The 143,405-nt window shown below is 39.8% G+C and overlaps 2 protein-coding genes and 1 non-coding gene across 8 annotated transcripts in view; all 3 read left to right on the top strand.

The window, feature by feature from the left end:
- The window catches only part of LOC139759784 (uncharacterized), a 206,895-nt gene extending 182,981 nt beyond the window's left edge, over nt 1-23,914 (top strand). For 2 of the 3 annotated variants that reach the window (XM_071682238.1, XM_071682239.1), the window contains exons 3-5: nt 13,205-13,396; nt 14,357-14,527; nt 20,762-23,914. In XM_071682238.1, the coding sequence (XP_071538339.1) occupies nt 13,205-13,396; nt 14,357-14,527; nt 20,762-21,306 (908 nt within the window). In that variant the 3' untranslated portion in view covers nt 21,307-23,914. The remainder of the gene's footprint in view (nt 1-13,204; nt 13,397-14,356; nt 14,528-20,761) is intronic. The other variant, XM_071682240.1, reaches the window with a different exon arrangement.
- A 19,686-nt stretch (nt 23,915-43,600) lies between these two features.
- LOC139759781 (uncharacterized) lies at nt 43,601-137,102 on the top strand. 4 transcript variants are annotated; one of them, XM_071682231.1, is made up of 14 exons: nt 43,680-43,823; nt 48,735-48,848; nt 52,529-52,693; nt 57,464-57,781; nt 63,892-63,968; nt 80,664-80,732; nt 101,287-101,314; nt 102,553-102,679; nt 104,093-104,160; nt 110,289-110,358; nt 121,930-122,068; nt 128,678-128,794; nt 131,988-132,176; nt 136,619-136,820. In XM_071682231.1, the coding sequence occupies exons 1-14, from the start codon at nt 43,814-43,816 to the stop codon at nt 136,667-136,669; spliced, it is 1,542 nt and encodes a 513-aa protein (XP_071538332.1). In that variant the 5' UTR covers nt 43,680-43,813; the 3' UTR covers nt 136,670-136,820. The 4 variants fall into 4 exon arrangements, with proteins under 4 accessions (XP_071538335.1, XP_071538332.1, XP_071538334.1 ...); XM_071682233.1 differs by lacking the exon at nt 48,735-48,848; XM_071682232.1 differs by lacking the exon at nt 80,664-80,732.
- LOC139760037 (U6 spliceosomal RNA) lies at nt 66,181-66,282 on the top strand. Its single transcript, XR_011715213.1, has one exon. It is a non-coding gene; the product is annotated as a U6 spliceosomal RNA (small nuclear RNA).
- Nucleotides 137,103-143,405: the final 6,303 nt, after the last annotated feature.

Here is a 143,405-nt window from a genome sequence, read left to right as displayed (position 1 = left end):
ACTAATTTGATACACTCAATCATGAGCGACTCTCGACATGGTTTTGCCTCATTTTACCCAGAAAATAAATTAGATATAAACTGTTTCAAAAGCGAAACATTACCTAATCTTACTTTATGTACTTAAACCCATTAAAGTAAGAAATCTAAGTGTAAATCATTGCTTATAATTTTTTGTTTCGACGATCACAAGGAAATAATTTAGATTTCATCGACCCTTCGAGGCCATTTTCATCTCTGCTAATGGTTGCCTGTACAACTAAGTGCCAATAATTCCCCCTAATTACCCAGTGTAGCTAATTGCCCATAACAATCTAGTGCTACCAATTACCTTTAACTACCCAGGGGTACACATAACTAGTAACTACCTCTTGCTCCTAATTGCTGGAAACTACCTTTTTGATGCTAACTACCTCCAACTACCAATTCTTGCTGATTGCCGGTAATTACCATGTGTTACTAATTGCTGGTAACAGTGTAGTACTAGTAATTGCTAGTTATTACCGAGAGCTATCATGTTACCACAAAAGAAGTAATGAATACGTAACAATGATATTTATATTTATAAAGGGTCTCAAAATACACGTAATGGAGGGTTTGTGGCGCGAGATGTTTGGTCGTCCAGGAGATTGGTAGCCCAGATGTTTGGTCGTCCAGCTGATCGGTAGTCAAGATGTTTGGTCGTCCAGCTGATCGATAGTCAAGATGTTTGGTCGTCCAGCTGATCGGTAGCCCAGATGTTTGGTCGTCCAGCTGATCGGTAGTCAAGATGTTTGGTCGTCCAGCTGATCGGTAGTCCAGATGTTTGGTCGTCCAGCTGATCGGTAGCCCAGATGTTTGGTCGTCCAACTGATCGGTAGTCAAGATGTTTGGTTGTCCAGCTGATCGGTAGTCCAGATGTTTGGTCGTCCAGCTGATCGGTAGTCAAGATGTTTGGTCTTCCAGCTGATTGGTAGTCAAGATGTTTGGTCGTCCAGCTGATCGGTAGCCCAGATGTTTGGTCTTCCAGCTGATCGGTAGTCAAGATGTTTGGTCTTCCAGCTGATTGGTAGTCAAGATGTTTGGTCGTCCAGCTGATCGGTAGTCCAGATGTTTGGTCGTCCAGCTGATCGGTAGTCAAGATGTTTGGTCGTCCAGCTGATCGGTAGTCAAGATGTTTGGTCGTAAAGCTGATCGGTAATCAAGATGTTTGGTCGTCCAGCTGATCGGTAGTCAAGATGTTTGGTCGTCCAGCTGATCGGTAGTCAAGATGTTTGGTCGTAAAGCTGATCGGTAGTCAAGATGTTTGGTCGTCCAGCTGATCGGTAGTCAAGATGTTTGGTCGTCCAGCTGATCGGTAGTCAAGATGTTTGGTCTTCCAGCTGATTGGTAGTCAAGATGTTTGGTCGTCCAGCTGATCGGTAGCCCAGATGTTTGGTCTTCCAGCTGATCGGTAGTCAAGATGTTTGGTCTTCCAGCTGATCGGTAGCCCAGATGTTTGGTCTTCCAGCTGATCGGTAGTCAAGATGTTTGGTCTTCCAGCTGATTGGTAGTCAAGATGTTTGGTCGTCCAGCTGATCGGTAGCCCAGATGTTTGGTCTTCCAGCTGATCGGTAGTCAAGATGTTTGGTCGTCCAGCTGATCGGTAGTCAAGATGTTTGGTCGTAAAGCTGATCAATAGTCAAGATGTTTGGTCGTAAAGCTGATCGGTAGTCAAGATGTTTGGTCGTCCAGCTGATCGGTAGCCCAGATGTTTGGTCGTCCAGCTGATCGGTGGCCAAGATATTCGGTCGTCCAGCTGATCGGCATCCGAGATGTTTGGTCGTCTAGCTGATCAGTAACCAAGATGTTTGGTCGTCCAGTTGATTGGTGGCAAAGACGAATGTTCGTCCAGCTGATCAATACCCAAGATGTCGTCCTGATGATCGATAGCCAAGATGATTGGTCGTCCAGCTGATCAGTAGCAAAGATGAGTGGTCGTCCAAATGATCGGCAGCCATGATGATTGCCTTTCCAACTGATCGGTGGCCAAGATGTTTGGTCGTCCAGCTGATCGGTAACCAGATGACTGGTCGTCCATTTAATCGGTAGCCAAGATACTTGGTCGTCCGGCAGATCGGTAGCCAGGATAATTCGTCTCTGTCTACGGATCATTGGCTATATCTGGCGTTGATTACTGGTCTCTGGGAAATATGATTAGCATTGAGCACTCATCAGCAGTGTGGCGTAATATAGTAGCTTAGAATGATAATTCAAAGGATCAAGCAATTATTAGCAACAGAGGACAGCAATTATAGGTAATCAATAATAAGAAGCAATAGTTTTATCATTAGTTGGGGCAGTAATTAGAAATGTTTTTCTTTATTTTGCATCAGCCAGCAATGGATTATTATATCAATCTTTAAATAGCTCTATTAAGTGGTTATTAATCATACTAAGTGGTCATTAGTAACATTAGGTAATTAGGAGTGTCCGAGTGTAATTGATAGGTTGAGAAACCACTTACTTATCTGGAAATAATTCGTTGTATAAGACAGTAAATACCGGTATCAGAAAGTTGCTATTCGTATCAGAAACTAATTATTAGCGTCAGAAGGAAATTATCGAATGTATCAGGAAATAATCAGCATGATTAGGGAGCAAATAATACAGTAATGTATAATCAATGAAGGTATCGAGAATCATCAAATACTCACCGGTACTGATCACAGTGATCAATAGAGATTAGTATTAATCTGAGTCATTAGGAAGTAATTAGCTGTATGAATACATTCCTTGCTATTTCTTTTTTGTTTGTTTAGATATCTTTCTCACTGCTTATACATCAACAGTAGGTATCTTGCTCACTTGCTCAAAGATTACACAGATCCATTAATCTTCTCTATCTATCTTGCTCACCCCTCATACAAATATAGTAATTATCTTACCCATCTATTCTTCTCTCCCTTCACATGAATTTATCTTATTCTTTTATCTTATTCGCATCTCGCATAACTACAGTACTTATTCATCGTTCTAAACCCTCTTATCTTGCTCAAGTAACTATCTATCTTCCTCATTTCTTACAACTCGAACTCCCTCAAACTTTAGACATGTTGATACGGTTATAATCCTCATATATTCACCACTTAATGAAAAGTCTTTCTCCGATAATCTTCCTCGTCAGTCATAATCTCAGATACTCCCTCACCACTCCTTACATCTAAATGTCTTCCTCATTCTCCTCATTTCGGGACAACTCCTTTATAACTCTGGGTATCTTTCTTGATATGCATATTTCTCACTTTTCATATCGCCAGAGATCTTCCTCACACACCTCTTTTCGATCCTCACAGTTCCTCCTATCTTCTTGAATGTTCCTCGTATCTCTAGCCATCTCCCTCACAAACATCAACCTCATAGTTATGGGCGTCTCTCTCTCACAACCCTAGACATCTTTCTCGCGGCTCTAGACATTTTCCTAGATATCTAGTTACTTCTTATAGCTTCCGAGATCGTCTCCACAGCTCTAGATGGCTTTCTTACAACTGCTTTATCACAACTCCCTCACAGCTCTAAATCTTTCTCATTGCTCTAGACATCTCCCTCACGGCTGTAGATTTTCCTCACAACTCTAAACAACTTCCTTCAACAGCTTTGGTCGTCACAATCAAAACTCTCCATCTGCACACATCTTCCTCACAACTCACACAAGAGAACCCTCGAGGATCAACCTCACAATCTCTCCCTCTCTCCCTCTCTCCCTCACAGCTCTCTAGCTACCTTACTCGCTCCCTTACCCTGACCGGGGCTAGCCAGGGCGACAATGGTTCACCCTGATAAACGCACCACTCATTACATTGGTAATTTGAATAGATGGGTCCGATTGGCCTCCTACACTGCCCAGCTCACTCTCTGGACCTGCTTCACTCTGTGTGTGTGTGTGTGTGTGTGTGTGTGTGTGTGTATGTGTCTGTGTGTATGTGTGTGTCTGTGTGTGTACGTATGATTCATCACGAATATTTATGAATCCTTGCGTTTTCGTGTGTGTGTGTGTGTGTGTGTGTGTGTGTGTGTGTGTGTGTGTGTGTGTGTGTGTGTGTGTGTGTACGTATGATTCATCAAGAATATTCATGAATCCTTGCGTGTTCGTGTGTGTGTGTGTGTGTGTGTGTGTGTGTGTGTGTGTGTGTGTGTGTGTATCTACGACTCGTTTAAGAACAGGTTCCGCCAATAGAGGTGAGTGCTTTAGGCGCGCTGCAATCTGTGACTCGTTTTTATAGCGGTTCCTAGACACTGGTGGCTTGGCGATATCTTGGCTAGCCACCGCTCAAGTTTACCCATAGTATACATAGATAGTTTACCCATAGTATACCTGTAATAGATAGTTTACTGACCGTGATCCACATCTCAAAGTCCTCGGATACTTCTGCTGGCTTATGTCTTACCCAAAGAGACAAATAGTGTGTTATTGAGTAAGACTAGAAATCCACTCTGGACATTGCAGCTACCACACTCAGCCCCACACACACACCTCTACAAACACAACCAACTCTCACCTCAACGAACACCAAACACTCACTTCAGCAAACACCAAACACTCACTTCAACAAACACCAAACACTCACTTCAACAAACACCAAACACTCACTTCAACAAACACCAAACACTCACTTCAACAAACACCAAACACTCACTTCAACAAACACCAAACACTCACTTCAACAAACACCAAACACTCACTTCAGCAAACACCAAACACTCACTTCAACAAACACCAAGCACTCACTTCAACAAACACCAAGCACTCACTTCAACAAACACCAAACACTCACTTCAGCAAAGACAAAACACTCACTTCAACAAACACCAAACACTCACTTCAACAAACACATCTATGTAACCTAATCTGTGTGTATTGCTTTCGAATTCGGGGCTCTCTGTTTCCATCCTTCCTTCACTGTTATCTTCACCAGTCTCCGGGTGAAGGGACACGACCAGTTATCTTTGGGTTTACCCAAATAAAAGATAACTGACTTCCTCTAACCATGGCTACCAACAACATCCTTGTTACCACCACTTCCTACCCCGTGCACAGTGCTGCCAACACAACCCAGTGCCAGCACTGTCCACCTGCGATCGAGGCTGCCAACACTAAATGCCTCTGACTAGGTTTACCAGCAACACCCTCTGTCAACACTGACCACCTCTGACCATGGCTGTCAACAACAACCCCCGTGCCACCACCACTGACCACACCTGGACATGACTACCAACATCCTGTGCCAACACTCTAGACATACCTTAGCCAGACCAGATGGTTTAATGTTGTACCCTGACAGAATAAATCGACAATTCCTGGTCTTCACAACCAAATTCGTTAACGATATTCTCATGTCCACATCCAGAGAGGAATCCACCAGCGGTCTGTTAGATTGGTCGCCCTGTTTATATTATAGAAACCTTCCAAAAAGTGGTATAGGATTTTTGCATATATCGTTGAACTATATACATCGTAACTCTTATAATCTGGTATGAATTAAGTAGGCATGTTTTGGTATCCGATGACACCATACACAACTGATGGTTTTGATCATTTGACGCTGAAATCATTCTTTTTTGGTACTTCAGAGTGGGTATCTATATCATACTTTTAAGATTATTGAAAAAAAATTTTGGCGTCTTAAATCGTGCATTTAGGATTTCTTTGAGGAGTCAGAAACTGATATACATCAAGAAGATATTTCACAGTGAATTCATATCGAATAACAAAACGTCCATGGCATATTTAGGGGTTTTCTTGTCCACTTGACATTACTTCTCAACTGAATGTCCCCCAAGAAGAGTAAGTCAGCTTTGAAAACGTGAAAAGATTTATAATACCAGTAATTATCATATTCGCAGGTATTCTACTTCAACCACATTCATTACCAGGAGTTACTGGAGCTTACTAATAATCATAACCAGTGATAATCACTCTAGGTCACCACTACTGATTATGACTATGACTGGTCGATAATAATCATCTCATTATTTCTGTAGCTCACCAGTAATTATCGAGCATTTGGTCTCATCCCGATGATAAATATACCTTTCGTTATCAGCATGGGAATCTTGGTTCTACATTCATTATGCTTTTTAACACTAATTAAAAACAAGTCATTAGGACATGGCTAGGTCTCGCATAATGAGGAAATAATCAAAAGCTTACATAGGAATTATAATGCAAATATTTACGATTGAACGACGAGTTAGAAAGAAGTCTTCCAGGTATCTATAAATGGATTTCTAAATGTTTCATGATTTTAGAAGAGGTTGCTAGACGGAGGATGCCAGTCCTTCGCTCAGCTCAAGATGATTTTGGAGCCCTGATAGTCAATGTATGGCTGTCCAGGTTCACAAGATGGGTTTTCTTAAGAAACTTCATCCGTCAGAGGTTTTTGAAAAGTAAAATGGAGAGAGAGAGAGAGAGAGAGAGAGAGAGAGAGAGAGAGAGAGAGAGAGAGAGAGAGAGAGAGAGAGAGAGATAGAATGTTGTCTGGAATTGCCTGAAGAAGACTAGGAAGCGAAGAGGTTTTTACGGTCATTTCTCTTTCTTTGGTGAGCGTCGTTTCGACCCCTAATATTGTGCATCAGTCTATTTCTCGCTGCTGAATGTCATTCTCTCTCTGTAGATCTACCAGTCTCTCCCATATACTGTATCTAATCTCTGGAATCTCTAGAGTCTCTCTGCTTGCTGGTTTGTCATTCTAAGATCTCCCGACTTCCCAAATCGATCCCCTTACCCCCCCCAGCCTTGGCACAGTGGACGAGATAGAGTCTTCCTTCCCGAGCATCGAGGACGAGATAGGCTCCGCCAGCTAACGAGAACAACGTAAACTCCCTCAGATATCAGGGATGAGATGGTCTTCCTCAACCACCAGAGACACAAGGCAGACGTCATCTACAAGGAAGACCCCTCCATCGAGCCTCATTTTGAAATACAGATCCCAAGAGACGTCAGAGATGAGGTAAACTCCTCTTAAAGGCACTGAACATGAGGCAGACTCCTCCTTCAGGTGCTGAAGATGAGATAGACTCCCTCTTCAGGCACTGAGCATGAAGTGTAGACTCCTCCTTCAGGGATCGGAGATGAGGGAGACCCCTGCTTCAGGGCCTCAGGACCAGTAAGGCTCATGGTGGTGTTGGTAGGCGAGACCTGGGGAGGCTAGCGTGGGGAGAGGGGGAGAGGGGAGAGGGACGAGTCCTGGCCAAGCTGCCAACACCCTGAATTATATATGTACATCCTTAATTGAACTTAGGTCCAGCCCTCTGCCTTCCTAGGGGCGGCCCCTTCACTTTTTCTTTATTGGGCTGCCGTCCTAATGTGCCGTTGTGGGATGACACCTTGTTGCAAAGCGGGGCGCTCATTTGCTACGGGCATTACTTCCGAAAATAATGTCGAGTTTTATCGTTTTGGAGGAAATTGGGAGAAATTTTGGAGGAAAGCAGAGGCTTTGGAGGGAATTGGAGGTGTGTTTAGTGTTAGGTGATACTTCTGCTGCTGCCTGTGGCCCGAAGGCCAACTGGACCGTCCCATCTATAGCCAAGATCCCGTCTGGAGCGACATAGTTGTCTCTACATTGTACACTGTACACCATACACTGAGCTGGTCAAAGGGGGATGTGTTCATAACTTGACACTGTACAATGCAGAACACACACGGGTCCAGTTAACCGGTGAGGAGGAGAGGCGCTCAAGAGCATACAGTGTGTACACCGTACGTGGCAGAACACAAAGGAACAATAACTTAGTCAGGAAGAGGTTGGGAGGGAGAGAGGACCTGTTCAGAGCTTCAGGAATCCTACGAAGGAGAGCAGACGGGGAGGCTGAGCTTCGCCTCCTGCCTCAGGGTTATGAGAGCAGATACCGAAAGCTGTAAGACGACTCGTATTGATCAGCTATCAACTTTACCTTCTGCTCTATGAAAACAAGAAAACAAGTGGTGATCCTTCTCTTGGAATCTCACAAAATCCATTGCAAGTGATCTTAGTACAGCCTGAGCATCTGCAAATCTACAGAAGAATATTCAGTCCTGTTTAAGAGACTATAAGCCATTGCGTCCCTATGAAATCCCCTGTAACGGCATCATGTAATGGACCTCAGATCCCTCTGCATCATTTAGTTAAGAATCGGATACTCTTAAACAGATTCTGTTCCCTTAACGAAACCTCTGCAAAACCTCCCTCGTACACAGGTCACGCAGGATCCCGTCGGTGTAGTATTTCATACCTCATTGTCCCCTCAGTAGGAGCAGTGGTCCCACTGTGGAACAGGACCAGAGCTGAGGTGCATTGTTAGTGCTGACATGGTATGCGCCACTGACAAGAGACTGTGTATGGTATGTGGGTTAAGAGCCACCATAAGACCACCTGCGGGGGAGCTCCCTCTATAAGACTCCCAGACAGACGCCAACGGTGACTGGATCCAAGGTAGCCACTCATGTCAGAGGAACTCCAGAGATCGACTCGTATTTTTCCATGTCTTTTGTACGGCAATGGAAACCCAGATGAATTCCCTTAAGAAAGACTGCCATGGCAATGGAACTCCAGAGAGACTGCCATGGCATGGAACTCCAGATAGACTCCGACATCTTGGGATATCTTCATCAATAAGAACAACAGTTTCTAACGTCGCTAGGAGACTCAAGATTTGTGCCTGGATCTTGTAAACATTAGAAGGGCTTCTGCAAGGAACACGCCTTGCCTGTGTTGAAGGAAAGGTGTAGAAATACAGCATTGAATTCATACGAAATCTGAGAAAGAAATTTATGCACTGAAAATAAGTAAATGTGGTGAAAAAAGAATTGAACTTTAGATATATATATATATATATATATATATATATATATATATATATATATATATAGAGAGAGAGAGAGAGAGAGAGAGAGAGAGAGAGAGAGAGATGGCAAGGGCAAACTATGCCCCAATCTTGGGAAAAAAAAGTTGATATAGAGAAAAAAGTAGAAATTCATCTTTTTCTCAAAACAACAGAAAAGTCTTCTCTTATAGGCAACTTGCAGGTCGAAGACCATCCTCATAAATGACCACAGTAGGAAACATATACGCTTTAAATGATAACCATATACGAAGAAAGATGGAAAATAACTCATCCATAAAACTGAGATATTCACTCGACCATAGAAACCTACAAGAGATCTCATCCCGAAAAATTGAGTAAAAAAAAAAAGCAAAATCTATGGAGTTTAACAGCACGAATTCAGAATACTAAATGCATTTTAATGTTCAGCGATGCTCAAGACTGCATTCCCATACATGATAATGCTTACTACAGCACTCTACCAAATGATGATATTCTCTCTCTCTCTCTCTCTCTCTCTCTCTCTCTCTCTCTCTCTCTCTCTCTCTCTCTCTCTCTCTCTCTCTCTCTCTCTCTCAAGTTGTCGAGGTTTCATGGTTACAAAAGTCTTTATGATTGACCTTATTTTGTCATCATTGGAAGGTCATCTTTGCCCTCTACTCTGTGTGTGTGTGTGTGTGTGTGTGTGTGTGTGTGTATGTGTGTGTGTGTGTGTGTGTGAGCGAGCTTGGTTTTGTGTATCATTGTCTGTACGTTTGTTTGCTTGCTGTGTATGTCTATATTTGTTCATTTGCTGTGTATGTCTATGTTTGCTTTCCATGTTTGTGTGTGGTGTGTCTGTTTATTGGTATATTAATGTGTCCTAAATGTGTTTCTTTGTTTGTGTCTTTGTGTTGTGTATACATTACTGTCTTAAAATTTGTCCTTGTGTGTGTGTGTGTGTGTGTGTGTGTGTGTGTGTGTGTGTGTGTGTGTGTGTGTGTGCGCGCTTCTCCCTCCTCATTTTTCCATGTGTACGTTTGTACGTGTGTATCATCGGGAGGCTGACTTCAGTTTATGCAAATACTGAGTGAGTGTGGCACTGCCCAGCTGAGTGTGTGTGGCACTGTCCAGTTGAGTTGTGTGGCACTGCCCAGCTGAGTGTGTGTGGCACTGTCCAGTTGAGTGTGTGTGTGTGGCACTGCCCAGCTGAATGTGTGTGGCACTGCCTAGCACGACGGGTCGTTGAAGGCTGTTTTATTTCCAGTATATGGGCGATAGGGTCACTGCAACGCGTTGTTCGTCCTAGTCTGAACAACTATCGTGAGGCCGTGACTTTAAATCGTTGTACGACAACTTTAACCATTCAGGTACAACGTCTTAACCCCTTGTTTGCCACAGCTTAATCCCTTGGCAACGGTGAGCTAATCCCTTATTAAGCACGACTTAAAACCTTCAGTAACAGGATTTTAGCCGTCGTACTCAGTGGGTTAAGTTGTTCGTACTCAGCGGGTTAAGTTGTCGTGCTCAGCGGGTTAAGTTGTACTCAGCGGGTTAAGTCGTCGTACTCAGTGGGGTAAGTCATCGTACTCAGTGGGTTAAGTTATCGTACTTAGTGGGTTAAGCCGTCGTACTCAGTTGTTTAAGTTATCTTACTCATTGGTTTAAGTCGTCGTACTCAGTGGGGTAAGTTACTGTACTCAGTGGGTTAAGTCGTCGTACTTAGTGGGCTAAGTTATCGTACTCAAGGAGGTGCAGATTCTCTCGGGGTCTGATCTGGTGTCTTGACGTCAGATTAACCCACCATTTGCAGACGCTACGACCAGCCTCCAGATGTAGCCCATATCTCTATGTCACTCTCTCCGAACAGTTACAAACATAATTTCCAGAAATATAATTTCAGAGACGAAGAAATAGGGATGGCGCTGACGCCTCACACTAAGAACTAAAGATGTTTCCGCGCATCCAGACCCCGCCTGAGACCCCCTTGTGATACAATCAGGACCACAGACTGACAGCTAAGGAAGCTGTTCTGACCTGAAAATGGTAACAGGACACAACACCAGCGCTCGTAACGAAGACGTAGGTACAATGTTCGGGGCCCAAAAATCAAAGGGATCAAGATGCCGTGTTTCGTCGGTGAACATTCGCTCTAAAATGAAAATCAGGGGTCTCTATCATGCCCCAGATTGACAACAAACCTCAAAGTAATGGATGTGGACTATCTCAAAGCCACGAAGATGATGACAGCACCGTCCACGAATCTAATAGCTGTAAACAGCTGTCAGGGTCGCAGGCATGACCATTCGAAGGTAGTCATAGGGCCTCAGATGACAATCAGGGGCTCGAGAACCGAGCTTGGTACCCGAGCGCCGTGTGAAGACCCTGAAGGAGAGGGAGGGGAGAGAGGGAGTAGTGGAAGATAAGCAGCGAAGAGCGCTGGTGGGGGAGAGGAGGGGGAGAGCGCTGCAGCTGAAAGTGGTGCTGGCGAGAAGTGGGGGGGAAGAGAGTGATGGTGGGGGAGGAGGACAAATTCTTTCGGCCAGAGGGGGTGTTTGTGGGGAGGGAGGAGGAGGAAGAGGATAAGCTCCTACAGCCAGAAGGGGTGCTAGTGAGTTGGGAGGAGGACAAGTACTAGTAGCTAGACGGGGTGCTAGTTGGGGAGAAGTACCTGTAGCCAGAGGGAATGTTAGTGGGGGAGGAGGACAAGTTCCTGCAGCCAGAGGAGGATGCTGGTGGGTTAGGGGGAGGAGGTGGGGAGGAGGAGGCGGAGGAGGTCCTGGAGGCGGAGGGAGTGATGCTGGGGCAAGAGGACGGGGGAGGATCCTGCAGGCAGGATCGTGTCGATCACGACTTCCTGCTGGCCACACCCACACCGCCTGCCATGTTCAGAGGCAGTTATGCTGAACATCTCCGGCTCCTCCCCTGTTCGCCTGTCACGATGAACATCTCCAGCAACTCGCACGTCATGCTGAACATCCCCGAATCCTCCCCCATCTACGTTTCACGCTGAACACGGCCTCCGCTTCCCCCTGTTTCTTGCGCCTTATACTCGACGCCTCTTCCATTTCCTCTGTTCCTCTCCTCTTCCCTACCACTTCCACTGTCCTTATCCTCTTCCCTTCCATTTCCATTGTTCCTATCCTCTTTTCTTCCATTTCCATTGTTCCTCTCCTCTTCCCTTCCATTTCCATTGTTCCTCTCCTCTTCCCTTCCATTTCCATTGTTCCTCTCCTCTTCCCTACCATTTCCACTGATCCTCTCTTCTTCCTTTCCATTTCCTCTGTTCCTCTCCTCTTCCCTTCCATTTCCTCTGTTCTTCTCCTCTTCCCTGGTTTGTTGTGGCCTTGAGGGACTGACCGAGATCCAGATCCCTGCAATTGTGACTGTGTCAGACGCCTTGAAGTGTCTCCTCAGACGGAGTTTAGTCTCTTGATGGACGTGAACGAGAGTAAATCGTGAGATACTTATTTACATGAGAGACACCGAGCAATGTGGCGAATCTTGAGATTGTCTTGAAGTGTCGAGTGTTTCTCTCGTGTTGTGCTCCCCAGTAATCCATGTAGAGCAGGTACACTTGACGAGTAATGGATGGAGCAGACTTAGTATTTCTCTGTGTGGATATAGAGCAGCCAAGACGGGGTAGAGAAGGAGAATGATAAGTACCTTTTTATGGTATTTTTTTACGGCTTTTTGAGTTGGGTCCTGTGTGCTCTTGTCAAGGACTCCAAGACTTTACACAAACACATCTCGTGTCGTGGGTGTATATTGCTGTTTCTTGTACGGAGCCTTGAAGGGCATTCTATCCCTTGGCCATCACAGTCACTTTTAATGGGTACTATAGAGGAGTCCACTTTCAGGAGGTCTTTTCACTGTGGCTAGATTTATTGGATAGATATGACAACGCAGTCATTCAGTCACGCTGAGGACATTACAAATTTTCATGATATTATGTACACTTTCATCTTGAGGAGCTACAAGCAAAGTGAGAGATCAGGAGACATTCTGAGAGGCTTGTCATACGGTACATATTAATCTTGTAAGGAGACATTCCCAGTAGACTACTCCTACATCCTTACCTACACACCAGGAAACTACTCCTACATCCTTACCTACACACCAGGAGACTACTACTACATCCTTACCTACACACCAGGAGACTACTACTACATCCTTACCTACACACCAGGAGACTACTCCTACATCCTTACCTACACACCAGGAGACTACTACTACATCCTTACCTACACACCAGTAGACTACTCCTACATCCTTACCTACACACCAGTAGACTACTCCTACATCCTTACCTACACACTCTGACATACGGGTAAATTAAAATTCCTATCACTGGTCAACAACAAGGACTTATCTCCCTGCTTCTCTCTCCCTCCCTCTCTTCCCAGCAGACGTGCTTGACACAGACTGCCCCTACGGGTGTGAGCAATGTTCTCCCGTCAACGGGTGTGTGGCGTGCAAGCCTCCCTTCTTCCTCCTGTTGCAGCGGGAAGGGGTCAGACAGACGGCCATTTGCACCCGCGCCTGTCCCCAGGGATTCTACAACCTCACCAGGAAAAAGAAGAGAGGATTTTGTGCGAGTAAGTTGTCTACATCATCGTCCCATGCTCTTACTGTAAAGATACATTATATACATATATATATATATATATATATATATATATATATATATATATATATATATATATATATATATATATATATAATCATACTTGGTCTTAACTATACCCTGTTGTCAGGAACCTGTTTTAAAGGCTTTCAGGTGAAGCCGGTGCCCAGTCTTCCTCATTATGGGCCCGTGTTGCAGCATTTAAGAGATGCCCCATGCATATCTAAACACTGGCTGGCTCAGGGTTTATCGCGACGTAAAGTGTTGACTTACCCTCTCCACCAGCCAGCATTTAATCTAAGTCTGGCCTCTTGCTATGGACACACACACACACACACACGAGACCAGTATGACACTATATCATAATTATTCAGAATTACCATCATGCTAATGACTGTCTTTACAATATGGCCATCAATATGTAAGACATGCTAAAAATGATCCTAATAATTATCTATACATAAATATTTTATTGTATGAAGACAGGTTTATGATCAATACATACACACACACATATATATATATATATATATATATATATATATATATATATATATATATATATATATATATATATATATATATATATTACGAGAGGTCACAGTGGTGCGCGTGATCTAGTATTTGCAGATAACCACGAGGAAAATGAAGCAGGATAAGTTCACAAGTGCACTTTCGTGTAGTGATCACATCGTCAGAGAAGATACAAGAATGGGATAAAAGACGTAGAATAGTCAGTTGATATACAAGGACGAGACGTAGCTAAGACGCCATTGGTAAACAAGCTATGTCTCTTCCATGTGCATCAACTGACTGTTCTACGTCTTCTATCTCATCCTTGTATCTCCCCTGACGATGTGATCATTACACGAAAGTGCACTTGTGAACTTATCATATGGAGAATGTTAGTAACAACGTTCCTTTTCCATAGAATGCATGTTGCGAGGCTGCAGAGAATGCTCCACCAGGCATTACTGTTCGGTCTGCAAGAATGGTCTAGTGGGTCACGCTGGCCGGTGCCGGAAAAGGTGCCCACCAGGCACACACCTCAGTCCCCGCTCCCCCAGGCTCTGCATCTCAGTCTCCACCACGCCCACACCAGGTAAGGTCAACACCCTGTCCAGAGTCTTGACTAAAGTCAACACGAGTGAGGCATTTCTAACAGTCGGGGCTACCCAAGTGGGCAGTTTATGGTCTTCAGGTAACGTCATGGTCTAACAAGGTCAATAGATGTGCCTTGCTAAGCGTCCATACCTAATAAGGTCTATGAGAGTGCCTAAGGTAAAGACCAGGTCTGAGTAAGACCACTAAAGGTACCTTGAGTTTAGTCTTTTGTCAAGGAAGGACACTGGGAATGCCTCATGTACGTGTCAGGTAAGGTCACTTGGAAATCCTCATTTGATATGTGTCAGGAAGGTCACTCATGATAGCTTAAACAAGGTCACTGGTAATTTCTCAAGTCATGTTCATGCCAGGGAAAGTCTTATGATACATTTTTAAGGTCAAGTCAGCAACAAAAGTTACCCTTGTATCATGCGAGGTCACCAGAGGTCACGCATGCACCATGAAGGCAAGATAAAAGTGACCCTCATCAAGCTCACTAAACCATTGCAGCAGATTATTTAAATGCATTATGCTGTGTTCTATGAATGCATTATGCTGTATTTGCTGTATGCTATCGCCGAGTAATAGAGTGCCTAGCCAAAATGATGTTGGTTATATGCTGTATGTTATCACTGGGATAAAGACTGGCCAACCCAAAGGATGTTGCCCGGAAAGGCTCTAAAGGCTTATCTCTTATCTCACAAATTGCTCTTTCTCGCAAACTCCAATCATAAAGAGTTTCTCATTTTGTACTCTCACGCTATTGGTTCTCTCACGCATACACACCCGCCTGATACTGTATCCTTATACGTACACTCCATCATTCGCTTGTGTCCCTTTTACTTTCATGTTCTGGTTCGACACAATCATATTTTTTTGGTCAGTTCTCGGACACTTCTACCTCAAGCACGACGAACCAATCACCAACACTCATCCCTAATCTTGACACCTCTACCTCGAGCACGACGAACCAATCACCAACACTCATTCCTAATCTTGACACCTCTACCTCCAGCACGACGAACCAATCACCAACACTCATCCCTAATCTTGACACCTCTACCTCGAGCACGACGAACCAATCACCAACACTCATTCCTAATCTTGAGAAACTCAACAGTAATCATATCTATACCCGCTGCTTTACCTCACTTCCTCCAACAGCGAGGCCATCACTCCAAAATACGCACCCCAACTCACCTCGTCTGTCTCTGTTACCACTTCTCCGTCTAACCCTCCCATTCCTTCTTACATGACTCACCTTCTACCAGACACATTTTCTTGCTCTCGCCGAAGTTCGACGAATCTTTCTCGCTCCCCCATCCTCATACCCACGAAGGATGAGGAACGTTTCAAATCGGGTGAGGAATTTTTGCAATCTAAGGTGGACGCCAGTCTCCTGCCTCAGTGACAACGACCAAAAGATCAGGTGACTCACTGGAGGAAACATAGAAACCATCTTTGAAACAACACTCAGAAACCAGTATTCTGATACACCAGATCGAGCAAATATCAAAACATTCTATCTAAAGAAATGAAGAAATCCTCGGACCATTCCATCCTCTATAGTTCTTGAGAGATGCCTGGGGGACATTAGGAACCTGATGGCTGAAACTAAGTCGTGATGCTGGTAGTCACAAGAGAGTTGATCCCCACGCGAGGTGAGAGCTGTGTGTGTGTGTGTGTGTGTGTGTGTGTGTGTGTGTGTGTGTGTGTGTCTATACCGAAGGCGGAGGCCGTCATATCTACGGATAATGACACAGTCATGGTGTTTGGGATGGTGATTGTTGTTGATCAGAACAAGAAGAAAAAATATATATCATATTAACCTATGAGGGCAGGGCTACAGATCACTGATCAAGCAGGTGATAACATTCATGGAGTAACCCTATGGGACCGCCGGGTGTGTGTGTGTGTGTGTGTGTGTGTGTGTCTTACACTGGTCATCGAGGGGCGCGCCCAGACCCTCTCAGGTCCCTCAGACCCGACATCAGTCGACGATCCTCAGCTCCTAGTTGGGCAAGATGGGTCTGGGGTGATCACAGGGCTCCAGCCTCGGCCTCTGGTGCCAGCTTTTATGTCTATCTAAATCACACATGTCGATCTATCGTGTGGGGGTCTATCCACCATCGGTCTAGTCATGCAGTGTGGTGTCAAGAGACGTATGCCAGCGCTCGAGACGTCATGCCGTATGGCTCAGGGGAACACTGTAAACCTTCACGCAATACTCACCTCATCTCCACAACAAACGTCTCAAGCAAGACGATAGCCACCTTCTCCCGTTACCTCCTTAACTCTAACGTAACCACACCCGCAGACCTCACACCTATACAAATTTTGCCAAGTATGCGCGATCGACACCTTTATTACACCTCTGCTGAAGCTCGACAACCACTGAAATATGCACGGCACACACTGCCATGCGTCTACAACGCACGGCCAGAGAGACTCGTTAGCTTGGGGTTATCAGGGCCAGCAAAAGACTCGTTAGCTTGGGGTTACCAGGGCCAGCAGAAGACTCGTTAGCTTGGGGTTACCAGGGCCAGAGAGACTCGTTAGCTTAGGGTTATCAGGTCCAGCAGAAGACTCGTTAACTTAGGGTCATCGGGGGCCAGACTGGGTTACCGGGGCCACACGCCATTTAGCAAGAAGTTATCGATATCAATCGCTATCACTGGCTTATCTGCATGAGACATCCTATGGTGAGCGGTATCAGTGCCAGACGCCCTTCACTGCGGATGAATCGGGGGTTAGACCCTTCAGCACATTGTTATCGGTGCGAGGAGAGGAGGGGGGGGGGGGGAAGGGGGTCCTGAATATTCATGCTGGGCAGGGCCAAGGTCCGTCAGTGGGTAATGACAGACCAGACTTCCCTATTGCCACTGTGATCAGCGAAAATGATACGTGCTGCAGCACCCCCCCACCCCCCACCCAGGGAGTCAAAGAGGGGGGATGGGGGAGCCATACCCCTCTCCACACACACACACACACACAACGGAGACGTACCCTTTAACGCAGATGTTCTGTGCCCATAACACAAATGTTATGTCTCTTCACGTTGACGAGGGCAGAACAATGGCATCCTGTATAATACAACAGACAAGATGAACAGTTCTATGGAAGTGGTTTCCGAAAGGATGAGGGCAGAGGTATCGGCTACAGTGAGGCCAACACGAAGGACGATCCGATGCTGAAATTATAGGCTGGAGGGGAACACGAATGTAGAATGATAGGCTGGCGAGGAGGATGACTGTAGGAATTATGGAAGAATTATAGGCTGGCGGGTCGTGGTGGCCTGGTAATGCTGGCTCGGTGCATCTTGGGCGAGATTTATGCTTATCAAATGACACAGGTTCCCTGTGACAGATGATGGGGCTAGGGAGGGCCTGCTCTGCCCCAGCGGGGGCTGCCCTCACCTACCCTGCCCTCACATGCCCCGTCCTCACCTACCCTGCCCTCACCTGCCCCGCTCTTACCTTCCCTGCCCTCAATTGCCCCACTCTCACCTACCCTACCCTCACCTGCCCGCTCTCATCCGCCCTACCCTCACCTGTTCTGCCCCCACCTGCCCCGCCCACACCTGGTGTGCCACCTGCCCCGCCCCGACAGGTGTGCACATGACGGGTGTGGCTGATATCCGTCTTCCATGTAATACCGTCACAACTTTCCGTCCACACACCTAAGGCGGGTACTGTCAGATGCCTCTGAACCACAACAAGGATCGTCTGAGGTTTGCTTACTTGTCACAGCTATCGTCCGTAATCTGGTCACCTGTCACAGATATCGTCAATAATCTGCTCACCTGTCGTAAATATCGTGTATGATCAAGTCAGCTGTCTGACCTGTCATTTCCCAATCCATTTGCCTGGCGGCGCTATCTTCGTTGATCTAACAAGCTGTCTCAAATGTCCTTTGCCCTCAATTATCCTTTCAAACAATGGAATTGGAAATATAGTGTGTGTGTGTGTGTGTGTGTGTGTGTGTGTGTGTGTGTGTATAGGTAGGTAGAGTTTAGACTGAAGAGGTTCTATCATTTCTAGGGACACTAACAGATTCTCTTTTGTCTGGAACTGGTGCCAGTGAGTGCTCTAAAGGCACTTGGATTGTCCTTGACTTTTGTTTATTGATGTTTGTGATATGGTGAGTGACTGTCATGTTTGTCGTATGTGGTGTCCAGGTGGTTGGTGCTTTGTTAAGTGGGAGTGGCTGATCATTCAGGGAGATTGGAGGGTGCAAGTTGGATGCACATCTGTCAGGGTTATGAGGGTGTCGGTGGACTTTTGTGAAGGTAGAGACGTTCCAGTTTGTGCAAGACAGTGTTCTTACTGCTTGATGTAGTGTTGTATGTTTGGTACTGCTTGTGGAGTGCTTGGGGTGCTGAAAATTAAAAGGTCGTTTGCATATGAAAGGATGCACACAGGAGGTGGAGGAACGTTCATTAGAAAGAGTTTGGAGAGTGTTTGGAGGGAGGACAGTTCCCTGGGAGGTTTCATTGCAGAAACTGAGTGGTCGAGATGTGCAGCCCTTGTGGGATAACTCTGGCTCTGAAATCGTGAGGAAGGATTACAGGTGTGAAAATAATGATTTCTGAGAACATAATTAAAACAGTTGGGTCTCATAAAAGAAGACATTGGCGGAGGCACTAATCAGATACATAGTGTCCAACAGAAGAGAAGTTCCTAGAGAGAGCATATATATATATATATATATATATATATATATATATATATATATATATATATATATATATATATATATATATGTGTGTGTGTGTGTGTGTATATATATATGTATATATATATATATATATATATATATATATATATATATATATATATATATATATATATATATATATATATATAATATTAAAAGTGGGGCCACCTGAGCCCACCAATCCCCACTTGTCTCCAGTATATATAATGTGTAGAAGTATCACCAGCTGCTGTTTACATTATCATCAGGTTCTGTGTTGTGACATCTGTTGGCGTCTGCCTCAACTGCCTCATTGATCTGCAGATTAATGAACACATTACTCCTCCTGATAAACTTTTGCTGCTTCTGATCAGCTGTTCTTGTCCACTGTATCATTTTATCAGAGTCATTTTCACAATCATCTTGAGAATTACCTTGAGCTATCTCTTCCACCGAGTTTGTTTTATGAAGACAATTACTTTAGATTATCTGCTCCGGAATATCACATTTTATTCACACATGTAACTCGAGTTTTCTGTTCCAGGTAGGAAGGACATGTGCCTTGCCAGAGATTCTCCGTTAATTTAGCTTCATATATGAGTGTGGGAGGAAACCAATAAATCAATTTAAACCATTTTCTTCAGCCTTGATGGACATTAAACAGATAAGATTGTTCATAATCTTCATCCAACAATATACACTTACACTTGATGACTTATTTATACCTGTAAAATGTGTTGTTAACCTACAATGTAAACTATACGCAGGAATGTCTATGACGTTTTAAAAGCTTATGGTCCTTATATGTCTGAGATTATGGATGTTTTACTCAGAAGTAACATATAGTTATATATCTCTGGTCCATTATGTAGGAGAGCGACATATAATATGTCCCCTTAATGGTGTTACATGTGATAAATCATATGTACTCGTCTCCCGAATGGCAATGTATAGATGCACCATATGTACAATGCTTACTTAAACGAGTCCCATTTTTCATATATTGTGTAAAGTGTACTTAAACAGTTTTGATCATTAGAAAGATTTACTCCAAGTTGCACAGTTTTCTAAGTGTGTCACTTACGAAGTCTTCGTGAGTCTGTGAACCGTTTCTGCAATCCTGTGACCTGATAGACAAGTCTGTGTACCAAACTCACGGCTCTGTAGCCTGGTAGATAAGTCTGTGCACATCACTGACAGCTCTGCAGCGGTAGATGAGTCTATACATCAAAGTGACAGCCACTTTACCTTGGTAGATAAGTCTGTGTCTTAAGCTAATAACATTATACCCTAATGTACGACTCTTTGTCTTGAGCTAACAACATTACACCCTAATTTACAACTCTTTGTCTTGAGCTAATAACATTTTACCCTAATGTACGACCCTTTATTTTGAGTTAACAGTATTACACCCTAATGTGCGACATTTTGTCTTGAGCTAATAACATTATACCCTAATGTACGACTCTGTGTCTTGGGCTACCATCACTGTGCATTGATATGCGAGTCTTGAACTAACAGTGCCTAACCTTTACAGACTTGGAGGGGAACGAGATAGCGACAGCCAACACAACATCTTCGACTCAGGTGGAGACGTCCAGATCTGCACCCGACGTCAACGCCACCTCTCTCCTCCCTCCAACACTCAGCGAGGAGAAGAGGAAGAAATTCAAGGAGAAGAGGAGAGAGAGACACAAGAGGAGGAAGAATAAAAAGATGCGTCAAAGGAACAGAAGAAGGAAGGAGAGGAGAAGAAGAAGACGACGCAAGTACAGGAAAATGAGAAAAAGAGGAAGGAAAAAGATGACTACAACAGAGAGAACCATGAATACAACAGCATCAACAGAAACTACATCACTGCCACCAACAACACCACCACCACCACCAACAACAACAACAACAACAACAACACCAACAACAACAACACCAACAACAACACCACCAACAACACCACCACCAACAACAACAACAACACCAACAACAACAACACCAACAACAACACCAACAACAACAACACCACCAACAACACACCACCACCACCAACAACAACTTCAACAACAACAACTTCAACAACAACAATAAAAACAACTACAACAACTGCAACGACAAAAATACCTGACTACACTTGACAACAAAATCATCAACACCTGAACCACTCTCGTGTGTGTTTACTTTGGCATCAGCTGATCCATCAGCTGACCCATCAGCTGACGCAACAGCTGATTGGATCAAAACAACTATCTTCGCCCAGGTGTTCCACTGATCCTATGGCGTCAAAGAGATGACCGATCCATCTGAATCTAAGGGAAAAACAATCTTGTGTCCCAACCGCAAGACACTGCATTACAGCTCATTTTCGCCCACTAATTTATTTGTTTTCTGACGTTCCTAATGTTGAGTGTAAGGTTCACGTGGGTCTGAGGCACTTCCATTTTACTAACGTAATACTCATCCCCTTTCCATGTGCTCACCATTCCCTTGACATAACAAATCAAATACATACATACACACGAAATATATACCCTCAACACAACGCTATAAGCACAGCATACACTCGTCATATAAGACACTGTATGCCTACTACGAACTTTCTCTGCTTCCACTCACCCCATCCTCAACAAATGCACTCAGGCAATCACAAGACATTCGCCAGACGCTTTTTTTATACCCATGTTACGCACCATCACGCACTCAACATACAGCAAGTCGCAGCGCACTTGCTAAACACCACACATTCATCTTGTACTCATTACAAATACTCTAGGTGCTATATATTCATCAAACACTCCTCAGAGATAATCATGCACACTCATCAACCCTTAAACATTCATCACACATGCACAACACACCACTCATCACTCTAAAACTGTATGTGACTGCTCTCAGCACTGACACGCAATGAAGTCGATGAGTATGTTAACACAGGAGGATAGCAGACCAAGCAGGACGCAACTGTATAAGCAATGAGTGTGTGGTGAGTCACAGCCTCCACTAACGGAGCGTGTGGTGAATTTGAGCTACAGCCTCCACTCCTGAGTGTTTTGTGAGTGCCTCTGCCCCACACACACACACTTTAAGATTAACCTAGATGAATTTAGCATTTATTTCTGTACATTAGCATGGCAAGGCCTTCCTCACAGCCCACACTATCGATAAGTTTAAACCTCCCACGCGAGTCTGCAGTAAACAATGTACGTCTAATTCGAGTGTTGTGTGTTAGTCTTTACGTAGCTCATGATTCTTACGTGGGTCTCATGTGAATCTCGCCCAAATCTAAGGTCAGTCTCATGCGAATCTCACTTGGGTTTCATGTGAAGCTCATGTGAGGATCGTAGGTGTTTCATGTGAGTTTCGTGTAAGAGCGTTTTGAGAGTCTTGTTTCTAGTTACCCACATGTCGACGTTTACGGACCATCCATGCTTATGAATTTTGCATATATGGTCATTCAGGCTTTGAATATATTAGATTGTCCATATTTCCAACATCCTAGATGATTTATGTCTTCAGTGCAGTCGATTATCCATTTTTCCAACGTGTTGGATTAACCATTACTTCCCAGAAAATCCTTGAGATTCCATTAGAATGCTGAAAGTCAACTTGGTTGTACATTCAGTTAACTAACCTCTTTTGGCCTCTCGATTGCCAAGGGGTCATTAAGGCTGTCACCGTCAACTCATAACCACCAAACGAGCCATCTTGAACACCTGAAGAAGGTGTTCAAGATGGTCCAAAGACCATAACATATTCTCGCTTCCTATGAAGGCCCTACGATATATCCAGGGCCTCTGCAAGTTATTCAAAATAATCAAGAATTTCCACGAAGTCTGGAGTACTCATAATCTGTTGCAATGGCATTTCAAATGATTACAGATTTCTGATGAATTGTATATTGAATCACTGTATCCGGGAATGTGTGTGTGTGTGTGTGTGTGTGTGTGTGTGTGTGTAAGTAATATCTGTCAAATTACTATGCTGTATCAAGGAACCGAATATGCTCTATGTTCCTTTTAAGATAACAATAGTGAAAAACAGCAGTGCTTTCTATAATCTAATTATGCATCAACTTTTCAGCAATTCTTCCTCAGTCATTTCTCCTGTAGTCTGAATCCACTGTGCCAAACCATTTATGATGCACTATTGTATTTTCTGTCGTATCTTTACACCATTTTCTTTGTCAAATAAAGTATACAGCTTGGTATCAATTTATCATCCTAAACTTCTGACTACCGCTATTGTACAGTTCATTGTATTTGATTATTAAGATAACTAATTGTAATACAGTTATTGAGTCAAACATTTAAGCTAAGGCTTCGGCGTCGGCTTTGATAAGATAATAGATTTATTTGATTTATTGTATCATGTGTAGACGTTCTGCTGTATCAAGCTCTCCAATTTAGTGTTTGAATCCACCAGTCACTGATTAACCAATGATTGCCTAATTCTCATGACTATTTTCTTTTTTGTTGCTACATCAGATTCTTTTTGTTGCCACATCAGATTCTTTTTTTCATTCTAGTTGTATCATGTTAATTCATTGTATCAGATTAGATGATCTAATTCATCTGATTTTTCAATTTATATTGATATATATTGTATCAGGTTACTATACTAGATTTGTTGTATAATCATGGAATGAACTTGCCGAATTAAAAAAAAAATATAGACACATTTGTCATAGTAATATACTACATTCACAAAAAAGTATTATACTGACTTTTTACCATATAACTTGCTGTATTATTCTAACAAATCACTATACCAGTCTACTGTATGCCACCATATAATAAATCACAGTACAAATCATTGACAAAATACGATAATTTCGGTGGGCAAGGATGATATTGAAGGAAGTTGATTTAACTAATCATAGGATGAAATATGTTCAGGAAGAATTCTGTCTATACATTGGTTACTTATTTTTATGATTCGACTTAATACGGCTTTAGAAACTCGTGTGGATGATCTTTTAACATAGAAATATCTTTTTATGTCAGTTTCCCATTAATGAGTTTTAGAAAAGGAAGAATTTCATGGGAAACTATTACTTTTGTGACTAATTCGTATTCTGTCATGATCTGGATAAATCATGACTTTCATACTCTCTCTTGGTTAATTCGTTTATGATTATTGATATCCGTCATTTCCATTCCTTTTGCAGAGACTGTGGAACAGAGAAAAACCAGGGAAGGGTGGGTTCAAACTCTATATATGTGTACATTTCTCGTCTGTTTACCAGAGGGACGGGTTTGGGGAACTGAACATATTCTAAGAGGGTTCTCTTCAGTGGGGTGGAGGAAAAGCTAGGAAAATAGATGAGAAGTAGGAAGATGACTTATTCTAGCCCTTAGTTTTGGTGCTACGCTGAAAATATGATCGTTGAAATGGCACCTATATAGACAAGCATTTGTGACAAGATATGATTAACTACAACCAATTTGACTTATCAGTCTATCAGCCCTTTCCCCGCCCCAAAATACCCCATTTTCTGATTATGTTCCTGTGTTCTGTTTGGCTTCTGCTGGATGATTCAGGGTCCTGTTACCCACTTTCAAGGTCGATGTGTTTGTATATACCTTATGAAAAATTTCCCCTTGAATGTAAATGCAAAACCCTCACCCTAAGAGATACCACTGATTACCCGTAAGAGTTAATGTCTAATAATCCTGAATGAATTATGTATCCATTTTCTCCTTTGTAAGTAAATACATAGTATATTAGCTCAAATGGAAAGCTTTAAAAATCAGCTCAAGTAACAAGAACTGACTCGTGTGTGTGTGTGTGTGTGTGTGTGTGTGTATATATATATATATATATATATATATATATATATATATATATATATATATATATATATATATATATATATTGGTGTCGGGTGAAAGGAGACGAAGCATATCTGACTGCTCCATACCTGTATATATAATGGAATGCATATTCTTTGTCAGTTGTCGGTAAACAAAAATTCTGTCCTATGCAGTATAGCAGAGGTATAATGCCATATAAACCTTTTATTCAGCACATAATAAAATTTATCTTTCACCTTAACGATTTTTTTTCTTTAATCCTGTATGATTACAGATAATCTCCTTAGTGATATTCTGATCCTGTTATGGTTATTACCATCATGATTATTATGAATCATACTGTTTGTAGCGTTTTCTCTGCTTCTACTCATAGACTATCATCATGACTTTTATCGTCTGCATTATCATTCTATCTATGTGTCTGATATTAGTACTCCATTAGATAGGTAGTAACAGGTAGTCAGCCACTGACCAGGGTTGTTAGATATTGTAGAAAGGGGGTCATTTACGGAGAAAGAAATGAGAGTACTCAATAGGACAGAACCTTGAGGTGACTCCACGATTAACAGGAGGGGAAGTGTCGCTCCCTCCAACGTGTACTCAATTAACCGACTGGAGACGAAGCTGAGGATAAGAGAACAGAGAGAAGTAGAAAAGCCAAAGAATGGGATTTCAGGAGCCAATGACTTGCCTCACGACATAATTCATCAAAATCCCTGAGAGCAGAGAAACAAATATGCATCACCCACGAGGGATCACCTTTAGATCTTACACCTCACGAGCTGTATTGGTGATTAGAAAATGCTGCTTCCATGGTCATACACACCCTCTTGATATGGTCTCTAGAACTATCTCACTTGTTAGTCGTTTAGGCACAGTCCTTTATGGCCTCTGGATAGAGCCGTCCACTCATCTAAGGAAAGAATATTTAGGATCAGTTTATTTTTAGATCAAAAGCGGACGGTATATATTGTAGTAATGATCATTTGCTTCTGAAATATGTGCGTCACAAAAATGTAGATGAAAGGTTTACTAAAAAATGCTCTTTATATAAATTGATTCGCAAAGCCAGGCAGAATTTCTGTGACCTAGATATAAGGTTTAAGACAATGCATGTCAATAGTTATCTTCGTTTGCGAGAACAAATATTAGATATGTGACCCATTAAACTAAGAGAAAACGATTGCAATTATGTACTTTAAAGAAAATGTAAATTTTAAGGGGTAAACATATCTAAATACTAGTAATGAAGTGCAGTGATCAGACTAAGAAAATACGTTGCAATAAAGTATGTACGATGTACTTTGAAATTCAAAAATGCAACAAAAATCTGTAAAGGATTATGATAGGACAAATAAGAGAAGAAATTTGTAAAGCAGACATATTAGCAAGTGGTATGCAGAAGGGAAACAGCACCGTTTGGTAAGAGGTTCTTCATCAACCATACTGCTCTGTATTTCATTCCTTCTCTGTGTGCATTCATAATCCACCAAGATATACATATCAGTAGTGAGTAGTATATCTAGAAACCTGATAAATTAGCATTACCTAAATACTTAAGAAAAATAAAACTCTGAGAGGTTTCTACTAAAGCAAACTCGGGATCAACTGGCAGAGATTTATGAAGAGAACTCTATTTGCTATATGCACACTTTACTGTTGACTGAGAAAGATTACGACCATAAAATACCATGAGAGGAAGATATATATAAGAAAATACACTGAGGGAGAAGACAAAAGGAAGGAAACTTAGCAACGGCGAACTCAACAATCTGGGACATTGGAACGCAAATCTTAGTGAAAATCTTTCTACTTATATGTACTAATATGTTTATTCAATTGGTCAACAAAGAAATATCGGAAAATTATGTTTTATTTAGTCCTTTCTATGCGTGTTCACTAATCACAAGGGGGGGGGGGATTGGTTGTTTTCTTTCTCATAAGAAGATGATGGCTTTAATATTGCAGTTTTAAATATGTTCATCTTAGTAGCATATATGCAGTCTCCAAGGTCATATTATTTTTTTCGGATCTTGACTTCACTTCAGAAAATGTATGCTCTAAGTTGCAATCAAGTCTAAAATACGAATTCAGATTTTTTTTGTTTACAAGTTTATGAGAGCACTTATCAAAGTAATGGTATAGCTTCATATTATTACTACTATTTCATCAATATATACTCGTTAATGTCTTCATATAGAACTAACTGTAAATATGAACAGATATAAAGACTATTTCCCTAAACCAAAGTCTAATATCGGATGCTTATCCTCTCGTATTGGTGTTGGTTTTGACATAATTACTTTCAAAATTTTATATATAGCATAAATCTTATACAAATTCAGACAGCCGTATGTCCATGATTAGAAGACAAACAAAATTAAAAGTGTTTTTGTCTAAAAGACAAGATACTGTAGATAAAGGAGTGATTAATCCAGTCGAGTTAATCAATATCCTAGCGAAATGTTGAACACATGAAAACTTTGACATAGAATATTTTATATATTTTCCGTTAATGGTAGAATCTCAGTGTCACACATAAACATGTGGAAAATGAGACCAATGAATGCAAAATATAATTTCTCTAAAAATGCTAAGCCAGTACTTTACTGTTTGGTAGACGCCAAAGCATAATTGTAGAGTTGATCGTTCAATGGTTTTTTGGCATTTGTATTGTCACAGTCGATCCAGCTTTGATCTATAATCCCTTCGAATCACAGGTAAGGGAAGAGGAGGCTGAGAGTTGAGAGCTGTGCTACACACACACACCCACACACGAGACTTATAGTGTAAACTGAAGACTCAGTGAAGGAGCTGTGTATAGCATGGAGGAAAGGGATGGCACTTTAACTGAAGACACAAGTAACGTCCATATTACGAAAGATGAAGAAGAGGAAGAAACGGAAGAAAGTAAGGGCTCTCATATGCTGTACTAGTTTAGAAGAAAGTGGACTGTTGTATATTGAGGGAAGATGGTAAAGTTTCACATGTGTATTTGTTGTTTTTTTAGTGTCTTGTTTTTGTTTTAGTTTTCCGTTGTTTATTTTGTAATTGAATAGATATCCAAGTTATCATAGGGTCGGTCTGGCCCTTAGTGAGTAACAGATGCAGAACACTTTCACGGTCCTCACGAACTTTGCCATCCAGGGCTAATTATTGATAATGCATAGACCTGATCCAATATGGCATCATCATGTACTTGATACGTGTATAAAGAGTTTTTAGGATTCCAGGCATTTCCCTACCATTAGAAAAGTCATCAAGTAATAGGATAACGATGGGGCTGTGGTACTGTTGCATCACGGTAGCACTTAATGATGAGGCTCTTCACCAGTGTAACGACGCAACGAAACTACAGTGGACTATCGAGTGATATTATTTTTTAATGATAATCAGGTGTTAAGAGAACTGGGTAAAGGCTGCAAATCATGATTTGGATTGTGTTATTTTATGTGAAGGCATTTAAGAAGGTGGTAGTGGTGAGACTTATTAGTATCAGGAAAAATGTGAGGTAGATTCCTGGAGAAGCAGGTTTAACACTAAAGATATTCACTGTTTATTTAAATATCCTCAAAAAATATATAATTAGGTAGCAAGTATATAATTTACTAGATAGGATTCTAGGCATCGTGGTGAAACAATATATATATGTATGTGCTAAGTGTCCCTTACTTGAGCTGGTTGTTGCCAGATTTATAAGGTTGCTAATCCAGGAATATATATATATATATATATATATATATATATATATATATATATATATATATATATATATATATGAGGAATGAGTGAGGAAAGATTGACCAAGAGGATATATGTGTCGGAGGTGGAGGGAACGAGGAGAAGTGGGAGACCAAATTGGAGGTGGAAAGATGGAGTGAAAAAGATTTTGTGTGATCGGGGCCTGAACATGCAGGAGGGTGAAAGGAGGGCAAGGAATAGAGTGAATTGGATCGATGTGGTATACTGGGGTTGACGTGCTGTCAGTGGATTGAATCAGGGCGTGTGAAGCGTCTAGGGTAAACCATGGAAAGCTGTGTAGGTATGTATATTTGCGTGTGTGGACGTATGTATATACATGTGTATGGGGGTGGGTTGGGCCATTTCTTTCATCTGTTTCCTTGCACTACCTCGCAAACGCGGGAGACAGCGACAAAGCAAAAAAAAAAAAAATATATATATTTTTTTCCATGGTTTACCCCAGACGCTTCACATGCCCTGATTCAATCCACTGACAGCATGTCAACCCCGGTATACCACATCGATCCAATTCACTCTATTCCTTGCCCTCCTTACACCCTCCTACATGTTCAGGCCCCGATCGCACAAAATCTTTTTCACTCCATCTTTCCACCTCCAATTTGGTCTCCCACTTCTCCTCGTTCCCTCCACCTCCGACACATATATCCTCTTGGTCAATCTTTCCTCACTCATTCTCTCAATGTGCCCAAACCATTTCAAAACACCCTCTTCTGCTGTCTCAACCACGCTCTTTTTATTTCCACACATCTCTCTTACCCTTACGTTACTTACTCGATCAAACCACTTCACACCACACATTGTCCTCAAACATCTCATTTCCAGCACATCCATCCTCCTGCGCACAACTCTATCCATAGCCCATGCCTCGCAACCATACAACATTGTTGGAACCACTATTCCTTCAAACATACCCATTTTTGCTTTCCGAGATAATGTTCTAGACTTCCACACATTCTTCAAGGCTCCCAGAATTTTCGCCCCCTCCCCCACCCTATATATATATATATATATATATATATATATATATATATATATATATATATATATAGTTGGGCATACTTAGAGAATTTTCTGTGTCAATTTTGGGAGTGTTTTGTATCATACAGATAGCAGTATCTTGAAAGGTCATAGCTTGAACTGTTACCAAAGAAATGTAGAAAATAATGAAGAGAGCAATAACTTTGCTAAACATTAAGTAAGGGACCTCACATTTAAGAATGTGTAACAGCATTTGTTTTGCAACATTAAGCTTACTATTACATCCATTAGTGCAAGGAACCTTTTTGTATTGTATAGTAATGCTTCATATTCAAAATATATTTAAACTTTTGATGTGTATTATCTGTAGGTGATAGCTTTCATGATATATTGATACTGATAAAGATTAATCTTTCTAGCTGAGAATGCAGTGCGTGTCCATCGTGGTCTGGGAGCTATTTTGGCCAACATAGTTGGGGGAACCCAAGGAAATAAAGGTGGTGAAAATAAGAAGCCACCACCTCTCAAAGGTGAGACTAATTTCTATAATGTGCTGCTTTTTATGCATGAGCAGGGGATTTTCGAGAATTTCTCTTAATTTGTTTTGGCTACATTTCATTTCCATACTTTTGGATGTTAGATGCTTTTGAATCATTCCCAATCACAGAATTCAAGAAAGCTCTGAAAAAAGCAAGTTTTCTTGGTGAAGGTGGTAATTGAATTTGGAAATAGAAAGTGTTTTTATGTGTTGATGATGGTGTGAAGTCAGTATGTCAGGTGTTCATCATATATAATGCTTAGTACTGTGATTTGTAGAGAGGGAAGGATTGGTTTGGCAGTGTGTTGTATGTGACTGTATTTTGAATTGTGTTTGTTGGATATAATTAGATATTTTTATGGGAATACTGTTACTTGGTTATTGAAGAGCCATTGTCTGGGAAGTACTGCATTAGATTTTGTAGGTAATTTTTGGTATGCTTTATTTTGGCCTGGTGTGCTCTAATGGTAAGATCTATTATATAACAGAGGATGTTTATGTTATGGGTTAGGAGAGGTAGTGGAAGATCATGTAGGATGAGGTTGAAGAGATTAGGGGATAGAATGGTGTCATGGGGGTTACCACACTTCCATACCATGATGTAATACACCTTGGCTTGTTTCTAGATGGTCATTGAAAGCCTGTGAATGGAAATGTAAATCCCAATAGCTGTGAATTATTTTTGGGGTATAATGGTGTTTTAACCCCAGACCAAGTTCTTGATCTCACAGATGCTCATGAGGTCTAGCCTTTTTTAGAGAAATGGTTTTTCATCTATGCTAACATTTTGGTCAGTTGTGTACTGTCAGTAAAATTTGGCAGACTTTTCACTCGTTTTTTATTATACTTTGTTACTGTCTCCCTCGTCAGAAAGGTTGCACAAAGAAACAGATGAAAGAATGGCCCAACCCACCCACATACACATGTATGTACATACATGCCCACGCATGCACATATACTGCCTATACATTTCAATGTATACATATATATACATGCACAGACATATACATATATACACATGTACATAATTCATACTTGCTCCCTTTATTCATTCCCGTCGCCACCCCACCACATATGAAATGACAACCCCCTTCCTCCCGCATGCGCCCGAGGTAGCACTAGGAAAAGACAACAAAGGCCACATTTGTTCACACTCAGTCTCTAGCTGTCATGTATAATGCACCGAAACCACTGCTCCCTTTCCACATCCAAGACCCACAAAACCTTCCAAGGTTTACCCCAGGCACTTCACATGCCCTGGTTCAATCCATGGACAGCATGTCGACCCCAGTATACCACATCATTCCAATTCACTCTATTCTTTGCATGCCTTTCACCCTCCTGCATGTTCAGGCCCCAATTGCTCAAAATCTTTTTCACTCCATTCTTCCATGTCCAGTTTGGTGTCCCACTTCTCCTTGTTCCCCCCACCTCTGACACATATATCCTCTTTGTCAGTCTTTCCTCACTGATTCTCTCCATGTGACCAGACCATTTCAAAACACCCTCTTCTGCTCTCTCAACCACACGCTTTTTATTACCACACATATCTCTTACCCTTTCATTACTTACTCGGTCAAACCACCTCACACCACATATTGTCCTCAAACATCTCATTTCCAACACATCCACCCTCCTCTGCACAACCCTGTCTATAGCCCATGCCTCACAACCATATAACATTGTTGGAACCACTATTCCTTCAGACATACCCATTTTTGCTTTCCGAGATAATGTTCTCACCTTCCACACATTTTTCAACGCTCCCAGAACCTTTTCCTCCTACCTTACCCTGTGACTCACTTCGGCTTCCATGGTTCCATCCGCTGCCAAATCCACTCCCAGATATCTAAAACACTTCCTCCAGTTTTTCTCCATTCAAACTCACCTCCCAATTGACTTGTCCCTCAACCCTACTGTACCTAATAACCTTGCTCTTATTCACATTTACTCTCATCTTTCTTCTCTCATGCACTTTACCAAACTCCTTCCTCCACTGTTTCTGGCATTAATAAGGTAGCACCAAGAACAGTTGAAGAAATGCTGCATCCATTCACACCTGTTCCCTATCTGTGATGTGTAATGCACCAGAACCACTGCTTTCTATCCACAACTACACCCCAAAGACCTTTCCATGGTTTTCCTCAGAAGTTTCACATGCCCTTGTTCAGTCCATTGACAGCACATCTAACCCAGTATACCACAGTGTTCTAATTCATTCCATCCCATGCTCATCTTACACCCCTCTGCAGGTTCAGGCCCTGTAGTCTCCCCATTCTCCTTGTTCCCTCGACTTCAGCAACACACACACACACACACACACACACACACACACACACACACACACACACACACACACAGGATTGGTAAAGTGCATGTATAGTGCCATTGTATGGAGTACAAAGGGAATAAGGGTGAGTGTTCAAACTACAGGGGTGTAATTTTTTTTAGTATACCTGATAAGGTGTTTGGTATTGATTGAGAGTGTGAAGGCACATACTGAGCATAGAATTGGGGAGGACCAGTGTGGTTTCAGAAGTGTTAGAGGATGTGTGGATCAGGTGTTTTCTTTAAATAACGTGTGTGAGAAATATGTAGAAAAACAGATGGGTATGTATGTGGCATTTGTGGATCTGGGGAAGGCATATGCTGGGTATGATAGAGATGCTTAATGTAAGGCCTTCAGAATATATGGTGTAGAAGTTAAGCTGCTGGAAGCAGTGAGAAGGTTTTATTGAGGTTGTAAGGCTTGTGTATGGAAGGTTGGTCTGTGGCAGGGATGTGTTGATATCACCATGGTTGTTTGATTTGTTTATGGATGGGATGGTGGGGGAGGTAAATGTGAGTGTCTTGGAGAGAGGGGCAAAGTATGCAGTCTGTCGAGATGAAAGGGCCTGGAAAGTGAGTTAGTTGTTGTTTGCTGATGATGCAACACTGATGGCGGATTCGAGTGAGAAACTGCAGAAGTTGGTGACTGAGTTTGGAAGAGTGTGTGAAAGGAGAGAGTTGAGAGTGATTGTGAAAAACAGTAACAGCAGAGTTGAGAAACAGGTTAGTTGGGATGTGTGTCTGAATGGAGAAAAATTGGAGAAGGTGAAGTGTTTTTAGATATCTGTGAGTGGATGTGGCAGTGAACAGCACCTTGGAAGCAGAAGTGTGTCATAAGTTTAGGAAGGGGTGAAGGTTCTGGGAGAATTGAAGAATGTGAAAAGAGAGAATATTAACTGGTTGGGCAAAAGTGGATATGTTTGAAGTAATATTATTCCCATTAATATTATATGGATGCAAGGCATGGGTTATAGATAGGGTTGTGCAGAGGAGGGTGGCTGTGTTGGGAGTGAAATGTTTGAAGACAATATGTGGTGTGATGTGCTTTGATCGAGTAAGTAATGAAAGGGTAAGAGATATGTGTGGTAAAAATAAAAGTGTGGTTGAGAGAAGTGAAGAGGATGTGCTGAAATGGTTTGGACATATGGAGAGAATGAGTGAGGAAAGGTTGAGAAAGAGGATATATGTATCAAGTGGAGGGAACAAGGGGTATGAGGAAATCAAATTGGAGATGGAAGGATAGAGTGAAAAAGTCTTTGAGCAATTGGGATCTGAACATGCAGGAGGGTAAAGGGCTTGCATGGGATAGAGTGATTTGGAGCGATGCAATATACTGGGGTTAATGTGCTGTCAATGGACTGAACTAGGGCATGTGAAATGTCTGAGGTAGACTATGGAAGGTCCTGTGGGGCCTGGATGTGGATAGGGAGCTGTGGTTTTGGTGCATTACACATGACAGCTCAAGAGTGAATGTGAGCAGTTGAGGCCCTTTTTTGTCTGTTCCTGGTGCTACCCTACTATACCTCAGTACAGGTATGAGGGAGACTCAACGATTAGATGAACAATAGGAGGTTGAAGCTTGCTGCTCATCAACAAAAATTTGATAACATAGTGTCTAGGCAGGTTACCTCGGTTATTGAGACCTTGTGAACAGTCAGCTGCTAACCTGTGGATAGTTCTTGTGGATACCCCCTTTTTATAAAGGTTTAGATGGTAATATTCTTACCCTTTGGCAAGCAAGAACTCTCTTAGATGCTTATAGGACTTTGCCTTTGGTGAAGAAATAGTTTTCCATTCTTCATGACCTTCTTTTTTATACTTTTTTGTCCTTTGCAGGGGAATGGACAAGTGCATTACAGTGCACCACCTCTTCGGCATAATAAGTAGCATCATGAGTTTTACATGTAGCAGTCCTTCATTGCTCTGTCATAGGCAGTGCACTGATTCCGTTACCCTCTCAGTGTGACGTGCAATTTCACTGCCCTGTATATTTGATACAGATTGATTATTGAAATAAAGATTGTTAATTTATTTGTTTACATTATTTAATTACCACTGAAGTACTTTTAAGTGTATTTTACAAGCTAATCCTTAGTTATATAGCATATAATGATGATAATACATCATTTCTGTGGAATATTGTGTGCTCCCAATTAATTGTGTATAATTTAGAGATGTAATTCTCACAGAGGCATATAACCAAAGACTTTGTACTTTGTGGCCAAATTTATACCTGTATACATTGTATTTTAAGTTCATCAATTAATAAATGCATATATTACATATTACATACATGAAATTCTGCTTTCACATCTTAATAGTGTTGAGACTATGGCAGTCTGAATTATCACCTCCTCTAGTGAAACATCATACTTCAGTCCACTTTACCGTCACCATGCTATTAGTAACTCTCTTGTCTTCCATAGATGTTGCTTAAATTTCGACCTTAGAAATGCCTCTGCCATTAACTAGACCATTTAGTAAGCAGTTCTGTCACAGCTGTGAAGATAACTTTGGCAACATGATGAATAGCCATCTTGATGTTTGTCTTTCCTTCTCCCATGAAGCTTTGGAAGTCTTTGCTCTTTCTTGTCTTTCATACAAAATTGTAACTTGTTACTTTCTAAAAGGCAGGCTTTTAACTTCCTTGAAATCTTGTAAATATTTCTTCTCTGTTATGCCCTGTCTCCTTTCATTCAAGGCCTAGGTTTATTGAGGTCTTCTATACAAAACTGAAGTCTTTGACATAAAATAGAATATATATACACATTTATATTTGCTGATAATCATGGAGAGAATGAAACATGATAAGTTCCCAAGTGCACTTTCATCATTAGGGGAAAAACGAGAGTGAGATAGATTAGAGCAGTCAGCTTATATGCAAAATAGAGGCAAAGCTAAGACGCTTATGGTGTAGCAGTTAGTGTTCCTGACCGTGATGCATCCACGGGCTGCCCAGGGTCAAGCGTACAGGTTTGAATCCTGGTTAGGGCAGTCAATCCACACTCAACCCAGCTGTTCATCCACCCCAAGGGTTTGGTCGATAAAATGGGTACATGGCTCAGGCAGCATGTATGAATATATAAATGTGTGTATGTATGTATGTCTGTTTATGTATATTTATGTATACACTGAAATGTGTGTGTATGTATATGTGCCTGTGTGGGCGTTTATGTATATACATGTGTATGTGGGTGCACAGACATATACATACATACACATGTATATATTCATACTTGCTAGCCTTCATCCATTCCTGATGCTACCCCGCCCTGAAACCACAGCTCCCTATCCACATCAGGCCCCACAGACCTTTCCTGCTTTATCACAGACACTTCACATGCCTTGGTTTAGTACACTGACAGTACGTCGACCCTGGTATACCACATCGTTTCAATAAACACCATTCCTTGCATGCCTCTCAACCTCCTGTATGTTCAGGCCCCAGTTGCTCAAAATCTTTTTCACTCCATCCTTCCACCTCCAGTTTGGTCTCCCGCTTCTCCTTGTTCCCTCCACCTCTGCCACATATATCCTGTTTGTCAATCTTTCCTCTCTCATTCTCTCCATATGTCCAAACCATTTCAACATACCCTCTTCTGCTCTCTCAACCACATTCTTTTTGTTTCCACACAACCCTCTAACCCTTTCATTACTTTATCGATCAAACCACCTCGCACCACATATTGTCCTCAAACATTTAATTTACAACACATCCGCCCTCCTCCGTACAACCCTATCTATAGCCCATGCCTCGCAACCATATAACATTGTTGGAAATACTATTCCTTCAAACATACCCATCTTTGCTCTCCAAGATAAGGTTATTTCCTTCCACACATTCTTCATCGCTCCCAAACCTTTGCCCCCTTCCCCACCCTGTGACTCACTTCAGCTTCCATGGTTCCATCTGCTGCTAAGTCCACTTCCAGTTATCTGAAACCTTTCACTTCCTCCAATTTTTCTCCATTCAAACTTATATCCCAATTAACTTGTCCCTCAACCCTACTGAACCTAATGAACTTGCTCTTATTCACATATACTTGCAATTTCTCCTTTCACACACTTTTCCAAACTCAGTCACCAACTTCTGCAGTTTTTCACTTGAATTAGCCACCAGAGCTGTATCATTGGTGAACAATAACTGACTCACTTCCCAGGCCCTCTCATCCCCAACAGACTACATACTTGCCCCTCTCCAAAACTCTTGCATTTACCTCCCTAACCACCCCATCCATAGACAAATCAGCCATAGGGACATCACACACCCCTGCCACAGACTGACACTCATGGGAGACAATCACTCTCCTCTCTCCCTCCTCATACAAATGCCTTACATCCTTGGTAAAAACTTACTGCTTCTAGCAACTCACCTCCCACACCATATACTCTTAAAACCTTCCACAAAGCTTCTCTATCAACCGTATCATATGCCTTCTCCAGATCCATAAATGCTACATAAACATCCATTTGTTTTTCTGAATATTTCTCACGTACATTCTTCAAAGCAAACACCTGATCTGCACATCCTCTATCACTTCTGAAACCACACTGCTCTTTCCCAGTCTGATGCTCTGTACATGCCTTCACCCTCTCAATCAATACCCTCCCATATAATTTCCCAGAAATACCCCTACGTATACTTATGTATATCTCTCTTTTTAAACCAGGTATTCCCAATCACCAGTCTTTTTTCAGCACACAAAGCCACAATCTCTTCACCATTTCCATTCACAATACTGAACACCCCATGTACACCAATTATATTCTCAACTGCTACATTACTCACCTTCGCATATGTATATATATAGCATTAATGGTATGGCACTAATTAGGGCCTCAGCTGCCCATGCCATCTCATCTAAAGAACTTCAGATTTGGTTAGATACTTAGTTGATGAAATTCACTCCAGCCAAGTGCAAAATGATGTAGAAGGGACTCTGAACTTAGTCAAGTCATGACAATCAACTCATACGATATTGTTCACAGGAATGTACATACAAAACAGACATGGTGTTTGGCATTGTTCCCATATAATCACCATAACACTACATGTATTAGAACTGTAAAGGAGGTAAATTACATATTGGCCATTTTCAAAATTGCCTTATGGATAAGTTTTTCCATAACTGTTTGTGTTTACTGTGTTGCAAGGTTGTGCCAGGAACAAACATGAACTGCCTAACTTGCTCATATCCACTCTCTAGCTTTCATGTGTGAATACCCCAAAACCAGAGCATTCACTATGCTCAGAGTATTATCAGTTTTGTTACTTCAAATTAAGGAGACATAGATTAACTAGAGATTATACAATGATAGGCAATTAAGATTGTAACATAAATAAAGGAGCTATGGTATACAGAAAGGATGGCTAACACAGATTTTCCAAATTAGTAAAGAGTAGGAGGAGGGTAAACACTCCCAAGTTTTTCAATTGATTTGAGATGGCAATATTGAGTGGCATATTGTATACTAGTATGAGCCTGTCATCTTGAGTGCAGAGGAAACCAAGCAAGAAACAGGTTAGGAAAGATAAGTAGTACTAATGTAGTAACAAAGTGGATTAGTGGAATGAAAAACTATCAAGGCAATCTGGAGATCTTTAAAACATTTAAATAACTGATATAAAACCAATTTTAAGATATGGGATTCTGTGATCATAAAATTTCCTCCATGTATGCAGAGCTCAAACCTATACACACTTGCACGCACTGCACTGACACAGGGATGCTGAAGAGGAGCTCAAAATCATCTTGGACTCTCCATGTCAGGATTGCTGATCTTGCTCTGTCTCATTAAAACAAGCTAATGAACTAGATGATATGTTTTCATACATGCAATTATCTTTTTATTTCATTTCCTCATGTTTCACTCATTTTCTCCCCACCTGTAAATTATTCTTCCCCCCACCCCTCAAAGTCTGGTCTCTATAAGGATTAATATTTGGGACTGAAGCCTTTGATTTAAAAATATACACATACACGCGTCAATTTTCCATTCATGTAGTCTCTGCAGGAGCCTCACACTGAAAGGGTTAAGGTATAATAACAGAAAAACTTCACCACTCACCACTGTTTCACTGAGCTTGTTTACGAGATTAACAAAAGAAAAATATTACAAATATGTATCATCAGTAACTGTAAGTTTATGAGATATAATGGGTAAGAGGAAAGAAATCCCTCTTTTTCTAGTTTTCAGTACAAAGGTGGTAATCATCACCTGCTTATTGGTATTGCTTACAGAGAAAACTTGTCTTGAAAAAAGAAAAACCAACACATACGTTTTTAACATTTAAAGAAATTTTGGACAAAGCGTTTTCTGTGTCTGCTATGTTGTTATTTAATATCCTTATTATACAAGTATATGTATTTTAATATGTTAACCTTTGGTTGAAAATTTATATAGATTTGATAAATCCAGTAGGACTACTGTATCTTCATGTCTCTGTGAAAGTTATATTTTTAGTATTTTATGAAGCATTTGTAAATGGCATCTTTTAATGTACATCAGTAATTTCAACCTGGTATTTTATAGTTTATGATGGAATTATAATTGATATAAAGACAATTGGGAGGTAAGTTTGAATGGAGAAAAACTGGAGGAAGTAAAGTGTTTTAGATATCTGGGAGTGGATCTAGCAGCGGATGGAACCATGGAAGCGGAAGTGAATCATAGGGTGGGGGAGGGGGTGAAAATCCTGGGAGCCTTGAAGAATGTTTGGAAGTCGAGAACATTATCTCGGAAAGCAAAAATGGGTATGTTTGAAGGAATAGTGGCTCCAACAATGTTGTATGGTTGCGAGGCGTGGGCTATGGATAGAGTTGTGTGCAGGAGGGTGGATGTGCTGGAAATGAGATGTTTGAAGACAATGTGTGGTGTGAGGTGGTTTGATCAAGTAAGTAATGTAAGGGTAAGAGAGATGTGTGGAAATAAAAAGAGCGTGGTTGAGAGAGCAGAAGAGGGCGTTTTGAAATGGTTTGGGCACATGGAGAGAATGAGTGAGGAAAGATTGACCAAGAGGATATATGTGTCGGAGGTGGAGGGAACGAGGAGAAGTGGGAGACCAAATTGGAGGTGGAAAGATGGAGTGAAAAAGATTTTGAGTGATCGGGGCCTGAACATGCAGGAGGGTGAATGGCGGGCAAGGAATAGAGTAAAATGGATCGATGTGGTATACCGGGGTTGACGTGCTGTCAGTGGATTGAATCAGGGCATGTGAAGTGTCTGGGGTAAACCATGGAAAGTTGTGTGGGGCCTGGATGTGGAAAGGGAGCTGTGGTTTTGGGCATTATTGCATGACAGCTAGAGACTGAGTGTGAAAGAATGGGGCCTTTGTTGTCTTTTCCTAGCGCTACCTCGCACACATGAGGGGGGAGGGGGATGGTATTCCATGTGTGGCGAGGTGGCGATGGAAATGAATAATGGCAGACAGTGTGAATTGTGTGCATGGGTATATATGTATGTGTCTGTGTGTGTATATATATGTGTACATTGAGATGTATAGGTATGTATATTTGCGTGTGTGGACGTGTATGTATATACATGTGTATGGGGGTGGGTTGGGCCATTTATTTCGTCTGTTCCCTAGCGCTACCTCGCAAACGCGGGAGACAGCGACAAAGCAAAATAAATAATAAATTAATAATAAAGACAAGTAGTTTTCTTTGTGATGGGGTGGGGTAAACTTCAGAAAGCAGAGGGAATGTATATTTCAAAAATTATGTTAGGGTCAGGTACTTCATAGCAAATTAATAAATGAATAGAAAAGAAAGTGAAACTTTTTCAAGATTAGATGGAGATACCGTTAGGTACAAAGGACATAAGGGTCCAGTACAATTTGTTTATTCAGTAATAATTAGATTATCAAACTGATATAGTGGTGCAGTACATAAAATGTTAAGAATACTTAAAGTTTTTTTGAGCGAGAGAACAAGTATATTAAATTCTTTAACAGTTTTTTTCCAACCTGGTTCATCCCTATACTTGCAAAACAAAATCCATTCTTTTTTCCTCACAGTACATGTCCATAATATACTTCATTAAAGCAAATGGAGGGTGTTGAGTGGATTGGATTTTTTTTCAGTGTGATTTCACACCATCTTTTTTTTATTTTCCAAGTTTTACATATACATGTTCACATGGGCAGAACTTTATTTACATAAATACTGAACAGATAACTTCCTTTGCACCAAAAATATTAACATACCACAGAAACTGTTGCTTGTATTGAAAACTAATAGCAACAGTGAGCACATATATCCAGCACCATGCCCAGATAATGTATGTGCAAGTATGACGTACACATGACATTAAGATTTTAATATTTAAAACTCAAAGAGAAATGAGGCATTTATAATACAGTAAGGTGCCTCCATTATTAGATTTCTGTTAGTTTCAACTGGCTTCACAACATTTAGTGACTACCTGCCTCCATAGATATGTATTTCTGTCAACCAATCATCACACATTCAGTAATAAAACAATGCCCATTTCTACTGCCTCACATTTCAGTCTGCTGTGGATGAGAGAGCTTGGGAAGTGAGTCAGTTGTTGTTCGCTGATGATACAGCGCTGGTGGCTGATTCATGTGAGAAACTGCAGAAGCTGGTGACTGAGTTTGGTAAAGTGTGTGAAAGAAGAAAGTTAAGAGTAAATGTGAATAAGAGCAAGGTTATTAGGTACAGTAGGGTTGAGGGTCAAGTCAATTGGGAGGTGAGTTTGAATGGAGAAAAACTGGAGGAAGTGAAGTGTTTTAGATATCTGGGAGTGGATCTGGCAGCGGATGGTAACATGGAAGCGGAAGTGGATCATAGGGTGGGGGAGGGGGCGAAAATTCTGGGAGCCTTGAAGAATGTGTGGAAGTCGAGAACATTATCTCGGAAAGCAAAAATGGGTATGTTTGAAGGAATAGTGGTTCCAACAATGTTGTATGGTTGCGAGGCGTGGACTATGGATAGAGTTGCGCGCAGGAGGATGGATGTGCTGGAAATGAGATGTTTGAGGACAATGTGTGGTGTGAGGTGGTTTGATCGAGTAAGTAACGTAAGGGTAAGAGAGATGTGTGGAAATAAAAAGAGCATGGTTGAGAGAGCAGAAGAGGGTGTTTTGAAATGGTTTGGTCACATGGAGAGAATGAGTGAGGAAAGATTGACCAAGAGGATATATGTGTTGGAGGTGGAGGGAACGAGGAGAAGAGGAGACCAAATTGGAGGTGGAAAGATGGAGTGAAAAAGATTTTGTGTGATCGGGGCCTGAACATGCAGGAGGGTGAAAGGAGGGCAAGGAACAGAGTGAATTGGAGCGATGTGGTATACCGGGGTTGACGTGCTGTCAGTGGATTGAATCAAGGCATGTGAAGCGTCTGGGGTAAACCATGGAAAGCTGTGTAGGTATGTATATTTGCGTGTGTGGACGTATGTATATACATGTGTATGGGGGTGGGTTGGGCCATTTCTTTCGTCTGTTTCCTTGCGCTACCTCGCAAACGCGGGAGACAGCGACAAAGCAAAAACAAAAAAAAAAAAAAAAAAAAAAATATATATATATATATATATATATATATATATATATATATATATATATATATATATATATATATATTCCCTGGGGATGGGGAGAAAGAATACTTCCCACGTATTCCCTGCGTGTCGTACGAGGCGACTAAAAGGGGAGGGAGCGGGGGGCTGGAAATCCTCCCCTCTCGTTTTTCTTTAATTTTCCAAAAGAAGGAACAGAGAATTGGGCCAGGTGAGGGTATTCCCTCAAAGGCCCAGTCCTCTGTTCTTAACGCTACCTCGCTAATGCGGGAAATGGCGAATAGTTTGAAAAAAAGAAAAAGATATATATATATATATATATATATATATATATATATATATATATATATATATATATATATTTTTTTTGTCGCTGTCTCTCGCGTTTGCGAGGTAGCGCAAGGAAAGAGACGAAAGAAATTGCCCAACCCACCCCCATACACATGCCTTGATTCAATCCACTGACAGCACGTCAACCCCGGTATACCACATCGCTCCAATTCACTCTATTCTTTGCCCTCCTTTCACCCTCCTGCATGTTCAGGCCCCGATCACACAAAATGTTTTTCACTCCATCTTTCCACCTCCAATTTGGTCTCCCTCTTCTCCTCGTTCCCTCCACCTCCGACACATATATCCTCTTGGTCAATCTTTCCTCACTCATTCTCTCCATGTGACCAAACCATTTCAAAACACCCTCTTCTGCTCTCTCAACCACGCTCTTTTTATTTCCACACATCTCTCTTACCCTTACGTTACTTACTCGATCAAACCACCTCACACCACACATTGTCCTCAAACATCTATAAACATATGTAAAAAAAAAATATTGATAGTAGTACTTGGTGTAGTTTGTTGGTAAATACTCATTTTCTTTGATGGAAGTGCTAGTCCCATAGAAGACTCGTGAACTGTATGTAGGTAGTACTTCCTTCCTTTATCTTCCTTGATCTGCGATGAACGGTTGTATAGAAGGGACTTCTATCTGGACCGGATGCTTACTGATGTGTTCGCTGGCTATACGTAGCCAAAGACTTTCTTATGTGGCTTAGCTAGGAACTGGCTGGAGTGGTTACTACTTGTGTTTTACGGGGATAGTTTTATCACTTATGTTACCCCGTCTCTTAACCTAATACATATGTATTCTATGTATATATGTATATATATGTATATATGTATCCAAGACGGAGGTTGACTGAAATGTGTGCTTCATGGACGTGGCTAGGCCGAGGGCTGGCTGGATTGTGCGTTAGAAATATCTGGGCTTGAAGTTTACTGGAGTGCTCGATGGATAGACGTGGCTCGGTCGGGGGCTAGCTGGTGTGGTCGCTGGGAGGACGTATGTAGGCCGGGGGCTGGCTGGAGTGTGCGCTAAACGTGTCTGAGTTTGGAGCTGGCTGAATAGTGCGCTGGGTAGAGATTACTAGGTTAGGAGTTGGTTGAAGTGTACGCTGGTTAGACGCCGTCAAGCAGATCCACTGTAAACAAGCCCTTCAGCAATACCACACCTTTCAATACCACAGACAAGGGAGAACCTTTGCCGTTATCACACGCGAACAAATTGAAGTTTAATTGAGAAGCAAGAAAAGGAAGAGGAGAAGGACGTGTGATCTTACCATCCTGTGCAAAAACTAAATAGGAAAATGGCAGACCGTAAGGGCTTTCGTTGTTTCCTGTAAATTTGTAATTGCTTGGTTTACTAGTTTGTTTCCTGATGTAAGATAGCCTAAGGCTGTTGACATATGGTACACCCAACGTAGGAGTTTATTATCCTAAATTTATTGCTGAAATAGGTCTAAAGCGGAGTTTGTTACAAGAACTCGAAGCTTTAGGTAAACGAGTTCAGTGGCCCACCGCACTCTGAAATGTACCAAAATTTGTACTGGAATTGGTAGGTTCTTTGTAAGTATTAGTGTAGTGCTGCTTTTCTCTGAGCTTTAGTTTTTCTGTAACTGTGTTTTGGAGTGAAAGTGTTTGAGAGCAAAATAAAAGTTAAGAATTATTTACTTTAAAGATAAGGGATGGGTAAGGACTGAAAATCGGGAAACTGTGGAATGTATTAATGTAGTAGTTGAACCTCTTGTAGAAAGCAAGAAAATCTATTAAAACCTCTCTACATGATGCAGGAGGTGGTGATGCTGTTTCCTGCAAGGCAGGGTGGTACCAGGAATGGATTAGGGCAAGCAAGTATGAATATGTATAAGTATGTGTATATTGTATATGTTGATATGTATATGTATGTATATGTATGTGTAAGTGTGTGTATGTATATATATATATGTGTGCATATGCATGGATGGGTTTTTCTTCGTATGTTACTGCGCAACCTCGCTAACATGGATGAAGTATGATAAATAACATTACATAAATATGAATAGTAAAGTAATGCTATAGCCATAAGGAACTATTCTGTGATTTTGTTTTGCAGTGGTAATTTAATGTTTAAAGAAAAATATACGAGTATTGGAATATGATTTGGAACATCACATTATATTATCATAAGAGATGAGCTAATAGAGAGGAAGTTCTGAAGGACGGGGTAAATAAGGGATTATGTGACACAGAAGTAGGTTTAACTCTTTGGTGGTCAATTTAGAATATAAAAACCTCATATATTGGTAAAGTAATGCATTTAACCATACTGCATTAATATCTCTGTATATTGAGTGATATTGTTTCGCAATGTTAGTGTAATGTACAAAGAACAGACCAAAGTGGTGAAAAATAACATTGAGTATTTTTTTTTATTCTCTGATATTATGGCAATTGTGATGAGGATTATGAATTGAAGGAAAAGTGTGGGACTCATTAATGTAAAGGTAGGTGATATACTTGTCAGAAATTAAGAGAAAATATTGAGTTCTTGCCTAAGCTCCTATAGTAGCTGATTTTCCCTTTAAATGATATGAATAAAAAAAATGGATTCTTATAGTCATTGTTTTCAAGGCATTATTATTCATTGTTGACATGCCTTTAGACCCAGTGTTTGCAAGGCATTGTTATTGTTTAATTGCCTATAAACCCAGTGCCTCACAAGAGCTTGCTAATGGTGACCATTACATTAACATATTTTTCAGATAGATTTGATTTATGTGTTCGTTGAAATATACCACCATAATGGTGTTTGTTGTAATTCCCATCTCATGGTGAATAAAGCTCTTAATGTTTCATTTGCTTTCGTCACTGGTAATAATGCATGCTGGAACTAGTTTTCTATTCCCCAGTGTACAAACACTATTTACCATGAGAGAGAAGCCCAGACAGACATCACTGTATTGGTATGTTTTGATTAAAGTATTAGTTTTGCTCCACCTATTTGTTTCTCAATAGAATTGGATGAAAATTTTATGAGCACATTCCATACTCATAGAAATGATTAGACTGGTGCTACATGATTAGGAATAATGTTCTCATCATACTGTGATAAACAAATGAAAGTGAAGAGGGCAAATACAGATCAGAGGAATTGTAGAGGTAAGTAATATAGTTGAAGCACTTGTTGAAATTGACAGAACCTGTTAGATCCTCACCTGACTTCCCTTGGCAGCTGAAACATGTATCTAGTTTCAGTATTATAGTTGAAATATACTAGGCACATTCATAATTGAGTGTTGTGCCAGCTGGCAAAAAAAAAGTAGACAAGCAGATGACTTATGGGGCAGCTCGGCATTTTTGCCCAGGCTTCCCATTGGCAGCCATTCCATGCAGTCCCCAGTAACAGACCACATTTATATTGGTATATTTCCACAACAAATCTCACAGAGGCTTTACTTGTTCCTGATGGCCTTCTTCAACTCCTGATAAAGTGTACACTTAGTTCCTCATGCTTCTTTCCAGCTGAGTTGAGAGTTGTTTCTTGTGGCTTGGAAGTAAAATACCCCATAATTCTAGATTAAAGAATATTTTTTAGATGAACTATATCTAATTTTTTTTGTCATTTTGGTACAATATGATTTTTGGTGCTTATTGGTGCTAAATATGGAACAATGTTTGCTTCAGCAAAAATTTGGACTGCATATGGTTATGGTTAGGGGCATTTTTAAATTTTTTTTCAGACTGAAAAGGGCTAGCAACACAGAGTGAGAGATTAGATAGATGCTAGTTTACTCTCTTATTAAGAGTGAGCATAGGGAAGATAATGACAGTAACTATGTTGAGTCTAAAGAAAGTCTATATATCTTGATGACATATGGTGAAAGTGAGACTTGGATGAAGAATCATTACTATGAAAACCCCCACAAAAATTGTTTAAACATGTATGATGGCTAGACAAGGTCATTGTGACTTTATGGGTGAAACAGAATCCAAATTCCAGAGTATGCATCCATGCACATTTGTTTCCAGGGCAAAACACACCAAATGGTCCAGCCCAAAATAAAAAAATTATTTAGGAAATTTGGTCTGTTACTGACATCCTCCTACATATTCAGAACTTGATAATTCAAAGCATTTTTCAAATCATTCCTTCCATCTTCTAAAAAGAAACACAGAAAGACTTAAGAATTAGACACAATCCTCGAATAGGCAGAGGTGAACCTGGAATTTGACGAAAAAGAATAAGAGCAGATAAGTTATGGAATAGGAAAGAATGCATTGGTGACACCTTTTAAAGGACCAACAGAGTAAGTGAAACAAATGTGAAAGATCTGGGTGTCATCATGAATGAGAGCCTTGAATTCAGAGAGCATATTGAGAAGATAGCACTATGAGTGAAGCACTGAGTGGTATCGTTTTGAAAACTTTTACTACAAGAAACAGAAAACTATTGATGAAAACATTTATGCTTAAACAAAATTGAATATTGCTGTGTCGTATGGTCACCAACAAAACAAATGGAAATAGATAAGGAAGACAGATTTCAAAAGCACTTGACAAGCAGAATTATCGGGACAGAACTTACAAACTACCATGTAAGGGTGAAAGAACAAATTATGTAGCCTAGAAAATAAAAGAGAAAGATATATGATAATCAACACATGGAAACAAATTAAAGGTATGAAGAAAAATGTATTGAACCTGAAAGGCCCCCAACAGGAATATACTGTTATTAGATATTCAAGAATACCATGGAACTTACAAAAAATCATTGGACAGAAACATTTAAGAGCCCACGTAGGAAACTAGAACAACTATTAGTATGCTACCTGGAAAAATACAAAACATGCATGAAAAATTCCAGGAAAATTTTAAAGAAAGTTGAAAATCAGCCCCAGATGAACCTTGAATAGGTGGGAGCAGAGAGGAAGAGTCTTATTCATACAGCAGTGAGCAGCATGCACTAGCTCTGCCATTTTGGCAAAGACTTATAGATACTTTTTAGGTGTTACTTCCACTTGACATGCACATCCTATAGTCAGTCTCTCTTTATATATCCTCCAAACCCAGTCAGCACACCCTGTTGAGCTCTCTTAAACATACTCGAATTACTACTACACTTCATTCTTACTCTACTTGTTCACTAAATCAACCCTCCTCATATCACATATTTTTCTCAAATATTTATTTCCAACACATATACATACCTTCTGTACTTTTGTATATGGGGCCCATGATTCTCATCCATACACCTACCAGTCTTTTCCCTCACAGACATTGACTGATCATTCAACACACTCCTCAGGGTTCCTAGAACTTTTTCCTCCCCACCCTATAGTTAACTTTAAGTCCTATGTTTCCATCTACATGTCCATTCTCAGGTGTCTAAAACATCCCACTTCTTTGTTATCTCCATTCAAGCTCACTCAACCCCCCCCCCTCTCTCTCTCTCTCTCTCTCTCTCTCTCTCTCTCTCTCTCTCTCTCTCTCTCTCTCTCTCTCAAAAACTTACTTTTATGTCAATTGACTGAATTTTCTCTTTTTATGCACTCACACTCTAAATTTCCTCCTTTTATGCACTCCCAAACTCAGAAACCAGTTTTTGCAGTTTCTCACTTGAGTCTGCCACCAGAGCCATGTTATCAGCAAACAACAGTTGTTTTACCTCCCAGGCCCCCAGCCTTCTTCATCTCCCCATCCTTAAACAGATTGAACAGCCATGATGTCACAGACCCTTGATGCAGATCCACCTTCATCTTGAACCACTCACCCTCTTCCTTTCTTACTTGCACATAAGCCTTACTTTTTAGATAGAGTCTCATCACTGCTTCTAGTAGCTTTCTTCCATCACCACATTCTGTATTCATTGTATCTTCAGTAAGACATTTTTCTCTGCCCTTCATATGCTTTCTGTAGCTCTTAGATGCCATATGCAAATCCTCTTTCTGAATGTATTTATCAGCTGTATTCTTCACAAGAAATTCCTGGTCCACACATTCAATTCCACTTTTGAAGCCACATTGTTGCTCCCTTATCTGATGCTCTGTGCTTGCCACCATCCTAACAATCATCTTTTGCCCACACACCTTACTAGTTATACACGACAAACTTATGCCTCTGTAATTCAAGCATTTACTTTTATCCCCCTTGCCTTTATATATGGCACTTTACAGGCATTCTTTCAGTTCTCAGGCACCTTAACCCATACAATATGTTTCTTCAAATTTACATTTTGCTTTCTTTCTTTAGCTGACAATGCGATGCGCACTCATCGTGGACTGGGGGCTCTTCTGGCTAACATGGGGAGTGGTAACCGTGGAGGTAATGAAGATGGTGAAAATAAGAAGCAGCCACCTTCCAAAAGTGAGCTTTGATTCACTATCATGTTCCTTTTTTATACATATAAAGATTTATACATGAAGAATCTTTCATATTTATGATGGCAGCCTGTTATCTGTACAGTTTTAAGCACCAGAAACTCAGCAGTTGTTGATTTAACACAATTATGAGAAATTCTTGTTTTACAATTAACTGGGTTACATCAGTACTGACTGCTTCCTCTGAGGTCGTTAAAAGACTGAGGTTTACCTCGGTGAGAGTAAAAGTGAAAATAGAGAAAGTAAGAAAGGAAAAATATAGGGGAGGGAAAAACATGTCAATAAAGTAATAGAAAATAGTATTCATTAGTTGATAAACTGGAGTTTTAGAATATGTCACACTTCTAAGGGGTCACCAGTTTGGATGGCATTTGTGAAAAGAGCCTGCTTGGATGTGGACAGTGAAAATAACCACAGATGGAATCAGGAACACTTTTTTGGTGTTGTAGTCATGTATGTTGGAAGATCAGCTGTTGCGTCCTTGAATGCTGGAAGATCAAGTGTTGCATCCTTGAATGCTGGAAGATCAACTGTTGCATCCTTGGATGATGGAAAATCACCTTTTTAAAAACTTTGTGCTTAGTCTGGCAAGTTAGCATTTTTTATTTTCTTATTAGGGTAGATACACAAAAATGATTAATCTGACCTTGACAAGATGCATTATTTTATTTTTCATATCATTATTATTATATTATATTATACTCTGACACTGTCTCCCACGTTAGCGAGATAGCACAAGGAAACAGACGAAAGAATGGCCCAACCCACCCACATACACATGTATATACATACATGTCCACACACACACATATACATACCTATACATCTCAACGTATACATATATATACACACACATACATATACATTTATACATTTTTACATAATTCATGCTGTCTGCCCTTATTCATTCCTGTCGCCACCCTGCCACACATGAAATGACAACCCCTTCCCCTCGCATGTGTGCAAGGTAGCACTAGGAAAAGACAGCAAAGGCCACATTCATTCACACTCAGTCTCTAGCTGTCATGTATAATGCACCGAAACCACAGCTCCCTATCCACATCCAGGCCCCACAAAACTTTCCATGGTTTACGCGAGACGCTTCACATGCCCTGATTCAATCCATTGACAGTACGTCAACCCCGGTATACCACATCGTTCCAATTCACTCTATTCCTTGCACGCCTTTCACCCTCCTGCAAGTTCAGGCCCCGCTCACTCAAAATTTTTTTCACTTCATCTTTCCACCTTCAGTTTGGTCTTCCACTTCTCCTCGTTCCCTCCACCTCTGACACACATATCCTCTTTGTCAATCTTTCCTCGCTCATTGTCTCCATGTGACCAAACCATTTCAAAACACCCTCTTCTGCTCTCTCAACCACACTCTTTTTATTACCACACATCTCTCTTACCCTTTCATTACTTACTTAATCAAACCACCTCACACCACACATTGTCCTCAAACATCTTATTTCCAGCACATTCACCCTCCTTCGCACAACTCTATCTATAGCCCATGGCTCGCAACCATATAACATTGTTGGAACACTATTCCTTCAAACATAACCATTTTTGCTTTCCAATAACGCTCTCCCCTTCTACACATTTTTCAACGCTCCCAGAACCTTTGCCCCCTCCCCCACCCTGTGACTCACTTCCGTTTCCATGGTTCCATTCGCTGCCAAATCCACTCCCAGATATCTAAAACACTTCACTCCCTCCAGTTTTTCTCCATTCAAACTTACCTCCCAATTGACTTGTCCCTCAACCATACTATACCTAATAGCCTTGCTCTTATTCACATTTACTCTCAGCTTTCTTCTTTCACACACTTTACCAAACTCAGTCACCAGCTTCTGCAGTTTCTCACCCGAATCAGCCAACAGTGCTGTATCATCAGCGAACAGCAACTGACTCACTTCCTAAGCTCTCTCATCCACTACCAACTCCATACTTGCCCCTCTATCCAAAATTCTTGCATTCACCTCCCTAACAACCCCATCCATAAATGAATTACACAACAATAGAGACATCATGCACCCTTGCCACAAACCGACATTCTCTGAGAACCAATCACTTTCCTCTCTTCCTTCTTGTACACATGCCTTACATCCTTGATAAAAACTTTTCACTGCTTCTGACAAATTGCCTCCCACACCATATATTCTTAATACCTTCCACAGAGCATCTCTGTCAACTATATCATATGCCTTCTCCAGATCCATAAATGCTACATACAAATCCATTTGTTTTTCTAAGTATTTCTCACATGCATTCTTCAAAGCAAACGCCTGATCCACACATCCTCTACCACTTCTGAAACCACACTGCTCTTCACCAATCTGATGCTCTGTACATGCCTTCACCCTCTCAATCTATACCCTCCCATACAATTTCCCAGGAATACTCAACAAATTACCTCTGTAATTTGAACACTCACCTTTATCCCCTTTGCCTTTGTACAACGGCGCTATGCATGCATTCCGCCAGTCCTCAGGCCCTTTACCATGAGTCATACATACATTGAATATCCTCACCAACCAGTCAAAAACACAGTCACCCCTTTTTTAATAAATTCCACTGCAATACCATCCAAACCTGCCGCTTTGCCGCTTTCATCTTCTGCAAAGCTTTCACTACCTCTTCTCTGTTTACCAGACCATTCTCCCTGACCCTCTCACTTCGCACACCACCTCAACCAAAACACCCTATATCTGCCACTTTATCATCTAACACATTCAACAAACCTTTGAAATACTCCTTCCATCTCTTTCTCAAATCACCACTACTTGTCATTACCTCCCCATTAGCCCCCTTCACCGATGTTCCCATTTGTTCTCTTGTCTTACGCACTCCTTCCAAAACATGTTTTTATTCTCCCTAGAATTTGATGATACTCTCTCACCCCAACTCTCATTTGCCCTCTTTTTCACCTCTTGCACCTGTCTCTTGACCTCTTGACATATACATATATACACATTTACATATTCATACTTGCTTGCCTTCATCCATTCCTGTTGCTACCCTGCCCCACTGGAAGTAGCATCACTTCTCCCCACTTCAAGCAAGGTAGTGCCAGGAAAACAGCCAAAAAAGGGCCACATTCTTTCACACTCAATCTCTAGCTGTTGTGTGTAATGCACTGAAACCACATCTCCCTATCCACATCCAGGCCCCACAGACCTCTCCATGGTTTACCCCAGATACTTCACATACCTTGGTTCAGTCCATTGACTGTACGTTGACCCCAGTATACCACATTGTTCCAATTCACTCAATTCCTTGCATACTTCAAACCCATGTTAGCGAGGTAGCGTCAAGATTCACTTGTTATTGTATAGATTCGAGAAGTGTGCAAGTCAAGATTCCCAGTAATGGTAACTTACACTTGCAGCTCATCATTTAAAGATTTTAGTAGCTAGGTTGTAATAAGCAAGTTTTAGAATTCTGTTCGACTCCTTTACATATCAGATGTACTTCTCTCTTTCCAGTTCAGTTATTGCTAGTCTTGGTATTCACATGTTTGTATCTATGCGGGTGTGCTAAAGTACTGCAAATCCACATGTGATTGCGTATATCAAAATCACATTGGCAGTTTTGTTTATAATTGAACATCCTGAGCTTTTATATTCCTGACTCTTTCTAATATACAGTTGATTTTTACAGGTAATTTCCCCAGACAAAATTACCAAGGAAATTCAGGGTTCGATTTGAGCTCAGTTCAAGGATTTTCAGGCTGGGGTGATCTTACTTCAGGGGCAGATACCAGCACAAAATCTTTCAACACCCACTCAAGAAGTGACCAGATGGACAATGCTGACAAAGGAAAATGTAAGGTTTTGCAACTCTTCTGGCATGTAAAACAGAGACTTTTGGATGTAAATGTGCTGAGTGTGACAGCTGGTGAGATGTGTTATCACTATCCTATGTAGGTAAGGGAGACTTGTAGAGGTTTTGAAAAAGAGGAGACAATGTCAGGGAGAAGAGAGTGGTGAGATTAAGTGAGCTTGGAAAAGAGACTTGTGTGAAGAAATACCAACAGAGATCAAGTGTAGAATGGCAAAAGGAGAGAGTACATGAAGTGAGGGGGAGTGGATGAGGAATTGGATGTATTTAGGTAAGCAGTGATGGCATGTGCAAAAGATGCATGATGCATATGGCATGCGAAAGATGGAAGGACGGCAGATTAGAAAGGGTAATGCGTGGTAAGATAAAGTAAAGTTGCTAGTGAAAGAGAAAAGAGAGGCACTTGGGTGGTACTTACGGTGACAGGAGTTCAAGAGGAAGGTACAGAGGTCAGAAAAGAGGGCAAATGAGAGTTGGGGTGAACAAGTATCAGTAAACTTTAGGGAGGATAAGAAGTTTTGGAAAGAGGTAATGTATGAAAGATAAGAGAACAAGTGGGGACATCGGTGAAGGGGCCAAAAGGGGAAGCGATAACAGATAGTGATAAAGTGAGGAGGAGATGGAGTGTATTTTATGATAGAATGTCAGATGTGGTGTGTTTTCGTCGCGGTGGTATGCAAAGTAAGAAAGTCATGGAGGGTGGTTCAGTGAAGAAAGAAGAGGTAGTGAAAGCCTTGCATAAGATGAAATGCAGAAAGGTGGCTGGAGTGGATGGCATTGCACTTGAATGTATTAAGAAAAGGGGTGACTTTGTTTTTCATTGATTGGTAAGGGTTTTCATTGTATCTGTGGATCATGGTGAGGTGCCTCAGAGTTGGTGGAATGCATGCATAGTACCCTTGTATATAGGGAAGGGGGATAAATGTTAATGTTCAAACTATGGGGAATAAGTTTGTTGAGTATACCTGGTAAGTTGTATGGGAGGATATTGATTGAGAGGGTAAAGGCATATACATAGCATCAGATTGGGGAGTAGTGAGGTTTCAGAAGTGGTAGAGGATGTGTGGATCAGATGTTTGCTATAAAGAATATGTTTGAGGAATACTTAGAAAAACAGATGTATTTGTCTACAGCATTTATGGATCTGGAGAGGGCATATGATAATGTTGATAGAGATGCTTTGTAGAAGGTCTTGAGAATATACAGTATGGGAGGAAAGCTGCTAGAAGCAGGGAGAAGTTTATATCAAGGGTGTAAGGCTTGTGTCTGAGTAGGAAGGCAGGAGAGTGAATGGTTCCAAGTGAAAGTTGGTCTGTGGCTGGGTTGCGTGATGTCACCATGATTGTTTGATTTGTTTATGGATGGGGTGTTGAGGTAGGTAAATATGAAAACCTTGGAGAGAGGTGCAAGTATGCAATCTGTGAGGAATGAGAGGGCCTGGGAAGTGTCAGTTGTTGTTTTCTGATGATACAGCACTGATGGCAGATTTGAGTGAGAAAGTGCAGAAGTTGGTGACTGAATTTGGAAAAGTGAAAGGTGAATGTTGAGAGTGAATGTGAATAAAAGCAAGGTTCAGTAGGGTTGAAGGACAGTTTAGTTGAGGTGTGAGTTTAAGCAGAGAAATTGAAGGAAATGAAGTGTTTTAGATATCCGAGAGTGGACATGGTAGCGAATGGAACTGTGGAAGTGAATTATAAGATGCGTGGGCCAAGGTTCTGGGAGCACTGAAGAATGAGTGGAAAGAGGGAATGTTATCTGGTAGGGCAAGAATGGGCAAGTTTAAAGGAATAGTAGCCCCAGCAATATTATGCGGTTGTGAGGCATGGACTATAGACAAGGCTGTGCAGATGAGGATGGACATGTTGGAAATGAAGTGTTTGAGGACAATATGGGATGAGATGGTTTGATTGTGTAAGTGATAAAAGGGTAAGAGAGATGTATGGTAATAAAAAGAGTGTGGTTTAGAGAGCAGAAGAGGGTGTGTTGAAATGGTTTAGACGTAAGGAGAAAATGAATGAGGAAAGATTGACAAGAGGATATATGTGTCAGAAGTGGAGGGAACAAGGAGAAGCAGGAGACCAAATTGGAGGTGGAAGGATGAAGTGAAAAAGATTTTGAGAGATCAGGGCCTGAACATGCAGGATGATGAAGGGCGTATATGGAATAAAATGAATTAGGACAGTGAAGTATATTCGGGTTGACATGCTGTCCTTGGACTGAAACAGAGCATATGAAATGTCCTGGGTAAACCATGGAAAGATCTGTGGGGCCTGGATGTGGATAGGGAGCTGTGGTTTTGATGCATTACACATGACAGCTAGAGAATGAGTGAGTGGATGTGGCCCTTCTTTGTCTGTTTCTTGGTGCTACCTTGCTGATGCAGGGAATGGCAGTGCTGTTTCCTATGGGAATGGGTGTTGCTGGGAATGGATAAAGGCTATTAAGTATGAACATGTACATGTGTATATATGTTTATGTATGTGTATGTTTTTGTGTGTATATATGTTTCACATGATGCCCTCCAATAGCAAGGATTTGAACCCGGGACCTTGTTGTTTGAAGGCATGTGTTCCATGATTGTATATTTATGTGTTGACATGTATATGTTGATATGCATATGTATGTATATGTATGTGTATGTGCATGTTTGTATATGTGTGTGTATATGAGTGGATGGGTCTTTCTTCATCTGTTTTCAGTCTCTACCTCGCTAACGTGGGAAACAGCGATCAAGTATAATGAAAAAAGATGTAAAGTAAAATATATATTCTTACTTTTTGTATTATATGGATAGAACTGCATTGTGAGGTGTTTGGATGGGGGAGACATATGAAGTGAGAGTCTTGGCAAATAGTTTGGGGAAAGGGAAGAGGTGGTAAAAGTCATGTGTAAGATCAAGTGTTGTGGCAAGGTGGACAGAGTGGATGGGTTTGTTGTTGAATTTTCTCAAGAAAGGTGACTGTCTTGTTGATTTATTGATTTAGTTAGGTAGGATTTTTATTATTGGTTTGGCTCAGGATGAGATATCAGAGGATTGGCAGAATGGCTCTATAATGCTGTTATGTAAATACAAGGGGACAAAAATGAATGTTGAAATTACAGAAGTATGAGTTTGTTGAGTGTACTTGCTGGGCTGTAAAGGAGACAGGTGATTGAGAGGATGGCTTACACAGTACTTGAGACTGGGGAGGAACAATGTGGCATCAGGAGTAGCAGATTTTAAGTAAGAAGTATTCAGAGAAACAAATTGATTTGTATGTGACATTCATGTGTCTGGAGAAAGTGTATGATATGGTTGATAGAGATTCTCTTTTGAAGATGTCATGAACTTATGATGAGATGAATGCTGCTAGAAGCAGGAGAAAGTTTTTATCTAAAGCATAAGTTATGAGTGTGAACAGGAAGGGAGGAGTGAATGGTTCCAGGTGAAAATGGTTCTTCAGCAAGTGTGGTGTTACCATGGATGTTTAATTTTGTTATGGATTGCATAGTGAGGAAGGTAAAAGCAAGGTTCTTGGAGAAAGGGGCATGTCTGTAGTCTCTTGAGGATGGGGGAGTCTGGGAGGTGAATCAGTTATTATTTGCTGATGTCACTGTGATGTTAGTAGATTCAAGTGAGAAACTACAAGAGGTGGTGTCTGAGTTTGAGAGAGTGCCTGAAAGTTGAGTTTATGAAAATAGATGCAAAGTTATTAGGTTTACCTGTGGAAAAAGAATGGTTAATTGGAATGTTAGTTTGAATGAGGAGAACCTGGATGAAGTTAGAGTGACACAAGGGGAAATGCTTGTTTGATTATAATATCTAAAGTGAAAGAAAGGAACCAGTATGCTTTAGTCAGAAAGTTATACAAAAAACTCCATTATGCTAATGATTTGATGTTTGGATGATATGGAAAAAGTTGATCAGACTTTAATACAGGACATATGAGAGAGTAATGTGTTTGCCTAATGTGCTGTTGCTTTTTACTTCCAGTGAACTAGCTTGTTGCTGACCTTTGGACAAACTAAGCATGCTCCTGAAGATAGGATGTGTAGTAATTGAACCCACAAGCTTTGTAAACATGGTTTCAAAAATGTTGTGTTAGGGAGTTGGATAAAAGATGGTAGTTTAATGTATTTGGTACTGGAGTGGAGTGATGAATTCAGGCTTTTTAAAATTAGACATCTTGGAGAATATTATGAGAAAGATGGGTTGACTTTTGATGAACTGTACAAACATTGTGTTGACTAAGATAAGATTTAAGCCAGGCAGCTCGTATTTGATTCAGAGGTGGCATTTTGAATGACTTATTTAGTATTGGAATTGAGAGAGGAGTAAGGGCTGTGTATAAGTTGGTATCTTTGAAACTGTTGATGAGGAGGATGGGGATAAGTCTGATTAATTGTGCATACTTTGTGATGACCAAAATAATGAACATTTTACTTTGGTGGCTTACCTTTGATTGAGAATAGGTTAAAGTTATGTTTCAGTTGTGACTCTAATCTGATATTACTAAAAGTATATTCTTGATGTTGCACTTGAAAACATTGACTGAAAATTAATAGATTTATGATGGCTTTTTGTTAAGCCTTTTTGTTGAAAAGAATTTCAGGAAATGTCTGCCTATACTGCTTAATGTTGAAATAAAGTTCACTATGAATAAACACAAAGCCAAGTAGGAAAGATAGATCACTACCTCAGATTTTCATTTATTTGATGTTTTTATCATACATTTTCCCCCCATAAGACTCAACTTCATAATTTTGTTACCTTAGGGAACAGAAGAAGAACCACACCAGCAGGATTCAGTCGTGATGGACCTCAAGGGCAGGCTGGTGGTGACAGTAGGAGATTCAGGCAAGATCATGATAGAGATAGTTTTGGTTCAAAAGATTTTAGGAATAAAAAAAAGGGCATATCAGGAGGATTCAGGCGTGATGGACCTCAAGGACAGTTTGATGACAAGAGACGCAGGCCAAACCAAAACAGAGATGATCATGGACCAAAGGAAGTGGTTAGTGTTTGGGCTGACCCTATGGAGTTGAATGCAGACCATAATGGTGCTTGGTTTGCTCAGGAAAACAAGAGATTGGGTGAGTATGGTTAGCTGTATTTTTCTTCTTTTTTTCCTTCTTTCTTGTTTGCCATTTCTGGCATTAGTGAAGTACTTCCAGAAACAGACGAAGAAAATGCCCTTATATAATCAAATTACTGTCTAGCTTTCATATGCAATACACTAAAGTTAGACCTCCCCTATCCTTACCCTAGGCCCAAGAGGCCTTTCTGTGGTTTTTCCCCAACCACTTCATGTGCCTGGTTCAGACCGTTGATAGTAAGTCACCTCCTTTGTACCACATTGCTCCATATCATTCTGTCCCATGCATGTATGACACCCTTTTGCATGTTCAGGGTCCAAAAACTCAAAGCGTCTTTCACTCCATCCTTCCATCTTCCTCTCAGTGTCCCCTTTGTTTCTGTCACTTTCAATGCCTATATTTTCAAAATTAGTTTTGTCTTTCATCCTGTCGATGTGTCCAAACGATCTTAGGACAACACCATGTTTAGCTGTCTCAGACATACTCTATTTATGACCGCATCTTTCTCTTACAGTGTCATTTCTTGTTTGATGAACCCTCCTCACACTACATGTTTTCCTCTTGCATATCATCTCCAACACATCTACCTTTATATGTACTTTTGCATTTAGGGGTTTAACAGCCCACAACGTGCATCCTTACAGCACCATCAGAACTTCTGTATCATCAGAAGTACTCATCTTTGTCCTCATCAACAGTAACTTCTCTTTCCACTCAGTCCTCAACACACCCAGGACACTTGCACCTTCATCCACCCTGGAGTTCACTTCTGTCTCTATAGTTCCATCTGTTACCATGTCCACTTCCATGTATCTAGAGTACTCTACTTCCTCCAGGCTCTTTCCAAACAAACTCACATTTAAACCAAACTGGCTCTCTCTCCCCTGCTAAACCTCATTATTATACTTTTATTCATATGAACTCTCAATTTCCTCCTTTCACTTGTTCTCCCAAACTCAAACACCACCTTCTGTTTTCACACAAATATGCCACCAGAGCCATGTCATCTGCAGACAGTGGCTGATCCACCTTACTGGCCTTTGACAATCCCAAAAGACTGCATATTTACTACTCTGTCTCTCTCCAAAACCTTCATGTTTTCATCCCTCACCACTCCATCTATAAGCAGATTAAACAGCTATGGTTATACAAACCATTGATGTGTATCCACCTTCACCTGGAACTACTCACCCTGTTCTCTTCCTATTCACATACATGCTTATACTCTTGATAAAAACTCTTCACTTGCTATTCATAGCAACTTCCACAAAGTATTTACCGTGTTTTCTTCAGATCCATTATTATCATTATCATTGTATAACCTCAAGACTCCCTTCTCCAGGAGCCATGCAACTTCAAGGCTATGTTGCAGTCAATAGCTCAGAAATAATAGACTCTTTTGGAATGAGAAGCTCTTCAACGAGATTGTATTCCAATGATGTAATCCTGCTGAAGATGACTTTTCACTTGCAACATAATCACAAGTGACAGAGTCGGATAATGACCCTCAGATTCATGAATGCCACATAGAAATGATTTCCTTTCCCTACTTCTCACAAGAATTCTTCAAAGCAGACATCTGGTCCACACATCCTCAACCACTTCTGAGGCTACATTTTTCTTTCTAGTATCATTCTTTGTGCATGCCACCACCCTCTAAATCACTCCTCACATACAGTGTACCAAGCATACAAGAGAACAAGTGCGAGTATTAGTGAGGAGAGCAGATGGGAAACTGGTAACAGGCATAGAAGTATTTCAAAGGACTGTAGTGTTAGATAATAGGGTAGCTGGTGTTACTAATGTGTTTGAGACATGGAGGTAAACAGAGTGAGAGAGTTGTGGTAAGTATTTCAGTGATGAGTGTGGCAAAGTGGGTTGCCCTCTGCCAGTGGTCTGTTAAGGATGAGGCACTGAAGGCTAAGAGTTGGCACTAGAATTCACTTGCTATGGAGACACTATTGCCATAGCCAGCACCTTAAGGGTGTTCCAGGTAGAAATTGGTGTTAGAGATGTAGACAGACAAATAGGGTAACAATGTTGTTGATTGGCTAGAATTTTTTATATAAGTGTAGCTAAAGGTGAAGTGCCTGTGAACTGGCTGAATGCATGTACAGTATAGTGCCATTGCTGGAAAGGACAAAAGTGAATATTCATATTACAGAGGTATTCTGTTAAGTGTACCTGGTAAGTTGTATGGGAAAATTGTGTCTGCTTGTTTGTAAATTATTTTTTCTCTACAGACAGAGTCTTATGAAGATCTTGCACTTCCTCAGTGGGGGTTGAAACACGATATTTCTCCAAAAGTAATATGTATCAGCTCTCAGGACTCACCTCCTTTGACCATCCTAAATCATATGAGGCTGACAGATGCTTGTTCACAGGAATTTACTGACGTAATAACCTACACAGACCTTGATGTCACAGTGTGGAGATGAGGTGACTTGAAGTATTTGGCCAGTGCTATTATTTACTTGCTTTCCTGCAGTGCTCTCTGATTGTCCATAATAAGAGGCTTATAGTGTCTTCCCTTTCTGATTTTCTGATCACAACACAGTTGGTTCTAATATGTGATTCCGAAGCTTACCATGAAACAGATTCTCAATACATTGTTGTATTTTGAGAACTAGGGAGACAACACCTGTGCCAGCTGCCACAATTTGGCAACAACTTAGGCATTGTTGTGATGGTCATCTTATCTCAACTTTTTGTTTGTGTTTTGTATTTTTCGTCTGTTTAAGTATGAGTCTGGTCATATGATATTTAGTAAGCAAGTATAGCATTGAAAACTCAAAATGACTGTTGTGGAAATGTTTTACTTTTATTTAGAAAAACGTGTTGACCATAAGCTTAGTTTTGAGTGTAACAACAGACTCTAACTGGATCATGCCAGTTATATCCTAGGATGGGGAAGTTCTTTAGAATTAGTTTAGGCAGGCAAAAAGAAAAAATAGCAGATCAGAGTAATTCCTTTTGAATTAAGTATAAAGCCACTGGATTTTTACATTGAATTTCAGCCCTCTTTACCAGACTAACATCAATAAAGCAGCAGAACTGGTTTCAAAGATTTGCATATTGTAATGGTGTCAGAAGAGGAATGTTTTAGGCCAAGTTAATTGGTCTCCATTGTTTGTTCCAGAAAACAGATTTCTTCTTCATTTTGAAAGTATCACATTTTTCCTTATCAAAGTTCTCTTAATTTAAGGTCATTTGGTGCTCCTGAAGATTTGTCTTTCAGTAGATAAGGCTTTAGCATATTTACAAGTACTTTAGTTTGTGCTTTTGACCTTATGTTAATGTGATTTTGATAAATGATTTTATGATTTTTGTTTAACAAGCCAAGGATCAGTACAGTTTGTGGTGTAATGTGTCAGACATTTGGATAGATGCCCCGAAACATGTTTTTCTTTTAAGTGAATGCTGCACTGCTGGCTGGAGTAGTCACAGTAAGGCCTGTCAGCTTCAAATTTTTCAAAGAGAAAAAGGGATTAGTGTAAGTTTAGCTACAAGAAAAATTTTCCTCTGGTGGACAAAAATTAGTTTAGGAAGTGCTGTGGAACATGTTGGAAAATGGATGTGCAGTAGTTTTTTTTTCCTTGTTGGGCTCCACTTTATTTCTTAGTTTGCAGAGCAGGATTTTGAGATCTTGGAGAGGGATCATGTTGCTTCAAGTGTGAGAGTTGATGTGTGTTTTGACAGTTTTTTATTTTTTCATCAATACTTAGGCTGGTTCTCTGATTTTTATCTGGAAGGATTGGATCTAGCTAATCCAAAAAGAACTCATTCTAACTGGAGGAATTGTCAACCTCCATTTATCCTGTTACATGGTGAGAAGAGCTTGGCAAGTGATATGTACGAGTTAGTTGACACTCCTTAGAGGGACTGGTTTGCCTTGTCCCCAGACTTGTACTTTATTCAACACTTCATGTTAGAAAAAGTTTTATGACTTTAAACAAGCTCTTCAAAGGAGGAATAGTCAGTCTCTTTTTCTTTCTTTTTCATGCCTCAGATCTTCCATAATAAGGTGTATTGGAGAAGAATGTTCTCGTGTTTTACTTGTTATGACAGCTTTAGTATCCTAAAAGGTATGATTTTAAATTCTGCTTGGAAGTTAAGGACTGATTACAGTGTCCACACATGAACAAAAGAGGTCCCAGCATTGATTCTTGTAATCATTGTTCATTTTTGAAAAGGTTCTCCTTTATTTCATACTTTCCCATTTAATCAACTGTCTTAGGTTTTGAGGTTAGATTTTCTCATCGAAACAAGGGAGGTGAAACGAGTTGCTTACCCATGTAGTTGTTGGATGTGAATATTTTTCATTAACATACTGTGTGAAAATTGCAGAAAGTGTCGGCTAAAATCTTCAGTGAAGTTAAGGACTTTCATCCCTTTGTGATGACTGTATCAAGGTGGGCTTGAGAAAAGTATTTATGACATGCTCTGAAACAGCTAGGGAGGTGGGGTGTTTAGAATTTTCTTCACTTTTGATCTAGGAGGCTCTAACATTGTTTATGCCAATGCCTCGATTAATTATCAACTTTCCAATAAACAACTCCTTTGCTTTCAAGATCAGGGCTCTTCCATGGTGTTTATTTATGAACGAACTAAGAGATTTTCTTAGATAATCCTTAAGAGGGATTTGCAGGACAGCTTTCATAACATCCCTGGGAATCGAATGCAAAAGGAACTCTGAAGGGGAGAAGGCATAGTTTTGAAGCAGTTTTTTGATACATCAGTTTGAAGCCATTAGTTCTGATGGAGTAACTTTGAAATAGTCCATTGAGAATCAGCGAGTTTTTATCATGAATATACTGATGGATCAACTTCAAGATAATTCTTTGAGAGTCAAGAGTTATCATCATGAATGTTTAAGTTTGTGGCAGTTCAACAAAGAGGCTTTTTTTCTCATGTTACTGAACTGATCTGACATGATCTTAAAAACGGTCTTTCAACCCATATGGAACTTACAAGGCCAAACTGTGCCTCACTTTTTTCTTAAAGAATTGTATATTTCATGTTTTATATCTATCATGTACTGAAGATATTGTGTATGGACCTGGTTTTTTGATGGTCATTCATACACTAAGCAAGGCAAGTGAACTTTGTTGTAGAAGATCGGGACAGTAGTGCAGCAGGTTGAGAGGTACACATTTTACCTGGATGATCCACCACTCATCTCCCTCCATGAATTTACTTGTTTAATATGCTTGCACTGGTGTGCTTTTCTGACAGCTTTTGTCAAGATCACTGATGTCTCTGATATCTAAATTAGGTAACCCCTATATGATTAAAGGTAACTGTAGTAACTTACAAATTACATGTATTACATGTTCCATAATGATTGTCATCTCAGAATGAAGATCTTTTGCAGTAGTGCCTGTTGGTTCATAAGTGTATGATATACTTTCTTTATATTTTTACTTTCATTTCTTTGGTCATTTGTGTAGAGTGGACAGTTTCAGTCTTTATTACTGATCTTAAACATTGTTTTGCATTTTAAATCATTCCAGATTTGGCCAGCTAAACTTGAAACTTTGGATAAAACATGAAACTTTGGATAAAACAGGCTGTTGAATTGGGAGTTTGAGAGAATCATCACTTAGGCAGCCATGTGTCCATTTGTCTATGCATTACACATCCATCCATCTTTCCATTCATTCCATCCATCTCGCCATTTGTTTATGTCATGCAGTCTTGGTTAAATAGTAATGTTAAAGATTTTGTGATTGAGCTTGACTTGAGTGACAAGCTTGACATGAGTGACAGTCATACTTTGTTGGTATTTCATAAGTATCATCACTCACTTTTTCTCTGTAGGAATTGTTAACATGAATCCTCCCACTTGTCATTTAAAGCATAAAAATTGTAAAAGAAATGTCCTATACAAAGGAACTTAGATGGTGTATGGTTTACTAGACAGCAGTAAGACGTACCTCATATCTTGAGAAAGGTATGCAAAGCAGTTAGTTTGGTTTCAGGAGTTAATGTTTGGATAAAAGGACAGGACTGCTCTGAAATTTAAAAATCTGATTAATTGAGAAAACAGATATTATGTATTTGAATGCTCTGTTCAAAGTTATGATAATTTTCTTACTTTTTTATAGCTGAAGAGTATGGTGGCAATTTCATCAAAGTTCAAAACATTGAAGGCCAGCCAGGGAAGGTGGGATACTTTTGTGAGGTAAGACAGCTGTAGCATGGAACATTTCGTAATGACAAGTTAATAATTTTGGAGCCAACAGCAGAAGAATCACTATGTGAAACGTAAGAAATAAGATAGAAGTTGAGGAAGGCTGAAGGTTACCACCTCAACATTTGAAGAAATATGTACAGATGGGAAAAATAGAAATTAGAAAGCAAAAGAACATAGAATATAGTTTAGTGTTCACTTCCAGAGCAAAACCTTGAAGAAACCTTGAAAAATGTTTTCTGTTACACAATCATTTCACTTTTCCTGTGATTGTTGCATATATAGTAACGTAATTCAAAAGTGGTCCATCAGTAATTATATTGATATATTTATGGAAACCTATGTTCAGGAGCATATCAATGATAAGTTACATAGATTTGTTTATTAATTGAGGTAGATATTGCTCATATACAATATCTTTAAACATAACTCCTTTTCTTTACAGTCCATCTTTTGAGCATATGTGTCCTGGCAATATATGAGTCAGGATCTCAACTGACCCTCTTAGTATGGCAAGGAAGCACCAGCCTTCAATCTTCCTATTTGAAAGATCATTTGGTATCCACAACTGCTTATTTGTGAATTGGGTCTGCTTTCAGCCAATCAGCAACCACCACTAGGCTGATGATGTTGATCCACCACTAAAAACTACTCAAAATTTATTTTTCTGAAAGATAGTGCATACATTAGGATGTGTTGCGTGGCTTTCTGCTAATGTTTTTAGTCAAGTTTCATGGATCAGTATCTTTTTCTTTCATCTTATGTGTTACTTTTTAATGTGCTGTAAAACCTCTAGTATCCGAAGTGCTTGGGACTCGGCAGTTTTGGATGACAAAATTTCTGGTTTTTCAAGGTTTTTAGATGTATTAACTAGTTTAGAAATTGTGATATTTTAAACTATTTTGCCCATTTGTGCATATTTTACATAAAGGAAAAGTTTATATGTGAGAAAAGAAACACTTGATCTTCTTTTGCTGCTTGGTGATGTCGTAAATAGTTGTCATGCTGATGTGGAAGCTCTTCACATGTGCCACCTTGGACTCACCCTCAGACAGCCTCATGCACAACTCCACCTTTTTGGCATGGACAATTTGAAATATTTTTACATATCTTTTTTAGTTATTCAGACTTTTTTCAGGTAATCAAGGGTTGCCAACCGAACCTGAAAAACAAATATTGAATTAAACATAGGGATAACAGAGGTTTTATTGTGCTTACTTATATATGATTGAATGTATTAAATGAGATGGTGTGGGGTGTATGGAAAATTGAGGTATACATAGCGAGAGAGTCATAGCAAATGGTTTAGTGAAAAGAGAAGTGGTGAAAGCCTTGCATTATGGGAAGTGTGGTATAATAGCTGGAGTGGTTGGGTTTGTGGCAGAATTTCTAAAGAAAGGGAGTGCCTTTGGTATTGAATGGTTATTTCAGATTTTCACTGTATTTGAGGATAGGCAGATTGCCTTTTAAATGACATTGTGTAAAGGCATGGAAAACAAAAGAGAATTTTATATTACAGAGGTACAAATTTGTTGAGTATACCTGGAAAGTTGTATGGGAGGATGGTGGTTGAAAGGGTGGTGGCATGAACAGAGCTTCAGATTTGAAAAGAGCCTTGTGGCTTAAGTTGCCAACTAGCACATCGAAATATTCCCAGCATGAGGAAATTTTGGCATTTAGTAGATGCACAGGACTGGCCCATCAGAATGCCCCTTTAGAACCCTAGTCTCTGAATTTGACAGTTTTGAGAATTTCTTGTTCATTTCTTTATTTGAGGTGACTTTTTGTCTCTACCCAGCAGCCTAAGTGGGAGCTTTCAAGTCTTATGCCATTTATATCCAGGATTTTTTATGGCAGTAACTCTGCAACGTCTTATGAACTTTTCACTATAGCCTTGCAGTCTTGAAAGAGAATTGGTTAATTTCACACTATGTTCAATCACTGGATCTTGTCTTTTGTTATAAATTTTGATGATTAACCAAAAAACCCAGCTTTGACTGGGAATGAAGTTATTGAATTTAGAGTACCCATTTTTTTCATTCACTCTTTGAGGTTTCATTAAGAGCCAAGTGCCTTATGCAGAGGGATTCACTGGGAAAGCCTTTGACTTTACCAAAATTTACCAAGATTACAAATGGGTTGCCTATTTTTGAAGATCTTTGTCCCTTAACCCTTTCTGTTGAGATATTTATGTATCCCCAGTACTTTCTTTGCTAGTCACTTACAGAATTGGAATGATACAGACATAATTACGAAGGCCCCTGCACAAGGATGACATACATGCTGTGAAGTATACCACTGTATATTGTCTTTGGATATAAACACCTTTCATTGGCTCACCCTGGGTTTTATGCTAGAACTCATAGTGTGAAATGGTAGCCACTACTTTGGCCTCCCGTAGAAACTTTTCATTGGAAGAAATCTAGCAAAAGGGTTATTGGTACCCATCTTCCACCTTCATCGAAGATTACCTTAATTTAGATGTTTAGGGTCTACCCTCTTTGGCTCTAGATGATGTAGATGTATGGCTCTGGGGATTTCTCCTTCAGGAAAATTAATCTACAGGGTTCCTTCATTTGACCATTAGAGGTTGTTTTTTCTCTAACGTTTCTTCTTCACGTGGGTATGCTCGTATGGTCACAGGACAGAACTGTAGGTTTTAAAGATTGAGAACATTTTCTCTCTGAGTTAGTATTGTGCAAGCAATTTTTCTTAGTTTTTCACCTTGTTTGGCCTACCTCTCTTTCTCAGAAAAATCTACTCTCTTTACTTTTTGTGACTTGATTTGGTGCCTGTGACCTGTGAAGTGTGAGCTCCAAGTATCTGGTAGGGATGAGGTCGATATTCTTAGCCTAGTGGTAGTTGGTGATTGTCTGATGACGGATCTAATTCATGAGTTAGTAGTTTTGGATGCTTGAGAGGCATTTGCAAAGTGTGAGCAGAGGCTGGTACATCTTCAACATATGAGGGCAGGCTGGGTCTAGACTGTATATTCCATGGGAATATATCTTGTGCTTGCAAGACACTGCCTAAACGAAAAATGTTTTTGTCTTCAAAACCTAGCTTTCACTTGCTCTCACCTTTGATGTATCTTTTTAGCAAGCCATTAGGTTACAGTAGGTGGGTAAGGAGAACATATGATTGAATAGCCCACAGTCATGCTTGAACAAAAAAACATAATGGCGTAAATGTGGTAAAAAATGTTAAAAATGCTGTCATTAAAGCATTAACTGTATACCAATTAACAACAGCTTTGCTAACAACTAGCTTGAAGTACCACTCATGTTAGTACCAAGTTGATGCAGGTGAATGGTTGCATGGTTTACATAACATGTTTATTACATAAACTTTCATAATAAGTGTTGGTTCCATTTTTTGCATGATTGGTTGCATATTTATTTGCTATGATAATTTGACGAATGGAATATTATATAGGCTATCAATGTACTTGAATGAATTTGGTCTATCCATTGTGACATTGAATTGAATTTTGAGTTCTATTAAGCTTATGTATCATAGTAAGATCATGTATAGGGTTACAAATTTGAATGTGAGTCTGTTCTCTTTTCTAGCTGCACCATTCGGCAATGCTGGGCTGGTTGTCTTTTCATAGTGGCACGGTGGCATGCAGGGAGGAAGGGGAGACTATATGATTGTACGGTGTATAGGAATGTATAGTCTATGATAATATAATTATATAACATGTGTATATATATGTATATTTATCTCGAAAGCAAAAATGTATGTTTGATATATGTTCCAACTATTGCTTTATCGGTTGCAGGCGTGGCTGGTAGAAGATGTGCACAGGGATGATGTCGGAAATGAGATTTGAGGCACCATTGTTGTGTCGTTCTTTGAAAATTAAAAATAAGAAAAAAAGGCAAGAGGGTGGGTTAACAAGCGTAGTGATGATAGTATGATATTGGTTTTTTTTGTAATGGCTTTGGGCCCATGGATGAGAAGGTAGGAGGAATGACCAAGAGAAATGGAGTGCCGAACCCCCCACGCCCAGAGACCAAATTGGATGAAGAATGCAAGTAAAAAGATTTTTAACGGTTTGCCTGTTACCCAGGAGGTAGAAGGCTAAGATAATAAGTGAATTGGACATGTGTAACCAGGGTTACAGCTGCAGTCGATCAGCCATCTGCTGCATCTCTCGGCAAGCAGGCCGAAAAGCTATAGTATTTTATATCGTGTCGACTAATTTGTTGCTACTGTGTTGGGGGGTTGGGCCTCCATTCGACTTTCCTCTGTCATTCCTATCCTACCTCGTCCAACGCGAACGTTCGAACAACTTCTCAAACAAAAAAAAAAAAAAACACAAATACATTTTTATATATACATACTCCTGGGATAGACTAAGATACTCCCATCGTCAATCCACGCGTCAAACATTGCCTAAAAGGGTCAGTGGCTAGCAAATCCTCCCCTCTTTTTTTTTCATTTTTTAATTTTCCCACAGGCTCGCAAGAAGGGCACTGGTGGAGACATTACTCTCAGGACCACACCTTTGTTTCTTTCCAATAATTAATCTGGAAATGGCCAAATTTTACAAAAAAAAAATAGATATTTACGTCCCGAATATATGATATTTCGTGTTCGACATTTGTATCATACCTGTCAGATCGTCGAGGATTTAGCACATTCCCTTTTCCTCTGCTTTTCTCCTTAAACGCAACCCAAAATGTATTGAACTAACATGTAACTAATAACCTTGCTCTTATTCACATTTACTCTTAACTTTCTTCTTCCACACACTTTACCAAACTCAGTCACCAGCTTCTGCAGTTTCTCACATGAATCAGCCACCAGCGCTGTATCATCAGCGAACAACAACTGACTCACTTCCCAAGCTCTCTCATCCCCAACAGACTTCATACTTGCCCCTCTTTCCAAAACTCTTGCATTATATATATATACATATATATATATATTTTTTTTTTTTATACTTTGTCGCTGTCTCCCGCGTTTGCGAGGTAGCGCAAGGAAACAGACGAAAGAAACGGCCCAACCCCCCCCATACACATGTATATACATACGTCCACACACGCAAATATACATACCTACACAGCTTTCCATGGTTTACCCCAGACGCTTCACATGCCTTGATTCAATCCACTGACAGCACGTCAACCCCGGTATACCACATCGCTCCAATTCACTCTATTCCTTGCCCTCCTTTCACCCTCCTGCATGTTCAGGCCCCGATCACACAAAATCTTTTTCACTCCATCTTTCCACCTCCAATTTGGTCTCCCTCTTCTCCTCGTTCCCTCCACCTCCGACACATATATCCTCTTGGTCAATCTTTCCTCACTCATTCTCTCCATGTGCCCAAACCACTTCAAAACACCCTCTTCTGCTCTCTCAACCACGCTCTTTTTATTTCCACACATCTCTCTTACCCTTACGTTACTCACTCGATCAAACCACCTCACACCACACATTGTCCTCAAACATCTCATTTCCAGCACATCCATCCTCCTGTGCACAACTCTATCCATAGCCCACGCCTCGCAACCATACAACATTGTTGGAACCACTATTCCTTCAAACATACCCATTTTTGCTTTCCGAGATAATGTTCTCGACTTCCACACATTCTTCAAGGCCCCCAGAATTTTCGCCCCCTCCCCCACCCTATGATCCACTTCCGCTTCCATGGTTCCATCCGCTGCCAGATCCACTCCCAGATATCTAAAACCCTTCACTTCCTCCAGTTTTTCTCCATTCAAACTCACCTCCCAATTGACTTGACCCTCAACCCTACTGTACCTAATAACCTTGCTCTTATTCACATTTACTCTTAACTTTCTTCTTCCACACACTTTACCAAACTCAGTCACCAGCTTCTGCAGTTTCTCACATGAATCAGCCACCAGCGCTGTATCATCAGCGAACAACAACTGACTCACTTCCCAAGCTCTCTCATCCCCAACAGACTTCATACTTGCCCCTCTTTCCAAAACTCTTGCATTTACCTCCCTAACAACCCCATCCATAAACAAATTAAACAACCATGGAGACATCACACACCCCTGCCGCAAACCTACATTCACTGAGAACCAATCACTTTCCTCTCTTCCTACACGTACACATGCCTTACATCCTCGATAAAAACTTTTCACTGCTTCTAACAACTTTCCTCCCACACCATATATTCTTAATTCCTTCCACAGAGCATCTCTATCAACTCTATCATATGCCTTCTCCAGATCCATAAATGCTACATACAAATCCATTTCCTTTTCTAAGTATTTCTCACATACATTCTTCAAAGCAAACACCTGATCCACACATCCTCTACCACTTATGAAACCACACTGCTCTTCCCCAATCTGATGCTCTGTACATGCCTTCACCCTCTCAATCAATACCCTCCCATATAATTTACCAGGAATACTCAACAAACTTATACCTCTGTAATTTGAGCACTCACTCTTATCCCCTTTGCCTTTGTACAATGGCACTATGCACGCATTCCGCCAATCCTCAGGCACCTCACCATGAGTCATACATACATTAAATAACCTTACCAACCAGTCAACAATACAGTCACCCCCTTTTTTAATAAATTCCACTGCAATACCATCCAAACCTGCTGCCTTGCCGGCTTTCATCTTCCGCAAAGCTTTCACTACCTCTTCTCTGTTTACCAAATCATTTTCCCTAACCCTCTCACTTTGCACACCACCTCGACCAAAACACCCTATATCTGCCACTCTATCATCAAACACATTCAACAAACCTTCAAAATACTCACTCCATCTCCTTCTCACATCACCACTACTTGTTATCACCTCCCCATTTGCGCCCTTCACTGAAGTTCCCATTTGCTCCCTTGTCTTACGCACTTTATTTACCTCCTTCCAGAACATCTTTTTATTCTCCCTAAAATTTAATGATACACTCTCACCCCAACTCTCATTTGCCCTTTTTTTCACCTCTTGCACCTTTCTCTTGACCTCCTGTCTCTTTCTTTTATACATCTCCCACTCAATTGCATTTTTTCCCTGCAAAAATCGTCCAAATGCCTCTCTCTTCTCTTTCACTAATACTCTTACTTCTTCATCCCACCACTCACTACCCTTTCTAATCAACCCACCTCCCACTCTTCTCATGCCACAAGCATCTTTTGCGCAATCCATCACTGATTCCCTAAATACATCCCATTCCTCCCCCACTCCCCTTGCTTCCATTGTTCTCACCTTTTTCCATTCTGTACTCAGTCTCTCCTGGTACTTCCTCACACAGGTCTCCTTCTCAAGCTCACTTACTCTCACCACCCTCTTCACCCCAACATTCACTCTTCTTTTCTGAAAACCCATACAGATCTTCACCTTAGCCTCCACAAGATAATGATCAGACATCCCTCCAGTTGCACCTCTCAGCACATTAACATCCAAAAGTCTCTCTTTCGCACGCCTGTCAATTAACACGTAATCCAATAACGCTCTCTGGCCATATATATATATATATATATATATATATATATATATATATATATATATATATATATATATATATATATATATGTATATAAGAGCAAGGTTATTAGGTACAGTAGGGTTGAGGGTCATGTCAATTGGGAGGTGAGTTTGAATGGAGAAAAACTGGAGGAAGTGAAGTGTTTTAGATATCTGGGAGTGGATCTGGCAGCGGATGGAACCATGGAAGTGGAAGTGGATCATAGGGTGGGGGAGGGGGCGAAAATTCTGGGGGCCTTGAAGAATGTGTGGAAGTCGAGAACATTATCTCGGAAAGCAAAAATGGGTATGTTTGAAGGAATAGTGGTTCCAACAATGTTGTATGGTTGCGAGGCGTGGGCTATGGATAGAGTTGTGCACAGGAGGATGGATGTGCTGGAAATGAGATGTTTGAGGACAATGTGTGGTGTGAGGTGGTTTGATCGAGTGAGTAACGTAAGGGTAAGAGAGATGTGTGGAAATAAAAAGAGCGTGGTTGAGAGAGCAGAAGAGGGTGTTTTGAAGTGGTTTGGGCACATGGAGAGAATGAGTGAGGAAAGATTGACCAAGAGGATATATGTGTCGGAGGTGGAGGGAACGAGGAGAAGAGGGAAACCAAATTGGAGGTGGAAAGATGGAGTGAAAAAGATTTTGTGTGATCGGGGCCTGATATGCAGGAGGGTGAAAGGAGGGCAAGGAATAGAGTGAACTGGAGCGATGTGGTATACCGGGGTTGACGTGCTGTCAGTGGATTGAATCAAGGCATGTGAAGCATCTGGGGTAAACCATGGAAAGCTGTGTAGGTATGTATATTTGCGTGTGTGGAGTATGTATATACATGTGTATGGGGGGGGGTTGGGCCATTTCTTTCGTCTGTTTCCTTGCGCTACCTCGCAAACACGGGAGACAGCGACAAAGTATAATGAAATATAAAATATATATATATATATATATATATATATATATATATATATATATATATATATATATATATATATATATATATATATATATATACTCCCTGGGGATAGGGGAGAAAGAATACTTCCCACGTATTCCCTGCGTGTCGTAGAAGGCAACTAAAAGGGGAGGGAGCGGGGGGCTGGAAATCCTCCCCTCTTGTTTTTTTGTTTTTTTTTAATTTTCCAAAAGAAGGAGCAGAGAAGGGGGCCAGGTGAGGATATTCCCTCAGAGGCCCAGTCCTTTGTTCTTAACGCTACCTTGCTAATGTGGGAAATGGCAAATAGTTTGAAAAAAAAAAAAAAATGTATATATACGTTGAGATGTATAGGTATGTATATGTTCGTGTGTGGACATGTATGTATATACATGTATATGTGGGTGGGTTGGGCCATTCTTTCGTCTGTTTCCTCGTGCTACCTCGCTAACGCGGGAGACAGCGATAAAGTATGATAAAATGAAATAAATGATTAACACAATACACATGCTTAATGCCTATGTTCTTATCATTCATTATTGGATACAACTTTTGGCCTGTGGAGCCATAGGTTATCACCCATTCTTTTTATATATTTATGTGGATATACTAGTATGCATATAATCTTTCATGAATGAACATACCAGTGGACTTTGGGAGTAGTAGACTATCAGTCATTTCTTATGCATATTACCAAACAGCTCTGTGACTTTTGTTAGTGCTGAAGGATACACAGTGGTATCAAGTTGTCGATGGGCTGAACTGGGGGTTATGAAGTGGTCAGAGGAAATCACAGAATAGTCCATGGGGCTGAGTGTGGCTGGGGAGGCTCTGATTTTGATACGTAATCCATAACATCCAGAGAATGGATGTGAACAAGTGAGGCCATTGTTTGATTGTTCTTGATGCTACCTCGCTAGGGTGGAAAGGAATGACATATATGAAGATGAAGGCAGAACATGATAATGATGACTCTGAGGATTCGTATATCATTGGTAATTCATGTTGTGTAAACATGGGTTTGATATATAAACTTAGATCATATTTTTGGTGATCCATGTTATTCATTATGCATCAGATTATGCATTGTGATTGTTCTGTGGGAACACCAGAGGCACCCAGTGGTTATCCTATGTATCAGCAGTTACATTTATATCATTTTTTAATGTATCCTTTTCCTCAGAGTGGTTCAGGAATCAAAGATAAGCACAGCCATTACTTTTCAGTCATCTTGTTCTGTATGGGCTGTTACTTAGACATTGAGCTTCTGTGTTTTGAGATAATGTAATGTATGACCCATACTGAACACAGTATTTTGTCTACCATCATCACCCCATTCCCATTTCATTGGGATTGAATATGTATACGCAGCCTCTGCAACATTGCTCTTTTTTTTTCTAATCTTTAGTCCATGTCCGGTATGTTTAAGACACATGAACTTTACACTGATAAAAATGTTTCTCCCTTTTGCATTGTACATATCAAGTTGATTTGTCATTTACAAAGTGTTCATTCATTTTACTGTCATACACAAATTGCTCCAATTACATTTCCTCTCCTGTGATTTCTCTAATATCTTCACCTGAATTGTCTCAACATTCTTCCTCTACATATACATTCTTCTGTAGTAGAGTGTACTTTCATGACCACCTGCAGTGTATTTTACATGGCCATAATTTTAGATGTTTATCATCTATATGCCATCATCTATATGCCTTTCTAAAGACTTTTTCTTACCATAAAACCTTTTCACATCCTCATTCTGTTGATTGTCTTCATTTTGTTTATACTGCTTCAGTCAGTTAATCCTAATTCCAATCATACTGCACAAATTATCCATCTCCCCGCCTTTTACTTATGCCCTGTCTTGATGTACATACACATGGGTTTTACATCCATGCATCATTGTTGGGATGGATTCAGTATACCGTACCTACTGTAAGTACCTATACCTTGATGTACAAAAGGGGTTTTGTTCATGGAAAACTTTCATATATTGGTTAGTTACCATGTTTTTAAGGATTTTTATTATGGAAAGTAATTTGTAAACTAAACTGTCAGTACAACAATAACAGTATAGTTCATGATCAAACTAAACCATATCAGTACAATGGTAATGCTGCCATACCTGGAAGTTTATTAAGTCTGAATTTAGATGTATTCTGTATACAAAAAACTGTGCAATGCTATGTTGTGCTTTAAGTTATGCACTGTACTACAAACTGTTCCTGTACAGTGTAATCACCATGACACTGAAGACTATGATGACAATACATTTTCTATCATGAGCGTGTCGAACATGAGAGAATAATGTCTTAGAAAAACTTTTAAGTGTTTTTCATTATCCAGTGATGCATTGTTTATTGTACTTGCACAGCATTTAGCAGCTGTTTACTGAAGCATTTTAGGACCAGCATAATCATAAACAAAAAGGCAGTATGAAAAATTGACATATTCCTAGCATGTTTTTACCTATGCAGTTGGACTAACATGCAAGGACCCTGTTTTAGCATAGGGATTGCATTACTGAAAAGTGCCACTTTAAGTGAAACTACTTCAAACCCAGCTCTCTCTTAGATCTAATATTACAAAAGGGGATGTGTTCCTGGAAAATATTTCCAGACACATTTTCTTATTTACTGTTTTGTACTGTACTTCATTACATTAAAGATTATTATTATATGGCAAAGTAATTGCTTATTATTAGATAGATTGTTCTATTAGAGATATTACAGATCTTTTGTTTCTTGGAAGGCATGGGAATAAATTCTGTTCACAGCACCCTTACTGCCACTGCCCATGAACTTGAAAGTTGTGCATACAGTGCAGTGACTTTGAAAAATATATATATTATTGGATGACGTAAGTGCAGTATTTAGGAGGAACAGTTAATCAGTTGGTGAGGATAGTGAAGAAGAATAACTTGATAAATGTGAATAAATTACTTAGAGATATAGCAGGATTATGTAAGGAAGGAGGCATGTATGAAGTATAGTGCACCCATCCTTTTGGATGAAATATGTAATGACTGCACTAGATTATTTTCATTTAATCTTGGGGTACTGGAGGACTTTGGTAAGAGAAGGTAGAGAGCAAGAATTTTTCCGTGAAAAAAAAGACTTCCATTATCCCTTCCACACATGCCAACCATTCTCCTTCACAATGAAGGTTAGTGTAAAAGGTGTGTTATTTCTATATCTTTTATTATCTTTTGTATGTATATGTGGGTGTGTATGTATGTATGTGTATGTGGGTGGGTTGGGCCATTCTTTTGTTTGTTTCCTTGCACTACCTCGCTAATGCGAGAGACAGCGACAGAGTATAATAATAAGATAAAAAATAATCTCTTGTACATGATCTTAATTTCCTGTATGAGTGAGTTAGCATCAGGAATGAATGAATGAGCATTAAAGGGAAAGATTCTTACTTGACTCCTTTCTCTGTACCTTATTTTGGAGAGTAATACTGGAGGATAAATTTTCAGCCACTTGCTCCTACCCCTTTTGAGCTCCTTTTATGAATTGCAAATAACATGTGGGCAATGTTCTTTCTCTTCTGTTCCCAGGGCAAATATTCATGGTATTCATTACAGAGCTCTGCATATGAAAGAAACAAACAAACCATTCAGTATCCTCTCCGCACTAGCTTGCCAATCTCCCACACACTGAAGTCTGGTGTGAAAGGTTTAATACTATATTTTTCTTTGTGTATGAGATAATGGGGAAATAGCTCAGTAGAAGGAAGAGATCATCCTCCCAAAATCTCTTATTTTCTGTTATTGGAGTCTGTTGAATGTTTCAACCACACCCCATTCCAATGTGCAATTATCACTGTACCTACCAGGTGAACACAGAGTGATTATATAACTTTCTTCATATGTTCTGTTACCTTTGAATGCCTAGGTATTATATGATTTTTTTTTTTTCATGCACTATGATGGACTTTCTTAAACCATGCCAGCTGCTTAAGGGTTAATATCTAATCAATTTTGTTAAGGAAGGTAATACGAAGAATGTTGGAAACATTGTTGTTTTCCTAGGGTACAAGAGAAATGCTTTTTATTTTCTGGTATTCAGAACTGCTTTAAGATATTATAGTAGCACCTCCAGCAGCGAGATTCGAACCACTGCCTGCTGTGAGGGAAGTGGAGATGCTGCCCGTGGGCCTCTTTTGTGTTAGGTGGGTGTGGATCAAAAATTGCTGGTGGAGGTATCAATATGCTCTGAAGTGTGTGTAGTATGCATTATTTCAAGTTATACTTTGACAAAATAGTCGTTACTTAAAGATTTCTGTCTTGCAGAATGGTATATGACAACAAACCATTTTTGAAGCCTTTCAGGACTTCTAATAATGAAAACTTGCAAAGAAGAAATAACTCATTCCACTATTTTATAGATCTTGTATAATGAAGCCAGGAAAGCAAGAAAAGCAAAGTAAGGGAAGGGAATGATGTTAGTTTTACTTGATAAATCATCTCTAGGGAGCAGAAAGAAAATTATACATCATCATGCTTGACATACATTGATGATATGTGTGAGTAAACTAAAAGACAGCATGCTCTTATGCCACCACATATTATTTTTTCCATTATAAAAGTATTCTTTAGGTTTCTTTGCCCTCCTAAAGAAACAAAATTTTCCAAATTCCTTTTCTTGGTCACTTTACGGGATGCATTTTCTAAGGCCATAAATGCTTCATTCACTTTTGATTTTTTATCAGGAACATCTTCTCTAAATATCTCAAGTGCAAAAATCTGGCCTCGACACATGCCCTATACCTTTCCAGCTATGCTAAGATCTGGCCTAGACGTGTACCATAAACCTTTGCAAAAGTGCTACAACCATTCTTCCATTGCTTATGCAATAAAGATATTGTTACTTCATGTACTACCTTTGCTCACTGACTTTTGGCGTACAAGCTCATATTTTTGTTACTCAGTAAACTGTTCAAATCCATTTGAATACTACGTCAGTTCCATTTTTCATCATCTCTTCATACCATCCACTTGCCATGCAGGGTTTTTTTCCATTTCTAAGTTGCATTATAGCTCTTTTTTCATTTGGGATGGAAATGGGGTTTAGGATTCCTCTTGTGCAGAATTAAATTTTGCAAAAGTTGTTAAAACACTTTTGAGGTATTTTTGTTGTGGTTTAGACCAGAGATATAGCTCTCTTCCTATGGACATTATTTCCATTGCACTAGTACCCTAATTTAAGGGCCTGTTTTAGGTAGTAGCTCTACAAATTTACCAGCAGTGAATATTCACTGTATATATTAGTTTGTATTATGATACCATGTGAAGCTTTCTTTATAGTCTTTCTCTGTAACCCTAAAGTGAAATTATATCTTTCTTTAGTCACCCAAAGCCTGGAAGAAAAGAGAAGGAAGAGATATGTGAATTGTAGTTGTTTTGAGTTGACATATTCAGAGCATTAAGGAAAATTTGATGTAAATATTGATAATTTCTATAGTTTAACCTTTGTCTTTTGGTAAATGTTTATTCCTATGCTCAGCAACTGTTAAAGCAATCTCTGGAGGCATGCCCATGAGCTCCCATGGTGATTGGTAGTATGAACCTCACAAACTTTATTTGAGAGTAGTCACCACTATCCATGAATATCAGCCACAGAGTAAATCTTAAACTGATTGAATTAAGACTGCCAGTCATGCCCTGTGTAAATTTCTCTGATAAGCAATTAACTCCACTATGTAGCAGTGCACATAGTTGCAGTTAACACACTGGTTCTTCAGTCTGACTTGTTCTCAATTCGATTTAACATGTCATTGTTGAAGAACAGATTTTTGTTGCCATAAAGCAAGATACATTTCTTAAGGCCATGTGTTTTTGTATTTGATGAAAGTGTGATTAGCTGAGACTGAATGATTATAAGAGTTCATTTTTATATTTCTTTCTGCAAGGTAGCCATGCATATATGTTTGCATGCATCTATGCCTTTAAACCATGTTGATCTTGATATCTCATGGCAGGATGATTAGATTTTTACAAAACTTAATTGATACATATTGCATATAAAGCGATACAACTAATTAGGTTTTTGAAGCTGTGGGAATCAAAAGTTAAAATCTCTAGGTTGTATACTTAAATGAATGTAAGTGGTTGTGTACACAGTATCTCATGATAGATTTATTAGACATGGACCAAACTTGATGCATATTCCAAGTAGATTTAGTTAATGAAACATGATTTTAAGCAACACTTACAGAAAAAAAGATGCTTATTTAAGCAGTTCTGTGGTTTGTAAGTACGAGTAGTTGATTGCATTTTGGACTAGGAGTTTAATGTTTTTTTAGCTCATTTGTAAGTACAGTTGTTTATGGGTCTCACATTCTTAAGTTGGATACCCTGCTTTGAGATTGTGTGACCTTACATCTGCACTGCATTTCTGACGTTTTATTATTGTATATTTAAGGAGAATAACACCAGTCAGTGAATGAAATTGATTATGAACTTAACAAATAAACCCACAGGAAACAGAAAGACAAAGAGGTGCCAAGCTTTCATCTTTCTCGAGACATCTTTAGGGCAAATGAAGATTTCTTGGGAAATAGACAAAAGCTTGTCATCTTTGTCTTTCTGTATCCTGTGGGTTTATTTGGATTTAATCTCAACAGTAATGTTGTTATTATGAACATATACATAGTGTAAACATATTACTTTCTCGTATTTATCTGCTGCTTAAAAGAAAGCAAAATTAGTAGATTTGACAAGATGCTTGTTTATAGTTTATTAAGAATGATACTCAAAAGAGACTTTGCACGGCACTGTTGCTGTACTTATTACTATACATTGGTAATGCCATTGATGGGGTTAACTGAATTCTTACAAACTTTTTCATCTCCATAGATGAACATTTCAATATAGTTTTCATCTTTTTTATGATAATTGAATAGTTGAGTACTTGTTTTATTGTACTGGCCAGTAAAAGTGAGATATTAGTCATGGCTATTTTTCACTATGATTAATCTGTGTTCTTCAAACTTTGTTGAATGAATATAGTTAGTTTTGGTGGAGACATTTCTGCACTCTAACAGAGGAGGTTCAGTTGCCTTGTATTGTGCATAATCTTGATGGTCTAGGTTTTCATCATCCCTAAAACTCTCTGTTGGTTTGCTGACTTTCATATTACAGCTTATGGTTGAAGGGAGGTGAAAACTCTGAAGAGATAATTGGTGATGTACATTGGCTTGTCTTTGGAAGTTAGTTTTTGGAAAGTACTGGATGCTCTAGTGGGATTACTGGGTTTTCTAAGTTATGGCCCAGCTACCTAAGCATTAAAGGCATTAAAGGAGCACATTGCATGTGTCCAGTGTTCTTCCAGCATCAGAGTGCAGAAATCAATCCCCATTTCACTTCAACTTTCTAGACATTATCAACATATGCATCAGGGAAAGACAAGGTTGCCAATCCATCCTCTTATGATAATTTCACTGTGATTTTTTCCAAAACCTGGATTAACTGGTCTGCAAGCAAGTCAGATTCAGAAATAAGCTTGGATATAGGAATTTTGAAAATTTTGCTTACAGGTGATTTTTGAAAAAATTTTTAATAAAAAGGGATCTTGACCATGTAGTATTTTGTTTTGACTTATTGATGGTCATCTTATTTCTGTAATATTTCACTGACCTATGCTGTAAATACAGTCTGTTTGTAGGTATCCAGACCTTGTTGATTCGGCAATATATAGATAATCTGTCATTTTGATTTCTTCAAACGGAACAGTATGATAAAGAAGCAAATCACTGATTCAGCAATCTGATGTTAGACTCATGATCCTCTTAAACTATTGCCATTTTTGTATCATAATTACTGATGCAACTCTAATGTGAATGCACAATTTTCCTGGGTATCCTCATTGCAATGGACACAGACAACTCAAGAGCCAACCACAGAATTATCTGCAGCTAGGTGTGCTTTCTTGTGGTGAATGTCAGGTTAACTAGTGTTTAGCCTGCTTTCTCTGTTTCAAAACTGGTAATTTTAAGTCTTCTAAACTTTTGATTTGTGAGCACAATGATAAGTCATTTAAAGAGAAAGGGATGATTACATTGTCCTTAATTTGACGGGAAATTTTAGGAGGGCTTTTGAAGCATACCTCTGTGACTGGCTATAGGAATGTCTCTTAGTAATTTATGTATTGTTCAAGTACAGAACAAAGTCATTTACATATCAAATTTTGTAAAATATTTCTAGTAGTTCCATATTCTTTGTAATTATTTTTGCATTTTGACACTCATGGTATATGCTTTCATGATTTGCAGCTTTGCTGTGCAGGAATGAATGCAAAGAAGATCTTGGAGCTGCACTGCAGTGGTATGAAACATTTAAAGGTAAAGAATTAGAATATGTATAGGATTAGAAAAATGAATAGCTGTTCACTAATGGATAAACATGAGAAAACATCCATATTCCATACACTTCTCTGAGGGATTCATAGTGTTACTAGATTTCTTTGGGAGTGAGTATGAATTGCAGCTTTTGTTAAAAACATTGAAAGGTGTTCTGAGAAATGGAGTACTGTCAGCAACATGATCTTGACTCCTGTTCACTAGGAAGTCGTTAATATTTTTTTCATGAAAAGTCTCATTCAGAAAATTAAGCCCACTTCCTGAATGCTGAAGTTCAGAAGCCAGCCATCAGATGGGGTCGTTATTTGATTTGATCTAGTTGATACTGGTTAAATTTGGGTACAGGTTACCTTCAGCCTAGTATGTAGGGTAAATCTTAATGATTCTGCCACACTATCACCTCTTCCTACACCCCATACACATCACTACCATTCTCCACCACATTGTTACTTCCTTTCTCCCTCCCCATGTACATTGCCAGTGCTCCCTATCATGCTCTCCTTTTGCTCCTCCCCATGCCTATTACTACCTTTTTCTATCCTGTTGCCATCTCCCTCATTCCCCCCAGTACACATTGCCACTACTATTGCTACACTTTTCCCTTCCTCTGTTCTTCCCACTCGTATTGCAACTGTTTACAGCACACTGTTGCTTCCCTTCCTCCTCCACCACATTAATGCTCTTGTCACACTGTCACCTCCCTGCCTGCCATCATGGGAAAATCTCATTATAGGTACTCCTAGATACAGAAGTTCTCTCCATACAGGTTACTACAGTTCCCAACCACAGTGTCACCTCCCTTCCTTCTCCCAACACACACAACTTCTGCTCCCATTACTGTTGCCTTCTTCCTCAATGAAACTTTGCCAGTGACATTTTGCTACCATTTTCTGTCATACTGTTACCTCCCTCCCTCCTTTCAATACACATCATTACCTTTCCCCACTACAGTATTACCTTTCTTCCTCCTCCCCAGACACCTCGCCACTACTGCCACACTGTCAACATCCTTCCCCCTCTCCAAACATGTCGCAACTGTTTCAGCCACATGGTTACTTCCTTCCCTCCCTTCCAACACACACTGCTACCATTTTCTGCCATACTTAATCCTCCTTAAGCCCTTCACACATACCTTGATGCCACTCCTGCCATGCTGTCACCTTCCTCCTTCTCCTGCACACATCATCATTACTTCTGCCATACTTTAGTTATTGTGTGTAAAAGAATGGATTTGAGTGAATGAAACATTTCCTTTGTTAGTTGCAGGCCTGGATATGGATAGGGAAATATGGTTTCAGTGCATTACATATGACGTCTCATGGATGGATGTGAGTGGATGTGGTCTTTCTTTTTCTGTTTCCTGGCACTGCCTTGCAAATGCAGGAACTGGTAATTCATGGATGAAAAAAATTATATATATATTTATTTATTTATTATACTTTGTCACTGTCTCCCGCGTTAGCGAGGTAACGCAAGGAAACAGACGAAAGAATGGCCCAACCCACCCACATACACGTGTATACATAAAATGCCCACACACACGCACATATACATACCTATACATGTCAGCGTATACATGAATATACATTCACAGATATATACATTTATACACATGTACATATTCATGCATGCTGCCTTCATCCATATATATATATATATATATATATATATATATATATATATATATATATATATATATATATATATATATATTATACTTTGTCGCTGTCTCCCGCATTAGCGAGGTAGCGCAAGGAAACAGACGAAAGAACGGCCCAACCCACCCACATACACATGTATATACATACACCGCCACACACACACATATGCATACCCATACATCTCCACGTATACATATATATACACACACACAGACATATACATATATTTTTTTTTTTTTTTTTTTTTTTTTCATACTATTCGCTATTTCCCGCGATAGCGAGGTAGCGTTAAGAACAGAGGACTGGGCCTTTGAGGGAATATCCTCACCTGGACCTCTTCTCTGTTCTCTGTGTACGAATTATGTATGTGTATATATGTATATCTATAAGAAGATATACATATATACACATACATAATTCGTACACATGAAATGACAACCCCCTCCCCCGGCAAGTGCACAAGGTAGCGCTAGGAAAAGACAGCAAAGGCCACATTCGTTCACACTCAGTCTCTAGCTGTCATGTATAATGCACCAAAAGCACAGCTCCCTTTCCACATCCAGGCCCCACAAAACTTTCCATGGTTTACCCCAGATGCTTTACATGCCTTGGTTCAATCCAGTGACAGCATGTTGACCCCGGTATACCACATCGTTCCAGTTCACTCTATTCTTGCATGTCTTTCACCTTCCTGCATGTTTAGGCCCCAATCACTCAAAATCTTTTTCACTCCATCTTTCCACCTCCAATTTGGTCTCCCACTTCTCATTCTCTCCACCTCTGACATATATATCCTCTTTGTCAATCTTTCCTCATTCATTCTCTCCATGTGACCAAACCATTTCAAAACACCCTCTTCTGCTTTCTCAACCACACTCTTTTTATTACCACACATCTCTCTTACCCTTTCATTACTTACTCGATCAAACCACCTCATACCACATATTGTCGTCAAACATCTCATTCCAGCATCGCTATTTGTGTTATGTGCATTATTTTTTTGTGGCTGAACTGTAGCACGTAGAGGCCCTAGATTTTGGATGTAGGTACCTTAGAATCTCAGTTAGGTATTAGGCTGTTGTATGTTGGTCTTGAAAGCCATCTTTAAGTATTTGTGTGTTTGTTCTTTTTTGCTACTTTTTCATGGCTGAACTATTGCACCTAGAAGCTCTGAATTTGGGTGTAGGTACTTTAGATTCTTGGCAAGGTTTTAAGCTACCATCAGTATGATTTTTTCAACTTTTTGTGTGTTTGTTTGTTGATTACTCTTTGATAGGTGAACTATAGATCCTAAAGGCCCCAAATTTTGGTTATTTGTGCTTATGTTTGTTACTCTTTCACTGTCAATTCATTGCGTTCAGGAGTCCCAGATTTTATGTGTAGATGCTTTAGGATCTGGACAAAGTCTTAACCTACCACATTTTAGCCTTGAAGGCTTTTTTGTGGCCACCAAAGGCTGCTTTTGAAAAGCCTTGTAAATTACACTTAGTTTACAGCAGCCATTCACAATGGATGGCCTAGTAGTCTCAAATTTTCATGAAGGTACTCAGGACCAGATTCAGGATCTAAGGGTACCAAGAACTGACTTTAATCTCTAAACAGCTGAGTCCCCCAAATTTAGAGGGTCCTCAGTAGGGGGTTTATGAAAAATTAGAAAAAAAAGTATATCAGTCGTAACATGTAATTGGACTTTTGAAGAAAAGTTAAACAAAAATATCAGGCAAACATCTTATTTGGTGATAAGTAGATATTTAAAGTTTGTCTGCCAGCTTGTGTTTGGGCACCTGACCATCAATACAGTTATGTAATTCACCCATTTATTTGTTTTAGTTTATGATGATTTCACACCACACATTAGGAGACTCTTTGTAACATGATACATTGTGAATGATAGTCACTGCTTATGTGAAATGCTTCATTAAGCACCATAGGCCTTTTACATGTAACTTATTTATATTATCCTTAGTTATATCACTGATTCATTATATTCCATTTGCATAACTTTCAGATATATACACTATTTTTGATTTCATATCGAGTATTGTTATTCAATGTACAATGACGTGTGCCATCTACTTTTTTCTATATTGTAATCAAGATCGCATTCCTGTTATGATTAGAATCACATTCTTGATATATACTAATGAAAGTTTCCTATCTGCTGAATCAGATACATTACCCCAGACACAATAATTTACTGGGCGAGCATACATGGCTGCATGACTGCTGTGTAAAGTAGCAAGTGCACATTCCTGAGGGGTACAAGGCTGTATCTGCTCTACATTGTTATAGGGTTAGCTGAAACAGCAGATTTTTTTCCATGCTAATCAAAGTTTCTTTTGACTTAAGGCATCTCTGCATACTGAAAAAGTGCACCTTTGGATTTAAACGAGTGGGAACAAGCAACCCATAAAAGTATAGTTGCAGTTTTAATTTGGTTAAAGGCCACCAAAGGCCTCCTTTCAAGGTTCACAGTTACTGCAGCCATTTTCTTCTGTGCAGCACTGAGTACCTAAGGAATTCCAGTTATATGGTTGCAAGGCATTGGCTATAGATAGTGTTGTACGGAGGAGGGTGGATGTGTTGGAAATGAGATGTTTGAGGACAGTATTTGGTGTGAGGTGGTTTGATTGAGTAAGTACTGAAAGGGTAAGAAAGATGTGTGGTAATAAAAAGAGTGTGGTTGAGAGAGCAGAAGAGGGTTTTTTGAAATGGTTTGGTCACATGGAGAGAATGAGTAAGGAAAGATTGATAAAGAGGATATATGTGTCAGGGATGGAGGGAACGAGGAGAAGTGCGAGACCAAATTGGAGGTGAAAGATAGAGTGAAAAAGATTTTGAGTGATCGGAGCCTGAACATGCAGGAGGGTGAAAGGCGTGCAAGGAATAGAGTGAATTGGAACGATGTGGTATACTGGGGTCGATGTGCTGTCAATGGATTAAACCAGGGCATGTGAAGCGTCTAGGGTAAACCATGGAAAGTTTTGTTGAGCCTTGGATGTGGAAAGGGAGCTGTGGTTTTGGTGCATTATATATGACAGCTAGAGACTGAGTGTGAACGAATGTGGCCTTTGTTGTCTTTTCCTAGCGCTACCTCGTGCACATGAGGGGGAGGGGGTTGTTATTTCATGTGTGGCAGGGTGGCGACGGGAATGAATAAGGGCAGGCAGTATGAATTATGTACATGTGTATATATGTATATGTCTGTGTGTGTGTGTGTGTGTATATATATATATATATATATATATATATATATATATATATATATATATATATATATATATATATATGTCTCCCGCGTTTGCGAGGTAGCGCAAGGAAACAGACAAAAGAAATGGCCCAACCCACCCCCATACACATGTATATACATACACGTCCACACACGCAAATATACATACCTATACATCTCAATGTACACATGTATATACACACACAGACACATACATATATACCCATGCACACAATTCACATTGTCTGCCTTTATTCATTCCCATCGCCACCTCGCCACACATGGAATACCATCCCCCTCCCCCCTCATGTGTGCGAGGTAGCGCCAGGAAAAGACAACAAAGGCCCCATTCGTTCATACTCAGTCTCTAGCTGTCTTGCAATAATGCCCGAAACCACAGCTCCCTTTCCACCTGCAGGCCCCACACAACTTTCCATGGTTTACCCCAGACGCTTCACATGCCCTGATTCAATCCACTGACAGCACGTCAACCCCGGTATACCACATCGATTCAATTCACTCTATACCTTGCCCGCCTTTCACCCTCCTGCGTGTTCAGGCCCCAATCACTCAAAATCTTTTTCACTCCATCTTTCCACCTCCAATTTGGTCTCCCACTTCTCCTCGTTCCCTCCACCTCCAACACATATATCCTCTTGGTCAATCTTTCCTCACTCATTCTCTCCATGTGCCCAAACCATTTCAAAACACCCTCTTCTGCTCTCTCAACCACGCTCTTTTTATTTCCACACATCTCTCTTACCCTTACATTACTTACTCGATCAAACCACCTCACACCACACATTGTCCTCAAACATCTCATTTCCAGCACTTCCACCCTCCTGTGCACAATTTTATCCATAGCCCACGCCTCGCAACCATACAACATTGTTGGAGCCACTATTCCTTTAAACATACCCATTTTTGCTTTCCGAGATAATGTTCTCGACTTCCAAACATTCTTCAAGGCTCCCAGGAATTTCGCCCCCTCCCCCACCCTATGATTCACTTCCGCTTCCATGGTTCCATCCGCTGCCAGATCCACTCCCAGATATCTAAAACACTTTACTTCCTCCAGTTTTTCTCCATTCAAACTTACTTCCCAATTGACTTGACCCTCAACCCTACTGTACCTAATAACCTTGCTCTTATTCACATTTACTCTTAACTTTCTTCTTTCACACACTTTACCAAACTCAGTCACCAGCTTCTGCAGTTTCTCACATGAATCCGCCACCAGCGCTGTATCATCAGCGAACAACAACTGACTCACTTCCCAAGCTCTCTCATCCACAACAGACTTCATACTTGCCCCTCTTTCCAAAACTCTTGCATTCACCTCCCTAACAACCCCATCCATAAACAAATTAAACAACCATGGAGACATCACACACCCCTGCCGCAAACTTACATTCACTGAGAACCAATCGCTTTCCTCTCTTCCTACACGTACACATGCCTTACATCCTCGATAAAAACTTTTCACTGCTTCTAACAACTTGCCTCCCACACCATATATTCTTAATACCTTCCACAGAGTATCTCTATCAACTCTATCATATGCCTTCTCCAGATCCATAAATGCTACATACAAATCCATTTGCTTTTCTAAGTATTTCTCACATACATTCTTCAAAGCAAACACCTGATCCACACATCCTCTACCACTTCTGAAGCCACACTGCTCTTCCCCAATCTGATGCTCTGTACATGCCTTCACCCTCTCAATCAATACCCTCCCATATAATTTACCAGGAATACTCAACAAACTTATACCTCTGTAATTTGAGCACTCACTCTTATCCCCTTTGCCTTCGTACAATGGCACTATGCACTCATTCCGCCAATCCTCAGGCACCTCACCATGAATCATACATACATTAAATAACCTTACCAACCAGTCAACAATACAGTCACCCCCTTTTTTAATGCAATTGAGTGGGAGATGTATAAAAGAAAGAGACAGGTCAAGAGAAAGGTGCAAGAGGTGAAAAAGAGGGCAAATGAGAGTTGGGGTGAGAGAGTATCATTAAATTTTAGGGAGAATAAAAAGATGTTCTGGAAGGAGGTAAATAAAGTGTGTAAGACAAGGGAGCAAATGGGAACTTCAGTGAAGGGCACAAATGGGGAGGTGATAACAAGTAGTGGTGATGTGAGAAGGAGATGGAGTGAGTATTTTGAAGGTTTGTTGAATGTGTTTGATGATAGAGTGGCAGATATAGGGTGTTTTGGTCGAGATGGTGTACAAAGTGAGAGGGTTAGGGAAAATGATTTGGTAAACAGAGAAGAGGTAGTAAAAGCTTTGCAGAAGATGAAAGCCGGCAAGGCAGCAGGTTTGGATGGTATTGCAGTGGAATACATATATGTATACTCTCAAGGTTACAGCCTTGCCAAAGGTGACTTTTCACTCTTGATATAACCTCTTGCAGGTGGACACCAGGACTTTATCAAACATATAGTTCAAGCAAGTGGAGGGAGTAGATACTTTAGGAACCCCTTAAAGTAGTATTTTTATGATTTACCTTATTGTTGTGGCATATTGTGGTGTAAAAAGAGCATTGTATGTAAGGCAAGGGATTTATTGGAACCAACAATATAATGAGAAATGCATGTATTGAGGTATTTTCCTGATCATTCTGATAACTTTTAAGAAAAAAGAAATAAAGACAATAACAGGGAATAAGGGAAATAAGTAGTATTTGATAGACAGCCAACAACTAGGAAGGTATATTACCAATACTACCCACCTTGGTATCAGAAGGATTAGTGACGGCTGCGTAGTGAGCCAGCACTTCAGTGGTTGTCAAGTTGCATTCGTCTTACCCAGGTAGCTGTCTTTCTTTCTTCCTCACCCACATGTGGACTACTGGCATTCTGTCTGTAAACATATGATCTCTTCTTGTCACACATAACACTTGACAACACTTAACTCACACAGCTCATTCTTTGTAACTCTGGATTTTCCTGCGATGAGCACTATGCATTGGCCCTGCCTTTTGGCAAAATGGTTAGAGCATTATGTAATAGTAGTCAGTATGACATTAGGTTGGAGCATTAGGCAGAAGTAGTTGTTAGGAACATTAGGTTGGAGCCTCTGCATATAGTGTGCTAAGGTTGCCCTCTGCCAGTGGCCTGTTAAGGTTGAGGCAATAAGGGCTAAGAAGTATCATTAGAGTTCACTTGTTATGGAGAATCTTTTGCCATGGTCATCCCCTTGTGGGAGTTCAAGGAGGGAGCATGCATCAGAAATGTAGGTAGATAGATAAATATGCAAAAAGAAACATGGAGTAGTGTGATACAGTAAATAGAAAATTTTTGTTTTTGTTGATTTTATACTAGAACTTCAAGTTCTTTCTACTAAGTTGCCTCCCTTGTCTTAGTGAGGTAGCATTAGGAACAAACAGTGGCCTTTTTTGCATACATGCACTTTATAGTTGTATGTATGATATACCAAATCCAGAACCAACTATATCCAGCTGAATTTTATGGACTAATCTGTGGTGTATCCAGACTGTTTCATATGCCCTGGTTTAACCCATTGACATCATGTTATCCTTGCAGTTTCTTAATTTACCATATGTGATATGTTTTTGCCAGCCTGTGCTTGCTTGTTAAGTCACAAGTTTACTTCTTACACATAACTTACTTTGTCAACCTTTCCTCACTTATCCTCTCCATGTAAGTCCAAACCCTTTTAGCAAACCCTCATCAGCTCTTTCAACCATACTCTTCACATTACCATGTCTCTATAACCGTATCATTTCTTAATCAATCCTCCTCACACCACACATTTTCCTCAAACATTTCATTTCTAACACTTTCACCCTCTTTGTTTATCCTTTTTATTCATGATTACTAAGGACCTTTTTCTAAGATAGAGCCTTAGTGCTACCCAGGACCCTTTTCTTGGGGCTCCTGCATTTCAAGGCTGAACAACCTCTGGAAGCAAGGAAAGGTGGACTACTTTTTGGATTAAGAATCTCTTTGCCAAGACTGCACTCATAATGATACAATCTCACACAGACAGAGCCCAACAATACTTCTATATGTTTATTTTTTTTTTTCATACTATTCGCCATTTCCCACATTAGCGAGGTAGCGTTAAGAACAGAGGACTGTGCCTTTGAGGGAATATCCTCACTTGGCCCCCTTCTCTGTTCCTTCTTTTGGAAAATTAAAAACGAAAGGAGAGGATTTCCAGCCCCCCGCTCCCTTCCCTTATTTTTTCTATATGTATATAAAAGTTATCCCTGGTACAGTTTCTAAGGAACAGTCCTGGTGTGACTCAGGATCTCTTTCTGAAGGCTGCTGCTATCCAAGGATGTGCTACTTCAAGTAGCAGGAAAATGTAGACTCTTTGGGGTGAGAATTCTTTGATAAGACTGTACTCCCAGTGATACAGCCTTGCCAAAGGTGACTTTTCACCTTTTAGTGATAATTTTATAGTAATAGTAATAATATAGTAATAATAAAATAAATAAATAAATAAATATAGTGATAATTTTACATTACTTCCCAGGTTGCTAAAATCCTTTAATTTAAATACAACCTTCAGCAAAGCTATCCTCTAAAGAACGTCTTAAACAAAAACTTACCAGAAAATTCTGTGGGGTGTGTTTACAGAGTACCTTGTGAAAATTGTAATATGTTTTATGTTGGGCTGACTGGTAAAGATTTTTATGTTAAACTTAAGCAACATAAGTATATATATATTATATTAATAAATTTATTTTGCTTTGTCGCTGTCTCCCGCTTTAGCAAGATAGCGCAAGGAAACAGACAAAAGAATGGCCCAACCCACCCACGTACACATGTATATACATGCACGTCCACACACGCAAATATACATACCTATACATCTCAATGTATACATATATATACACACACAGACATATACATATATACACATGTACTTAATTCATACTGTCTGCCTTTATTCATTTCCATCGCCACCTCGCCACACATGGAGTAACAACCCCCCTCCCCCCTCATGTGTGCGAGGTAGTGCTAGGAAAAGACAACAAAGGCCCCATTCATTCACACTCAGTCTCTAGCTGTCATGTAATAATGCTCCGAAATCACAGCTCCCTTTCCACATCCAGGCCCCACACAACTTTCCATGGTTTACCCCAGACGCTTCACATGCCCTGGTTCAATCCATTGACAGCACGTCGACCCCAGTATACCACATCGTTCTAATTCACTCTATTCCTTGCACGCCTTTCACCCTCCTGCATGTTCAGGCCCCGATCACTCAAAATCTTTTTCGCTCCATCTTTCCACCTCCAATTTGATCTCCCACTTTTCCTCGTTCCCTCCACCTCTGACACATATATCCTCTTGGTCAATCTTTCCTCGCTCATTCTCTCCATGTGACCAAACCACTTCAAAACACCCTCTTCTGCTCTCTCAACCACACTCTTTTTATTACCACACATCTCTCTTACCCTATCATTACTTACTCGATCGAACCACCGCACAACTCTATCCATAGCCCACGCCTCGCAACCTTAAAACATTGTTGGAACTACTTTTCCTTCAAACATACCCACTTTTGCTCTCCGAGATAATGTTCTCGACTTCCACATATTCTTCAAGGCTCCCAGAATTTTCGCCCCCTCCCCCACCCTATGATTCACTTCCACTTCCATGGTTCCATCCGCTGCCAAATCCACTCCCAGATATCTAAAACACTTCACTTCCTCCAGATTTTCTCCATTCAATCTTACCTCCAAATTGTCTTGACCCTCAACCCTACTGTACCTAATAACCATGCTCTTATTCACATTTACTCTTAACTTTCTTCTTTCACACACTTTACCAAACTCAGTCACCAGCTTCTGCAGTTTCTCACATGAATCAGCCACCAGCGCTGTATCATCAGCGAACAACAAATGACTCACTTCCCAAGCTCTCTCATCCACAACAGACTTCATACTTGCCCCTCTTTCCAAAACTCTTGCATTCACCTCCCTAACAACCCCATCCATAAACAAATTAAACAACCATGGAGACATCACACACCCCTGCCGCAAACCTACATTCACTGAGAACCAATCACTTTCCTCTCTTCCTACACGTACACATGCCTTACATCCTCGATAAAAACTTTTCACTGCTTCTAACTTGCCTCCCACACCATATATTCTTAATACCTTCCACAGAGCATCTCTGTCAACTCTATCATATGCCTTCTCCAGATCCATAAATGCTACATACAAATCCATTTGCTTTTCTAAGTATTTCTCACATACATTCTTCAAAGCAAACACCTGATCCACACATCCTCTACCACTTATGAAACCACACTGCTCTTCCCCAATCTGATGCTCTGTACGTGCCTTCACCCTCTCAATCAATACCTTCCCATATAATTTACCAGGAATACTCAACAAACTTATACCTCTGTAATTTGAGCACTCACTCTTATCCCCTTTGCCTTCGTACAATGGCACTATGCACGCATTCCGCCAATCCTCAGGCACCTCACCATGAGTCATACATACATTAAATAACCTTACCAACCATTCAATAATACAGTCACCCCCTTTTTTAATAAATTCCACTGCAATACCATCCAAACCTGCTGCCTTGCCGGCTTTCATCTTCCGCAAAGCTTTTACTACCTCTTCTCTGTTTACCAAATTATTTTCCCTAAGCTTCTCACTTTGCACACCACCTCGACCAAAACACCCTATATCTGCCACTCTATCATCAAACACATTCAACAAACCTTCAAAATACTCACTCCATCTCCTCACATTACCACTACTTGTTATCACCTCCCCATTTGCGCACTTCACTGAAGTTCCCATTTGCTCCCTTGTCTTATGCACTTTATTTACCTCCTTCCAGAACATCTTTTTATTCTCCCTAAAATTTAATGATACTCTCTCACCTCAACTCTCATTTGCCCTCTTTTTCACCTCTTGCACCTTTCTCTTGACCTCCTGTCTCTTTCTTTTATACATCTCCCACTCAATTGCATTGTTTCCCTTCAAAAATCGTCCAAATGCCTCTCTCTTCTCCTTCACTAATAATCTTACTTCTTTATCCCACCACTCACTACCCTTTCTAATCAACCCACCTCCCACTCTTCTCATGCCACAAGCATCTTTTGCGCAATCCATCACTGATTCCCTAAATACATCCCATTCCTCCCCCACTCCCCTTACTTCCATTTTTCTCACCTTTTTCCATTCTGTACTCAGTGTCTCCTGGTACTTCCTCACACAAGTCTCCTTCCCAAGATCACTTACTCTCGCCACCCTCTTCACCTCAACATTCACTCTTCTTTTCTGAAAACCCATACAAATCTTCACCTTAGCCTCCACAAGATAATGATCAGACATCCCTCCGGTTGCACCTCTCAGCACATTAACATCCAAAAGTCTCTCTTTCGCGCGCCTGTCAATTAACACGTAATCCAATAACGCTCTCTGGCCATCTCTCCTACTTACATACGTATACTTATGTATATCTCGCTTTTTAAACCAGGTATTCCCAATCACCAGTCCTTTTTCAGCACATAAATCTACAAGCTCTTCACCATTTCCATTTACAACACTGAACACCCCCATGTATACCAATTATTCCCTCAACTGCCACATTACTCACCTTTGCATTCAAATCACCCATCACTATAACCCGGTCTCGTGCATCAAAACCACTAACACACTCATTCAGCTGCTCCCAAAACACTTGCCTCTCATGATCTTTCTTCTCATGCCCAGGTGCATATGCACCAATAATCACCCATTTCTCTCCATCAACTTTCAGTTTTACCCATATTAATCGAGAATTTACTTTCTTACATTCTATCACATACTCCCACAAATCCACGCACATATACACACACATATATTTGAGCTGTGGTTTTGGTGCATTATACATGACAGCTAGAGACTGAGTGTGAATGAATGTGGCCTTTGTTGTCTTTTCCTAGCGCTACCTCACATGCGTGCAGGGGGAGGAGGGTGTTGTTTTCATGTGTGGCAGGGCAGTGACGGGAATGAGTAAAGGCAGCAAGTATGAATTATGTACATGTATATGTGGAAGTATGTGATAGAATGTAAGAAAGTAAATTCTCGATTAATATGGGTAAAACTGAAAGTTGATGGAGAGAAATGGGTGATTATTGGTGCATATGCACCTGGGCATGAGAAGAAAGATCATGAGAGGCAAGTGTTTTGGGAGCAGCTGAATGAGTGTGTTAGTGGTTTTGATGCACGAGACCGGGTTATAGTGTTGGGTGATTTGAATGCAAAGGTGAGTAATGTGGCAGTTGAGGGAATAATTGGTATACATGGGGTGTTCAGTGTTGTAAATGGAAATGGTGAAGAGCTTGTAGATTTATGTGCTGAAAAAGGACTGATGATTGGGAATACCTGGTTTAAAAAGCGAGATATACATAAGTATACTTATGTAAGTAGGAGGGATGGCCAGAGAGCGTTATTGGATTACGTGTTAATTGACAGGCGCGCGAAAGAGAGACTTTTGGATGTTAATGTGCTGAGAGGTACAACTGGAGGGATGTCTGATCATTATCTTGTGGAGGCTAAGGTGAAGATTTGTATGGGTTTTCAGAAAAGAAGAGTGAATGTTGGGGTGAAGAGGGTGGTGAGAGTAAGTGAGCTTGGGAAGGAGACTTGTGTGAGGAAGTACCAGGAGAGACTGAGTACAGAATGGAAAAAGGTGAGAACAATGGAAGTAAGGGGAGTAGGGGAGGAATGGGATGTATTTAGGGAATCAGTGATGGATTGCGCAAAAGATGCTTGTGGTATGAGAAGAGTGGGAGGTGGGTTGATTAGAAAGGGTAGTGAGTGGTGGGATGAAGAAGTAAGAGTATTAGTGAAAGAGAAGAGAGAGGCATTTGGACGATTTTTGCAGGGAAAAAATGCAATTGAGTGGGAGACGTATAAAAGAAAGAGACAGGAGGTCAAGAGAAAGGTGCAAGAGGTGAAAAAAAGGGCAAATGAGAGTTGGGGTGAGAGAGTATCATTAAATTTTAGGGAGAATAAAAAGATGTTCTGGAAGGAGGTAAATAAAGTGCGTAAGACAAGGGAGCAAATGGGAACTTCAGTGAAGGGCGCAAATGGGGAGGTGATAACAAGTAGTGGTGATGTGAGAAGGAGATGGAGTGAGTATTTTGAAGGTTTTTTGAATGTGTTTGATGATAGAGTGGCAGATATAGGGTGTTTTGGTCGAGGTGGTGTGCAAAGTGCGAGGGTTAGGGAAAATGATTTGGTAAACAGAGAAGAGGTAGTAAAAGCTTTGCGGAAGATGAAAGCCGGCAAGGCAGCAGGTTTGGATGGTATTGCAGTGGAATTTATTAAAAAAGGGGGTGACTGTATTGTTGACTGGTTGGTAAGGTTATTTAATGTATGTATGACTCATGGTGAGGTGCCTGAGGATTGGCGGAATGCGTGCATAGTGCCATTGTACAAAGGTAAAGGGGATAAGAGTGAGTGCTCAAATTATAGAGGTATAAGTTTGTTGAGTATTCCTGGCAAATTATATGGGAGGGTATTGATTGAGAGGGTGAAGGCATGTACAGAGCATCAGATTGGGGAAGAGCAGTGTGGTTTCATAAGTGGTAGAGGATGTGTGGATCAGGTGTTTGCTTTGAAGAATGTATGTGAGAAATACTTAGAAAAGCAAATGGATTTGTATGTAGCATTTATGGATCTGGAGAAGGCATATGATAGAGTTGATAGAGATGCTCTGTGGAAGGTATTAAGAATATATGGTGTGGGAGGCAAGTTGTTAGAAGCAGTGAAAAGTTTTTATCGAGGATGTAAGGCATGTGTACGTGTAGGAAGAGAGGAAAGTGATTGGTTCTCAGTGAATGTAGGTTTGCGGCAGGGGTGTGTGATGTCTCCATGGTTGTTTAATTTGTTTATGGGTGGGGTTGTTAGGGAGGTGAATGCAAGAGTTTTGGAAAGAGGGGCAAGTATGAAGTCTGTTGGGGATGAGAGAGCTTGGGAAGTGAGTCATTTGTTGTTCGCTGATGATACAGCGCTGGTGGCTGATTCATGTGAGAAACTACAGAAGCTGGTGACTGAGTTTGGTAAAGTGTGTGAAAGAAGAAAGTTAAGAGTAAATGTGAATAAGAGCAAGGTTATTAGGTACAGTAGGGTTGAGGGTCAAGTCAGTTGGGAGGTAAGTTTGAATGGAGAAAAACTGGAGGAAGTAAAGTGTTTTAGATATCTGGGAGTGGATCTGGCAGTGGATGGAACCATGGAAGCGGAAGTGGATCATAGGGTGGGGGAGGGGGCGAAAATCCTGGGAGCCTAGAAGAATGTGTGGAAGTCGAGAACATTATCTCGGAAAGCAAAAATGGGTATGTTTGAAGGAATAGTGGTTCCAACAATGTTGTATGGTTGCGAGGCGTGGGCTATGGATAGAGTTGTGCGCAGGAGGATGGATGTGCTGGAAATGAGATGTTTGAGGACAATGTGTGGTGTGAGGTGGTTTGATCGAGTAAGTAACGTAAGGGTAAGAGAGATGTGTGGAAATAAAAAGAGCGTGGTTGAGAGAGCAGAAGAGGGGGTTTTGAAATGGTTTGGGCACATGGAGAGAATGAGTGAGGAAAGATTGACCAAGAGGATATATGTGTCGGAGGTGGAGGGAACGAGGAGAAGTGGGAGACCAAATTGGAGGTGGAAAGATGGAGTGAAAAAGATTTTGTGTGATCGGGGCCTGAACATGCAGGAGGGTGAAAGGAGGGCAAGGAATAGAGTGAATTGGAGCGATGTGGTATACCGGGGTTGACGTGCTGTCAGTGGATTGAATCAAGGCATGTGAAGCGTCTGGGGTAAACCATGGAAAGCTGTGTAGGTATGTATATTTGCGTGTGTGGACGTATGTATATACATGTGTATGGGGGTGGGTTGGGCCATTTCTTTCGTCTGTTTCCTTGCGCTACCTCGCAAATGCGGGAGACAGCGACAAAGTATAAAAAAAAAAAAATATATATATATATATATATACACATGAAATGTATAGGGTATGTATATGTGCGTGTGTAGGCGTGTATGTATATACATGTGTATGTAGGTGGGTTGGGCCATTCTTTTGTCTGTTTCCTTGCGCTACCTCGCTAACACAGGAGACAGCAGCAAAGAATAATTAAATATATATATATATGTATATATTATATGGTTGTGAGGCATGGGCTATAGATAGAGTTGTGCAGAGGAGGGTGGCTGTGTTGGAAATGAGATGTTTGAGGACAATATGTGGTGTGAGGTAGTTTAATCGAGTAAGTAATGAAAGGATAAGAGAGATGTGTGGTATTAAAGAGTGTGGTTGAGAGAGCAGAAGAGGGTGTTTTGAAATGGTTTGGTCACATGGAGAGAATGAGTGAGGAAAGATTGACAAAGAGGATATATGTGTCAGAGATGGAGGGAACGAGGAGAAGTGGGAAACCAAATTGGAGGTGGAAAGATGGAGTGAAAAGGATTTTGAGTTATCAGGGCATGAACATGCAGGAGGGTGAAAGGCGTGCAAGGAATAGAGTGAATTGGAATGATGTGGTATACCGGGGTCAACATGCTGTCAATGGTTTGAACCAGGGCATGTGAAGCGTTTGGGGTAAACCATGGAAAGTTTTGTGGGGCCTGGATGTGGAAAGGGAGCTGTGGTTTCGGTGCGACAGCGAGAGACTGAGTGTGAATGAATGTGGCCTTTGTTGTCTTTTCCTAGTGTTACCTTGCACACATGCGGGGGAGGGGGTTGTCATTTCATGTGTGGCGGGGTGGCGACAGGAATGCATAAGGGCAGACAGTATGAATTTTGTACATGTGTATATATGTATATGTCTTTGTGTTTGTGTATATATGTATACGTTGAGATGTATAGGTATGTATATTTGCGTGTGTGGACGTGTATGTATATATATGTGTTGGGCCATTCTTTTGTCTGTTTTCTTGCGCTACCTCACTAATGCGGGAGACAGCAACAAAGTATAATAAATATATTTTCTTTCATACTATTCGCCATTTCCCGCGATAGCGAGGTAGCGTTAAGAACAGAGGACTGGGCCTTTGAGGGAATATCCTCACCTGGCCCCCTTCTCTTTTCCTTCTTTTGGAAAATCAAAAAAAAAAAAACGAGAGGGGAGGATTTCCAGCCCCCGGCTCCCTTCCCTTTTAGTTGCCTTCTACAACATGCAGGGAATACGTGGGAAGTATTCTTTCTCTCCTATCCCCAGGGATATATATATATATATATATATATATATATATATATATATATATATATATATATATATATATATATATATATATCCTCTCGTTTTTTTCAATTTTCCAAAAGAAGGAACAGAGAAGGGGGCTAGGTGAGGATATTCCCTCAAAGGCCCAGTCCTCTGGTCTTAACGCTACCTCGCTAATGCGGGAAATGGCCAATAGTATGAAAGAAGAAAGAAAGATATATATATATATATATATATATATATTATCCCTGGGGATAGGGGATTAAGAATACTTCCCACGTATTCCCTGCGTGTCGTAGAAGGCGACTGAAAGGGGAGGGAGCGGGGGGCTGGAAATCCTCCCCTCTCGTTTTTTTTTTTTTAATTTTCCAAAAGAAGGAACAGAGGGGGCCAGGTGAGGATATTCCAAAAAAGGCCCAGTCCTCTGTTCTTAACGCTACCTCACTAACATGGGAAATGGCGAATAGTTTAAAAGAAAGAAAGATATATATATATATATATTATTCCTTGGGATAGAGGAGAAAGAATACTTCCCTAGTATTCCCTGCATGTCATAGAGGGCGACTAAAAGGGAGGGAGCGGGGGGCTGGAAATCCTCCCCTCCCATTTATAATTTTCCAAAAGAAGGAATGGAGAGGTAGCCCAAGTGAGGATATACCCTCTAAGGCACACTCCTCTGTTCTTAACGCTACCTTGCTGATGCGGGATAACGCGAATATGTATGAAGAATAAAAGAAAATATATATATATATATATATATATATATATATATATATATATATATATATAAAAAGAGCGTGGTTGAGAGAGCAGAAGAGGGTGTTTTGAAATGGTTTGGGCACATGGAGAGAATGAGTGAGGAGAGATTGACCAAGAGGATATATGTGTCGGAGGTGGAGGGAACGAGGAGAAGAGGGAGACCAAATTGGAGGTGGAAAGATGGAGTGAAAAGGATTTTGTGTGATCGGGGCCTGAACATGCAGGAGGGTGAAAGGAGGGCAAGAAATAGAGTGAATTGGAGTCATGTGGTATACAGGGGTTGACGTGCTGTCAGTGGATTGAAGCAAGGCATGTGAAGCGTCTGGAGTAAACCATGGAAGGCTGTGTAGGTATGTATATTTGCGTGTGTGGACGTGTGTATGTACATGTGAATGGGGGGGGGGGGTTGGGCCATTTCTTTCGTCTGTTTCCTTGCGCTACCTCGCAAACGCGGGAGACAGCGACAAAGTATAAAAAAAAAAAAAAAATATATATATATATATATATCCCTGGGGATAGGGGAGAAAGAATACTTCCCACGTATTCCCTGCATGTCGTAGAAGGCGACTAAAAGGGGAGGGAGCGGGTGGCTGGAAATCCTCCCCTCTCTCTTTTTTTTTTTAATTTTCCAAAAGAGGGAACAGAGAAGGGGGCCAGGTGAGGATATTCCCTCAAAGGCCCAGTCCTCAGTTCTCAACGCTACCTCGCTAATGCGGGAAATGGCGAATAGTATGAAAGAAAGAAAAAAGATATATATATATATATATATATATATATATATATATATTATATATATATATATATATATATATATATATATATATATATACACACACACACGCAGACACACAGATATATAGTGCATATGAATGTGCAGTTTTATAAAACACATAATGCCCTCCATACTTGTTTGCCATTTTCAGCATTAGGAAGGTAGCACAAAAAACATGGTCACTCTCATCCATTCTCTAGCTGTCACATGTAGTGAACCCAAACCACAGCCCCCTATCTACAGCCAGGCCCTACAAACCTTTCCATGGTATCATCCAGCCACTTCATACACCCTGGTTCAGTCCATTGACAGGACGTCAACCCTTGTGTACCACGTCGTTCCAATTCATTTTTCCCTTGCTCGCCTTTCATCTTCTTGCATGTTCAGGCTCTGATATCTCAGTATCTTTTTCACTTCATCCCTTCATCTCCAGTGTGTTCTTCCCCCCTCTGTTTGTTCCCTCCACTTCCTCCTTCATTCTATCCATATGTCTACATCATTTCAGCATCCTCTCTTCAATTCTCTGAACCACACTTTTTATAACTACATCTCTTTCTTACCCTTTTATTAATTACTCAATCAAACCACATCACACCATATAATGTCCTCAGACATTGCATTTCTAGCACACTTACCCTCCTTTGCACATCATCTGTACTCATGCCTTGCATCTATACAAGATTGCTGGGGCTACTGTACCTTCATACATACCCAATTTCACACTCTTAGATAATGACCTCTCATTCCACACATTCTTTAATGCACCAAGTGAAATGGGGATCTATACAAAGGCAGTAAGAGAGAAAGACACATAAATGAAATATCTAAGGCAAAGCTTGGTAATTATATGGCTGCGAAGAAGGAGGCAAAAAGATAGTTAGAAAGCTGTAACAAAAAGAAAACAGGTCTATGAGAATTGGTAAAAAAGGGGAAGTGGAGACAAAGGTAGTAAAACTGGACTTAGTGAAGAGAGAAGGGGAGCTTGGAAGGTTGGAGTAAGTTCTAATACCACTTGAGCATGAGGTAACTACTTTGTAATCAACTTATGTATTATCTTTCACATTTTATATTTACTAGATATTGATAAAGTGTATACATAAATTGCTTTGCTGCATTCTTCTGTGCAAAAAAACACCTCATTCATCCACATGACCCCTCATTTCATCTTCCTCCATCTTGCTATTCCTCTTTACCTTCTCTCACACATACACTTGATTCTTCTCTCTGTTATGGTAGTAGAACAGTGTAATTAACTGTCCACTTAATTGATTTCATGTTTCATGTATAGACAATTGCTTCTGTACTTACAGTTGAATAATGAAATATGTAATGCACATGTACATGTTCCCTAGTTATTAACTTTGGACATTAAGTTGATACATATATTGCTTTATGCATTCTTCTATACAAAAACCTCATTCATGCACATGATCCCTCTTTTCATCTTCCTCACTCTCACTGTTCCTCCTTCCCTTCTTCACACCTATATTTGATTCTTCTCTCTGATATAGTATTAGAACAGTGTAATTAACTGTTCACCTGATTAATTTCATGCATCATGTATAAACAGTTATTTCTGTACTTACAGTTGAGTAATGAAATATGTAATTTTGCCTTACTTTTGATAGTTGACTGTCATGATTTTTTTGCCTTATGTGTTATCATAAAAGCCCAGATCCATTACTGCCCAAAACAGTTTTATCAAGAAAAACAGCTTATAACTTATAAGTTTAAAAATTAACATGGCAGTGATATATCTCTCACAGTATGTTAGTGCGGGAAGTTTAAACATTTATTACTGAACCACTGTCATATTTATAGTATTATGAATGAGTGAAGTGCTTTTATACTTCACCATGTTTTTAGTGAATAATATGTATTTTTTTTTTTTTTTACAGAAAAAGAACATGTGGGAGAAGAGTCAGGGTAAGTGATAAATATTTGATGAAATTGTATTTATTTTTTTTCAGTTTCACAGGTAAGTGGTATGATGGGAATAATCTGTGTAGAGTAAAAATCCTTAAGATTTATGAACAGCTTTCAGAAGAGTGAAATTGCTCATTAATTTATTGGAGGTTAGAGATTAGAATATCAATTCCAGAATTTGTAGAGGAAGGTATAGAAGATGAGAGGACAAATATAAAAGATAGTGATGGGGTGAGAAAGTATTAATGAACTTTAGGGAGAATACAAAAAAAATATTCTGGGAGGAGGTGAATAATGTGAGGGGAATTAGAGAACAAAAGGGAGTGACAGTGAGGGGAGCAGATGGGGAAATGGTACTGTAAAAGGCAAAAAAGAAGTGAAGAATAGTTGGAGTGAGTATTTTGAAGGACTATTAAATGTATAAGGTGATAGGATGGTGGGTATGGTTTCCCTGGGATGAAGTGGTATGAGTAAGAAAGCCATGGTTTGATGGAAAAAAAAGGAGGCAGTGATTTGTATGGACAAGATGAAGTGTGACAAGTGACAGGAGTGGATGGGAATGCAGGGGGGTTTCACAAGAAAAGTAATGGCATTGTTGCCGATTGATTTTTCAGACTTTGGCATCTGGAGTTTCACAAGAAAAAGGAGTGGCAGTGTTACCAATTGTTTTTCAGGCTTTTTGGCATATGGTGTGGGGTGAAATGTCGTAGGACTGGTGAAATACCAGCTTAACACCATAATATGATGACTAGAGGGACATAAATGAATGTTTGCTTTACAGAGTTTGTTGATTGCATGTGGTAAGGTATATGGGAGAGTGATGACTAAGTGGGTGGTGATATGCACAGAGTATCTGACTGAGGAGAAGCAGTGTGGCTTCATGAGTAGTGGAGAATGTATAGACCAGCTGTTTTATTTGAAAAATTTGTGTTAGAAATACTAGGAGAAAGAGAGGGATATATGAATGGCATTTATAGACCTAGAGAAAGCATATGGTAGGGTTGACATGAATATTGATTTTATATTCTTTGCCACTTCTGGTTTTATTTCTATTCTTAAATGCTATTTTTGTCTCTGCTAATAAACACCTGCTTTTCAAGACCTTAAAAGTTTTGAATAACCAAATATTCTTTCTACAAGAAAAGAATAATGAATTGCTTAGCTTTCATTAGATGAAAGAATGTAAATAAAGATTTGTTAGCTTTAGAGTTACCACAAAGTATTTTTCTATTTCACAGGAAATTCTGGGAATAGTGGACCACCTCAGGGATTTGGACCTGCCCCGGATAATCCCAATATTCGAGATGCTGGCAGACCAGGACCACCACCTCAGGGACAGCATCTGCCACCATCTGCTTTTGGGAGGTGTTTATCTATTATTCACATATGCTGTTTCATCTTTCCTAGCATTCAGAACCCAAAAGTACATGCTGAATCTTTCCTAAACACATAACTAATGACCATCTTCATACTTCAAGCACAAAACATTCAGCTTCAGTCCTTAAGATATGAGCCTAAGGACTTTGATGTTGGTTAGGTTGTCGAGCAAGCAGTTACCACTTTATTATAGTAAAGAATAAGAATGTATGTAAAAGGAAAAGAATATCCTAAGCATCTATTTGCAAGGTAGAAAGTAGATGTAGCACATTAGGAAAAGATAGAGGTAGAAGAATGGGTTACCAGTGAAAGATATACCATAGTCTTCATATATATATCACCTAAGATAATTTCCCTTTCACATGAAGTGGCTCATATTCATCAAATTTCACAGATCTTCAATATTTATTTTCAAAACCTATACATAGTAATGCACAGTAAAGAATTCCACATTACTAGAGTTCTTCATACTTGCACAGTTTTGCACATGATTTGATGTATTGAGTTCAGCTTTTTTCTTCATGCATCTGTTCATCTTCTGCAGTATAATACATGCATTAGAGACATTCTCTATACATTTTCCTGGCAACTACTATCCAGAAAATGTGGTGGTGATGAGAGTTTAAGTTTGTGATGGAGTAGGATGGGATGTAGTGAGAGTTTTTGGCAAGGAGAGGGAGAGGCACTCTGGTTATCTATGTTTCATCCACCATTATCTGATTCACCAGCTGTTTCATCTGAAGGTCTTGGAAAAGAAGTTTTCATAGGACTTTTGGAAAAGCTATTCAGGATGGAATGAAAAGGATTTTGAGCAACTGGGGCCTGAACATACAGCAGGAAAGGCATGTACAGGATAGTGTGAATTGGAATGTTATGGTATACTGATGATGTGCTGTCAGTGGACTGAACCAGGGCATGTGAAGCATTTGGGGTAAACTCTGGAAAGCTCTGTGGGGCCTGGTTGTGGATAGGGAGCTGTGGTTTCAGTATATTACACATGACAACCAGAGAATGCATGTGATCGGATGTGGCCTTTCTTTGTCTTTTCTTGGCGCTACCTTACTTACACAGGGAACAGGGATCAAGTATTGAAAACAAAAAGCTAACTGGGAAACGGTTTTTTTTGTGTGGAAGTAGGAATGTAATCAACACTGTTTCAGGTTAAGATAATTTTATTCTCACACTTGACCAACACATCTTAACTTAGGTGACTCAAGAAGATGAAAGTGTATGCTTTTTATATAACTAAAGTTTGTTTCATATTATTTGTTGATTTTAGAAGAGATTGTTAAACCGTTGACATTCTCCAGTAGCAGATTTTTTGGAGTGTAATCCTGTGCTATATTTCATGTTGATATATTACATGATTGTATTTCATTTATATTTTGTATGTCTTCTCAGGGATGATTGCCCAGGATATGATCGCTATGAACGGAGATCTCCAGGTTTAAGGAATCAGTTTGATCAGGGTAAGATTTTTTTCTAAATGTGAATTTTATATCAGTAATGCTAATTACACAATTGAGTATAATTTGAATGCAAGCTCTGTAATTGTTTTGATGGATTTGATTTTAGACTAAATTTTCAGACGTACTCTAGGATATTTTACATAGGAAATTTATGTTGCTTTTTATTGAAAGTTTAGACTCAAATTGTTTTTTACATATAGGGGATTACTATGTCAGTTTAATTGAGAATTTTGTTTTTTGCATTGCTAACAGGTTTGTCTCTAGAAGTTAATCACATCAGTGATTTAGTAAATTCTTTCTTTCACAGAATTAGGTGTATATATAATTCTTCTTCTAATATTATACATGTTCACTGCTTCCTGCATTAGTGAGGTAGCGCCAGGAGCAGATGAAGGAAAGTCCTCATTCACTCACATCCACTGTCTAGCTGTCATGTATAATATAATGAATCCAAGGTTCCTTATCCACAACCAGGCCCCAGAAACCTTTCAGGGTTTCCTTAGACTGCTTCCTATCTCTTGGTCCAGCCCATTAACAGCATCTGCTATATACCACATTGTTTCAGGTTGCTTTGTCCCTTGCATGCCTCACATCCAAATTCTTGTTCAAGACCTGAAACCTTGAGGCCCCTTTCACTACAGCCTTTCACATTATTCTTATTATCCCTTGTACTAGTTCCTTCTACTTCCAACATTACATAATATTCTTACAAACACACCTTGTATTTTTTCATACATGTTTGCCATTTCATGCTGGTGAAACTTCACTAGTTAAGTCATCCTAAATTCAAAGGTCTCCAAAATTTGAATTCAAGAGAACCTCCATGTGTTTCACACTTGTTTTTCTGGATCAGCTTGGGTTGTGGGCACCCTTTAGATCGAAACATTCAAAATGTAATCAGTATAATGAAGTGAATTGTATTGTTCATTTAGTTTCTGTACACAGATCTCTTGTATGGGTTTTTACCTAATGCATGAATTGATAACTACATATTCAGAAAGTTACTGGTGAAATTAGGCTAAATAATGAGAGGTCTTACATCTTCCTGAATGTTACCCATTATGTTTGTTTAAAAAGGGTCTATTTATATTTGTTAAAGGATACAGTATATTGTATTTTTCACTTATTTTACTTGACAGTCCTCTTAAGAAGGTTCTTATGTCATGAATGAATTGATAATCATCTTCATATTTAGAAAAATATGTAAGAAAAACTGTATGTCAAAAGAAACTGAAATATACCAGAATAACACAGTGTATACCATTGAAATGGCTAAAGTTGTGTTCAGATGACCTAGTTGAACAGTGCTTGATATAAAATGAGAATTGATTTGTAGCCAGTCAAAGGTAGACACTGTATAAAAGCCTTTATCCAGTCATCCTAAATCCAAAGATTTTATACGTATGGGTAGATGTACTATGAAGAGTGATATCAATAACTATGGAATGCCAGTAGGGAGAGATGCATTCTGTTGGGTTCTTTCAATAAAGATAGCTCATCTGGTGGAATTCTCTGCTTCTGAGGTAAATGCCTTGTTGCCAAACTATGTCTCAAACTGTTAGAATCAGTGTTATCTCTTTCTCCCAGTTAATCTTCCCAGAAGTTCTTCTCAAACTTATTGAACTATGGGATTTAGTAACCCACATAGTACAAAGTGGAAGAAATAGCCTTGGTGCTGAAAACCTGTTCAGCATTGAAGATCTCTTCAGCTGATACTTCAGGATTTTCTTGGCCACTTCATTTTGGGTTCTGGCACCTAATGTCAAAACTCTGGAATATAGAATTTAGTCATGGATTTTTTTCCTAACCTGTTTATAGTCTGAGATTAGGAAAGTAATAAACTAATTCACTGTGGGTGGGTGTTTACTCCCAGGAATTTTTTTTGTTTTCCATAGCTAGAGTATAATCATCAGTGATCCAGTATTTCTCTATTGCAGTTTGGTTGTATATATAATGTCATTAACTTAACGCATCTAGTGGCATCCATGCATGTTGCCTGATGTTACAACCTAAATTTTCTCCATACACTGGTCTGTATAAATGGAGCTATTTAAGAAGTGTCTCCATGTTGTGTTATGATTTTTGAAGCTTTGTCATTCTTACAAGATGCCAGTTATAATTGATGAAAAGTGTTACAAAATCACTTACAAAATTCACATAATACTTTTTTCTCATGCTGGATTGCTGTCTTCTGTGTTAGCAAGGTAGTGCCAGGAAACAGATGAAGAAAGGCCACATCCCCTCACATACACATATATATATATATATATATATATATATATATATATATATATATATATATATATATATATATATATATTGCATTACAGGTTGTGCCTCTTTAATCTGGCAACCTTGAGACCTGGCCATTGCCAGACCAGAGAAAATACCAGAAAACAGAAATTGACCCCTAAGTCATACACAGTTGACAATCCAATCTCATGGTACTCACTCAGTCTTTACAGAAGTTCCTTTATCTAATTTTTTTCAGTAACTCCACCTTTTTAAGCATATATAATGATTTATGCTTATGCTTATTAGTACTAGCACCATCTTCTGCACCTCTTGGTCCCTTGGATGACAGCTGAATATAAGAAATCAACAAGATCGTTAATTAGCTGGGCTGCAATGTAAACAGATTTTGGCACCTCAGCACTTCTAACAGTGCCACCTTGTTGGCAGATCCACACACAAATACCTAATGGCATCAGATTCAAAATGTGCCAGACCATAGGAGTTGCTGGACCACAGAGCACTGGATTAGAGAGATACCACTTGTAGTTCACCATGGTGCATGTGATCTGGTATTTGCTGATAACCATGAGGAAAATGAAGCACAGTTTCCCAAGCACACTTTCATGTAATGATCACATTATCAGGGGAGATACAAAAATGAGATAGAAGACATAGGACAATCAGATGATATACAAGGAAGAGACAAAGTTAAGACATCATTGGTGAACAAGTATTACTGGATGGTTGTGTTCGGGTCTGGCACCATGCGTGTCATAAAATTTTATCATGTGGACAGGAAAGGGAAGTGTTTACAAATTTTGCCTACGACAGAGCTACCCAGTTTGTATGGACGTTCACTAATATTCATGTTACAATATTTTGTGTATTTGATAATAGAAGATTCAATGATATTTCTTGTGGGAAAATAGTTACAGTTAATAACTGAATTAATTTTACTCCAGTCAGTACAATGGTCATGATTTTTAACATGATTAAACAAAGCATTGATTCTTGTCCTTTTCTTATGCTCTATTTCTATTGCTTAAATTTAACATATGGTCCTTACCAGTCTGCCCAATATTAAACATATTACAGATATTACAAAGGATTTTGTGAACACAACCCGCAAAATTTTCTGGCAAGTTTTTGATTGAAATATTCTTTATAGTTATTTGTTGCTGAAGGCTACATTTACATGAAAGTAAGCAACCTGGTAATTGATGTAAAATTATCTCTTAAAGAGAGAACTAAAAGATTCTTGGTATTAAGGGGGGTTTGGGTTTAACTCTGTAATTTGATTTCTTTGCCAGCTTAAGAGATTTAACAATGAAAGATCTAGGAAACTTTATCTTGGATCCATTAGAATATATATGTTCTCAAACTCATTGAGCACTGAATAGCCTTAGAAGCTCCAGTGCTTGGCTTATAAGCCTTGATTCTGTGATCCAATCCAGTTCAATCAAACTCATCATTAATGACTTCCGGACAAAATATACATAATGCCTTAAGGAACATCGACTGGAATAATTATAGTTTAACTCTGTCATGTTGAGCTGATGTGTATGCCTCACAAGAAACTGCTCCTAACAGACCACTAGCACAAGAATAGACTCTCATTTGTTAAGAAATATTAGCAGTGGGATGACAAAAAGTGGAAGTGTTGTAGTCTGTTGAGGCTGCATATGATATTACTGGCAGCCGTAGAGGCAAAGTGTACGGGGGGGGGCTGGGTGGTTACCTGTACGACCCACTGTAGATTCAAGCAACTGTAAAGTTTCCAGACTCACTAATGGTCTTGGGGGTGCTTTTGACTATAATGGTGTTGGGGGTGCTTTTTACTATAATGGTCTTGGGGGTGCTTTTGACTATAATGGTATTGGAAGTCTTGTGTTTTTACCTCAAAATGTAACAATCAATCAGAATCGATACCTGGAGCTTTTATGTGATGAATTACTTTACAGTTTTAAAGACTAGTTATGACATTTTTATGCAAGATGGTGCACCATGCCACACCACTGAATTAATACGTGACAGGTTTGCATTTTGTGTTGTGACATTCATTCAAGACTGGCCAGGTAACTCACCTGACTTTAAACCTATTGAGAAGTAGTTGTCAATTATAACGTCACAGTTTTATGGGAGCTCCAGGCTGCCATCCATGATTTTTGGGACAACCTTTACCCTACTTAACTTCAGCATCTTGCAGCATTTTTTCACTTAATGATGAAGTACTAATGGAGATGAGCACCTGTTTTATCTTGTTTATTGATACTTTTATATGTTGTGTCTCCTTGTAAGTAGGGCACACCAGTTTTTTCTGCCAGGACTGTAAATGCATGAAAAAGAAAAACAATTATTTATTATATACATTCTTTTCATCTCCCCCACATTTGACCGCCACCCCCTGCATCAGGGGGTAGCAACATGCAACAAACGAAGAAGTGCCACATCTGCTCTCATTCATACTCGAGCTGTCTTGTGTAATGCAAAAAAAAAAAATATATACTCTTGAACTACCTCACACATGTAGTGGCAGATTATCATAAATTAGAGGATACATAGCAGACTTAAATAGAGTCTCATTAGGTTGATTTGAATATTATTTTATTTAGAAAATTATCTGCTAGTTAATCATAATTACAAACTTTATATTTTTTTTTAGAATAATTGAAACTATCCTTCACATAGTGACCCTGGATATTGTGAGTGTTGCTGATAGATGATCTTTTCTATAATATTCATATCTTAGATACAACATCTGTCAGTTTGCATACTCTCCAGTATTTCCTGGAAGATTTGTATTCTTCATTGGTTTCAGGAGCTCTTTATTTAGAGTTCTGATCTTCACTTCAAGAAAAATAAGGTTATTTATAGTACAAGAGTGCCTTACAAGAACCACTTTTCGTGGGTTTTAATATGAACTGTTTTGGACCTATTTCAGATAAGCATCTTCAGATTGTTTCTTGAAGAGTTCAGTTGACTTCGTGCAACAACCTAAGTAAGAGTTGTCAAAAGTTGTAGACTTCTAGCAATGAGAGGATTTTGTTTCTGGCAATATATTGCCTCAAAGTCTCTGCCCTTGGTGACTGGAGAGTTTAGTGAGGTAAACCCAACTACCATACATCAGAACTTTATAGTTTTTTATGATGAGATGCCAATAGTTGAGGTAAATCTAAGACCTAGTATTTTGAAGAAAAAAAGATATGAAATAAAATTGAACTTAGAGATAACACTGTTTTGATTTATTCTTGGAAGACTACAGCTAGAGGCCTTCATTCCTTTTGCTCAGTTAAGTCTCTTGAGAGATTTGATAAAGAACACCAGAAACTACTGAGGGAACATCTCCTTGTAGTCAGGAAATCTAAAACCTTTCTTAGCAAGAAACACCTTCCATGGCAGAGAAACTTGCTTTGTTAGTCCAACCTGATCTAGTTCTGGACAGAAATACAAGTTTTGAAGTATAAAGAACAGATTATCTTCAGGGGAATATCCCTCTAGCAATTTTTTCTTGGTTTTTGTTCCATGTGCTGCATTACCTTCTCTTTCAGAAGGCTTTTTTTTCTTTCTGGTGACCACCATTGAGTTAATGTACATGGTCCAAGGATCAAAAAACATTTTGATGGTTGCTGATTGATTTATGGGTAGACCTGGACTGAGCCAATAGGTCACTAGCAAAGATTAGGTGGTTGGTGAGGGCTGAGAGGCATTTATCTTCACAGAAGGCAGATTAAGAGGCTTCTAGCCCCCAGAGGTCCATGAGAGTCTCTCAACACCCACTGAACATTGGCCTGGAGAGAAGTAGTTATTCATACTTTAAGACCCACGTTGCATATAATTCTCATGTCTCATGGTTCTTTATGACTGTTAGTAATTGTGATATTTTCATTCTTCAGGTGGATATAGTAGGAGAGAGAGCTCATTAAGTGACAGCCAGCCAAGTGATGATCCACAGTATGGGAGGCGGTTAGTGAAAGCATATCTTGTACTAAGACATTAGACACTGTAGCATCTCTGTACACTGATTTTATAAGTGACATATATGCAAGGGCAGAAGAGGATAGTGAGTGAACAGTGTATTTGGCGTAAGTAGGGTGTAAATGATAAGGACAGGAATGGAAAGAGCCTTACATTTGTGACTATCAGATTTTTTTTTTATGAGTACTTCCTTTTTCAGGTGTGTGATAGATGTCTCTGTTACAGTATCAGTTGCAGACCGAAGGTATTTTTGGATTACATGGTTATGGAATGTAACACAGGTTTACACGAAGTTTCTTCAGGGAATAGATCATCATGTCATGGACTGTACAGATAAAGCAATATTATATGGCATCTGCCATACCTAGGTGGTGTCAGATTTGAGAATGTTGTGGTTATAAGAATATTTCTTGTAGATATTTACTGCAAGAAGTTTTGGACATTACAGTGTATTCTCACAAACCTGAATGCTGGATCCTCCAGAATCTGGGCATTTTGAAAACCTGCCACTGGCTGAGTTCTGTCTTTGTTGCAAGAGAGAAGAAGAATAAAAGATACCATTCATGGGGTTGGACATTTGGTTCAAGTGGTACAGTTAATGATGCAGTGCATTTCTTCCAAAATTTTTGATGTCCCAAAACTAGACATGGGATTTGGATTTGGGAGAATATTGTCCAAGTTTAGGGGGATATAGTTTTTCTAGTCAAACTAGGAAAAATACCCAGTCCAGACACCCTTGCACACTATTCAGTCCAGGTTGGGAGAATGCTCTGCATTTTAATGTTCTGAAATGCATAGAAAAGCCAGCCAGCCTTGAAAAAAGTGCACATTTATCAGTTGCATTTGATCATGGAAATTTCAAAGCTTTTCTGACAGCATATATCTTAGAACTGGTGCACCTTTAGATTGCTTCAGTTTGAAATGTTCAAACAGTATGATGTCTCATATTGTAATTTAGGTTTTGCAAGAGTTGTTCATGTAAGCGGCAATAGCTTTTTTTTGATTCTGCTTCAGTGAAAATCCCCTTCATCATTCCTTCATCACTCATCCTCTCCGTAGGCCTGAACCATTTCAGCACACAGTGGTCTGTCCCCTCAGTCAAACTAAACTCACTACCACATTTTTCACATTGTATTGTTTCTCTTGTGATCAACCTGATGAAAAATTTCTCATGTGATCAACTTGCCTGAAATGTCATTTATTATGCTAAGGTGTTTTGTTGTCAGCATATCCACCCTTTTCCATTCCTTTGATTTTAAGGCCCAAGACTTGCATTCATACCACTTTGTTGGGACCACTGGAACATCAAACATATCCATCTTTCTTTTTTTTTTTTTTTTTTTCTTTTTTTTTTTTTGCCGCTGTCTCCCGCGTTTGCGAGGTAGCACAAGGAAACAGACGAAAGAAATGGCCCAACCCACCCCCATACACATGCCTTGATTCAATCCACTGACAGCACGTCAACCCCGGTATACCACATCGCTCCAATTCACTCTATTCTTTGCCCTCCTTTCACCCTCCTGCATGTTCAGGCCCCGATCACACAAAATCTTTTTCACTCCATCTTTCCACCTCCAATTTGGTCTCCCTCTTCTCCTCGTTCCCTCCACCTCCGACACATATATCCTCTTGGTCAATCTTTCCTCACTCATTCTCTCCATGTGACCAAACCATTTCAAAACACCCTCTTCTGCTCTCTCAACCACGCTCTTTTTATTTCCACACATCTCTCTTACCCTTACGTTACTTACTCGATCAAACCACCTCACACCACACATTGTCCTCAAACATCTCATTTCCAGCACATCCATCCTCCTGCACACAACTCTATCCATAGTCCACGCCTCGCAACCATACAACATTGTTGGAACCACTATTCCTTCAAACATACCCATTTTTGCTTTCCGAGATAATGTTCTCGACTTCCACACATTCTTCAAGGCTCCCAGAATTTTCGCCCCCTCCCCCACCCTATGATCCACTTCCGCTTCCATGGTTCCATCCGCTGCCAGATCCACTCCCAGATATCTAAAACACTTCACTTCCTCCAGTTTTTCTCCATTCAAACTCACCTCCCAATTGAATTGACCCTCAACCCTACTGTACCTAATAACCTTGTTCTTATTCACATTTACTCTTAACTTTCTTCTTTCACACACTTTACCAAACTCAGTCACCAGCTTCTGCAGTTTCTCACATGAATCAGCCACCAGCGCTGTATCATCAGCGAACAACAACTGACTCACTTCCCAAGCTCTCTCATCCCCAACAGACTTCATACTTGCCCCTCTTTCCAAAACTCTTGCATTCACCTCCCTAACAACCCCATCCATAAACAAATTAAACAACCATGGAGACATCACACACCCCTGCCGCAAACCTACATTCACTGAGAACCATCTTTCTTACAAACACTGAATCTTTCCATCTTCACATTCCTTAATGTAGTGCACTGGACCAAAATCCCCTCCTTCACCATGTGATAACTTCAGCTTCATGGTTCATTTCAGTGTCACATCCACATCCAGTTACCTTTGGCACTCCACTTCCTCCAGGTCCTCTCCATCTTAACTAATATTCAAACCATGTCGGCTCACCCTTATTTTGAGCTTCATTACTTTACCTTTGTGTACATAAATTTTCATGTTTCTTCTTTTCATAACTTAAACTAAGTCACCAGCCTCATGAGTTTCTCTCTGAAGTCTGCCATCAGTGCTGATATTTACAAACAACAGCTGATATACCTTTCATGCCTTTTACCTCCACCATTCTGCAGACCCACCCTGCTTCACAGTACTTACATTTACCCCCACACCACGCTGTCCATTGACAAATTAAACAGCCATGGTGACATCACATATTATTGGTGCAGATCCTACTTCTCAGGGAACCATTCATACTCCTTCCCTCCTGCTTTCCTGGTAAAACTCCTCACAACATGTAGTAACTTTTCACTTACCTCATATATCCATAGCACCTCCCATAAAGGATTTTTGTCAGTCTTATCATATAGTTCTCTAGTCCCTTGCACCTTACCAAATTTAGTCAACAAACTTGTAGCTTTATAAGTTTAACATTCCTTTTTATGTTTCTTTTCTTTGTACAAGGGCACTGTAAATGCATTCTGCCAATCCATATATAAAGTATATAACAGCATATAAGTTGACCTTTGAAGCTTGATAATAACCCCCCAAGAACTAGGCAATGATTTATACCCCAAGCATAAAATATGAACCTCAAATTCCAGATGATTTTTGCTGTAAACGACACTGAAGATGATGTAAGCAAAGAATTCTTTAGTGTAGATAGTTGTTATTTTGAATCAGCTGTTTCATTGTTTACTTTTTATTGCCACATCAACCATCCTTGTGTTCAGATCTCCTTGTTCTAAGATTCAGTTCATTTTATCAGAACTAACAACGTACTGACTCACTTATTTCCTCTCAAAATGCTCTCCTTTTCCCTTCACTTATCCCACTTCTTGGTGTGTGAGCACAAACAGTCTCATAGACTACTTTCACTGTAACCACCATCAATTTTCTTACACTCTTTCAAACAGTACCACTATTTAATCTACATGTGGTGTGACTAGATGGAATGAAGAATGAAATGAAAGGGTGTATGAGAGATGCGGTATGGCAAGGAATGCAAAGGGAGTGAATTGTGGAGTGGTAGAATGGGTGCGATGTAATACTTTGGGGTGTTTTGGGCATGTGGAAAGAATGCAAGACCGGGAGTTTACAAGGAGAATGTATGATAGTACAGTAAAGGGGTTGGTGTGAGTGGAAGATCACCTGTGACATGGGCAAATAGGGTGGAGGAATACTAGAGGGTGAGAAATAGTAGAAGAATACATGGAATGGTGTATGCGAGGGAGGCATGTAAGGACAGGGATAAGTGGAGACTCTTTTGATGTGGTCACCCCTTGATGGGAGTTCCCGAAGGGAACAGGTGTCCAGAGATATGAATAGATTGATAATTAGTGCCACCCTTTCTTTCATTCTTATCTGATCACTGAACTGCAAACTTCACTCAGAACATTACCAGACCATTCTACCCCTTTACCCTTCAACTTTCTTTCACTTAGATCCGATATTGAATAATTCATTTAATCAGCCATCATAATGCAGTGGTATATCATACTACCTTTTCAACCACTTATCTCTCCTTAGCCATGCAACTGTAATATACCAACTTTGATAAACCCATGTCACTTGCTTTGAGAGAGTAAGAATTGTATCATTCTTTAACATTAGGAGTAACATAATCATGGTAAGTCGAGAGGCTGGAGCTCAGTTTTTCCTTACTATTGTCTTTATAACAAAAAGTGAAGGGATGCATGTCCTTAGTGATAGGATGTATGACATACTCATGTTCATTTTACCTTATGACTTTCCTATAAAAATTTCCATCTGGCATATTAATCCTGCAAGTTGATTTTTCTACCTGTTTTCCATCCGATATGTGGTGCGTGGAGTGGATGGTGGGGAAAAAGCCTTTGCTTTGCCATCCTTTTCTTCTATTGCTTTTAAGGGAACTGCATTTCTTATTCCAAGTAGTGTTAAGGCCGGCCTCCTCACTTGGACCCTGGGTCTGTGTATCTGTGTCTATGTAACTCCTTTGCTCATGTTTGTAGAATGATAATGATCAAGAGATAGTCTGCTGGAATATACACCATCAATATTGGCAGTGTGAAGTGCTTGTGCTAGCAGACCATAATTTTAGCCTGGATCAATGGTGATAGCTGCTATAACTTCCACCAACATGGTGTTGAAACCTCATGTTATTTTTTATTATTATACTTTGTCGCTGTCTCCCGCGTTTGCGAGGTAGCGCAAGGAAACAGACGAAAGAAATGGCCCAACCCCCCCCCATACACATGTATATACATACGCCCACATACGCAAATATACATACCTACACAGCTTTCCATGGTTTACCCCAGACGCTTCACATGCCTTGATTCAATCCACTGACAGCACGTCAAACCCGGTATACCACATCGCTCCAATTCACTCTATTCCTTGCCCTCCTTTCACCCTCCTGCATGTTCAGGCCCCGATCACACAAAATCTTTTTCACTCCATCTTTCCACCTCCAATTTGGTCTCCCTCTTCTCCTCGTTCCCTCCACCTCCGACACATATATCCTCTTGGTCAATCTTTCCTCACTCATTCTCTCCATGTGACCAAACCACTTCAAAACACCCTCTTCTGCTCTCTCAACCACGCTCTTTTTATTTCCACACATCTCTCTTACCCTTACGTTGCTCACTCGATCAAACCACCTCACACCACACATTGTCCTCAAACATCTCATTTCCAGCACATCCATCCTCCTGCGCACAACTCTATCCATAGCCCACGCCTCGCAACCATACAACATTGTTGGAACCACTATTCCTTCAAACATACCCATTTTTGCTTTCCGAGATAATGTTCTCGACTTCCACACATTCTTCAAGGCCCCCAGGATTTTCGCCCCCTCCCCCACCCTATGATCCACCTCCGCTTCCATGGTTCCGTCCGCTGCCAGATCCACTCCCAGATATCTAAAACACTTCACTTCCTCCAGTTTTTCTCCATTCAAACTCACCTCCCAATTGACTTGACCCTCAACCCTACTGTACCTAATAACCTTGCTCTTATTCACATTTACTCTTAACTTTCTTCTTCCACACACTTTTCCAAACTCAGTCACCAGCTTCTGCAGTTTCTCACATGAATCAGCCACCAGCGCTGTATCATCAGCAAACAACAACTGACTCACTTCCCAAGCTCTCTCATCCACAACAGACTTCATACTTGCCCCTCTTTCCAAAACTCTTGCATTTACCTCCCTAACAACCCCATCCATAAACAAATTAAACAACCATGGAGACATCACACACCCCTGCCGCAAACCTACATTCACTGAGAACCAATCACTTTCCTCTCTTCCTACACGTACACATGCCTTACATCCTCGATAAAAACTTTTCACTGCTTCTAACAACTTTCCTCCCACACCATATATTCTTAATACCTTCCACAGAGCATCTCTATCAACTCTATCATATGCCTTCTCCAGATCCATAAATGCTACATACAAATCCATTTGCTTTTCTAAGTATTTCTCACATACATTCTTCAAAGCAAACACCTGATCCACACATCCTCTACCACTTCTGAAACCACACTGCTCTTCCGCAATCTGATGCTCTGTACATGCCTTCACCCTCTCAATCAATACCCTCCCATATAATTTACCAGGAATACTCAACAAACTTATACCTCTGTAATTTGAGCACTCACTCTTATCCCCTTTGCCTTTGTACAATGGCACTATGCACGCATTCCGCCAATCCTCAGGCACCTCACCATGAGTCATACATACATTAAATAACCTTACCAACCAGTCAACAATACAGTCACCCCCTTTTTTAATAAATTCCACTGCAATACCATCCAAACCTGCTGCCTTGCCGGCTTTCATCTTCCGCAAAGCTATCACTACCTCTTCTCTGTTTACCAAATAATTTTCCCTAACCCTCTCACTTTGCACACCACCTCGACCAAAACACCCTATATCTGCCACTCTATCATCAAACACATTCTACAAACCTTCAAAATACTCACTCCATCTCCTTCTCACATCACCACTACTTGTTATCACCTCCCCATTTGTGCCCTTCACTGAAGTTATGAAAGTTATGAAAATTAATATTTGACCACACTTTGTAAACCTATTCTAAATCATAGTAGGTGTAGATAGGCTTTAGTATACTTCAGTTGCAATTAATGTCAGTATTTGCTCAGAAAACCTTGCTACTAAACTTGGAAGTGACTAATTTGATTAGATTTGGCAAAGCATGTGTAGAGTAAAATTAATGATTAACAGAGTAACTTCCTTTATAGTATTTCCAAGTCTTTAATTACTGAAGTGAATTCTTCCTTCAATCCTGGAATCCTTCAGGGTTCTGTTGTATCACCTACCCTCCATCTTCTCTTCATAAATGACCTTTCTTCAACCTCTGACCCTGTTTACTCATATGTTTACGATTCTTCATCTTGCTCTCCCCTCTTCTGACAAATATACTTGTTCTTTTTCCTGTATTGAAGATATTTCCTCTCTTGATTCAGATCATTACAGCATTTTGTTTAGGGGAATAATGCAAAAATACAATTTCCTTCCAAAGTCTCATTTTATACCAGTAGATTTCTGAACACCATTATATAATCAAACAATGATGAAAACATGTTTAGCATAACCTTACCTTCTGTATTGTCATGGAAACCTTGTATGATAAGCCATAAATTTATTTCCACAAAGCTGGTGGCTTTGTGTAGTTGTTTTGTTTTTATAACCAGCTTTTCAGTATCTACAGAGGTCTTGTTTGCCCTGGTATGGAGTATTGATTGCATATCTGGTGTGGTAGTTCTTCCACATCCTTCATAGTCAGGGTAGAATAAAAGCCTTGTTATCAGCTCTCTAAAATCATCCCTATTCAACCACCATAGTGTTGCTGCCCTCTTTCTGTTCAACAGGTGTTATTTTGGCCATTGTTGTCTTGAGCTGTCTGTTTTTATCTCGGTCATTAAACCTGGACCATCAGCATGTGCTTGGCTGCTTCTTCTCACCAGTTGTTTATGAAGACTAGCCACCAGTCCATTTTGATATCTCCATAGAATTTTGAAAGGCAAAGCTGTGGAATTCACTCACTTCTTTTGTCATGCCCTCATACAATAAACTTCCATCTCTTAGAGTTAGGTTTACAGGTAACAGAGGATCTCATATCTATTTTTTTATTTTTTCCTACACTGTATTTTTCAGTTCATCTGAGAGGGACCGTACTTAGGCATGTTTTTTCTTGTAACATGCCACCTACTATTAAGGAAAAACATTAATGTAGTCACAAGTGATAAATATATGTAGCTGTTGGCCCAGGTGTTGTCTCTTGCTAGTGTTAATGACTTTTCTTTCTGGCATTCTCATAAGAATGTGTGAAACATCAAAGCCAGTCAGTACATTGGTGCAGGTGTCTGCCAACATTAGAAGAAGAAAGTCTGAAGTGCTTGTTTAAGTTGAAGATTTTTTGTAGCTTGGTAGGAATGTGTATTTTAGGTGGAGGTTGTAACCTTGGGTATGTCTGTTTTAGCTGATACAATACTGTAGATGTGTGTGGCCATTCCAGACCATAACTATGTCATCAGTTATCTACAGCTGACTTATGGCAGCACTTTTTTCTTGCTTTTGTGTACATAGATCATTAGATATTTTACTGAACTTGCTTTGGCATAAGCTTACAGTACAGAGTACAGAAATTTCTTTAGTACACTGTATTGTGCAGTTCATCAAAATAGTGCATTATACGTTATGTTTCACGGTAATGGTAACCAAGTACATGTGTATGTCGGGTCATATGGTTGTAGCACTCTTATGGTGTATCTCTCCTTTGACATGACATATTTTATGATGCAGAAAATATTTTAAAACAGGTTACAAATACAAGTTTGATATGACTAGCTTTATGATGGAGAAAATATTTTGAAGGAGTTTTGAAATATATGTTTGGCATGACTAATTTTACATTGGAGAAACTATTTTAAAAGAGTTTACAAATACAAGTTTAACATGACTAATTTTATGATGAGAAAATATTTTAAAAGAGAATACAAAATCAAGTTTGACATGATTGAATTTATGAAGGATAAAATATTTTTGAAGAGGTCACTAATTCAAGTTCGACATGATTGATTTACTGATGGAGAATACTTTTATCATCCTGTATTGACCAAATGATCATTTAGAGAGACTTCTTTACTATTGTAGGACTCATAATTTTACATAATAATTTGTCACTGATGTTGTTAATGTTTTGTCATTAAGCAAACCAATGCATCATGAAACATCAGCAGCATCGGACATTGAATCAGTGCTGATTGTGTGATGTGCAGTAAGAGATGTCATCTTTGACTATTGTCTTCCTTATATGACATTACATCCCACTGTTCATGGTTATTTGAACATGCTAAAAATATTCAGTTTTAATTTTTTTCAGGAAATAGCCGTTGCAGTTCTTAGTTTGCTTTTGTAAATGAGAGAAGAACTCTTCAACTATCCTCGGCATTAATGTCTGTGTCTCCATGCACATATATGTGTTCAGCCACACTTTGGTTAAATTATAGGTATGAGTTTTCCTCAGTTGCTGTTTGATGCACTGTCATGTAATTTCTCATGCAGTCGCATATTGATGAGCACCTCAATATCCCATCACAAGAAGTTTACCCAAGCCTTTCAGGTTCTTACCAAAAATAGCTTGCCCTGATGAAAACTGAAGCACATCTATGAATTGTTGTGAAATATTTTTGAGAATATTTAAGGCAAGGGAAATGGACTGTTACATTTTGTATCTAAATGTTAGAATAAACATTTAAAAAAAAGGAAGAATAATGCACATTGGATTATGAAATTTTAAAATAATGGCGATGCTTACTCTTGTAAAGGGGATCCTACTGCAACCAGGGCAAGCAATAGAAGCATCCTTGGTGCATTCTGTGTTGGGATCTGACTGTGAGACACCAGACCTGCTGTCTGTATGGCTGTTTTCTGAGGCCTTACAAGGACTTCTCCTTTTCACCCCTAGCCTTGTCTTTGTTTGAGATTATAAGCACCTCATTACCATATGAGTTTATTCATGCAGATATTGTTGATTGCCTGATTCTTTAGTGTGCTTTTGAGTGTCAACAACATTTATATGAATTGAACCAGATAACAGGTTGTCAAAATTCATTGTTACATCTGGGATCACAGTCATCATCATCTGTGCATCCTGTCTCTGAAGTACAGACATTAGTTCTTACTTTCTAGTGTACCAAGCCATGGAATATTAATGCAGTAGTATATAACTGAAAGACTAAACAGTATAATATTATCCTAAATTACCCTATTAAAATAGGTCAAGTATCTCAATTCTGAGAAACATGGCACTGATCTAAGCTGAGCCAGGTACTGTAACAGGATGCCAAAATTCAGCGTCATGTCAATCTTCATTTCCAGCATAATCTGTACAGTACATTAGTCTCTGAATTGAGGACATTACTCCTTATTCCCATGCATACCAGGACATGGAATATAACACTAAATAACATAGAATATTATTCTAAAAACATCATATCAAAAAAGGTCAAATATCCATGGATATTTGTTGTGGTTGTATGTGGTGGTCCTAAGATCACTACAGGACAGTTTAATATCTGGAAAAGGAAATTTACGCACTTGATAAAGGCTTATTCTGCCTTATGGTTTAAGAGTAAGTTCTTTATTGTATGTCATCAGTCTTACCATGTGGTAAGGACTGCTTTATGTAAATCTTGTGATGAGCAGTATAACCACAATTTATTTATGCAGTATAACCACAGTTTACTTATCAGAAATCAGGTCAAGAATAGATCAGAACCTCTTTTGGTAGAAAAATGGGAACAAGTGAAGAAAGTCACAAGAAAAAGAATAATTTCCTCTGCTCTATTTAGGGCACTGGTGAGCACAACATAATCAACTACCACAGCAGTTGGAATAAAGTAGGTGAAGACTTGGCAGAAAATTCTCTCAACAACTTACCAGCAAGAAATGTAATGCCCTTTATGATTGCTTTAAAAGATTACATAGTGAGTTCTGGAACTCATACTACAACCAAATGTCAACTACTGCTAGATTTTGGTTTTTGCAGTGCCATCCTCTTGATAACGCAAAAAGAAAAACTTGGGAGCAAAAAGCATTTGGATTTCACCCACAGAAATCATATCTTGGAAGAAATGTGTAAAAGAAATTGAGTAGTTATGTTTGACTACCATACCTTCAGTATACACAGCATAACAATCAGTACCTCTTCAAAAAATGGCCGGTTGGAATGTGCAAATCTTCAAGACGAGAGCCAAACCAGTGATGACACTAAGGCACTAGAATACTGTTTGTTGTTAAGATCACTTTTCAAGGCAGGGAAAGTTGCTCAGCTAGAAAATGTACAAAGATCTTTCACAGCCTACATAGACTATTAAATGTTCTATTTGAGGTATATTTAAGGTACTGTAAAGCATTGAAAGCACTGAGACTGCCCTGTATGGCACAGATGGGGACTGTATTCACTCATTGACAATCCTTGAGGGATTTTATTTTTCACTGAAAAATAGTACCCTTTTGGCATAGCAAGAATAAAAGGCTGTTAAAAGTTACCTTTAAATTTAAAAGGTGACATACCAAACATACAAAAGAGACAATGTAAACATTTGGGGTCCCAGTGTGAAGACCATTGTCCACTGCTCTTAGAAGACTATGGACACCTGAGTGGAGAAATGTAAAGTGGACCTGGACCTCAGTCTGCTATTTTAGCCAGGTTGTGGAGGACATGTAACCTTCCAGTCTATATCCTCAAACAGCCTGATTGAGTTGTTGCACATCAAGCCATGTGGGTAGAAACACCTCCAAAACCATAGTATTGTATATATAAGGTTAGATATGTAATCATTGTTCTCTTGTAAACTCTTGATTTTTTATATAACTAACGAATGTATCCTTACTTAGAGGTGACTCAGACCAAAACCTTTTGGATCGTTATGGCCGCCGCAGTCCTCCACCTGCTGCACCTGCATCCAATCCTGCAGCATCAGGACCCCAAGAAAATCTCTCTGGAGGGCCCACTGGAGTCCTTGTCAAGAGGCTGGTATGTTAGATATGGTGCTAAGATATTTTAAACTGATACTTGGAATCCATATTCTCATAAATTCTGTTCATTCATTAGAAAGAGCACTTACTTGATGAAGGGTTGAAACATCTTACCTTTCAAAATAAGGTGCATCCGTGAGGATTTACCCCCTTTTGACCATTGTAACATAAGGCCAACAGATGCTCATTCACAGGATTGAACAACCATATAGCAACCTGCCCAGGCCTGTTATTTCACTGCAAAATTGGCTGGTGCCAAGCCATTAACCTCAACTATTCATTCTCACTTGTTCCTTAGGGATGTTCTAATTGGCTGATTGTTTCTTGATGTTGCCTTGCTGTGACTTCACGTCTATTTATGGTATTGAGAGATGTCATGAATATCAGTGTTTTTATTCATGGGTTTTCCATGGCATGAATTGCATGACTTTTAAGTGCCAGTACTTTGTTGTACACTGACAAATAGTGTGTCCAGAGACAGTATCAAGGTCACCTGCCACAATACTTCTGTGACTGTAGACTTTGCTTTGATGCTAAGCCTTTTTTTTTTTTTTTTTACAATGGAGTCTCCAGTCACTGACAAAAGTCCACATCAAGGCCAGGCCTTACTTGAAACATAGAGAGGTTAATGAAAAAAAAAGATACAAGGGAAAGTATTTTAAGGATTTTGGAGGTGGTGGAAAAAACTTTTGAATTATATTTATATTTTATTTTGCTTTGTCGCTGTCTCCCGCGTTTGTGAGGTAGCGCAAGGAAACAGACGAAAGAAATGGCCCAACCCACCCCCATACACAATGTATACACACACACGTCCACACACGCAAATATACATACCTATACATCTCAATGTACACATATATATATACATACACAGACATATACATATATACCCATGCACACAATTCACACTGTCTGCCCCCATTCACTCCCATCGCCACCTCGCCACACATGGAATACCTTCCCCCTCCCCCCTCATGTGTGTGAGGTAGCACTAGGAAAAGAAAACAAAGGCCCCATTCGTTCACACTCAGTCTCTAGCTGCCACGCAATAATGCCCGAAACCACAGCTCCCTTTCCACATCCAGGCCCCACACAACTTTCCATGGTTTACCCCAGACACTTCACATGCCCTGATTCAATCCACTGACAGCACGTCAACCCCGGTATACCACATCGATCCAATTCACTCTATTCCTTGCCCTCCTTTCAACCTCCTGCATGTTCAGGCCCCAATCACACAAAATCTTTTTCACTCCATCTTTCCACCTCCAATTTGGTCTCCCACTTCTCCTAGTTCCCTCCACCTCCGACACATATATCCTCTTGGTCAATCTTTCCTCACTCATTCTCTCCATGTGCCCAAACCATTTCAAAACACCCTCTTCTGCTCTCTCAACCGTGCTCTTTTTTTTTCCACACATCTCTCTTACCCTTACATTACTTACTCGATCAAACCACCTCACACCACATATTGTCCTCAAACATCTCATTTCCAGCACATCCACCCTCCTGTGCACAACTCTATCCATAGCCCACGCCTCGCAACCATACAACATTGTTGGAACCACTATTCCTTCAAACATACCCATTTTTGCTTTCCGAGATAATGTTCTTGACTTCCACACATTCTTCAAGGCTCCTAGGATTTTCGCCCCCTCCCCCACCCTATGATTCACTTCCACTTCCATGGTTCCATCCGGTTTTGATGTGATACTATTTGCTTATTATGTTGTTTGATTTTATTTAATTCATTTTAGAATTGTTCTAAACTCTTTCAGCCTAAATATCTGGATTATCATCTCTTCATTCCCAATGTAATGGTGGAAAAATCATGTGCATGCAACCTTTGCAACATCATTAACACATCTTCAACTCATGCAAGAAAGAAAGAGAGAGATAGGCATTCCACACATCCAAATTGAATGGCTTTTTCTAAAATGCATAGAAAAACTTGTCCTTCTCCACTTGTAGTTGAAACATTAGCTGAGTTAAATAATTCTGGGGTGGTAACACAGAGTGACTTAGTGCCCCTCCCTCTTTCAGGTAGTAGGTGGTAGGCAGTAGCCACTGATCAGGTACATATTACCAATACTTTCCATCTTGGATATCAGTAAAGTTAGTGATGGCTGTGCAGCAAGCCATCACTTCATTGTCTGTCAAGTTTCACTCTCTTTGCCCTGGTAGCTGTCTTTTCTTTCTGCTTAAATAATACATGGGCTGCTGTCTTTTATTCCACAAACATATAATCTCTTCACCGCACATAATATTTGACAATATTTAACTCACATGACTCATTCTTCATAAGTCAAGAATTTCCCACATGTAAGTTCTCTTAGTAACCCTCAATCTACCACCACTTCACGATCTTGTCACCACATTTTTCTGGTAAGTTTTCATTGAACCTAAAACTGTCATTCATCTGAAATGACATTCATCCTGTTTGAAAAATCTTTCCTTACACATTATATCATATGTTATTGAGGAAAATTCCTTACAAAGTAGTATACTTTTCCTTTTATTAGTGTGGAATGGTATTGAGTTGATGAGATCACTGGCTGGTGGCATAGATGCTCCTTATTTATATATACATGATTAGTTTTTTTTATATTGGTTTGATTTCATTGTAAATACTCCTATAAATATTGCACACTTTATTTTTTTCTTCTATGATTTTACACATCCCATATGGTGATAGAAGTTGGTAGGCAGCCAGCAACCAGGGAGATATATTGCCAGCACTACCCACCTGGGTATTAGGAGGGTTAGTGACCGCTGCAGAGTGAGCCAGCACTTCATTGGTTTTCAAGTTGCATGCCCTTGACCCAGGTAGCTGTTTTTTCTTTCTGTCTCCCCCACATGTGGACTACTGCCATTCTGTCCTCAAACATATGATCTCTCCTTGTCACACGTAGCACTAGACAACACTTAACTTAAGCAGCTCATTCTTTGTACCTCTAGATTTTCCTGTTGTGAGCCCTTTGTGCTAGCCCTGCCATTTGGCAAAATGGTGGGAGCAATAGTTAGTAGTAGGTAGGGACATTTAGGTAGAAACATTAGGATGTATGAAGATGCAGGAGCATTAGGTAGTAGTAATCAGTAGGAATGTTACGTAGGAGCCTTTGCAAACACTGTGCTAGACTTGCCCTCTGCCAGTGGCCTGTTATGGGTGAGGCACTAAAGGCTAAGAAGCAGCACTGGAGTTCACTAGTTATGGAGGCTTTATTGCCATGGCCACCCTTCCAGAAGGGAACAGGCATCATAGATGCCTGTTCCCTTATGTATCATTTACATATACAAACTTTCATATGGTATGTGCATTATTTACATATATATCATTTACAACCAGAGAGCATTATTTAGATGAATAACAGATAAAATAATCTTATTTACATCAGATATGGAATGCTATTACAAGAGAAATTGTTTCTTTTATTGATTTCAGTATTGCATTGTAAATCTGGGTTCCTGCCCTCTTGGTGCGATTACATTCTCTCTCAACATCTATGATATGTTATATTTTTTCCTGTTTGTTGTTAGGCTACTTTGAACATCTGTCGATAACAGATGGAATGTCGTAGTGTAATGGTTATATATCATGTAAACTAACTGATGTACTTCTGTGGTAAGTAGCATGTGTATACTTTACTGAAGAGTTACATGTAGAAAGTGGTGCACAGGAACATAACTCCCACTATATAATGGGTTCCAGTTGCTCACATAACATTTCACATAGCAACCAGTTTGTCAGGAATGTAACCCTGTTGGTTTATAGGAGTAGCTGTGTAAGTGCACTCTTACACTTGTATTCTGGCATTTCATACTTCAGTAATTCTCATACTTCAGCATAAGCAAGAGGTTGGTGGAATGATGCTCATATTTGTGGAAATTGCTGCTCTGTTGTCTGAGTGCTGTTGTAGCCCAGGCTTCTGCTCATCTTCACAGTTCTTTGTCTGCTCTGTTCTGAATCTAAGATGGTTGACTACCTTGGTTCCTCCATCGTGTTTCTGTTTATTTTGCCCTCTAACATCATCCAACACACATTCAAGATCCAGTGATAAGTTTGGTGATGCTAATGGCATGAAAGAAAACAAAGTACAGTATGCTAACCATTGTGCAGATAGCAGCACCAGAGTACTGTAATGGTGTATCTGTATCTTATGGAGAGTAAGTGTTTGTGACAGACACATGACAGTGAATGATGACAGTGTCCTTTAAACATTTAAAAGGAACTGAATTTAATCATCTTACTCTGGATTTGTATATTTTGCTCTTTTTCTGTAATATAATTTTCCTTGATGTATATTAGTATGACATATTCATGAGAGATTGAACGTTAATATTGTACACAGTTAGGTACCATGTGTTAACACTGACTCCCTTTTAATACTTCAGAAAATAATGAAAAATAAAACAGTCAGTTAACCCTTAATCCACTCCTATAATTATCTGATGGTCCTTATAGACTGCTCCCCTTGTTACATGATGATTTAACTTTTCTTGCCTCTTGCCTGATTAAGATTCCAGCTGATGTTTGCTTCCACCTATTTATCCATAGATGTCTCTAGGAGCCTACTGCCTCAGCTTAGAAAAATATCATACATCTAAGATACTTACAGAACATCAACGAGACTGCATATTTTTCATTGAGCATGATGTCGTGTGCACACTTACCATCGTAATTTGTTTCAAGATTAAAAAAAAAAAATAGTTTCTGTGTTATTAGTGAAAAGAAAGTTTTTTGTTCATTTATTCTTGTAAATAAGGTTCTTTCTTGTAAATGAAATAAAAGCATGAAAAAACATGTATACATAAAAGATTTTAAGATTTGTAAAAATAGTTTTAAAATGTGTGTAGTATGAAATCAAGCATTGGAAAATTATCTTAAATCGGGTAGTGTTACTAGGATTATACAGAATTAAAGCACACCCATAAAAAATGAAATAATGTAAAATTACATACATGAAAGCATCCATGGCACAGGCCCTCCTCTATCCAGTCAGCACCCTCCCACACCAACACAGAGGAAAGAATACTCATTTTTGATATTTTCTTTCATAAAATATAATATAGGCATATTCTTAAACGATATTTTTGTTTTTTAGGGGGGATATGCCTGAGAGGAAATACAGCTGTTTAAGGGTTAATCAGATTCATATGAATATAAATATTAATCAGTTGTCCGTAACATGTTAAAGTTTTGTTGGTAACTCGTTTGAATTAAGCATGTGTTTGATGTGATTATTAATACATTAACTGTGAATTTTCAAGTCAAAGAAAAGTCTTTAATTTGCCATAACTTGATATGTATTTATCAGTAGTTGTTCTTAGTGCCGTTCAGAATTAGCTGTAAGTCAGTAAGCTTGTTTTGGTGTGATAAGGTGAGTGAAGAAAAATTTGAGGAATAAGGTGTTCAAATGAAGAACTTTTTTTCTTATTGGAATGTGCACCAGTTGAGACAGCATTGAATGAAATAAAAAAATTTATGATCTTTATAATAATAATGCTGAAGACTGAAAAATTGATTGTGTTAGCTGAAATTCTGTAATGCATTTTATCATAAGGGGTATGATTTTTTGCATTATTTGACCAGATATTGCCTCTGCCCTTCTGTTTGGTAGTAGGGGCAACATTATTGTCTCATCTGAACATTAATGTTCATAGTAGAATTTGTTCACTTACCTAGTGATCATTGTCAAGAAAGGTGAAACTTAAGTACTCTGACTTAATTTTCTCCAGTAGTAATCTCTTGTTTGATATTCTCACTCTTCTGAGCACTTGATAGTACTACTTTTTTGAGCACTCAGTACTGTCAAAATAAGGGGAGTGGGTTTATTTAATCCTTTTTTTTTTATATGACAGGATAACTGCCTTTCTCCTTAGGATTTTTACAAGCTCTTAAGCAGTTAAACTTTCTTTTCTTTATGTTGGAGGTCTTTTATGTAGTATAATGTACTTAGAATAGCCTCCACCCTTTAGCAGCTCAGCTAAGTTAGTTTGAGGCATCAGCCTTCTTAAGTTGCACTAAGAGCAAAAATAAATTTTGATGGAGGCTTGTTTCTGCTTTGGTGTGTGATGGGATTTAGAATGTTCCCCACCCATCCTGCCACTCAATTTAAAGTCCCTCAGGAATTCAGTCAAATGAGTGTTTACAGCTGGAATGAGGATGGTATAATCATATTATCATTAAAAGTGATGCTGTTTTACCATGTGGTTCCAGAATGACTGTATAAGCTGGTTGGTTGTCTAATATTTTCTGTTTTCTCCCTTCCACTTGGAATTTCAAACATAGATTACAACAGTTTAAAAAGAGGCTTAAATCATTTCTATTCCATCACACCATTAAGCAAAGAGGAATTTCATCTCTCTCAAAACTGATTTTGTAAAAAATTATTAAATGTGCCAAAGTTGATGAGGGGTTACGTTTTTCTAAAGCAAAGGAGGGGTCCTTGCAAAGTATGAATCAAATTTAAGCAGAAATTTGATAATTGAAATTAATTGTTAAAATTACATGTGTATTAAAAGATGGCTGTCATTTTTTCTCATTTTACCTAATTTAGTACTTCAAATATACTTATGAGCTTTATGTTAATACAATTATCTTCACTAGGCTGACTGCTGTGTGAAGAGTGAGAATGATGCAAAACTTGCCTCAGATGTTATCTCAGTGCTAATGAAATCTCTGAAAGAGTACCACCAAAAGATAGGAGATCCCAATGCTGTTCTGGTAAGTATATTTCATAGTTCACCAGTTGTGGAGTCTCTTTTTGCCATGGGCACTCCTTTGAGGGAGTTCTCAAAGGGAACAAGCATCAAAGATATAGATAGATAGTTATATGAATAGGGTAGATACTTTTACTTGTGTATTTTGGCTTGATTGTATGGTGTACAAAAGAGCCTGAATTCTTGCAATATTGTTAACCTTAATATCCATTTTACTGTAAAGGAAGTCTTTACCTTAGTTAACAGTGGCTCATATATGGCTTTCAGGATAAGCTTTTTGAGTTTGAATTCATGCATGTACAAATTACCAAAGTATTTCAATTCAAGAAATTTATATATTTAATCTTTTTTGAGGTGATGTTTTCAAGTTTTTCATGTTTAGATACCTTTATGTTTCATGTTTTTATATATTATTATTGTTGTTATTATTATTATTATTATTTTTATATATTATTTTATTTTGCTTTGTCGCTGTCTCCCGCGTTTGCGAGGTAGCGCAAGGAAACAGACGAAAGAAATGGCCCAACCCACCCCCATACACATGTATATACACACACGTCCACACACGCAAATATACATACCTATATATCTCAATGTACACATATATATATACACACACAGACACATACATATATACCCATGCACACAATTCACACTGTCTGCCTTTATTCATTCCCATCGCCACCTCGCCACACATGGAATACCATCCCCCTCCCCCCTCATGTGTGCGGGGTAGCGCTAGGAAAAGACAACAAAGGCCTCATTCGTTCACACTCAGTCTCTAGCTGTCATGCAATAATGCCCGAAACCACAGCTCCCTTTCCACATCCAGGCCCCACACAGCTTTCCATGGTTTACCCCAGACGCTTCACATGCCCTGATTCAATCCACTGACAGCACGTCAACCCCGGTACACCACGTCGATCCAATTCACTCTATTCCTTGCCCGCCTTTCACCCTCCTGCATGTTCAGGCCCCGATCACTCAAAATCTTTTTCACTCCATCTTTCCACCTCCAATTTGGTCTCCCACTTCTCGTTCCCTCCACCTCCGACACATATATCCTCTTGGTCAATCTTTCCTCACTCATTCTCTCCATGTGCCCAAATCATTTCAAAACACCCTCTTCTGCTCTCTCAACCACGCTCTTTTTATTTCCACACATCTCTCTTACCCTTACATTACTTACTCGATCAAACCACCTCACACCACACATTGTCCTCACACATCTCATTTCCAGCACACCCACCCCCCCTGCGCACAACTCTATCCATAGCCCACGCCTCGCAACCATACAACATTGTTGGAACCACTATTCCTTCAAACATACCCATTTTTGCTTTCCGAGATAATGTTCTCGACTTCCACACATTCTTCAAGGCTCCCAGGATTTTCGCCCCCTTCCCCACCCTATCATTCACTTCCGCTTCCATGGTTCCATCCGCTGCCAGATCCACTCCCAGATATCTAAAACACTTTACTTCCTCCAGTTTTTCTCCATTCAAACTTACCTCCCAATTGACTTGACCCTCAACCCTACCGTACCTAATAACCTTGCTCTTATTCACATTTACTCTTAACTTTCTTCTTTCACAAACTTTACCAAACTCAGTCACCAGCTTCTGCAGTTTCTCACATGAATCAGCCACCAGCGCTGTATCATCAGCGAACAACAACTGACTCACTCCCCAAGCTCTCTCATCCACAACAGACTTCATACTTGCCCCTCTTTCCAAAACTCTTGCATTCACCTCCCTAACAACCCCATCCATAAACAAATTAAACAACCATGGAGACATCACACACCCCTGCCGCAAACCTACAATCACTGAGAACCAATCACTTTCCTCTCTTCCTACACGTACACATGCCTTACATCCTCGATATATATATATATTATTATTATTATTATTATTATTATTATTATTATTATTGTGAAATGGTTTGGAAATATGAAGAGAATGAATGAGTTAAGTTTGACAAAAAGGATATATGTCAGTAGTGGAGGGAACAAGATCTAGGAGTGAAAAAGATTTTGAGCACTGGGCCTCAAAGATGTGCATGGGATAGAGTGAATTGGAGCGTTGCTGTTTACTAGGGTCGATGTGTTGTCAGTGGACTGAACCAGGGCATGTGAAACATCCAGGATAAAACATGGAAAGTTCTGTGGAGCCCAAATGTGGATAGGGAGCTGTGGTTTTGGTTCATTACACTTGACAGCTCGAGAATGCTTGTGAGCGGATGTGGCCTTTCTTCTTCCGTTCCTGGCACTGCCTCGCTGACATGGAAAATGGCAGTCAAGTATGAAATGAATTCTTATTGTAATTATTTTTTAAATTCTTTTCATACCTTTGCTGTTTCTCGTGTTTGCATGGTAGCACCAAGAACATACAAAGAGACAGCCTCATTCACTCATGTCCACTCTTTAGCTGTCATTTATTATGCACTGAAACCAGAGCCCCCTATCCACAACCAGGCCCCACAGATCTTTCTGTGGTTTTCATCTGACCACTTCACATACCCTGGTTCAGCCCATTGAGAGTACATTACCTCTTATATATCACATCTATTGGATTCACCTTATTGTATGCATACCTCACACCCTTCTGCATGTTCAAGCTCCAGTATCTCAAAGCATCTTTCATTCCATTTTCCCACCTCCTCCATGGTTTTCCCCCCTTTCTTGTTACCCTAACTTCCAACATGAAAACCCCTCTTAGTCATGTCACTTTTCTTTTCTCATCCTCTCTGTATATCCAAACCATTTCAGCATACCCTTTTCATCTCTCTCAACCATTCTCTTCTTATTACCACAGCTCTTTCTGATGTTATCAACCCTCCTCAAACCACATATTGTCCTCAGACATAACATTTCCAACACTTTCACCCTCTTCCATACTAGGTCCCTCACCTGCATGCATCACCAGTGGGATCACACATACTTATATCTTTTTTACTCTGTGATAGTGACCTCTCTTCCCACACATTATTGATTGTACCCACAACCATCATCACCTCACCTACCCTATCTGTGGCTCTCTTCATCTCCCATAGGTCCATTTGCTACAGTGTCTTCTCTCAGGCAAAGGGTTCCCAGGCATGCTTTAACACCTTGTAAAGGTTAATCTAGTGATGTTTATATTTACTTATACCTCTGTATTTTTATATGTCTTTCTAATTATATAACTCTCCAACAGCTAATACATGAGGCAAATATCAAATTCAACATAATGAAAGCACTTCAGAACACAGCACAACCAGAACCAGCTAACTGTGAACCATGCCAACCACAGAATGATGCAAGACCACCATACAACCCAGCAGGTGCTATCAATTATCCACCGCAAAATTTCAACCCACCAACAGGTGCACCTAATTTCCCATTGGTGAGTTGCTCATGTAGTTTTATTGTTGTTGTATTTTTTACCTTTAATTATATTTTTTCGATATACCGGGGAGGTATATTACTGGTACAACCCACCTAGGTCAATATTGGGAGGATTATTGCTGCATAGTGTGCCTGCACTTCAGTGACTGTCAAGTTGCACTCCTTTGACCCAGGTAACTGTCTTTTCTTTCTGCCTCACCCACACATGGACCTTAACAAATAATATTCACAACTTTTAATTCACAAAACTCATTCTTTACATCTCTAGATTTTCCTGTGGTGAGTATTTTGAACTAGCCTTGCCTTTTGGCAAAATGGTAGAAGCAATAGATAAAAGTAGTAGGAGGAAATGTCAGACTAGAGCTTTAGTTAAAAACATTAGGTAGAAGTAGTAGGTGGGAGCATTAGCTGTGAGCATTAGGTAGGAGTAATTGGTAGGAGCATTAGCTGCGAGCATTAGATAGAAGTAGTAGGTAGAAGTAGTAGGTTGTAACATTAGGCAGGAATATTAGATAGACATAGTTGGTAGGAACATTAGGTAGGAGCCTCTGAAAACACTGCACTAGTGTTGTCCTCTGCCATTGGCCTGTTAGGGATGAGTAACTAAAGGCTATGAACTAGCACTGGAGTTCAGCAGTTATAGAGACTCTTTTTGCCATGGCCACCCTCTCAAGGAAGTTCCCAAAGGGCACGGGCATCAAAGATATAGATAGATAGATCTCGCCTCAATATGCTAGGCACATCACAAGTTTGCACTATATTAAGAATGAATAACAGAAGAGTGGCATTGTCTCTTAACTGGACTTATTACAATAAATACAGATGTTTGGGTTTAGAACCACAAATCTCATCCAGATAGATTACAGACTTAATTCTCCGCTCACCCAGATATCAGAACATTTGGATATGACACCTTCAGGCATCCAGGAGTGTTTTTGCCCTGAAGCAAAAGGAAGTCCTTACAAGTCCTCTAACAAAGCTGATTCCTAAACATTGAAGTCACTTCATCCTCACAGAAGTAGTAATTGTGGGGAACCTGAACCTCTTCAACAAGTTTTAACCAAAGATCCACAATTCTTAGCTGTATCAGTGGGAAAAAGTTTCCATTTTCCATTCCAAGGAACAAGAGCCTTTAACTAATCCAAGAAAATCTCGAGGAGCTCAAATTATTGCCTGATGTTATAACTTAGACATCTGCACTTGGGAAGCTTGGATTCAGTTGCTTTCTAAATATGCATTTTGATTTATGCAAAGCAAGCCTTCATAAAAATTTGACGATGTCAATTTTCTTCGATAATATCTGAGAAATAACCAAATTTACCAATCGTATTGATTTTGAATCACTTTTTCTTTTCTAGTCACCTGAACTTTTGATTTTTTCTTTTGGAAGACATTTATAATAGTTCTTAGGTGTTCCATATGGTTGAGGAATCAGAAGACATCATTAGATCAAAACCTTTAGACCCTTTCCTTTGCCATATTCTGTGATTTTCTTTATTCTATGAGAATGCTCTCTTTATTTTGGATTTTCTTCAGAATTGTCCATTTAGGAAAGAAAGATCCAGTTCCCTTTTAAACTGTTTCATCCCTTCCCAGAGCTAGCCAAATTGAATGGCAAATGAAGTCTTTTATCCCAGTCACTGTTAAAAGGCTCATCATCCTTTGTTTTTGTTCAGGAAAGCTTAATGAGTCTCTCTAGTGATATATCTAATCTTTGTCTTAAAGTACTTCTCCCCATCTAAAGGAGGATTCTATCAACATAGACTTCACTAGAGAGTGTGAACCTAGCCATCAAACATTTATGTTCCATGCAGAAAGATGTGGGCAAGGTAAGAATGTAGAAAAGAGACTGTCCATTGTTTTTTGGTTAAGCAAATGGAAAATTATTTTGGACCTTAAAGATTACTGTTATATTCCAGTTCACCCCAGAAGGAGTTCTTGGCCTTTAGAATAGGAAACCAAGTACAGGTATGGCATTTCAAAGTGATTCCCTTTGGATTGGAATAGGTTGGTGTTTTAGATGGCCCCCAAAAAAAGAAAAAAAAATTTCAATGGATCAGGCCCAGGTTACAAGGTCTTTGACATTGACTATAGCCCATTAGGAAAGTTCAGTTTTGAAACTGAGTGCAATTACATAGTGAGGTTGCAGGCCAAAAAGAGGTAATCCTCAAGGAAAAAAAAAAAAGCTTCCTTAGCATTAATTAGAGACCTGAAGAAAGCTTCACCCCAAAATCTTCTCAACTCCTAAGTCTAGTGGATAGATATGAGGGATCTTTAAAGGACTATTCCTTAAACAGATCCTCTGACTTCTTTCATGGATTGGATGGACACTTTGATTTTGATGTGGAGCTTCTATTCTTTAGATCATAAGGATGGGTTTTGTTAAGAGAAACAATATCCATACACATCAAAATATCCATGAAGACGTAGTACCGTAGATAGCTTACCACCTTTTAGACAGAAAATTACTAATTTGCTACAGGATAGCCATACTGTTCTCTTGATTCAGAAGTTTTTTCTAACCTTCTCTTCCTTTCTGGGCATGCTTTCATAACTTGCAGAGCACTGTCTCAGAGAGAAGGTTTATTGATACTCAAAAGTCTTCCTTTTGGTATTCGTTTTGATACAAACTATTTTGATTATCTGTATATCAGTCTGTCTGTCTATTTTTCTACTTCATGTCCATTTTCATGAAGAATGTATGTGAGAAATACTTAGAAAAGCAAATGGATTTGTATGTAGCATTTATGGATCTGGAGAAGGCATATGATAGAGTTGATAGAGATGCTCTGTGGAAGGTATTAAGAATATATGGTGTGGGAGGCAAGTTGTTAGAAGCAGTGAAAAGTTTTTATCGAGGATGTAAGGCATGTGAATGTGTAGGAATAGAGGAAAGTGATTGGTTCTCAGTGAATGTAGGTTTGAGGCAGGGATGTGTGATGTCTCCATGGTTGTTTAATTTGTTTATGGATGGGGTTGTTAGGGAGGTGAATGCAAGAGTTTTGGAAAGAGGGGCAAGTATGAAGTCTGTTGGGGATGAGAGAGCTTGGGAAGTGAGTCAGTTGTTGTTCGCTGATGATACAGCGCTGGTGGCTGATTCATGTGAGAAACTGCAGAAGCTGGTGACTGAGTTTGGTAAAGTGTGTGAAAGAAGAAAGTTAAGAGTAAATGTGAATAAGAGCAAGGTTATTAGGTACAGTAGGGTTGAGGGTCAAGTCAATTGGGAGGTAAGTTTGAATGGAGAGAAACTGGAGGAAGTAAAGTGTTTTAGATATCTGGGAGTGGATCTGGCAGCAGATGGAACCATGGAAGCGGAAGTGGATCATAGGGTGAGGGAGGGGGCGAAAATTCTGGGAGCCTTGAAGAATGTGTGGAAGTCGAGAACATTATCTCGGAAAGCAAAAATGGGTATGTTTGAAGGAATAGTGGTTCCAACAATGTTGTATGGTTGCGAGGCGTGGGCTATGGATAGAGTTGTGCGCAGGAGGATGGATGTGCTGGAAATGAGATGTTTGAGGACAATGTGTGGTGTGAGGTGGTTTGATCGAGTAAGTAACGTAAAGGTAAGAGAGATGTGTGGAAATAAAAAGAGCATGGTTGAGAGAGCAGAAGAGGGTGTTTTGAAATGGTTTGGGCACATGGAGAGAATGAGTGAGGAAAGATTGACCAAGAGGATATATGTGTCGGAGGTGGAGGGAACGAGGAAAAGTGGGAGACCAAATTGGAGGTGGAAAGATGGAGTGAAAAGGATTTTGTGTGACGGGGCCTGAACATGCAGGAGGGTGAAAGGAGGGCAAGGAATAGAGTGAATTGGATCGATGTGGTGTACCGGGGTTGACGTCCTGTCAGTGGATTGAATCAGGGCATGTGAAGCGTCTGGGGTAAACCATGGAAAGCTGTGTAGGTATGTATATTTGCGTGTGTGTACGTATGTATATACATGTGTATGGGGGTGGGTTGGGCCATTTCTTTCGTCTGTTTCCTTGCGCTACCTTGCAAACACGGGAGACAGCGACAAAGCAAGAAAAAAAAAGAAAAAAAAAATCAAGGGCTGAAAGCCATGCATCTTTTGTTGTTGATTTTATAGAAATGAGGTCTCCAATCCAACCTTGGATGCTGCAAAGGGCAGAGATGTCCATTTCCCTGGGTTGAACTTGTTTTGATATTTGCACTTTTTTGGTTTACACTAGAATTGTTTTTTAATTACTTCATGCATGCTTGTTTTGCAAAGAAACTTTGTAGAAATGTTAAAAAGTTTCTAAGGTCTTTATCCTAAAAATCTCTGGTGGAGCACTGCCATTTGAAAGGAATTATGCTCCCAAATTACATTGAACAATATTATAATCTTTTCCTTTTTCTGTGTTGTAAATATCTCTAGAATCTGAATATGTGTTTGCCTTTAACATGCAGGTATTTTAATGCCTCTTATTTTCTTTGCAGGGTAATGGACAAATGCAGTTCAATGCACCACCTTTTAGCTACAATAAGTAGCACTACAGCATTCTTTATGTGGCCTGAGGGCAGTTTTATCATTTTTGTAACCCTTTTGATGCTTTGCTCAGTTTATTGTTAAGAATGTTTCTTTTGTGTAAAACAAGACCACATAATGAAACATTTAAATGTTTAGATTTTCATTCTGTATAATTTGTTCAAATTGTCTCCTTTAAAGACATTTCAAGATGAATATGAAAATGAAGGACAGTTTTGCAGTGACAAAAAACTTCTAGGAAAATTTAAAAGACTGTTTCGTTCTTTTAAATCAAATTAGTATTGACTTTTTCAAGTGCATAACTTGAACTGAATTTACTGTTAGAAAGAAACAGGAAAGTATTCAACTGTGAAAAGTTCCTCTAGGACAGCATAGTTTGCTCATAAATCTTAAGTCACATTAATTTCAGCTTAAGAAATAAAAAAGTAGCATGCATGGGGTACCTCAGTTAATGCCTTCACTTATTTCCAAAGTAACTGGACAGAAATAAAGTAAATTACAAGCTCATAAAATCCATGATGTATTTACTGCCAATGACATCTCTGCAGGTGCACTCACTATTAGTGAAAGTCCACTGGTCATATCAGTAACACATTTAAGTAGAGTCAAGGTAATTTTCTAACTAATGTGTGACCTGGGAATATGGTTACAAGAATATTATTGAGAGGGCTTAAATGGTTTGGACATAGAAGATGAACTTAGAGAGATTGACTAAGAGGAAATACATGTCAAAATTGGAGAGAGCGAGGGGAATGGTGAGACTCTGAAGATGAAAGAATGGATTGAAAGAGGCTTTTAGTCAAATGGGCCTATGTATTTACAAGGGTGAGAGGCATGCACGAGATAGAGTATTGTAGTTTACAGGGGGAAACATGCTGTCAGTGGGCTGAACCAGAGCATATGAAACCATGAAATGGTAAGTGGGATTTGACTATGGATGCGAGCTCTGATTTTGGTGCATTTATGTATTACAGCTAGAGTAAATATTTTTTCTCCTAACACTTCTTTGTTGTGGAAGGAAATGGTAACAAATATGAAAAATATGTAATTAATTTTATTAATTATTCAACCCAAGGACTACTTTTATGGGCTTCAAATAGCTTTGAGGCTGATCCCCCATCAGGAACAAGGAAATGATGGATACCTTTGAGTGAAGGTCCCTTAACAACATTATACTCCTTTCTGTCCACTAAAGATGATGCAGCTTTATCAAGATAACTTTTCATTAACCACATGCATGAACTTTTTTTTTTTCAAATGAGGGTTGGTTATAAAGGAATGACAGTGTAATGACAGTGTACTATTCAGTGCAGTGACAGAGATCTATTTAGGGTATATTGATATGGTTTGGACATATGGAAAAGGTGAGTGAAAGACCGACAATGAGGATCTATATGGCAGAGGTAGAGAAAGTATGGAAAAAGAGAAGACATAGAAGGAGATGAAAGCATGAAGTGAAAAAGGCCTGCAGGTGCCCCACTGGGGCCTAAACATTCAGGAGGGAGAAAGGTGTTCATGGGATGGAGTAAACTGGTGTGTTGTGGTATATGGGGGGGTCAACATGCTGTCATCAGGCTGACAGGGCACATACAGCAGTCGGATGAACTATGGAACTGGTCTGAGGGGCTTCAGAGCATTTCACATGACAGCTACAGAATGAATGTATGCAAATGAGGCCTTTGTTTTGTCTCTGTTCCTGGTGCCACCTCACTAATGTGGCAAACAGCAAACATGAAAATACAATATGCTTTGCTTTGCTTTGTCGCTGTCTCCCACGTTAGCGAGGTAGCGCAAGGAAACAGACGAAAGAATGGCCCAACCCACCCACATACACATGTATAATACATACACATCCACACACGCAAATATACATACCTATACATCTCAATGTATACATATATATACACACACAGACATATACATATATACACATGTACATAATTCATACTGTCTGCCTTTATTCATTCCCATCGCCACCTCGACACACATGGAATAACAACCCCCTCCCCCCTCATGTGTGCGAGGTAGCACTAGGAAAAGACAACCCCCTTCCCCCACATGTGTGCAAGGTAGCGCTGGGAAAACACAACAAAGGCCCCATTTGTTCACACTCAGTCTCTAGCTGTCATGTAATAATGCACCGAAACCACAGCTTCCTTTCCACATCCAGGCCCCACAGAACTTTCCAAGGTTTACCCCAGACGCTTCACATGCCCTGGTTCAATCCATTGACAGCACGTCGACCCACAAGCATCTTTTGCGCAAGCCATCACTGCTTCCCTAAATACATCCCATTCCTCCCCCACTCCCCTTACCTCCTTTGTTATCACCTTTTTCCATTCTGTATTCAGTCTCTCCTGGTACTTCCTCACACAAGTCTCCTTCCCAAGCTCACTTACTCTCACCAATCTCTTCACCCCAACATTCTCTCTTCTTTCTGAAAACCTCTACAAATCTTCACCTTCGCCTCCACAAGATAATGATCAGGCATCCCTCCAGTTGCACCTCTCAGCACATTAACATCCGAAAGTCTCTCTTTCACACGCCTATCAATTAACACGTAATCCAATAACGTTCTCTGGCCATCTCTCCTACTTACATACGTATACTTATGTATATCTCTCTTTTTAAACCAGGTATTCCCAATCACCAGTCCTTTTTCAGCACATAAATCTACAAGCTCTTCACCATTTCCATTTACAACACTGAACACCCCATGTATACCAATTATTCCCTCAACTGCCACATTACTCACCGTTGCATTCAAATCACCCATCACTATAACCCAGTCTCGTGCATCAAAACCACTAACACACTCGTTCAGCTGCTCCCAAAACACTTGCCTCTCGTGATCTTTCTTCTCATGCCCAGGTGCATATGCACCAATAATCTCCCATCTCTCTCTATCAACTTTCAGTTTTACCCATATCAATCTAGAGTTTACTTTCTTACACTCAATCACATACTCCCACCACTCCTGTTTCAGGAGTAGTGCTACTCCAATATAGGTGTATATATTTTTTATACTCAATTGCTGTTTCCCGTGTCAGCGAGGTAGCACCAGGAAACAGACGAAGAATGTCCCATCCACTCGTATACACATAAATGCCCATACATGATCATATATATTACATACATATATACACATGTACATATTCATATCCTCTTTGTCAATCTTTCCTCACTCATTCTCTCCATGTCACCAAACCATTTCAAAACACCCTCTTCTCCTCTCTCAACCACACTCTTTTTACTACCACTCATCTCTCTTACCCTTTCATTACTTACTCGCTCAAACCACCTCACACCACATATTGTCCTCAAACATCTCATTTCCAACACATCCACCCTCCTCTGCACAACCAAACATCTCATTTCCAACACATCCACCCTCCCCTGCACAACCCTATCTATAGCCCATGCCTCGCAACCATATAACTTTGTTGGAACCACTATTCCTTTAAACATACCCATTTTTGCTTTCCTAATGTTCTCGCCTTCCACACATTTTCAACGCTCCCAGAACTCTCCCCCACCTTGTGACACATCTTCACTTCCATGGTTCCATCCGCTGCCAAATCCACTCCCATATATCTAAAACACTTCACTTCCTCCATTTTTTCTCCATTCAAACTTACCTCCCAATTGACTTGTCCCTCAACCCTACTGTACCTAATAACCTTGCTCTTATTCACATTTACTCTCTGCTTTCTTCTTTCACACACTTTCCCAAACTCAGTCACCAGCTTCTGCAGTTTCTAACCTGAATCAGCCACCAGCACTGTATCATCAGCAAACAACAACTGACTCTCATCCCCAACAGACTGCATACTTGCCCCTCTCTCCAAAACTCTTGCATTCCCCTCCCTAACAACCCCATCCATAAACAAATTAAACAACCATGGAGACATCACACACCCCTGCCGCAAACCGACATTCACTGAGAACCAATCACTTTCCTCTCTTCCTACTCATACACATGCCTTACATCCTCGATAAAAACTTTTCAATGTTTCTAGTGGAGGGAACGAGAAGTGGGAGACCAAATTGGAGGTGGAAGGATTGAGTGAAAAATATTTTGAGCGATTGGGGCCTGAACATGCAGGAGGGTGAAAGGCACGCAAGGAATAGAGTGAATTAGAACGATGTGGTATACCGGGGTTGACGTGCTGTCAATGGATTGAACCAGGGCATGTGAAGCATCTGGGGTAAACCATGGAAAGTTTTGTGGGGCCTGGATGCAGAAAGGGAGCTGTGATTTTGGTGCATTATAAATGACAGTTACAGACTGAGTGTGAACGAATGTGGCATTTGTTGTCTTTTCCTAGCACTACACTACCTCGTGCTCATGCGTGTGAGGGAGTTGTCATTTCATGTGTGGCAGGGTGGCGACGGGAATGAATAAAGGCAGTGAGTATGAATTATGTCCATGTGTATATATGTATATGTCTGTGTATGTATATATATATGTATACGTTAAAATGTATAGGTATGTATGTGTGCGTGTGTGGATGTGTATGTATATACATATGTATGTGGGTGGGTTGGGCCATTCTTTCGTCTGTTTCCTTGCACTACCTCGCTAATGCGGGAGACAGCAACAAAGTATAATATGATATAATAATACATATCATACAGAGAAGAGGTAGTAAAAGCTTTGCGGAAGATGAAAAATACATATCATACAGAGAAGAGGTAGTAAAAGCTTTGCGGAAGATGAAAGCCAGCAAGGCAGCAGGTTTGGATGGTATTGCAGTGGAATTTATTAAAAAAGGGGGTGACTGTATTGTTGACTGGTTGGTAAGGTTATTTAATGTATGTATGACTCATGGTGAGGTGCCTGAGGATTGGCGGAATGCGTGCATAGTGCCATTGTACAAAGGCAAAGGGGATAAGAGTGAGTGCTCAAATTACAGAGGTATAAGTTTGTTGAGTATTCCTGGCAAATTATATGGGAGGGTATTGATTGAGAGGGTGAAGGCATGTACAGAGCATCAGATTGGGGAAGAGCAGTGTGATTTCAGAAGTGGTAGAGGATGTGTGGATCAGGTGTTTGCTTTGAAGAATGTATGTGAGAAATACTTAGAAAAGCAAATGGATTTGTATGTAGCATTTATGGATCTGGAGAAGGCATATGATAGAGTTGATAGAGATGCTCTGTGGAAGGTATTAAGAATATATGGTGTGGGAGGAAAGTTGTTAGAAGCAGTGAAAAGTTTTTATCAACGATGTAAGGCATGTGTACGTGTAGGAAGAGAGGAAAGTGATTGGTTCTCAGTGAATGTAGGTTTGCGGCAGGGGTGTGTGATGTCTCCATGTCTGTTTAATTTGTTTATGGATGGGGTTGTTAGGGAGGTGAATGCAAGAGTTTTGGAAAGAGGGGCAAGTATGAAGTCTGTTGGGGATGAGAAAGCTTGGGAAGTGAGTCAGTTGTTGTTCGCTGATGATACAGCGCTGGTGGCTGATTCATGTGAGAAACTGCAGAAGCTGGTGACTGAGTTTGGTAAAGTGTGTGAAAGAAGAAAGTTAAGAGTAAATGTGAATAAGAGCAAGGTTATTAGGTACAGTAGGGTTGAGGGTCAATTCAATTGGGAGGTGAGTTTGAATGGAGAAAAACTGGAGGAAGTGAAGTGTTTTAGATGTCTGAGAGTGGATCTGGCAGCGGATGGAACCATGGAAGCGGAAGTGGATCATAGGGTTGGGGAGGGGGCGAAAATTCTGGGAGCCTTGAAGAATGTGTGGAAGTCGACAACATTATCTCGGAAAGCAAAAATGGGTATGTTTGAAGGAATAGTGGTTCCAACAATGTTGTATGGTTGCGAGGCGTGGACTATGGATAGAGTTGTGCGCAGGAGGATGGATGTGCTGGAAATGAGATGTTTGAGGACAATGTGTGGTGTGAGGTGGTTTGATCGAGTAAGTAACGTAAGGGTAAGAGAGATGTGTGGAAATAAAAAGAGCGTGGTTGAGAGAGCAGAAGAGGGTGTTTTGAAATGGTTTGGTCACATGGAGAGAATGAGTGAGGAAAGATTGACCAAGAGGATATATGTGTCGGAGGTGGAGGGAACGAGGAGAAGAGGGAGACCAAATTGGAGGTGGAAAGATGGAGTGAAAAAGATTTTGTGTGATCGGGGCCTGAACATGCAGGAGGGTGAAAGGAGGGCAAAGAATAGAGTGAATTGGAGCGATGTGGTATACGGGGTTGACGTGCTGTCAGTGGATTGAATCAAGGCATGTGTATGGGGGTGGGTTGGGCCATTACTTTCGTCTGTTTCCTTGCGCTACCTCGCAAACGCGGGAGACAGCGACAAAGCAAAAAAAAAAAAAAAAAAAAATACATATTCATACTTGCTTGCTGTCATCCATTCCCTGTGCTACCCTGCCCCACAGGAAACACCATCTACCCCTTGCTTCAGCAAGGCAGTGCCAGGAAAACAGACACAAAAAGGGCTACATTCGTTCACACTCAGTCTCTAGCTGTCATGTGTAATGCAATTAAACCGCAGCTCCATATCCACGTCCAGGTCCCACAAACCTTTCCATGGTTTACCCCATACATTTCACATGCCCTGGTTCAGTCCATTGACAGCAAGTCAACTCCAGCATACTGCATCATTCCAATTCACTTTATCCCTTACATGCCTTTCACCCTCCTGCACATTATCCCTGGGATGGGGAGAAAGAGTACTTCTCACGTATTCCCTGCATATCACAGAAGGCAACTGAAAGGGGAGGGAG

Source organism: Panulirus ornatus, chromosome 34 (genome assembly GCF_036320965.1).
Source record: "Panulirus ornatus isolate Po-2019 chromosome 34, ASM3632096v1, whole genome shotgun sequence".
In the NCBI taxonomy this organism is placed as follows: Eukaryota; Metazoa; Arthropoda; class Malacostraca; order Decapoda; family Palinuridae; genus Panulirus; species Panulirus ornatus.
The sequence above is the reverse complement of the archived record's forward strand: the minus strand, read 5'-3'. Positions and strand labels throughout refer to the sequence as shown.

Excerpts from the sequence above, each read along its gene's own strand:
- LOC139759781 (XM_071682231.1), top strand. Across the intron at positions 80,733-101,286 it reads GTGGTATGAAACATTTAAAG|AAAAAGAACATGTGGGAGAA; the intron begins GTAAAGAATTAG and ends TTTTTTTTACAG. Across the intron at positions 122,069-128,677 it reads GAGTCCTTGTCAAGAGGCTG|GCTGACTGCTGTGTGAAGAG; the intron begins GTATGTTAGATA and ends TATCTTCACTAG.